Source organism: Pituophis catenifer, unplaced genomic scaffold, assembly GCF_029215685.1.
Source record: "Pituophis catenifer annectens isolate HBS135680 unplaced genomic scaffold, rPitCat1.0.hap2 SCAF_13, whole genome shotgun sequence".
NCBI classification, from domain to species: domain Eukaryota; kingdom Metazoa; phylum Chordata; class Lepidosauria; order Squamata; family Colubridae; genus Pituophis; species Pituophis catenifer.
This window is the reverse complement of record NW_027256893.1, coordinates 1,384,992-1,525,726: the sequence shown is the minus strand read 5'-3', so window position 1 is coordinate 1,525,726 and position 140,735 is coordinate 1,384,992. Positions and strand designations below refer to the sequence as shown.

Here is a 140,735-nt window from a genome sequence, read left to right as displayed (position 1 = left end):
CCATTTGTCCAGCCAAGCCAGGCCCAGTATGACAGATTCTGATATCTTTGGGGTTACTATAAATTGTATAAATTCATGATGTCTTCCGATTTCTAATCTAACCAGTTCTGTAATATGGGTGGCAGGGACCCCTCCAATTAACACCCCATAAATTTCACCTGGTGAAATTTAATTGGGCACTTTAAGGCTGTTATTCTGATTCCCAATTGTTCAACAATTGGAAGACCTGGCTTCCGGTTTGCTGCTTGTCGCTGCCAGACGTTCCTTTGGGATCGTCAGCTTCCATCGCCTGTCAGAGCCGCCTTCACAACGGAATGGTGGCTCGAAAAAACTCCGTTTCCATGAGGAAACGGAGATAGAGCCGGCAGGGGTGGGTAGAACTCTCTGCGGAGTCCCAAAAGTTTTTCCTTTACTTTTGGGACGGAGCGGATGAGATGCCCCGTATCCCCAGCTGCTGCTCCGGGCTTTGGGAGACCTCTGCTGATGCAGAGCCAGGCGTCAAAAGCAAGCCTGCAAATTTAACAGACTACTCAAAGAAAATGTGAGCTGGACCTGTAATACTGAACTGCAAGTATCTTACTGATTTTTTAAAAAGAAATTATTTAAGAGAGAGGAGGAAAAGAAAGAGGAAAAAAAGCCTTTTAAAATGGCGTCGGCTGGAGGAGAGGCTGAAAGGGAAAGTCCTTCCGTTTTTTATTACTACAATGTAGCGGAATAAATACCACTGGCTACATTTGTAGACAAAACTTCGCTCCTGTGTTTTTTTCTCTTTTTCTCTCCCTTGGAGACCTGATATTGTTGTTGATTGGAAAGAAGTCTTTCTTGCTTTTTTTTTAACAAAGTCTGCCTGGGCGGAAACATGGCACTGAGACTCATAAAGTCAGATAAACAAGAAGGGGGGGGGATTCCCCCACTAACAACTTAAAGGAACAAGTCTTAACTCTTCAGTCTGAGAAACCTGATTTTAATATAATAGAATTTTTTATAGAAGAGATTGAAAGAAGGGAGGAGATTGTGAATCAGCAATTTGAAAAATTTAAGCAGGAAATTAAAGAACTGGTGAAATCTATGGCTAATGGTTTTACAGAATTTATGATGCAGTTGGACATAAATACTAATGCACTAGAGTCTAAAATGGAAGGAATTCAAGATAAATTGGATAATAGAATCCAAAAAATTGAAAATGACTTGATAAATATTCAGGATAATAGCTTAGAAGAAAAATCTAAAATGAATGCTGATCAAAAGTATGGTAATGCAGAAAATCTGCAACAGAAGATTGAAAAAGAGATTTTAATGGCACAATATAATTTCACAGAATATGCGATAAGATTAAGAGGTTTGCAGGAAAATAATAGAGATGATTTAAGGAAAATATCTTCTGAATTTCTAGCTGGGATTCTAAAGGTTCAACCTGATGAAGTGTTTTGTAGGATTGACAGAGTTTATCGAATTAACTCCTGGATTGCCAAGCATAGGCAATTGCCTAGAGATGTGGTGATTTATTTTACAGACAAAGAAATTAGGAATAACATCGTGCAAAATTCCTTCAATTCTAAGTTGCAATTGCATGGAAGAAAGATTTGGATTTACAAGGAACTCCCACCTAAGATATTGATGGAAAGGAAGAAATTTGGTTTTCTGGTGAATGAGTTAAAAAAGAGAAATATCTTATACAGGTGGGACGCCCCAGTGGGTATTATATTTAGATATCAAGGAGAAAGATATCAGCTAAACACTGTTGAAAGAGCGGAAGAATTTTATCAAAATAGGTTGAAAATGAACTTAACATCTTCAGGTATAATATAGGATAAGCAGAAGGAGCTGGAAATAAAGGTAAAATATCGAAATATAGAGACTGTACCAGAAGAATTGCCTTTGGATTTATTGGATACCCCAGCTGGATTATCTACAAATCTGAGAGAAGTGGCATCTAACCTTAAAGTGATGACTTACCAAGGCAAGGACAAGCATGGAAACCAATTAGGTGAAATACAAGGGATAAAAAAGAAATATGAGATACAAAAACAAAACCAACAAGACCAATCTACACAGCAGAACAAAATCCGACCGGATGATACACAATCTGTAGAAAAGAAACCAGGATGGAAAACAAACCCACAAAAAGAAAAGAAAAAAAGAAATAGGTGGCATAAAAATAGAAATTTCTAAATCAGGCAACAGTGAAGCCAGTGACTTTAAAATATGAATTATTATGTGTAAACACAGAAGAGGCGACGTATTGGTTAATATCATCCTGAAGATTGTGGCAGATCTCTGCATGGCCGTAATTTGGGGACGTGAAATGAGCCTTAAACTGATGGATTTGAATTATCCATTTTGGAATTTTTTTTTTTTTTGTGTTGATAAATATATTATATTATTTCGAATTACAAGGCAAGAGAATTATGCTGGGGCATGCAGAAGATCGGGTTGTTACCCACTACGATGACGGGAATTAATAATCCTGATGAAACCCACAATTATTACTATATGGAATATAATTATAATGTCACTCGGGTGGTTGTTTTTACTTTTATATATATAAGAAGATATTTACTACTGATGGGGGCAGATATGATTGAAGATCTTGAATAAACTGTTGCACCAGCAAGTTACGTTACCCGATTATGGATGTTGGTTCTACCAATCCAGTGGAAAGATCTTAAAGAAGATACTATATGGATTATAAATTTAAAGTTATTGTCTTTTCTTTTTTTTTTATTTAGATATAATGGAAAATATAGACATAGATTTTTAAGTAGTGTGGGCAGTGAATCAAAGATATTAAGAAATGTTGTATGGTAATTTTGCTTGATAGTGGGTGAATAAGCTAGTTAGTAGATTGATTAGTCTAAGAAAAGGGATTTTTAAGTGATACATTTAGGGGAGTGGAGGAAATGGATAGAGTGGAATAAGTGTTAAACTAGATTTGATGGGGAAGGCTGCTTTGAAATGTCATAGTAATATACATAGAAGATTAAATGTTAAAGTAGGACTTATTGTATAGTTTTAAAGTGGAGAAGTTATTTTATAATGTCATAGTATAATGTCTTTTTTTTTTCCTTTTTTTCCCTTTCTTTTCTCTTTTCTCTTTTCTGAAATGTATGGATAAAGGGGGATGTTATAATATTAATAATATTTTTAGTTAGTAAAGGTCAATATCTAGAGGGGGGAGTAAGTAATCTGTTATGAATTAGGTTTTTTTTTGTTATGAAGAAGTCACAGGGGGGGATGGGTGGGGTGGGGAGGGGGGTTAGGGAGGGGGAGGGAGGGGGGGGGAAAAAAGGGGGAAAATCTGTATTTGAAAACTTTTTCAATAAAAAAAAAAAACAATTGGAAGACCAATTAAACATCTGGTGCAGCCGGTATCTATTATTGCTGGCAGTTCTCCTTGCTTCCCTGTCTGACACCACCAGTTTCACTTTAATTGAAATGGGGGGGGGATGGGTGAACTCACCATCTGGTCTTCATCTCTACTAGCCTCACTGGGAGGGGCTTCTTTGGCCGGAAGTTCCTCGCTCTCTTCAGTGGGGAGGGGAACCTCTATGGCTTGTCTGACTGGTGTCTGGGGCCTTTCTTGAAGCCCTTCTGCCTCGTGCAGCTGTGGAACATTGCTATGGAACTGGGGCCAAGCACTCAGAAGCTCGATGTCCCAGTTGTCCACACCGATAGCATTTAATCGGGGTGACTTCAGCTGGCTTTGAAAGGAGCCATCTAGCTAAAGCTCTCTGAGGAGGCTTCTCTGCTGGGGTTTTGTGTTGGGGGTGGATTTCTCTAGTGCTATGGATACCAGTTGTGCAGTCGCTCAGGCACTGTTCTGCCCCAGCTATGGACCCCAAAGAACGCAGCACACACAAAGTCCGTACAAACTTTAGTTTACTAATTTAAATCAGTTTTTTCCAAACAAAGGCTGTTAAATTAACTTCATTAACAGCCAACAAGAATCCAAAGAATAATAACCGTAGTCTTACTGTGGTTGGCAGAATGCCCAGAAGCAATTTGCAGGAAACTGATAAGAGAAACAAGGTCAAGACGCGAAGGAATGTGAACAAAGTTGATTCCTGCAAATTGCCTCAGTCGTCGTCCCTCCTTAAATAGGCTAGGGGAGTGGCCAATTAGCCCCAAGCCTTACTCTTGAGGAGACCTCCTCCTAAGGAGCCTTTTGGTAGCTCTGTGCATTCATGCATCAAGAAGAGGTTCCTTCTCTTCTTCCTCTTCACTTATGGGAGCTTCTGGAAGTTCTGAAGGCCCTGGCTGAATCCCCGCCTCTGGCACCATATCTTCTCCAGCCTCCTCATTGTCTGACTCGAGTGCCAGCTGCACAGGCTGCTGGTGCAGCACCACACCAGCCTCCTCGCTGTCAGAATCAGCTACTAGCTGCACAGGCCACTGACGGGCCACAATAAGCACCCCCAGACTCCCCAGACTGCTCTGACTTCTTGGTCAATGGCCTCTTTAAAATAGTGTAGGAGTATGCGGTCTGGCCAATGCCCCAGGTTCCCTGCGACCCGTCTAAAGTCCCATACAAAGTCTTTTATGGGTCGATTACCTTGCTTCATCACCTTTAGTGCAGCTTCATTTTCATTTATTTGATCTGGGTCTTCAAATCTGGCCAGGAGCAGCACAACAAATCCATTGGCATCATTTAGTTCCGCAGCACTCTCATTGTGCAGCTGGGCTATCCATTCAGAAGCCCCCCCCTCATTAATCCCATCAGAAATTGCCGATACCAAGTCCCAGTCTGACCCGTATTGGTTTCCATACTGATCTACATGAGCCCAGACCCGGCTGAGGAAGTAAGCCAGTTTGGCAGGCATACCATCAAAGGTTGCTCTGAGGCAGGGTGGCGTTGGCCTCGCAGGTTGATGGGGCCTGGCAATGGTGGCTGAGCTGGAGCCTGTGGCGGAGCTGCTGGTGGTTGCTGGACTCGAGACAGCTTCTGGGGGAGGGGAGCTGGCTGCTGAGCTGCTTGCTGGGCTGCAGAGAGGGGGAGGACTCCAGCTGGCTGCTGGATTAGCCCCCCCATGGTGCTGGGATCGTTGGGCCATATTGGGACCATGGGGATCCCTGGAAACTTGGAGCAGACGGCGCTGGATACCACTGGCACTGGACCAACCCCAGCCGGGATAAAATCCCCAGCCTGGGGGTATATATTCAGCAGGAGGTAGCACAGAGGCAGGCTGGTGACAGGCCCCAAAGGGGGTCTTTTGCATCTGATGTCTCCCAGCTGCAGTATGGCCATGCTACGCTGATCTACTCATTTCAATCCTGGCTAGGTAGAGAAGTGTCTGCGCCCCGCTAATTCCTCCACCAGGTCCTGGATCGGGGAAGGTGAATGTAGGTGGCACTAATCTCCATCTCACTTGAGGAGGTTGGGACGGGGTGCGTAACTTTCCCCTTCCATCCGTTTGAAATGCTCCAGGAGCCCAGTTAAGGATTGGCTTCACATTGGGGGCAACAGGTCCCAGTCCCAGGAGTCTCCGGATCCCATAACTGTCCCTCTTCTCCACTCTGGATCATGGGGCAACTTCATTGGGCTGGGAGCAGCACTATATTCAGGCGGTCTCTCCTCTGGTCCCCTTTCTGGAGTTGGGTCAGACTGACAACTTTTCCAGGAATCCAGCTTCTTGGGCCGAGTGCCCAGACTTCGGGCTTCCTCTGCAGCCTCAATGGTTCGCACCATTTCTTCAGAAGGAGAAAGCAGAGTGTCAGTAAATCTGTTCTGTCCCCCCACCTCACAAGCCAACCTGAATCCCTTTGGCAGATAAAAATTCTGGCAGCTACTTTCTGAATGCCTGCCAAGTTTCTTATCACCTCTAGAAACAGAAGTCAGCGTATCTGTAGTCTGTTGCTGGGGCAACTAAGAGTTCAAAGAGTAGTCAGAAGTCATTCACAAAGTCCAAGCCTTAATTCCGAACAATATCCCATCCGAAGCTCACGATATGCAGTTTTTGTCCGTCACAGAGCCTGCAGAGCAACCCCACCCACTTTTATCCCCTGTGGGCCATGGCTCAGTGACTCAGCAATCTCTGGCCCTTCCCCACCTCTTCCTTTGCTGCGCACGCCTCTCCCTCCGATGCTGCCTGGGATCAATCCAAGATTGATCTTCATCACTCCCTATTGGTGGGTGCCCTGACATGCTTTCCTCCTGGCCTTCAGTTGGAACCTGAGGCGTTGCCAGAAAGGAGGGTCCTAGAGAGGGAGGCCTTGTCAGTTCCTCCCCATCACTTTCAGAGTCATCTTCCTCCGTGAGGACAGGCTCGGGAGCTGGAGTCACAACAAAATCCTTGAGTATCCATTCCCACGGCCCCCTCTACGATCTCTCCTTTTTCCTCCATTTTCACTGAGTCTTTGCACCACCCAAGGTTTAGGTAGATGCTGGGGCTCAGCACCACCGACAACCCCCTTTCGGGGTGCCATTATACTTTAAGAGAGATTTGGGTTAATGTCAGCATTCCAGAAAAAAACCCAAGTAAAGACTCTGAAGCAAGCATTTTTCAAAGTTCTATTTATAGAATAGATAAACTGGCACATCTGGGAAAACCCAAATCTGAAAGGTCCGGTTTTTTCCTCAGTAAATCAAAAAAACCCTAAAACCATCCCCTCACTCCTCAGTCGATCACATGCTCCAATCACCATCCTTCCCATCTTGAGACCTCACTCCGACCACTCCTTCTCCAGATGCAGGATCGCCCTGACCTTGACCGACAGGAAGAATGCTATTATGTCTACAGACAACCCCTCTTCTAAATCCCCCCTCCTACTTTCCCACACATGAGAACATGGCAGCATGGAAGTTTCCAGCCTAATATGGCTTCCAAAGTTGACAATAGGTTGGTCCCCTCTTCTTTGTGGCAATCCCTTAGATATTGGAACACTTCTATCATGTCTCCCCCAAGTCCTTCTTTTCATTAAACTAGACATACCCAGTTCCTGCAACTGTTCTTCATATGTTTTAGCCTCCAATCACCTAATAACCATTGTTGCTCTTTTCTGCACTCTTTCTAGAATCTCAATCTTTCGTGTATCATAGCAACCAAAACTGGACACAGTATTCCCAGCGTTGTCTTACCAAAGTGATATTAACACTTCATGTGATCTTGAGCCTATCCCTCTGTTAATGCAGCCTAGGATTGTGTTTACTTTCTCGGCAACTGTAGCACACTGCTGGCTCATATTTAAGTGGTTGTCCACTAGGATTAAAATATCCCTCTATTTTAATATAGAACTAGAGAAATGGGAGAAGATGTGGAGAACAAATATGAGATTGACAATTGCAACGGCATACAAGGAAAACCAGATGAAAATGTTTCATAGATGGCACCTCCATCCAGCCAGGATTGCGAAAATGTTCCCTAGAAACTCCCCAAAGTGTTGGAAGTGTAAGACTAGTTATGGAACATACTATCATCAATGGTTGACATGCCCGATTGCAAAGGAATTCTGGACGAAAATTAAAACTTGGATAGAAGAAATAACTCAGAATTCAATAGAGGGAGAACCAGAACAGTTTTTGTTAGGAATCTCGATAGAAAATTACACTAAAGAAATACAGTACCTCATATTGCATATATTGACTGCAGGACATATTGTATACGCGCAATATTGGAAAAGAGAAAATTCACCATCCGAAGAGGACTCAATTAAGAAAATTCTGGAATGCGCAGAATTAGATAAACTAACTAAAGAAATTAAGGGGAATCAAAGTATTATAAGATATGGAGTAGATGGTATGAATGGTTGAAAAATAAGGAAATAAGTTAAATGAATGAAGCAAGGAGGGGGAAAATGTGGACGATCAATTTATAGGATAGAGGGAATGAAAGAAAGTAGAAAATGAATGTTTAATAAGTTAATACTAAAATATTTGTAAATATTGATATATAGAAAGGATCACTGCTTACAGCTGAAAAGAAAAATGATATTTTCTTTTTTTGATGTTTTTATTTTTTTCTTCTATAAATGTAGTATGTCTATGTTTTGTTTTTAATGTGTTTAAAATAAAAAACTTTTTATAAAAAATAAAAAAAAATTATCCCTCTCACAGTTACTACTATTCAGTCAGGTACCACCTATCTTATACCTGTGTGTTGTAAATCAGAGGTCCAGGCTTTTGCGCTATTTCAAGACATCTCCAAGATGTCTCTCTCGACCTGGTAGAGAGCTTTATTTTTATACAGTATTACACAAGAAGATAAAAGGTAGCACAGTAGCAGTATTCTGATTGGATAGAAGTTATTCACCCCCCTCTCAAGTTGCCATCTTCTCTAGGTGAGCTTAGATCATCCACATCCGAGCCAATAATGAGGTAAGCTGGAAAGACCCCCAGAGCACAAGCCGGCAGTGTGCTGCTACAGCCTGGCATCGTGACCCTTAACCTATTACCTACACCTGTGCATTTGATTTTTCTTGCCTAAATGTAGAACCTTTTCCCAGCATTGAATTTCATTTTCTTAGATAGGGCCCAGTGTTCCAGTCTATCAAGTCAAAGCCTTTATTGTCATTGTACATCATGTATACAACAAAATTGGTTAATTTGGTCCATCAGGATCTCGAACCCATCTTTTGGAGTGTCAGCTTGGTGTTGTCTGCAAATTTGATGAGTTCCCCTTCTATCCCCTTCTCTAAATTATTGATGAAGATACTGAAGAGTACTGGGTCTAAGACAGAGCCTTGGGGTACTTCCCTGCATACTTCCCTTCATATAGATGTAGTTCTATTGAGGATTACGCATTGAGTGCAGTTGGTCAGCAAGTTACAAATCCATCTGATGGTGATGCTGTCTAACGCACATTTCTAACTTATCAAGTAGTAGGTTGTGCTTTATTTATCAAATGCCTTACTAAAGTCCAAATAAATTATATCATATTATATTTCTCTCGTCCACTAATTTTGTCACATTGTCAAAAAATGCAGTGATCTTGCATGATCTGTTTTTGACAAACCCATGTTGGCTTCTGGTTATGACTTTTGTTTGCCTTTAGGTGTTCACAGATTTGTTGAAAATCTGGAATTCTGACATTTTAAGTTTTTAAAATTTTGATTTTTGAATTCTGGAATTTGTTGAACAACTGGAATTTTGTGGCCCAGGAAAGGCTAAGTGAAACCAACTGTATTTAATGAAGAGTTTTAAAAGGTTTGAGCTGCAGTTGCCAGTTTGGCAGAATTCCAGCCAAAGCCAAAGGGTTGATCTTATACCATAAGAGAAAAATCCATAAAATGGAAATTGTGAATGTTCATTCAATTTGTGCTTTCTCAAGTTGAACTTTGTTTTGTTTGCTCAAGCAGAACATGATAGTACTTTGTTCTCCAAAATTTATTATGAGTTTGATCAAACACATGTGGACATGTTTAGTTATACTCCATGGGTAGGACTTTGAAACAAAAGACAAAATGCTAAATTTATAATTAAGCAACAAGAAACCATAGATGTATGTGAATATTGCTGATTACAGAGAAACCCCAAAGACAAAGATAAGTGGATCAGACATGCAGCAACAGAACTTTCCACTGCCAGTCTTACTAATCTGTTCTGTTTACAACTAATTATAAGGACCTGCCTCAGCTAGCCCCCTTGGGAAAGCATGACTCTTGAAACAGGTAGCTATCAAAAAGAACTTTTACTGAGAGACAGTGATTGCAGAGAAGTCAGGCAGAATCTGAAGTTCCCATGCAAAGCATTAAACTATTTTTCCCAGATCAAAACCCAACCCCCCTTCACCAGTCCACTGGTAGCCAATATAGTGCCACAAAGTTGTTTTGAGAACTCTGAGGTGTTAGCTTAATAGCAGTTCATCCTCAGGACCCAGGGACCTTGGTGTCAGGCTAGAATCAGGTGAGAGGAAATCCATCTTGTCTCTGAGATAGCCCCCTCCCTAAATCCCACGCAGTTACAGCAAAAGTGAAAGCATTGAAAGAACGTGGTTCTGACAGCCCCTTCATCTATTGCAATGGTAGTGCCCCATAGGGGATCACTAATGGGCAGTGGACAGTAACCACTGATTCTGGCAATCTAATATAATGTGGAAACTACTTCCCTTTAAAGCCTGTCGACTGGAAGCATTGCGGTGACACAGTTGGGGAATTAGCGGGCTCCGATGAGCTCCGTGAAAACCTGGACTGACGAACTGCTGCCGAGGGGTCTTCGGACCTAAACCGTCCTTTAGGAATGGGGAAGAAGGAGAGGCACTTCGGAAGATCAAGAGGAACAGGCAGGTGACTAAATATTGAGCAGGAGTGGTGACTGGAATGGAGTTTTTGAAGCCGGGTGAGTGACAGCCAACCCACAGACAAAATAACATAAAAAAAAACCCTTTTAAATCTGAAAAAAACCTAGCGTAAAACCAGTGGCTAATGGGCATGGGGGGAAGAAAAGAGGATGTATGAAGCTGAATTTAAAGGGACAAAAACCCAAAAAGAAAATTGACTTTTGAATAAAATTATTTGGAAAACTTTAAAAACTAGAAATAGTAACCCCAAAATTGGCTAAACAATTGGAAAGAAAATAAATAGATCCTTTTTTTGGATGTTAAAAAAAACAAAAGAGAATTGGATAATAAGCCCTGCAACAGAAGTGCTGTATAACTAAAAGATAAATAAAAAAAAAAAAAGAGGGAGAAAGTATTGTTCAATTTGGACTGGATTATAAAATTGATTTGGCATTTTCAAAGTTAAAAAGAAGAAAAAAGAAGTGAGTAAAGATTGTTAACATGGATTGAAACAAAATAGATACTTTGTCAGAAAATTAAGAGGAATTGTGGATTGTAGCTGTGAGAACTTTTGGGGAGGATTGTTTTATCTGCAAGCGGCTTGACTTTGAAAAAAAAAAGAACACAATAAAACTATTAAAATTGGAATAATATCAACCCAGAAAGAACATGGTGCAGGAAATTAGAGAAATGATGGAAATGATGTACTCGTCATGGAAAACGGAAATAAGAGAAATAATTACAATGTTACAGAGAATCTAAACTTGAGGACCCAAAAATTGAAGAGCATGCTCAAGCTGACAAGGAATTAATATACAAAGAAAAAAATATAGTTATATAACTGATCTATACTAAAATGTTAGATTGTATTATCAAAGGAAATGTTGTAATATTTAATATGTAATATTGGTTTTTTTAAAAAATAGATGAGAATAAATATCATGGCAAAAAGGAAATATTTTTTCCACTTGATCAAGATCACATACATCCTCAACCTCTGAATTAGGAGCAGCTTTATAAATCTGACATACTCATATGACTTTGGAACATATCCAAACACACAAATCAAAAACAGGTTTAAAACTAATCAGTTCAACCCAGAAGCATGATTTTTCTTTTTTTGGGTGCTTTCCATTACAAGATGTTGTTATGGGATCTGCATGTCTTCAACTGAATCAAACTGACTCTGGAAAATCCGCTTGAGTCCATTTCTTTCCTTAAGATTCCTTTTTCGATGTTCTAGGAGGGGATTCTTCAATTGTTCTTCCTGTTTTGGGAGAAAAAGTAAGCGATCCAAAGCTGATGTTGAAAGTTCTCCAATGTAACCAACTGGAGGAAACATATTATCGATAATAAAAAAAAATTATTATCGATATGGAGGTCCAAAAAACAGACAAGGATGGTAAGTAGACTTTGGGTTGGGATGGGCATTGAGAGAGAAAGGGAAGGAGGGGACACCTCCATGTAGAGGAGCCACTTCTGCATCTTCCCAGAGGTTGCACATAAGACACAGGGCAGCAGTCAAATTCTTCCTGACCCACTAAGCACCCTCCCTCCTCATGAAGCTCCACACTGACTTCCCAAAGTTCTTCTCCTTCCATGGGACTTGGGGGGGGGGAGGAGCAGAGGAGCCATGACACACACACCCCGCCCCTACTTAACCAGGTAACCTGGGGGAAACAACCAGGCCTCCAGATCCAGTGGAGAAGAGGGAGCCGAGTGGCGAGTTTGTCCATTGACCAACAGGATAAACATGGAATAGAATGGCCCGCTTCTCCCCCAGGCTCCATCCTTTTAGGGACTTGGGGGGGCACTTAGACCTAAGAAGGGATGAAACAGACGCTGCAGCTCTGGGCCTCTTGGAATCACAGGTGAGCCGCACCTGGTGCACGGCCCGCCCCCCCCCGCCATGCAGCATCCGAGCCCCCCAGAGAGGGGCCCTTTGGGCGCGCAAGCCCAGTTATGGGGGCGGAACGGGCGCCTCTCTTTCCACTTCACTTTCCCCAGGAAAAGGGCGGAGAACCCTTCGGCGCTTCGGCCCCGATGTGAGGACGGAAGCCGAGGAAGGGCCCGGCGCTGATCGCCTCCCGCCCTGGGAAACGGGTTCCTGGTTCCCCGGGAGAGCCAGCGGCCCTTCCTCGGCAGAGGCCTGCGCAGATTCTCGTTGTCCCGAAGCGGCTGGACTTTCCGGGCTTCCTTAGAAGAGCCGAAGAAGCGAAACGTCTTCGAAGAAAAACCAGCCGCCTCTTGAAAGAGCCGCTTGGGGACAGCGGGGAAGGCGCTGCTCCTGAAGGCCGAGCGGTGGGGGAGGAGCGGACGCGTCAGGGCGGGGAGGCTCGGCCGAGCGACGCTTCTTCTAGCGCAGCGGCCTCTGACCCAGGCGGCCTTAATGCCCCCGCCGCCTCTTTGCGCAACGACCCTCCACACCTGCAGGGGCGCCGTTCGGGACATCAGGCGTCCCCGAGTCCCACCAGCCAATCCCAAGCCGTATTTCCTCTTACGTGAATCCACCGGGCGGGCTTATTTCGGGCGTGCTGAAGATTCCGATGATGGGCAACGTGTCTGGCCAATGAGAAGATTTCTTTAGGGACTATCGCGCCTTCTAGTCCTTCCAGCCAATCCGAAGACTCGCTTCCGGCTGCATCCCTGTGACGTTCCAATCAGAAGGCGGCCCCGCAAGCCCCTTCCCGGAAGCCTCGGGCGCAGGGAGAGCGAGCGAGGGTAAGCCGCGAGAGCCGCCTTTGGGCTCCGGGGCCGGCTGGGGCGGGCGGCGGGCCGGGCCGGGCGGGACTCCGACCCCCACGCGCCGCCACAGGCCGCTTGCTGGCTGGGAAGGACGGTCGCCTGGCATCCATGGCAGGATCCCGCCTGCGCTGCAGATGCGCCCCAGGCCCCCCGTGGAACCTCCGGCCTCAAAACAGGGGCAGTCAAGGCAAAGGAGGCCCTCGGAGCAGGGAAGCGGCGCCTTCTGGGCGGAGCCGTCTCGGCGTCCCATCGCGGGGGCTGATGGAGTGCAGCAGCTGGGCCGGAAAGCGGCAGAGGAAAATCGGAGCCGTAGAATAAGCGGCGCCTCCAACCTTGGCAACTTTAAGACTTGGGGACTAAACGCCCTGAATTCCTCCCAGAACTCTCTGAGGAGTTGAAGCCCACAAGACTTAAAGCTGCCAAGGTTGGAGACCCCTGGAATAAGCCTGCCGGCTGCCTGAAGCTCAGCAAAAAAATTAATTGGGCGGGGGCGGTTTGTATCTGAAAGAGGGTAACGGGAGACCGCCGGCTCATTCCTGCCGTTTGCTTTGTTGGGAACGGAGCAATAGGCAAAATGCAGATCTCCCCCCCCAAGATTTGTACAGGACAACTTTTCTTGAAACCAGGAAGCATCAGCCTCTGGCTTCTACAGGAGGGAAGGGAGGATGTGCTGTTTTCTGTAATTGTGCACATTGACTTAAAGCAAAGCCCAATCCCTGGTGTTGCCGTTACAGTCTTGGAATAAAGAGACTGTATGTTGTTTAGGCTTTCTGATTTAAGATCCCATCATCTGTGGCTGCATATTACAGCTCTAGAACTTGAGTGTTTTTTCCTCACCGGATGTGTTTCTTTCTAACAGCTGGTGATCATGGAGGCAGAATGAGGATTGATCTGCTTTAGAACTAGGGAATTTCATTGGGTGCTTATCCAGCTCAATCATGTGTGATTTGCTGAAAGAGGAGAAGAAGAAAAAGAAGAAGATGGCACTGACGACAACAAGCAAAGGGCTGGAATTTGCAAAGGAGCAGTTGAAGAAGCATGGATGGAAAAAAGGTGCAGGGCTTCACCTGTTCTAAGTTTGCCTCTACGCACTTAAGTAGAGCAGAAACTTTGTTTATTTTCTTTATTAATCAAATGTATATAGCTGCCCGTCTCACCAAAAGCAACTCTGGGAAACACCCAACAAATGAGTCACTTGGCGCTGAATGTGCTTGGCACATTTAGCACCAAGATGCTTCCAGATTGAAAGGATTAGCTAGGAACATCACCGTTGCCCAGGGGACACCCAGTTGGGGGCTCCTTTCATGTCCCCATTTATGAGCCCACCTATTCAAAGGTAAAAGTTCCCCCTGTCCAGTTGTGTACAACTCTAGGCAGTAGTGCTCATCTCCATTTTTAGCCTAGAGAGTCAACACTGACATTTTCTATAGTTGTGAATATACACTTGAGGCGCACAGAATGCTGTTACCTTCCCACTGAAGTGGTACCTATTTATCTACTTGCATTTGCATGCTTTCAAACGTTTAGGTGAGCTGGAGCAAATGACGGAAGCTCACCACCTCACACAGTAACACTTGGGGCTTGAATATGGGCTTGCTGATTGTCAACTCAGCGTTTTAACCACATGAGCCATTATTTAGCATATGGCATATCATACATGGGCTAGAAATATATATTAACATTTCACCTAGGTTAGTAAACACAATAAAATATAAATGTTAAAAAGGTCTATTTTCAAATACCAATGTCTAGGCCCATGATGGCGAACCTATGGCACGGGTGCCACAGGTGGTATGTGGAGCCATATTGGTGGGCACGTGAGCTCAGCTCCGGCACGCATGCGTGTGCCAGCCAGTTGATTTTCAGACCTGGGCCCACCAGAAGTCAGGAAACACACTGTTTCCGGCCTCCAGAGGGCCTCTGAAGGGGCTGGGGAGGGCAAAAATGAGCCTAGAAAGGCTCTGGAACCTGGAGAGAACGAAAAATGGGCCTACTGGGCCCACCATGCCATCGCGTGCCAGAAGCAGAGGGAGCATGGGGGGGGCGCACAAAATTATGGATGTGGGCACACGTGTGTGACACCCCTCCGCGCTCCCCCCGTTTTTGGCACACGATAGCAAAAAGGTTAGCCATCACTGGTCTAAGCCATCTAACCATTGAAGCGCAGCATCATTTATATTAAAAAATCAGATACTGGACAGGTAGATGCCCTCAGCTTTCAGCCAGTCACGATGTGATCTACAGTTTGACGCAATCAGACTGAGGGGAGGCTACCAGGCCCCATTTATACAAAGAGCCCCAGCAGACACCATGGGAGGTGTGAATCCCATTCAGGATTGTCCATTGCTGACAAGGTAGTTCAAAGCCTGGCATCTTTTTTGTGGGGTCATTTATATGTCTTCCTATGTCTGGGTGTTTGGCTTTCCATTGGGAATCAATGTTGAAGTTGCTGGGCAGATATTGTACAAGGACTTTCTGGGTTAGAGTCTTCCGGATGATAAATGAGGAAGGTCAGCACCGGTAGAGGAGTGGGTTGTTCATAATTTTTCTGTATTCTCTTCCTAGCCTTTGTAAAGCTGGCAGTGCTAGTGCTATATGGTTCAGAACACAAAGCCAGCAAATCGCAGTGGTTTTAATATATTTGCTTATAATCCTCATGGTGTCGTTGAGTCTGGCATCTAATTTACTAATATAGCAGCTGTTAAGCTGTACCAGGGCATAGTATTCTGCCGTGGAGTAGACCAACCCAAGTGCCTATGACCTGAGGGTGGCAGTTGAAACTCCCCATTTAGTTCCACATAGTTTCCGAAGTACAGTATGTCTTGATTTTTGCCGCCGTATTCTCTAGGTGTATCTTATAGGAGAGAATCTGGTCCAATGTTACTCCAAGGTACTTCGGATGGGGATTATAGAGGAGTAAGTTGTGTAAGTAGACCTTCGGGGCTTTATATGCTAGTTTGTTGTTAAAGTGGCAGCATGTAGTTACTGTTTTGCTGGTGCTAGGAGTGAGCCTCCAGTCAGTGAAGAGTTTTGCCACCTCCATGTTTTTCTTGTACTGCTATGGCCAAATCATCAGCGTATCCAAATTTGCATCTCCTTGTCACTGGCCTCTCAGATAAATTTAAATTGAATAGTGTAGGTGCCTTTTAGAGCCTGGTGGGAGGCCGTTGTTTAATCTTCTTACCTTACTTACGTTGTCCCCTATTGTTAACGGAAACGACCCATCACTCAGCAAATTATTAATTAAACAATAGAGATTTTTGCAGGGGATAATATGGCACAGTTTGTATAAAAACATATCCTTCCAAACTCTTATAAGCTGCAATTAGGTCTACAAATACGGTCATGGTTTTGAGACCTCGTGCGCCGTTTGTACTTCCCCAACAAATGAGTAAAACCACATTTAAAACTACAGTTATAAAAACCACATATTAAGCTATAGTTATAAGAATATAAAAATTACATTAACAGAAAATATTTAAAAAAAGATACAAACCCTAATGAAGAGGGAATAAAAATAGCCAGCTCAGCAATGGAGCCATCTAAGCACGTCTCTTAGACAGTAATAAACCAAATGGAATTAATAGTGGTTGTTTACATGTTCGTGAACTTTAAAGACAGAAAATTAGAATTTAAAAAAAGTTTCTAAATTCTGTGTTCCTTGTGGAGTATCTCTAAATTTAACGAGTGTCATACTTTTCCATGGTTTATAGAAATTCTGGGCCAGATTTGCCATATAATATGGAAAAGCCTGATACAAATGTAATAGTCAAGTAAATAAGGATCTAAGGATAAATTAAATGATTTCCTGGATTACTGCTTTCCATATAATTTACTCCTGCAAATCTTGCTGAATTGGAAGAGCCCAAAGCCATAGGAAAGTACCAAGAACCCATTGTCTGTTATGGCATATCAGGTGCAAATGTCTGGATTTTCATTCATTAAATATGGTTCAAACAAACCCCCCTTTTTGGACCTAAGGATTAACTGTTCCCGTCATCCAATCTGCCTGATGTTGTTCATCCTAGCTAGGATAATTCTGATGCAAATAATGAAGAGAATATTGACTTCATATCAGTCCTCACACTTCCTACCACTGCAGGGGTCATTTGATCAGAATTCAGGCACTTGGCAACTGCTGTGTATTTATGAAGGGATCACCCAGCCAGCTTCCAACAAGCAGTAGGGAAGCTGATTTCACTTAGCAACCTATGATTCACTTAGTAACTGCAGCAAAAAAAATCATAGAATCAGGCACAACTCGCCTCAGATAGCAATGGAAATGCCCGTCCCAATTATGGTTGAAAGTTGAGGACCACCGTCAATTGTAGGTCTAGCTCAGAAATCATACTCCAAGTTGGTTCCTTGAAGGAGGAGCTGCCGTTTTGTCCTTAACTTCAATGCAGCACTGAAATCCACCCCCCCTGGTTATATCTGGCTCGCCGAACCGGTAGCGCTGGTGGCAGGAGGCTTCGCCCACCCGCTGGGTCATCATTGCGTCCCAGTTTTTTGTCATCTGTGCATTCACAGAAGGTTCTGCGCATGCGCAGAAGTGGCGCGCGTTCCCGTTCCCGAACCGGTAGCGAAGGTAAGTGGATTTCACCGCCGCTTCAATGTGTTTCTTAATGAAAAGGAGAAAGGAATGTTTTTTCTTTTATTTTAGGTAAAGGACTTGGGAAACAAGAAAATGGGATCACTGAAGCCCTAAAAGTCAAAATAAAATGCAACACAGCTGGGGTAAGGAAGGGTCAGACTTTGAGTGGAGGGAGGGGGGATCGCCACCTAGAGAGGCAACGAAACCGCCATCGCCTCTTTTGAGCAAAGCTGATCTTTTGTCCTACGGTAGCACTCAGGGCTCACTTAGTCTACTCCTAAGCACATTCTTGCCTGCCAGGAATACCCAAATAAGCACAGTCCAGCCTTGAGGATCACTAGTTTCATATTCTTCAGTTGTAAAATGCTTCTGCACTTGCCTACCGGGCCATAGTCCAGATTTTACATGAAGTCTGCAGAGAATTAGGCTTAGCATGGAACTCTTGGTTAGATGGGTGGGGACAATCTGGAGGCACATTTGAGAATCTGGTGGGTGGTGGACAGTTACTTTCTTGTTTTAAGGTTCTTAATGACTTGGGAGCATGTGAAGCTTGTAGGCCAGATCTGTGACCCTGCCTCCTCCTGACCCAGGTGGGGCATGACTCGGCTGAGGAGTTCACCTACCACTGGTGGGACCATCTGTTCAACTCGTCTGCTGCCAACATTACAGTAGAAGCTGAGCAGGTAAGGGGGCACGAGCTGGGCTTGGCATAGTGGTAGCTTTGGTTTGGCAGTTTGCCACTGAAGCTGTAGATCTGAAGCCATGGAGTGATCCTGTGTCAACAAGTCTAATGTGAGAGAGGGATCAGCACCCAAAGGTTTATGAATTTATCTATTCATGTTTTCTTTGCTGCCCATCTCCCTACAAGGTGACTCTGGGCTGCTTACAGGTTATGAAACAAGTAAAAATAGTTAACAGGTTAAGAGAGCACAATGTTAACATATTATTAAGAACTATAATAAAACCAAACTAAGAGAGCAAAGGGCTGGACGGGACGGGGATGAGGTCTTCTTATCCTGTTAGCCACCTCCAGCGATGAGTGTCCCCCTGGGGGCCCAGGTAAAGGTCAGTAAGATCAACATGAAGTCAGATACTTTATGACTGCAGCACACACAGAAGCCCCTGCATAGACTGCAAGCTTTGGTTGTTGAGTGAAAATGGACTTATTGAGCTGAAGGTAACACATAGCAGTTGAACACAGCTGTCTCGTTTGTTGACCTGTGTGTACAGTTGTTTTCTGTGCAGCAAGCCAATGTGTGTACAAAAGTCCTTGGGGTTTCCACCAGTATCATCTTTGCAGGTAAATAACCTCCAGCCCTTTTCACAAGTGACAGGACGTGGAAGGCTTGTTTGGGCGTAGCCCCCCCCCCAACCTCTGAACCTCCATTCCTCCCCCAGGATGGGGTCCAAGTGAGAAAAACCTCTGAGCGAGAGGGGCCAGTCACAAGGACAAAGCCATGCCGAGCCCAGGAGGGGAACATGCTCTACGGCCGCTTTGTGAAGGTAACGGGGGCTGTGGTGGAGCAACGGGAGATCCTCGGGTTGGAGCTTTCCTGGGCAGTGCCAGAGACTGGCCGGATTTGCCCTCCTTGCAGGCAGCCACCCTGATATCTGGCACAGAGGAGCCCATGAACCCCGTGTCCTCTGCAGACCAGGAGGAGAAACCGGACCTCTCCATGGCAAGGAGGTGAGGCGGAGGAGGGGCCTGGAGAAACCCGGCTCCTGTCCCACCCCATCCCAGCCAGGCAGATGCTGACCAAGTTGGTTCCCCCCCTTCTGTCTTTTGCAGGCTGACTGACCAGGAGTTGTTCCAGGCCTGTGGGGGAAGAACAGTCCACAAGTGAGGAGCAAGTGGGGGGTGGGGGGCTAGGCACAGCTTTCGGGGGAAGACCAAGTGCCAAATCCCTGTAACTGATGCTGTATGGGTTGCGGTGCAACAAGGCAAACCCTCTGAACAGATGGAGCAGGCCTCTGTCCTAGTGACACAGGCTTTCTCGTGGGTGGGTTTTGCCCAGTGGGGTTGGCTGTCATGCTGGCCTGGCTACTTCAGTTCCTCCACTGAAGTTCCCTCACAAAATGGGCGAGAGAGGACAGCTCAGTCCCCCTGCCCCTGTGGCTCTTCGGTGGAGACGAGCCTTCCTTAATTCTGGCCCCTCCTGTGTTATTGCCAGGCAGGGCTGGTGGGCTCCGCACTCTGGCAGCTTGAGTGGCCTCACGTCTCCCTTTTGCTGCTTCTCCAGGGGCGCTCGGCACGGCATCACGATGAGGGCAAAGCTCGCCCGGCTAGAAGAGCAGGAAAAGGCTTTCTTCGCTAGTTCTGTCCAGAAGGATGGACCAGGGATGGCCCCCAGTGGCTGCCCTGACCCACAGCCCTCATCGCAAGTCAAGAAACACAAAAGAAGCAAAACAGGCTGCTACAGAGAAGAGCCAGGTGGGAGAAGCTGCCTCAAGGCCAAGGCCAAGAAGAAGAAGGGCAAGGAGCTGAACGGGCACTAGGGAGACGGCAGCCAGAGGAGCAGAACGATGGGGGGTTTCAGCCCTGCTTGAGCCTCACTTGTGTTCCAGCCCTTGTCTTGTCCAGTGAAGGACTGGATGATCTCCTCCACTAAGGAGTGCTGGAGGTTGAAAAGTGTACAGATAAATATTGTTTCATAAATAGATAATACACCTATACAGTATTTCTGAGCTTCCCGTGAAGGCTTGGAAGTCAGAGGCCTCCTTTGCCTACAGATTTCATGTACATACTGGGGGAAGGGGGGTGTTTCTCTGACAGCATCTCTTTTTCCCTCAAAGATCGATGGATGTACCAAATTTTGAAAAACAATGTAAAAATTTTAATTGGAAGCAAGGATAGTTAAAATTTGACAGTAAAATTTATGAAAAAGCAGGAGGGCTTTGTGGGCACTAGCCAGCCCTACGCTGCAGCTCCTCCGTGACAACCCTCCACCCCAGTGAAAAGGCAGAGCCATTTATTTTCAAAAGGCTAGGTGGGGGGGGGTGCCTCATTGTGGGGAGGGGGAATATTGTCATCGTCCCCCCCATTTGCTTTTGGATGGGACATGCTGGGCCCCCTTACAAATTCTCCCAAACTGCTCTATGGTGGAATTCAGCCTAGAAACTTGCTACTTTGGGGAGCCCCAAGGGTCTCAGTCTTGCTTGGGGGGACGGGGGAGGGCTTATTTAAACTGCCAGTAACACTCAACACAGCCCCAACTTTTAAACACAAAAGCGGAATCTGGGTGGCTTATTATGGCTGAAACTGCTTGTGCATCGCCAGTAGCAGGAGGACTGACCTACGATCCCCCCACAGGCTGCTCTAAAAAGGTGGCAGGAATTCTGCAAACTACTCCTCTTCCTCACATGCAGAGGGCTCTTCATAGCAGCCCCCCAGTCCAAGCCCCCCCCAAGTGTTTCTGCACACCTTGCCACATCTGCCCGCTTGGATCCAGCTGAGGAAGGCCTGGGCCGGGCACCATGAAGTCGATACTTGACCTGCAAACTCGAATCAATGGGGGATCTCTGTAGTTGTAAAACAGCTCAGCCCTTTTTAAAACCTGGATTATAGTTCAAAACATGACGTCTGGGCATGCAGAATTAATTAAATCACACCAATATGATTAAACAGGATTAAGAGAGTTCAGTATTGATGTTATGCATGCCTACTTAGCCATGAATCCCACTGACCTGGACTGGCTTGGGCCGGTTTGTACCACGTTTAGAAGACCCAAAATAGTCCCTCCTCCCACTGACAGGACAGTCCTGCTAGTTGTCCTACATTCCATTCATGAAGTGAGCTTAGATCTCATTTAGTTTTGTTCTGCTCCATGTATGTTTTGGAGTATGGATCTCTGGCAGATTTGGCCCTCAATGCCCAGCCTGCCATCTGCCAATAACCCGGAGCTTCCTTTCCCCCTCGCTTCAGATGGCTTACCCTGCACTGGCCATTTGTGGGGGATAACTGAGTGTTGGCTCTCAGCCCTGCAGAGGACAGGATGGTTAAGGTCTTTGTGGCTGCCCTGGGGGCTGTTTTGTTTGTGTGTTTTTGAGAAGACATTGCATCAGCACATGCACACCCTCCATGGACAGAAGTAGCCAACTGCTGGGCTTCATCTGCTGGGCTTCCCAAAATCTTTTGGGCTGGGCCTGGACCAGCTGCTCTATTTTGTGCTGCTGTAGCTTCTCAGATTTGACCAGGTCTGGCAGATCTTCACAATGCCAAGTGCTGACTTTGATTTGGGGTCTCATGGGACACACTGGGGTTGATGGCCCTCAGAGCCAGACCCATAGCCCAGAGGCGAAGTCCTTGCACCATTTGGCTTCTCCAGAATGTATCCTAACCACAAATAAATAGGAAACTGGCCCCCAGCCAAGTCTGTCTCCAGCATCAGCCCAATTTCCAAATCTCTGTAGCCAATTAGGAAAAAGGTGAGGGGCTGCAGCTTAGAGTTCCGTTTGGAAAGGGACACATCTGTCCACATTAAAAAAAACAACTGGGCAGACTTGCTCTGGTGGCCACCAAGAGGAAGACTGCATTTTTTTCACCTGGTTCTTTTGTGACTAAATTGTTTCTACCAAGTATTTTCTTCAGGGCTGCTCCAGCAGGGCTGTTAAGAAGCTGAGAGGTATTCAAAATAGCAATAATGCTTCCTGTTTCCCTCCCAGCCATTCTGAAATCTTAACACCAGAACAGCTGGGGTGTGTGATTTTATTAAAAGATTTAAAAACAAAGATACAAACTATTATAGCGTAGGGAGGATAAAAAAAAGGGGGGGGAATCAGAGCTAAAAGCAAACAAGAAAGACGATACAATGAAGTAGCATCAGATATTCTCTAGAGCATTTATAAATTTACCCTTTTTTCTAAAAGTCTCTAGATATTCTCTGTCATCTAGGTCATGTTTGTTCCAAAGGTGCTTTTTCAGGAGGCAGCTGGACTTTGTTTTTTCTTTGAAGATGTTTCGCTTGTCATCCAAGAAGCTTCTTCAGCTCTGACAGGATAGTGGGGAATGGAACTTTTTTTTTTTGCATAATTTATTTTTATTTCTATTTGTCTTACTATTAACACCGATATCCGTCATTGTAAAAGCTTACTTTTTTGAGAAATAAACAAGAGTAGACTTGAAAGAAGAGCCAAAAGGCTGTTCCTGCAGAGCCCGCATACTCCGGATTCACATCCCCAGATGGCCCTTTTCTCTCTCAGTTCACAAACTTCACCTAGGGACTTGGGATGTTCAGGGTCACCATCTCCAAGCAGAATTCATTGATCCAACTCATTGGTGTTGGAGAAACTGCCAACAGTCGCCATCTGCCATCCTTTTCTATGAGATCAATATGAGGCCAGAGAATGGTGCTTTTCTGTGTATTTTGGAACAGCCCCATTTGAAGTGAGGTTACCCCAAAGTTTTCTGGAAATTACTGAAACTAGAGACCTTGTGGAAACCTTGTGGTGATGCAAGTTACTTAGAACTGCATTTTGATTCTAGAATTATGTAATTCTACCCTAATTCTCTCCTGTTTACATGAAGTCCTTGGGAAGAGATCATTTCTTGGCACCATCATGTCTAGGACCAAAGCTAAGATTGTAATTGAATCAACAGACTTCCAAATACACTGCTCTTCTGTCGTGCTGTGATTCAGTCTCAAGTCTATTTCTCCCCACCCAGGTCCTAACAGCCTCCAGATGCCCATCCAGAAAATTGCCCGAAGTAGAGATGCATTCCTTGGTATCAAAGGATTGAGGAATCCTCATCTCAAAAACAAAATGGCAGCTCAGAGCTGAAACCCCGAGGCTAGGAGGGAGATGTTTCGACATTTTCAAGAGTGTGGGGGTCAATTAACCATCCACAGACCCCCCTCCCAGCAAGCTGAGGTATTTTCGGCTCAATAGAGCTGTGGATGGAGCCCAAGGATAAAACCTGAGGCGAGCCCGAAGATCAGCTGTTTGTCGGTAAAAAGACTGAGGGCGGTGGGGAGGATGTCAACATCAAAGCCTGGCTGTCACGACCGGGTCAACCACTGAGTCTAATACAGCTGATGAAATGGTTGGCGAGACGGTGGCAACAGCGACTCCGGATAGGGTGTTGATGATGATGCCTGGGCTAATAGGCGCTGCATGTAGCAACAGCGGCGATGATGTCTACGGCAAGGGGGGTTACCACAATGGCGAGGGGAATGGCGCTAATGGCAGCGACGGCAACACCAGGAGGCTGCAAGGAAGCCCTCGTTGTTAATAGAGGAGAGGGCAATGCTGCAAAGGCTATAAATGTTAGGATCCCTTCAACCTCTAGGGATCTGTTGCACTCCTCTTTCTTGAAACTCTGAGGACTTACTAAACTAATTGAACTAAGTAGCCTGAGCAAGGTGATGGATAGGGACTGAGGATTACAAACTGGAGATGATGACTTACTCTCCCCCTCAACTGTCCCTCTCTCCTTTATCAGATCTAGGTCTATTACGACCACTCAGCGTTAACTTGCAATCTTAGATCGATCTGCAGCTTTATTTACCACCTATTCCCCCAAGATTACCCTGATTATTTAACCCTAAATTCTTTGTCCAGTGGCTCTTACTTTTTTGATCTAATCCTCGGCCATCGCTGGTATCAGGACTGGAGGAGATACAGACATCGAGAGTCTTGGATTATGGGGAGATAGACCACCTTCTCTTTGTTTGTTTCAAATGCTTTGGTCGCTGTGAGAGGACGACCCTTTGAGACCTCTACCCCCACCTCCTTTGGATGGACTTACTACAACCACAAGACTTCCCATCGTCGTGAGAGGGCGATGATGTTCCGATGTATTGACATTTGTAACATACCGGTCTCCCTTTAACATCTATTTCCTCCCTTATTTTAAATTACCTGTCTTAACCATCTCTAACACTCTTAGAAGAAAATGATCCTTCATCTCCTTCAACTCGCTCCTATCTTTGATGTATTCAACTGCGGAGCTCCTTGCACTGCGAGATTCCCCCCTCTCGCATGTCTGGCCCTCTCAGTTATCAAGGGCCGCCCTTGAGGACGGGTTTTGGAACCCTGAGAGGTGGCTTGCAAAAAACCGACGGCTTTGGGGGTTTTTAGATAAATCTTTAAGTTCTATTTTAAGGGGTTCTGGGAGGGATTGTGGGAATGGATCTGGGGGGATCCATAAATCCACTGAAAGGGGTAATGGGTCTGATGATCACGGTGGGGAGGATGGGGACAGAAATCTGACAAGGATGCAGGGGGATGAAGCGATGGGCATTAGTATAGTAAGTGGGAGGGGCAGATATGACGGCTGCAGGGGGCCATATTATGTTTCGGGAGTGCACACTCGTTGTTTACGAGCGATTGCTCACTCCGACCCCCAAAGCACTGCTCGTTTCCCGGGTTGTTCAGAGTCTCAGACCCTGGGTCTACGGCTGATGTTATGTAATGCCAGGTCAGTGGTAAATAAAGCCCCCCTCATTCATGATCTTATTTCAGAGGGGGGTGCTGACCTGGCAGGGATTACGGAGACCTGGTTAGGCCAGGAGGGAGGAGTTCCCCTTGTGGAAATGTGCCCGCCAGGTTTCCGTGCATTCCATCAGCCAAGGACTCAGGGAAGGGGTGGGGGAGTGGCAGCAATCATTAGAGAAAGTCTTTGCCCGAGGGAGGCCACTGTTCCTCAGATAGCCGGATGCGAGTCCCTCCTTGTGAAGTGGGGTCGCGGGATTCAGATGGGCCTACTGATTGCGTACCTGGCTCCCTGCCACGTAACAGCGGTCCTGCCTGAGCTGCTCGACATTATAGCCGGGGTAGCGGTGGAAACCCCCAGACTTATTGTTATGGGGGATTTTAACCTGCCATCCGCTGGTGAGATGTCGGAGATGGCTCGGGAGTTCATGGCTTCCATGACGGCCATGGACCTGACCCAGGTAGTTCAAGGCCCCACCCTCTTGGGGAATCACACTCTGGACTTGATTTTTGTCTCTGAATGATCTAAGAATAGGGGATATAGACATCAAGCCCTTGTCATGGTCTGATCATTCTCTCCTTCACATGGACTTTCAAGTCACTTCCACCCACCGCAGGGAGATGGAACCAACCAAATGGTTCCGTCCCAGGCGCCTGATGGACCCTGAAAGGTTCCTGATGGAGCTGGGGCCATTTCCTGAGACTCTGGCTCACGACTCGACTGAGGACCTGGTGGTCGCCTGGGACAGGGCGGCTACTGCGGCCTTGGATCGCGTCGTGCCTTTGCGGCCTCTGACCCGATGCCGATCTCGTCTAGCGCCTTGGTTTTCCGAGGAGCTGAGAGAGATGAAGCGTCGGAAAAGACGCCTGGAGAGCGATTGGAGGACAAGCCGATCTGAATCTGACCGAACACAGGTGAGATCTTATATTAAGACCTACCTAGTGGCGATAAGAGCGGCGAAGTCTAGCTACTTCTCCGCTCTTATTGCATCTGCAGAGAACCGCCCAGCCGCGCTGTTTAGGGTGACCCGCTCCCTATTTCAGGTGGGGGTACGGGAAGATCCCTTAAAGGGTCGAGCTGAGGATTTTGTACAATTCCTGCATGATAAAGTCGCTCAGATTCGGGAAGGCCTGGATTGGGTAGATCCAGGGGAGGAGACAGGGGCAGGTCTTGAGAGCGTTATCTGGGAAGAGTTTGACTCTGTGGCTCCTGAGGACGTGGACAGGATTCTGGGCAAGCTTAACGCTGCCACGTTTATTGGACCCGTGTCCCTCCTGGTTGGTACTGGCCTCCCGGGAGGTTACACGAGGCTGGCTCCAGGGGATTATAAATGCTTCTCTGAGTGAGGGTGTTTTTCCCGCCGCCTTGAAAGAGGCGGTTGTGAAGCCCCTCCTCAAGAAGCCTTCCCTGGACCCGGCTATATTATCAAATTATCGTCTAGTCTCCAATCTTCGCTTTGTTGCAAAGGTTGTTGAGAGTGTGGTGGCGCAACAACTACCCTGATACCTGGATGAAGTTGTCTATCTGGATCCAGTCGGGCTTCAGGTCACGATACAGCACGGAAACGGCATTGGTCGTGTTGGTGGATGATCTCTGGAGGGCTCGGGACAGAGGTTGCTCCTCTATCCTGGTCCTATTAGATCTCTCAGCGGCTTTTGATACCATCGACCATGGTATCTTATTGCACCAGCTGGAGGGGTTAGGAATAGGGGGCACTGTGCTTCAGTGGTTCTCCTCTTTCCTCTCTGACCGTTCACAGTTTGTGTTGGCAGGGGGGCAGAGGTCGACCTCGAGGCACCTTATTTGTGGAGTGCCGCAAGGGTCAGTCCTCTCACCCCTTCTGTTCAACATTTATGTAAAACCGCTAGGCGAGATCATCCGTGGTTTTGGGGTGAGTGTTCATCAGTATGCTGATGACACCCAGCTATACATCTCCACCCCAGACCACCCCAATGATGCCCTTGCTGTGATGTCCCGTTGCCTGGAGGCCGTGCGGATCTGGATGGGGAGAAACAAGCTCAGACTCAACCCCTCCAAGACCGAGTGGCTGTGGCTTCCGGCATCCCGGTATAGTCAGCTGGTACCATCACTGACAATAGGGGATGAGATCTTACTCCCCACAGAGAGGGCCCGCAACTTGGGTGTCCTCCTGGATTCACGGTTATCTTTAGAAGATCATTTGACGGCCGTGACCAGGGGTGCCTTTTATCAGGTTCACCTGATCCGCCAGTTGCGTCCCTTTCTGGATTGGGACGCCTTGCACACGGTCACTCATGCCCTAGTTACCTCCCGTATGGACTACGGTAATGCTCTCCACATGGGGCTCCCCTTGAAAAGCACCCGGAGGCTCCAACTGGTCCAGAACGTAGCCGCACGGGTGATTAAGGGTGCAGCTCGTTATGCCCATGTAACACCTCTCCTACGCGAGCTGCACTGGCTCCCGGTGGTCTTCCGGGTGCGATTCAAGGTGTTATTTATCACCTTTAAAGCGCTCCATGGCTTAGGACCTGGGTACCTACGAGACCGTCTTTTGACACCAATAGCCTCCCACCGACCAGTTTGTTCTCACAGGGAGGGACTACTCAGGGTACCGTCAGTCAAATTATGTTGACTGGCGACTCCCAGGGGGAGGGCCTTCTCTGTGGGGGCTCCAACCCTTTGGAATGAACTGCCCCCAGAGATACGTAATATCCCTGATCTCTGTGCTTTCCGCCGTGCCCTCAAGACCCTGATGTTCCAAGAGGCGGGGCTAAACATACAAACATGTGAATGATTTTTTAAATGTGATCTAATTCTGGGTTTTCTTTAATTGACCAAACTAAGTAATAATTTTAATTAGCAATTTTATGATGTTTGTGTGTCTATATTTTTCTTGACTGTACACCGCCTTGAGTCCTACGGGAGAAAGGCGGTATAGAAATATAATCAATCAATCAATCAATCAATCAATCAATCTCACCTTGGCAGATGTCAAGCATGGTGGCACCCCACACCGGAGAGCCTGAGGAGCCCCCCTCCCTCCCCAGCCACCTGCCAGAATCGCCTATTCAGCCAGGAGGGCCACCACAGTGCACTGCTCCCCAATCCCAACCTTCACGGACGGTCCAGACTCCAGAGGGACACCGTGATCAGAACGATCCGAGGCTGGTGGACGGTCCTTTCGTGGGGCCGCTCCAGCTGATCAACAAAGGCAGCCAACCTAGTTTGGGTTCCATCTGGAAAAGGTCCCGTATTCTCAGCTATTGCCGCCATGTCGTTTTCTCAACCAGCTTGAGGCCATTAAGGCCGATGGGTCGTCTTCCGAGTAGGAAGGGAGCGCAGCGTACGAAGGACCTCAACGGGGCGCTTAGCGAAAGAAATCCCTTCCCTAGAGCGGGACCTGCGTGCAGCCTCTCCAGTGGCGAAGACGGGCTCCCTAGTTGGTTTCCACAAACCTGACGGCGGGAGCCCCGACGGAAGCCTCGTAAGGCCCAAGAGACCATCCTCCTGCCTGCGCTCTCCCGAGGGGTCGGGCTTCCCTTGAGGTGGGCTTTGCTCCGCCAGTCGTTGCCGACCGCGGGCTTCCTGGAGAAGCGGGGCCGCTTCCGGGCTTCGGCCCTCCGGCGGCCACGCGGGCTCTCTTTGACCCGGCCGCACCGGGCCCGCCGTCGGCCTCAGCATCCCCCGCTGAGACAGAGCCCGTCCCCGCCGGCAAAGCGCGACGGCAGCGCAATGAACGGCGCATGCGCGGGACGTCGAGAAGCGCCTCGAAAGGACCCGGTGACCGCGAGACTTCCGCCCGAGGAGTTTAAGCCCCGCCCCTTCCGACTCCGGGAAGCAGCAGGTCCGCAGGATCCCTTCGCCCGCTCCGCTGCCATGGCGCTCCTGTGGTCCGGTGGCCGCTCGCTCCTGCCTCCCCGCGTGGCCGCCCTCGCGGTCCGAGCCAGGTAACGGCGTCGGCACCTGGGAACGCGGCCGAGAGGCGAAGCCGGGCGACCCCTTTTTGTCCTTCGGCGGACCCCGTCGCGGGATCGCGGCGAGGAGGGCGCCCGTGATTGGGCGGCTCGGGGGGCGGGAGCGCCTGGCCGGTCTCCGATTGGCGGCCTCGCGGGCGGCCTCGGTGCCCTTGGAGCGGAGGCGCGCGGGCGGGGGGGGGAAGCGAGCGGGGTTTCTCGCCCGACGGGGGTCCCGCCGCTCCGGTCTAGCGCGTCGCGGCCCAGCCTCGCCCCGCTTCTGCGGCGCCCCATGGCGGCGAGAGTCGGCCTGGTTCCCGCCTTAAGCGGCGCTTCCGGAGGCCGTTCTCGGCCTTCGCCCCCCTGGTGTTCGGGCGGGGGCGGCCCTGGGGGAAGGCGGCGGGCCCCTCCCTGCAACCTCTTTGCCCCGCGCGAGCCTGGACGGGGCCGGGGGGGCGAGAGCTGGGCTTCCTCCGGCGGCGGCCCCTGCGCGGCTGACCTCCCGTTCCTGGACGCTGCAGCTCCTGGTGGGCTCACGTGGAGATGGGCCCCCCCGACCCGATCCTGGGGGTGACGGAGGCCTTCAAGAGGGACGGCAGCGCCAAGAAGATGAACCTGGGAGTCGGGGCTTACCGGGACGACCACGGGAAGCCCCACGTCTTGACCTGCGTCCGCAAAGTAAGCGGCCTCCTCTCGGATCCCCCCACCCCGGGGGCTTCGGTGGGGCGGTTGGGTCAGGCTGCCTTTGGACGGCCTCTGCCTTGGCCCCGTTGCCCATAGACCGGCCAGCAGCTCTGATGGGGCCCAGAGGGAAGTTTGAGGACCTGGGAGCAGCTGCAGCTTCTCTCAAACTCTCCCTCCCTCCCTCTCCTGCCTGTGGAATGGCTGAAGGGGGCATGATGGGTGAGGATTGTAGCCTTTACTGATGGGATCCAATCCAGAGACGCCGAGTGGCTGGCTGGCTCCATCTTGCCCGCGTCTTTTAGCAGCAGGAACTCTCTGACTGAAGAGCTGCAGAAGCCCGAATGAGAGTGGAGGAATGGCTTGATTAAATGGACAATCTGCCTATTAAGAAACTGCTGAAGCAGCACCAGGGTTTGGTGTTTGTATGTTGCAGTAGCCAAAATGTAAATGTAAATGAGTGAACTATCCATGGGATGCGGGCTTGGCATTAAATAAGTGACAGTTCATCTTTTCTGAGGGATCTTGCTCTCTCAGAAAAGATTAACAAGATTAACAAAGACAGTTCAGAGAACAAATTTACAGATGTAAGAAGGGGGCAGGACAATCTGAATTTAGGTGTTTGCCTTTTCTGCACCGAAAATGTCAGGAAAGTAACCACAGGTAGGTAAGTATTGGCCACTTGAAGGCAAGCCTAGCCAAGGGAATGAGTAATGGCTGTAGCAAAACGCACCTGAGCTAGAAAAGTGATTACTGTTCAAGCTCTCAACTATTTGACTAATTCTTTCTTTACACCATATTCATAATCCTACAAACTTCCTTCTCCTTCCTGTTGAAACCCTGCATTATTTAGAATAGTAATCTAGGAACAGTATTGGGTGAATATTTCCAATTTACAGGCGGGAGAAATCAATAAGTAAATTGAATATCTTTATGGTCTAGGCAGAAGCCCAGATAGCTGCTAAGAAGATGGACAAGGAATATTTGCCAATATCTGGGCTAGCAGACTTCAACAAGGCATCAGCTGAACTGGCTTTGGGAGAAACAAATGAGGTTATACAAAGTGGCCGGGTAAGGAGCCAAATGAAATATTTATCAAGTGCATTCAGACAGAGGTTCTTATATCAGAAGCTGTCTTTGCTGTGCAAGATTTGGATCGTTTGTGGATGAAGAGTTGACTTCTGGAGAGGCTTTAGCTGAGCCTTTGAAATCAGTCACCTCCAATTGCTCTGTTGGAAAAGGTGAAAGTAACTGTATAACCCACAATGCTGACAATGCATCTTTTGAAAACACTTGGAGATTCTGGGTCCCAGAGAGGCAGTGTTTCAGCAGGTGAACCATCTCCTTTTATTCCATTTGTTGGAAGGTAATATGTGGGACATGTAAATGCAGTTTTGTGTGAAAACACGGAAACTCCACATTTTCTTGATGTTTGGCTTGGATGTGCCACTACGGATCAATCCTACAGTTTAATGTGATCTCTTGATCTCTCCTCAAAACATGCTCACAGTGACTGTCCAGAAGAAGATATACTGTGGCTATCCCAAAGAAGCATAGTTAATTTAATCACATAATGTGCAAGTAGTAGAATTAGCCCTAAATAAACGTCTTCCTTAGGTAAGTTGGGAACCCAACTAGGAGATTAACACTTAGCTGCTTGTATCTCAAGAGTGGTTTCAATTTTCACATTCCCCACTGAAATCTTGCAATCCCACCCATTGCACAAATTAAATAATGCCAGGCAAGGGGCTGTCTGGCCTCAAATTTCGTTGTGACTAGCTTCGCTCTGCTCAGTTGCTGCTCTCTAGTATCACAAAAGTATCACTGCAGTTGAAAATTGCAATGGTTTTTTTCAGTTGGTTGAGTGTGACTACCCTCACAGCAGAGGTATAAAACTTGTGGCCCTGTGGATTTTTCTGGGACTTCCTTTCTCCAAATTTGTAACTGTTAGCTCTGGGGGAAAGTGGATTTTGGGCTCCAATTTCCTGCTTCTTTAAAGTTTTTGGCTGCAAAATTAAAGAGCAGCTCAGTATTTTCTAAGCTACAACAATCTCTCTTTTTCCTTGTTGGTATCTGGATTTCTCATGTGCCTTCTCTGCATCCTTTCAGTATGTTACGGTACAGACAATTTCTGGAACTGGGTCTTTAAGGGTTGGCGCTAACTTCTTGGTGAGTGCTCATTTAAAATCTTTAAATGTAGAGAATAGGGCTCGTTGAGCCATCTACAAGCTCCAACTCAGCTGCCTCCCCTTTCTTCCTGTTTAGCAACGATTCTTCACCTCCAGCCGTGACGTGTTCCTCCCCAAGCCTTCCTGGGGGAATCACACCCCCATTTTCAGAGATGCCGGAATGCAGCTACAAAGCTATCGTTACTATGACCCCAAAACGTGCGGCTTCGACTTCACTGGAGCTTTGGAAGACATTTCTGTAAGTTTACACTAATGGTGTAATGATATGGTGGGAGGATCACACGTGCGGAAAAATGTAGCCCAGAAAGCCCCAGTGTGAGGCAAGGCTGATTGAAGCTGAAGTCTGTAGCCACTTTTAAAAAAGCCAAGATGATGCGTGGAAGGCTCGTTCCGTAGGCAGGGGCTCTTTTATCCGATGCAGGAAAGTACAACAATGAGAAGAGGGGTTTGCCATGTTTTGTGATGGGGGAAATGACTTTTTATTTAAGGGGATTGTGATCCATGCCTTATCCCTGCATCCTCTTTTTTTTTTTTTTTTAAAGAAAATTCCAGAAAGGAGCATTATTCTGTTCCATGCCTGCGCTCACAACCCCACTGGAGTGGACCCTCGTCCAGAGCAATGGAAGGAGCTGGCGGTAGCGGTGAAGGTGAGTGCTGGGCCCAGGCAGGAGTCTCCCTTCAGCCCTTATGGGGTTTGGCTGTGCTCCTTTGGGCCCTGTAGGATGTAGGGGAAACGGATGTTTCATTTGGTTCTAATTATGTTGGGATTTGGGTTTTTTTAAAGATGTAGTTGGCTGGCCATATCTGTGAGAATGTAGTAGCCGCTCTCAGAGACTGGAGGGTCACACTCAAGCAAAGGGCAGGGCGTCTTGATTTTTACTTTACAATTTAATTTTCTTTTTGTACCTAAAAATGGCTTTTCTTTTACATTTATATCTATTTTTCACATTGTTCTTAATATTTTATTTTACAAGGGGAAGCTTTTTCAAAGTACAACTTTAAAAGGATGCTTTGAACTTGAGACCAAAGTTTGCAGCTCATGCTGCTAACAAAATTAGTTTGGGGTGGGGGGATAAGATGGTTATTTGGGATTTTTTTTCTATCTTATCCAAGAAACGGCAAACATTTGCCTTTTCTGAATTATTAGAGCTAACTATGAAACATAATCCTTTTCCCCCTTCAGGAAGAGGCAGAGAAGAAGAGGTCTGTTAGTGGCTGAAGGAGGGAAGTGGGTGGGTGGGGAAGGGCGGTGGTAGTTGAAAAGCCTGTGGGATGGGAGCATCCTGGACCACGTGGGACTTGCCATTGACCCACTTGTGGTCCAGTGGCCACATTTTCGGCCTCTGAAGGTGTAGAAGGAAAGTTGTTGGGGAAAAACAAGCTGTTTTGTTCAATATATGGTGCTTTCAGAACAAGTTTCAAGGACCTCTGATTGGAGAACTCCCGACTGGTTGATTGCATTGCTGAATAGCTAAGCCAGGGCCAGGTGGTCACTGATCCAACTCCCTGATCTTCAGTGGAGCTACAGAAACGGTGGGAGTAAAGAGGCAGCTAGAGTAGTAACGCAGAGACCCAGATATGAATGTGGTGGAGTCCAAATACTTACCCGTCTTCAGGCCTATATGGTGTGTGTTCCTCTGCATGTTCCTCTGCATGTTGCTCAGTTTCTGGGCAGTCTCCAACTTCCGTGTTTGGAGGAAAATGACTGAAAAACAGTAGGGAATCGGCTGCAGAGGAGCCTTGAGGATGCAGATTGTCTGGATCCCTTTCAATCAGGATTCAGACCAGGCTTCTCTGTCTTGTTGGGACTTCTCAGCAATGTTTGAGAATGGGGATGGTCTTAGGGTCCTGGGAAGGTGGAGATGGAGTAGTTCTGCTCCTGCCTGGTTCCAGGCGGTTGTTTGGGAAAGTCGAGCACCTGGGGCTCTAGTGGGGGGAATTGCAAGTCTCAGTTCTCTCCCTTCACGGTTTAGCCTTTCCTGGGAGAGATCATCAATAAGCTAATAATGCCCTGTGTCGCTACTCTGGTCCGGGTTGCTATGGAGGTGCTGAGCTTGTAGCTGGAAGGTGTGAAGGAATTAATGGGAAGAAACAAGCTCAGAGTAAGCCTGTGAGAGGCAGAGCTGTTGCAGTGGGATTTGGAAAGAGGGAGATCTTGCTGAAGCTGCAGGTGGAAGCTGTGTCCAGCGGTGGCTGGTGTGCCAGTAGCAGCCGTAGGGACTGCCTTCTCCAAAAAGAGTCGGCAAAAGGGCTGCTAGGGGGTGCTGCCCATATGACACGGGGATGGAGGATAGCCTCAGCTTTCAAGAGTATCTTGCCCTGGAGATGGGTTTCCTTCTTCTGGAAATAGCAATAGCACTTAGACGTACATGTGCTTCACAGTGCTTTACAGCACTCTCTAAGTTTCAGCCTCTTGCCCCCAACCATCTGGCTCCTTGTTTTACCCACCTCAGAAGGATGGAAGGCCAAGTCAACCTTGAGCCAGTCAGGATCGAACTCCTGGCAGTGAGCTGAATTAGCCTGCAATACTGCATTCTAACCACTGCCTCACCACGAAACCTTGCTTTGATACTGTGGGTGTGGTGAAGGTGGCCACCTTTTGTTCACGTTGATGATTGTTATTATGTATCATTTATTATTTTACACACCACTCTGAGTTACTTATTCTGCTAATTAATAAATGTAATGAAACCATGAGGACATGGCTGGCAATGCTATAATGACCTTCAGCCTTCTTGCGTTTTTGGTTTTTTTTTTCAGTATTGAGTTGCGTGCATCAGATGCTTGTGTGTTACACATTTCAGGGCATTGGGGGGTGGGGTTTTTTGTTTTGGGGGGGTGTTTGTATGAAAACCTCAGGTGGCTTATTGAGCTACCCATTGTACAAATGGAGGGCCGGCAGCTGGGTGTTCTGCTTCAGCGGCCACCCTTGGAAACTCTTTTCCAGAAAAGGAACCTCTTCACCTTCTTTGACATGGCCTATCAGGGTTTTGCTAGCGGGGACATAAACCGAGATTCATGGGCCGTCCGTCACTTCATTGAGCAAGGCATTAACATTGTACTCTCCCAGTCATACGCCAAGAACATGGGCCTCTACGGTAAGCCTTTTCTCTCTTCCCCCCAAGACCTCAAGGAAAGGCTAGAAAGGGGAGTTTCTGGGGTGTCCCCAGGAAAAATGGGGATGCCGTGACTTTACACCACCTCTGAGGGAAGGGGGGTTCCCTCTTGGGTTGCTCCCAGAAACGGTGGCTAGCAAGAGCCTGCTTGATGCACAGAGGGTGCAGGGGCTTTGCCTGCTGGGCAGTTCATGCCATCTGGTCCAGTTCTGGGTATGGCAGCACCCAGTCAAGAGCTACATTGGGGTCTTCTCCACCTGCTAAATTGGGTCGTTCCTAGGAGGGCTCAATAAATCCCTCCAACAATAACCAAACTGGCTGGGTATCTACAGCATGGTAAATGCTGCCCCCACCCCAGAATGGAGGATGCAACTAAACCAAGTTCCCCCCTCTCCCTTGGGGCTGGCCTGGCACCAGCAGCTGTCACTGTGGGAAAAGATGGCCAAGACTTTCACCTGGCAGGGCCTGCTTCTGCCTTGGCTGCAGTGCCCAAGCCTCTGGGCAGGTCACGCAGGGGAGGTGCGCCTTTGAGCCCAGGCCTTGAACCGGAGCCGTCCTAGCTGCCCTGTCCTCCCATCTCCTTGCAAGAAGGTTTAGCTCCTCGTGTGTAATAGACCAGGAAAGGGAGTTGGACTTCTGTGCGTTCACACACCAGCAGGCCTCCTGCTGTTTGGGGGGGTGGGGGGGAGGAAGGGTTTGGAGCTCTTCTATGGCTGTGGCAGGGCTGAACCCTCCATCTTGAAGAAATGACTCGGAGAATGATGGTCTTCAGGATAGGACTATGTCGGGGGTTTGTCCAGTCAACAGGGCCAGGGAAGGAAGCAAGAGAGGCTGCAAGGGGGGGGGGGTGCCTGGGTGGTGTTGCTGTTGTAGCGAGGAGGGGTCCACACTCAACTTGGCCTCTGTCTAGGGGAGCGTGTGGGCGCCTTCACTGTCATTTGCAAGGATTCCGAAGAAGCCAAGAGAGTGGAGTCCCAGCTCAAGATCCTGATCCGTCCCATGTATTCCAACCCCCCCATCAATGGGGCTCGGATAGCTTCCATTATCCTAAACAGCCCTGATCTGCGAAAGGAATGGTAAGGGTCCTGGGAGGCAGAGCAGAGGCCGGATTGTCTTCTGTGCTTTAGCTGTGGCTTTGCTCTGCTTTGGAGCCAGAAGCCTTTGTGTAGGTGGACCTCGGGCGAGATCCTCTCGGGACTGAATGCTGCTGGGGCCAAAGCGTCTTAGTGCAGCATCATGTGCTGGGCTGCTCCTGGCATAACTGCAGAGGTTTTGAAGGGAGTGCCAGGATGGGCCAGAGGTGGGGGTGACCTTGTCAAGTGACATAGATGCCTTTTGAATCTCCTTCACCCTGGGAAAGCAGAGCAGTCCGACTCTGAATTGAGGGCCAAGTATTCTGTCCTTAATGGAAATGCCTCCACTTGAAATCAGGCCTCTTTCCAAGTCAGCTTGCTTCTCCCTCTGGGTTCTGAGATGGGGTCACGGAGAGCAGGACGGGGAGGGCCTGGGTGGTAGTGGTGGGCCTGCTCTCCCTGCTGCTGAGCACCCTTTCTGGCTTCTCTGGGCAGGCTAGCAGAGGTGAAGGGAATGGCCGACCGCATTATCGGCATGCGCACCCAACTGGTGGCCAATCTGAAGAAGGAAGGTTCTTCTCATAACTGGCAGCACATCACGGATCAGATCGGCATGTTTTGCTTCACGGGACTGAAGCCGGAACAGGTAAGAAGGGGGTGGGCTGGGCGTCCAGAGCCTTTTGTCTGCCTTGACCCTAGTTGGGCTCTGTTCACCTTTTGCCCCCTTTATTTAGCAGCCCGACCCTGGGGGGCTTCCGAGAAGCTTGCCTCCCCTGCTTTAGGGGGGAGCCTTATTTTCATCTCTACTCAGCCCCAGATGCTTTCATGAAGGGGCTACAACGGGGATCTTAGGCTTGTAAATTAAGAGGCTGCCCAACTTTCTTTCTCTCCCTTTCTTTCTTTCTCTCTCATTCATTCATTCATATCCTGCCTTTATTACTTTCACATATGTATAATTCAAAGCGGCAAACATTTCCAGCACTCCTTATTTTCTTCAAAACCGCCCTATGAGGTGGGTTGGGCTGAGAAAGAGTGACTAACCCAAAGTCAGTCAGTAAACTTACATGCCTCTAAGGCTGGACTAAAACTCACCGTCTCTTGGTGACAGGCCCAGCATCACCCAGCTGGCTTTCATAGCTAAGGTGGGACTAGAATTCACAGCCTCCAGATTTTTGGGTCGGCACCTTAAGCACTGCAGCAAACTGGCTCTCTATTGCTGTAGAGTCTAGACTCTCTTCTTTTAAAACATTAAAAGAAAAGGTGTATACTGTCCTCTCTGGTTTTCAAGACTCGATCAAGTCTATTACGGTACAGGCTGAGGTTTGTGTGTGTATGTAGTTCAAGCTTAGAAGATAATGACACCCGTTTGCGTTTCTCACAGTTGAAACAACTGTGCAGGTTGCCTATCAGCTTCTGAGCCAGGTTCAGTCCTGTCAAATCACTGAGAACTTTGTGTCTGGCCTGCTGGCCAGAGGCTCCAGAGGACAGAGCCCCCCCCTCCTCCTGGTCATGGTCTTGCTATGCTCCTTGAACTTGCTGAAGTCCCCTCAATCTTGGGTGTTGGGAATCACCTGGGCTTTTAGTTTCGATTATGTTGTATTGAAATAACTTCTGCTGTAGTATAGCATAAAAATTAGTGAAAAATTAAAATAGTGAATGTAGCTGGTGATGCCCAGAAAACCGCAGGATAACTGAGGGATTTCCCCTCCCATGTTGGTGCTGCCTTTGTTGCAGCAAAGAAGGAAGCGGGTGGGGGGTGGGGGGGGTGTCTCTGCTGCTTGGCCAGCCAGCCAGGCTCCTTGGGAGACACAATTGCTGGGCTTTCAGGGTGGGCCTTGGGAAGGCCTCCCCCTGAACTGAACCTTCTGTTTTCCAGGTGGAACGGTTAACCAAAGAATTCTCCGTCTACATGACCAAGGATGGCCGCATCTCCGTTGCAGGTCTCACCTCGAGCAACGTGGCTTACCTGGCTCATGCCATCCACCAGGTGTCCAAGTGAACAGGGAGGATTGTCTGGATGGCTTCGTACTCTGGCTAGGCTGGGGGGAAGAGTAGGAGGAGCAGCAGTGCGTAGCAAAAGCATTTCCCTTGCTTTTCACCATCTGTCACTTGGCTGTGTGTCATGCCCCACCCTTCATCGCCTGAGGTGACTTCCGGTCTTGTGTGCAAACACTCCGGCATCCTCTGAGCTGGGCTAGGAGACTCTTGGTCTCTGCGAGGGTAGCCTTCCCCAGGACTACAGCTCCCATAAATAGCCAGCCTAATTTCAAGTGCGCCCTGTTCAGTCTGCTTGCTTGGAGTGGACATCCTTCTCCCAAACTCTGCGCCCAGGGATTCAACGCAAGCTCTCAAGGAAGAGTGGCTTTTTTTCTTGCTAGAAAAAGTTCTCGTCAATCCTATGACAGGAATCTAAGCACACACACACACACACACACACACCAATTTCCCAATAGAAAGCAGTTAGCACAGTATTTTAAACTATTCACTGACAGGTTTAATTCTGAATAACCATAACACATTAAATTGCCTTTCTTTCCTTTGGGGTCTTTGAGAAACCCTCGTATGTGTCCAGGATGGGATGCTTGCGTGGAAAGCCTTCCTCCTGGGGTAAAAAGCTTTGCAAAGTTGGCCTATGCTGTGGCGCTTAAAAAAGACAACTTGCCCATGTTAGTTTTTCTCAGCTGCTCATCTCACCAAGGAAATATTCTTTCTCCTATTCAAAAATTATTTTTAGTGCTGCTTCAGTTCCGGTAGAGATAGTTGCTCTAAAGTATGTGGCAGAACGTCCACAGAAATGGAACATCACATACATTAAGTAGGACAGAAGTTGCAAAACTGACCCCCAATATTCGCACTGCAAGCCCTCCTTTATGTTGTGAACACTTGTATGATGGACCCCTGAATCTTCTCATGTGTGTCTCCCCCCCATCTGAAAGCAGAGGGCAGGGGAAAGTGGCAATCGGCTGCTCAACCAATGAGCTTTACTAGCTGCACACCTGTCCTGTGCCAGGTTGATGCCAGGGTGCCTCCCCAGCTGCACCGTCTGATTGTCCCTTCAGAACCCCAAGTGGGGAGAAGCATTCTGGGGAACAGGGCGACCTGCACAGCTGCAGCCATCAAATGCCTTCTGCAGTCCATCCATCCTGTGACACGTTTTCTCAAATGAATCAGTGGAACAGCAAAGCCGCCGAAAGAGACACGTGGTAGTTGTGTGGCTGCTGAGAAAACTGCCTCTCCCATTTGGGAAGCCAAGCTCAGAAGCCTCTTCCAGCCTGGCAGGTTCTCCTCCCTCTCCTCCCCCCCCCCCCCAGAGGTTGTGGACAACCTGCCTCTTGTGCAGCTGCTGGGCTTCAGCCAGCCCTCCGTGAAGCCGCCGGTCTCTGCCTTCCTTCCCTCCCCCTCCCCCCTTTTAATAAAGCTGCTGTACATCAGACACCTTGGTCTGGGATTCTTCAGGGTTGCCCTTGGTCGCTTGCTTGGGACCCCACAGGGACGGAGGTTGTGGGGGTTGGTAGTGAAGTGACATCCATCTTGGACATCAAGAAAGAAGATGCGGGTTCGGCTGGGCCTTGGCTCCACCAGGGAGGGCTGTGAAATGCCCTGGGCGGCACGTGAGTTGGCCTTTGGCCTCAGTTCCCTGGCCTTTGGGTGTCCTTCAGCTGAATCGCCACTTCCCTGTGCCTGGGGGGGGGGGCGACTGGTGTGCTTTGTGTGCCCCCTTTGCTCTGAAGCCCTCTTGGAGTTACAGGGCTCCCTGCTTTAATAAATAGCCCCAATTCCCCAGGTTTGCACAACATGCTGGCCCATAACTGCCTCCCCCCAGGATGGGCCTCCATCTACAGGTGGTCTGAAGCAGGCCACGGGGTCTCCTTCCCAAGTGGGACTTCATCACAGCCAGTCAGAGTTGAAGGGCAGGAAGGGGTTGCAGAGATCATCCAGGCCACCACAAGGAGGGCTCTGAAGCCCTCTTGGAGTTACAGGGCTTTCTGCTTTAATAAACTGGCAGGAATAACCAACATTCCAGAAGATAGGCTCAAGATCCAGGTGGATCTTGACAGACTTGAACACTGGGCCCTAGCTAACAAAATGAAATCCAATGTAGAGGCAAGTAGTCTTACCCTTAGGCAAGAAAAACCAAAAGGACACGCATAGACTGGGTGGAACCAAGCTTAAGAGCAGGAACTGGGAGGGATCCAGGAGTCTTAGTGGACAACCAGCTAAGTATGAGCCAGCAGCAGCCAAAAAAGCCAATGCGATCCTAAGCTGCACTCAGAGGGATACTCAAGTGAAATACTAGTACCATTCTAAAGCCCTAGTAAGACCACCCCTAGAGTCCTGCATCCAGTTTGGTGGCCACATTATAAAAAAAATGTTGGGGCTCTGGAAGAAGTGCAGAGAAGGGGACTGGAGGCTAAAACATATGAAGAAGGGTTGCAGGAACCGGGCCTGGCTGGTCTAGTGAAGAGGAGGACCAGGGGAGCAGTCTTCCAATATTGGAGGGGCTGCCCCAGAGAGGAGGAAGGGGCTCCAACTGTTTTTGAAGGCCAGACAAGGAATCATGGATGGAAGCTGATCCAGGAGAGATTCAACCTGGAAACGGGGAGGAATTTTCCATCAACCCCTGGAACAGAAGTTGCCCTCATCACTGGAGGCTTTCGAGAAGAGGCTGGACGGCGCAGGGTCTCCCGCTTCCAGCTCTTCTTCAGCTGTTAGTCAAGTGCCCGTGGCTGCCTCCAACCCGGGACGGGCAATCCGGAGGCCGCGGGGCCTCCCTTTCCAAGCGGGGCTTCATCTCAGCCGCTCGGAGCTGGAGGGCAGGAAGGGGCCGCGGAGATCATCCAGGCCACCCCGCGGGGGCGGAGGCGGCTTCCTTTTCCCGGCGTCCCGCGCGCGCCGGAGCCCCCAGGCGGGGGTCGCGGCTGAGAGCCGGCCGGGAGGGCTGCGGGTGCGCGTGCTCGGGCGGGCGGGGAGGCGGGGAGGCGCCTGGGCGGCCCCGGGGCGGGTCCCGGACTTCGGCCCGATCTGGGAGGTCCGGCCGCGCCGCCCGGGGGTCTTGAGCCGGGTCCGCAGTCGGGGCCCCCCGAGGCTTCCCGCCGCCGCCGCTTCCTCTCCCCCGGGGCTGCGCGCGGTGAGGGCGGGGCGGGCGGGGCCGGGGGCTGGGAAGGCTGCCGTGGCCCGAAAGACCCCGCGCCGCCTGCCCGGCGATGCCCCTGCCGAGCGGCCGGTTGCGGGGCTGTCCCGAGAGCGGCGCAGACGGGCCTCTTTCCGGCCTCCGCGCAGGGCAGGGGCCTCCCCGGGCGATGCTCGGCTCAGGACTGGGGCGGGGGGCTTGGCTGGGCCTGCAGCGCCCGGGAAGGGCACCCCAGGGCGGGGGGCTCCGTCCGCCCTCCTGAAGGCCGCCTCTTGCCCTGCTGCTTGCAGGCTTCCCTGCCTGCCTGAAGGCCGGCAGCTGATGTGGGGGGCAGTGGGGGGGAGGGCAGGAGGTCTGGGGCCTAAGAAGCTGGGGGGGGGCGGAGGGGAGGCTGATGGCGCCCGGCTTTTCTCCCCAGAAGTGCTGCTGCTGCTGCCCTGCGGGACCCGGCCTCCTTCGTCCCAAGGGATGTGTGACTTCGCTCCCGGGATAAGCCGGACTCTGCCGCCAGGAGAAGATGACTCAGAGCCACGTGGGCATCAACAGGGACTATGGCGACTGGGAATGGAGCGCCGACGCAGGCGAGCGGGCCAGGCTGCTGCAGAGCCCCAGCGCGGAGGAGCCCCGGCCTGCCACCACCTCCATGCTGGGCGCCGTCTTCATTGTCGTGAACGCCGCGCTTGGCGCAGGCCTGCTCAACTTCCCGGCAGCCTTCCAGATGGCCGGCGGAGTGGCAGCTGGAATCGCCATGCAGACGGTGAAGGGTCCTGCTTGGTGCTGCTGGCCCAGAGCAAGCGTTACGGGGTGGGCTGGGCTGGGCTGGGCTCTTTGGGAGAGGCTTCTCTTCCTTGGGGTCGACGGGTGCACCTCAAAAGAGACTTGCCCTTGGGGTGGCCCAGCAATCATTGGCCCCTCGGGTTGCCCTTCAGTGGCCAAACCTGGGGACCAGAGCAAACCTCATCTGGGACCTGCAAAGAGCCAGTGCTGGCCCAGGGCCTTCCGCTGCCTTCCCTTGCTGGGCAGGGCTTATTGCCAGCCTGAGTGTTCCTGAAGAGCAAGAGAAGGATGGCTCTGTAAGCCAGGCACAAGCACCAGAAGGGCAAGTGCTGACTCCCTCCATGAATGCTCTTTGGGGTCCCAAAGGGCCTGGCCTGAGAGCCTGCAGGCAGCACCCACTCGTAGGCCAGAGAGCTTGTCCTATGGTGTGTGGGTTGCCTACCCCCTTGTGCAATAGCAATAACACTTAAGAGTTATATACCGCTTCCCGGTGCTTTACAGCCCTCTCTAAGCGGATTACAGAGTCAGCAACTTTTCCCCAACAATCTGGGTTCTCATTTTACCCACCTCCGGAAGGATGGAAGCCTGAGTCAGCCTTGAGCCTGGTGAGATTCAAACTGCCAGCAGTCAGCAAGAAGTAGCCTGACGTACTGCATTCTAACCACTGTGCCACTACGGCTCTGTGTGTGTGTGTGTGTGTATGTGTGTGTGTCTTGCAAGCGCTGTTCTGCCTGGGTGCCCCTCCCTCCCAGCTAACGCTGCCCTTCTCTGCCTCCCTTGCAGGGGCTGCTGCTCTTCATTATTGGTGGACTGGTCATCCTGGCCTACTGCTCCCAGGCCAGTAACGAACGCACCTACCAGGAAGTGGTGTGGGCTGTTTGTGGCCGAGTCCTGGGCGTGCTGTGTGAGGTGGCCATCGTGGTCTATACCTTTGGCACCTGCATTGCCTTCCTCATTATCATCGGGGATCAGCAGGACAAGAGTGAGTGTGGCAGTGGGCGCCATGGGGTGCTTTCCCTAGACTTCTCCCAGGTCCTGTCTTGGGCAACGTCTTTTTTGGGGGCTGCCCACTTTGAACTCCAGGCATAATCAAGCAGGCTGACCCCCATTTTTCACCCGCCAACTCTGAGGCCGGTGACCTCCTCCTCAGCACCTCTCTCGTCTTCCAAAATTAGAATTCATCCACGGTTTCTCTAAGGGAGCGTTGCCATCCTGCAGTCCCTTGGTGTATGCTAATAAGGACACATTTCATGGATTGGGCCCTTGGATGCCAACTGTCCCTTTCTGTGTCTCCGGAAGTAATTCCAGTGCTGATAAAGAGCTGTGCTGGAGAAGGGAGGAGCTGCTGGTTCACGGATCGCAAATGCACGATCAGCCTCACGGCCATTCTCTTCATCCTTCCACTGTCCATCCCCAAAGAAATTGGCTTCCAGAAATATGCCAGGTACCTGCCAGTTGGGGGAGCGAGTGGGGCTGCTGCTGGTGTCCATATCCCCCAAGGGGCCAGCCCACACAGATGTTGTGTGGGTTGACTGGTGGGCTTTTTTGCCTGCCCCTTTGCAGCCCCTTGGACCTTGTCAGGTCCAAGAATTCTGGTTTTCTATCTGCCTGCTGCTGCTGCTGCTGCTGAGGTGCTTGCCTTTGGCTTGGAGGTTGCCTGTCTTCACCCCTTTCTCTCCACCCCCACCCACAAACTTGCTTTCAGTTCTGTTTTATAGGACAAACACCAGTTTGGGGGGAGGGGGGTGGCTCTTTTAACCCTTAACTTTCGCAGCAGCAAAAGTCTGGATTCCAGGAAGGAAAATCCTGTGTGTTCCCCCTGAATGCTTTCCACGGGTTTGTTCTCCATTCCTTCCACCAACTGGGTTTTTAGAGCACCCTTCCCTCTATTAAAATCATGTTCAACTTATAGGTTAAGCCAGTTTGGTCTAGTGGTTAAGGCACTGGGCTAGAAAGGGGGAGACTGTGGGTTCTAGTCCCGCCTTAGTCGTGAAAACTAGCTGGTTTTTCTCTTAGTCCAACCCTCCTCACAGGAGTTGTTGTTGGGGTTGTTGGACAAGGAGGAGGAGGAAGATGTGTTGGGTATGTCCATCAACTTGAGTTAATTGTAAAAGTAATAAAGGTGGGATACAAGGAAGTAAATAAACTTAAAGATGAGACAAGTTGCATAAAGAAGTAGTAATATTTTTAAATATATTTTATTAAATGTTAATAAATAATATCAGGTATTAACATAAATCCAAGACATTAAAAGAAAGAAACAAAAAAGAAAAATAGGAAATACAAAAGCGACTTACTGCAATAGGCCTAGACAGGTCCTGTCATAAACATTTCCCATCTGTCTAAAGTATAGCAGAGTATAATCTGTTGCCACTGAAATAAAACTACAAGATCTGTCCAAATTTGATAATCATGATTCCTGTCTCTGATGTCTCATTAATTTTAACTTTGTAATTTTTTTTTTGTAACGTAGCAGTTAAAGATACCTAGTTCAGTGTTGGCACTGAGTGCCAAAACGGGAGCACGCACAAGTGCTCGCGGGGGAGCACCGGAAACCAGAAGAGCAGTTCCCTGGCACGCATGCGCTTGCCAGGAAGCTTACTTTCCAGTTTCCGGCATGTGCCCCGGTCACCTGGTTTCTGGTGCGCATGTGTGCATAGACCGGCTGGCCAGCATGCATGTGCACACTGGAACCCGGAAGAGCAACATGACGGCTGGCATGCCAGGAGAGATGGCTCTGTGTGCCACTTCTGGCACACGTGCCATAGGTTCGCCATCACGGACCTAGTTAATTCACAACTCTGTTATGTTAGTTTGAATTTTCCAGTGTTGGGCAATTATTTTGGCTGATGAATAAAGAATGCTTTCTTTATTTTTAAGCTTATGGTTTCATCCTGTAAATACATTCAGTATAGCTGGCTCTCGGGAGCATGCAATTTTTGGATTAGTAGTAGCACTTCTCTCTCCAAAGATTTTACACCCAAAGAATATAATTTTATCGCATGACCATCACAAATGAAAGACTGACCCTTTTGCTTTGACAACCTCTTGAACGTTTGGAAGAATAATTTATGCCAATCTAACAGGAATCGGGTGCCAACGATGTATAATCTTTCACTGAAGCTGAAGTCAATCAACCCAATTTTCAAAACCTTTACCAATTGATCTCCTGCATGGGATTACCAAGATCCATATCCTAAGATTTCTTTAAATCATTCTTTCAATCAATAGGATCTCCCGTTTCTGATTGTAATATGCATTTTTGAAAATGGTGGTATTGAAATAAGAAATGTTTCTTGTTGATTAGCACATCCCTAAATTTTGCTCTCTTTCAGCTGCTTGAGTGTGATCGGGACCTGGTATGTCACAATTGTCGTCATTATAAAGTATTTTTGGCCTGATCAAGGGATCTCCCCAGAGGAAATCACAGCCAGGTACGTGAACGCTGGCTGTGCCCAGAGAGGCAGAGACTGCTGAGGGCTGGCATAAAAATAAAGGCATGACTTCCCCACTCCCCCATTTTCTGCCATCTCAGTCTTCGTATTGCACAACAAAAGCAGAAGAAAAATCTGTCCGTCTTTTACATGACGGTGTCAATTATTGTGCATTGTTAGGGTTGGCCAGATAACCCCCTCCCCCGCTCGGTTAGCAGCAGTAACTGGCTCTCCTCTTCCTCAAGCAGCAGCTGCTATTCTGCCTGGAAAGGGGGCCTCCCATGGCCCGGGCCTGGGCAGATCCTTTCATCCCTGTAAGAGCAGAGGAGAACCACAGTTTTTTGGGGGGCAGGCGTGGGTGGGGCTTGGCTGGGACATCTTCTGCACTCCCTTCTGATGAGGTGCTTGTGAGGGGAAGGATCCAGCCGTAGCTAATGCAGCTCCTCTTCCTCCCCGCAGCCCTTCTTCCTGGGTGTCTGTTTTCAACGCCATGCCCACCATTTGCTTTGGTTTCCAGGTAATGTTCAAGCAGCTCTGCTGTCTGCCCGGTGCTTTGCCAAGAGAGACTTTGCTGAGGGAGCAGGGCAGAAACATTTTCCATCCTTGAGAGCTGTAGATGGGGTAGCTTAGGCCCTTTCAATTACTGAGCTGCCCTCTCCTCTCTCTCCCCACCCAAGCTCTTGCGGGTGGTTTGAAGGAATCCCTGTCTTCATAAGATCCTTGGGGGGGGGGGAGGGGGGGTCTGCTACTCAGGATCTTGAGGCACCTTGTAGCTCTGATGTGTCTTTCCTGTGTATCAAACAGGGGCTGTCTGAAATGGGTTCCGGGTTGGTCGGGCGCATAGATAACTGGAGTGGCTTTTCAGTTATCCTCCAAATTGGATTGGATTTTTTTTGTTCCCAAGTTTGCAAATTAGTGGTGTGACGTGCCGAGTATAACAGCTGAACGAGTGTCTTTTGCAGCTACAGCACCACTTTTAAAGTTTTTTGGATCAGTGGTTTTCCAAAGGGCCAGAAGTGAGTGATGGGAGAGTCAAAAGGGCCATTTTGTGTCAGAAGGTTCCCAGCTGAGCACGGCGAGGAAATGGCAAGGAGGAAATGGCCATTCTTATGGAGAGACTTCTGCCTGGGAGGGATGTTTTATGGCTTACGGAGGAAGAGGGGTTCTTCTTGGGTTGTGGCTCCCATGTGAGCTGAGCAGTGATGAAAACCAATCTGGTTGCGTCTGAAATGAAAAGGCAGCTGGAGATCCTGAGGGGGTGCAGGGTGGCCTGCAGGCATCTGCCCTTCTGTGGGTTTTCTCTGGGAAGGAAGGATTCAGAGTGGCAGCCTGGGGAAAAAGGCAAAGGCCACCTGTGGCAGAGAAGAGCTGCTCTCCTGACAAAAAGGGCTTGTAAAGTGGCCATGTGCAGGATCTCCAGTACAGTCTGCCCATCCTCAGGGTGAGTATGAGGATGCTCATGCTCACCCTGCTCATGAGAGGGTGGACTTTGGATGTGGGTGTTTAAGTCTCCCCCCCCTCCCCCCCCAAGACCTTTGGTTGGCTTACATCTCGAACAACAGTCTCCCATTGTACAGCTGTCCTGGGGAGGCAGTCCAGGTACCTCTCCGTACAGTGTCCAGCCCTGTAAAGGAAGCCAGGTGGGTCAGGTGGTCATAGACATAGAAAGCATGCGGCCAAATTAGCTGTGCCAGTCTCGGAGCAATTCAGATGATCGCCACCTTGCTGGGCATTGTGGAGCAAGTAAAATGGTGCTGGGACAGGTTCCTGCCTGGGAGGCAACGCAAGACGGATCAGGCACTTGAAGGGAAGGGGGGCCTTCAAGGGTCGCCCCCACCTTGAGATTCCTTCTCCCAGGTTGCTTCTGCACCTGGAAGGGGATGGAAAGCAGCTGCTCCATACCAGGATCTAAACTCTAGAGATCTGCAGCTGGGGGGCAACCCTCTGCCATGTCAGACATGATCATGGCACTTCTCTGGGCACACATCCCACCAGCCCAATCCATGTCAGGGAGCAGCAGAGCCTTCCCTTGAGAAGCCCCCTCTGGCTTTGGTGCCTGCGTTCCCCTGTGAAGCTCAAAGGGGGGGGGGGAGGTTCTGGGGACAACAGGATTCTCGGGGGAGACTCCCTGTTACGCTTCCCGAGTGTGTCTGCCTGAACTTGCCTAAAAGTCAGGGAGGAGCTCCTAGGTCAGATTTGGGCTTCTAGAGTTTCACTTGGCAGATTTGGAGGAAGAACAGCCCAAGCAACAGCATTGGGTTTCCCACTGAGAAAGTTCTCCAGCGACTGGAAAAGGCTGCAATGAAATTTGGAGGAGATTCATATTTGATATTGGCAAGGAATAGCTGCCAGGCTAAGTTAAAAAGGGTGATGGCAGTTAAAATTATTCTCGGCTACTGGAACGAAATGTAGCTAGTAACTACCCCATCATTTGGTTAAGGAGGATGTTTTTCCCAGGAATCTTGGATTCCTAGTTGTGAATTTAGGTTTTTCCAAAGCAGAACCGAAATGGATGTCCGTCTGCATTGGACATCTTCAGTTACCATAATGCCTGCCTAAATGGATGAAGGACTTGGGGACCTGGTGCAGCAGACTTCAGAGTTCTGGTTGGGGATGGGGGCCTGGCCCCTGTTGCCCCAAAGCAGCTTTGCTGCCCCCCCCCCAATTCAGGACAGCCACTGAGCCTTTCCCTCCCCTTTTGTAGTGCCACGTCAGCAGCGTGCCCATCTTCAACAGCATGAAGTGCCCGCAGGTAAGGTCCTGGGGAGTCGTCGTGACAGCAGCCATGGTCATCGCCCTCTTTGTCTACATGGGCACAGGTAGGGAGCGGATCCTCAAGCCCAGCTGCTCGCTCTGTCCAGTTGCTTCTGCTTTGGCCGAAGCCCTGGCAGAAGCTGTGCCTGGTGTTGCCACAGCCTTCCTCTGTCTCTGCTAGGGGTCTGTGGCTTCCTGACCTTCGGTGAGAGTGTGCAGCAGGACGTGCTGCTCTCCTACCCCTCGGATGACATCCCAGTTGCCTTCGCACGGGCCTTCATCATTCTCTCTGTCCTGACTTCTTACCCAATCTTACACTTCTGTGGCAGGTGAGCAGGCCAGCCAGCTGGCTGGGGGATGTGGGAATGGGCGTCTGCTGACCCTTCCGAGGTCTTCCTCCTAGAGCTGTCCTGGAAGGTCTCTGGTTGCGCTACAAAGGGGAAAGCATGGACGAAGACGTGACTCGGGAGAGACGCCGACGCCTATTGCAAACCTTCTGCTGGTTCCTTCTCACCCTCCTCCTGGCCTTGTTCATTCCGGACATTGGCAGAGTCATCTCGGTCATCGGGGGGCTGGCCGCCTGCTTCATCTTTGTCTTTCCAGGTAGGGAAAAGGTTTCCTGGCTGGTGGGTGGGAGGAAGGCAGGTCATCTTTGGGTTCTCCACTGCAGGACGGCAGTCTTCTCCGTGCCAGGGCTTGGATGGCCTGCTGGTCCAGGCTGCAGCCCGTTCAACTCAACCCTGGCTTTGGGGACAGAATTGGCGAGAAAGAAGAGGCACCTCAGGTTCCCTGGAGCAGAAGAGGCCGGGAGGGGGAGGAAGAGCCTGGCAGAGGACAGGCAGGGGGTTTTCTGCCGCTCTGGGGACGGGATTGGATTCCCCATCTGGCCCTCTGATGGCTGCATGGCAGCCGGCCAGTCCTGCCCTGCCCTGCCCTGCCCAGGGCTGACTCCTGAAGGAAGTGGACGCCTGCCTGGCTAAGAGGCTCACGCTGTGTAGCAGGAGGTCATGGAGCACAAATAGAAAAGGGCTTCCTCTCAACTCATTCTCACGGGGATCCAGTGGACTCCATCTCTGTGGCCACTGGGAGACCGTTGATAGGCTGCCAAATTCTGCTGCTCTGTTTTTTCCCTTGCCAGGCCTCTGTCTCATCCACACCAAGCTTTCTGAAGTTCAGGGGGCTGGAGGAGTAAGGTAAGAGGCTTGGCCTTGACCCATCATCCCCTCCCTGCTCTTCTCCTCGCTGGCCTGACTGTGTTTTTGTCTCCTCACCTCAGCTGGTGGATGGTGGTCGGCTATGGGATATTCATGGTTGTCCTTGGCACTTTCATCTTTGGACAGACAACAGCTAATGCCATCTCCATGGATCTCAGGAAGTGATCCACCTGCTCTACTTCATTGGATCTAGGCAGTCCCCCGTGGACTTTTAAGTAGCCAAATTGGAACCCCCGTTTGGGGGATACCTCGGCATTGACAAGACACGAGCCTCCTTTTGTTTTTCTGGTCAGCTCACTTCTCTGGTTTCCAGTTGTCGTTGGGAGGGAGGCTGTTGGCTTTCACCTGTTGCCCTCCCCACCCCCAAAAACACCCAGAGTTCCCCTGGACTTCAGCAGCTGAGGAGGACGCCTCTTCATTTAGCCCAGGAGCTCAGCTTTTCTGTTTGGACCAAGGATGGAATAAAGTGAATGTATTTGATTGTAATTGTTGTGACATCAAAGGGTTGCAAGTCAGCATGTGAAAAGCGCACCAAGCAATTTTAGTGGGGAAAAGAAAAGCTGCTTTTTGCTTTTTGTATCTGAAACTGAATCTTGCAAAACAAAGGGGGAAAAGAGAGAGAGAGAGAGAGAAAAAAACCTTGACTAGAAATGCACACTTTTTCTATCCAGAGACTTGGAATTTATTTGGATTTACATATTTGTAACTTTTTTTTTCTCCTCTGACCCAGTTTCTATCAAGACGGTTGCTGCTTTGGGCAAAGTATTGTATGTGGCTGGTGGGGTGGGGGGAGGGGCAGGGTATTCTGCTCTCCCCATTTGCTTCTGCAGCTGAAGCCTCTGAGCAGGAACCGAACCCATTTGCTCAGGGGCATCAGTTGGTGACAGATCCAACAGGCCTGGCTTTTTACGAGAAATAGTTTGTTCTGGCAGGAGAAAAAGGGAATTTGTGGTATTGTGGCTGGTAAAACCCGGCCCAGATTTTATTGAACTCCCTTTTCTGGCCTGCCTGTTGCTAACCCGGGGCTTTGCCCAAATTACGTTTCTGGGATTTTGCAGCTTGAGTGGGCGTGGTACAACTTTATGGGGAGTGGAAACAAGGGGCCTTTCCCAAGTCCAGCACCTTGTGCTGCCCCGCTCACTCACATCATAACTGTGGTTTAGTGAGTTTATTAATATTCTCCAGCAATTCCCTTCACCAAAACCCAGAACTGTCCCAATTAAGCCGAGCCAGGAGCAGACCGAGGTTAGTCCACAGAGCAATGGCCAGAGTCCATTAAGCACTTGAAAGCTTCTCAAACATAACTCCACCAGGCCATTCTAAATCCACACACGAGAGAGAGCTCACGAGGGAAGAAAAGTCCAGAGTTTCCAAGGCACAATTCAACTCCAAACACGGTGTCAGTCCAGAGTGAGGCAGGAATCGAGCAGAAAACACATAGAAAACAAAGACATTCCCAGCAACGCCTCCGTCTGTCTGATGAGATAAATAGCCTCTTCTGATGTAGCCCATCAAGGGGAGAGGAGTACAGGTAGTCCTTGACTTGTCACCACAATTGAGGCCAAAATTTCTGTTAAGTGAAATTTTCACATTTAAGTGAATTTTGCCCCATTTTAAGACATTACTTTTATAACTTGGAATGGTCACTAAATGAACAAATCGAGGACTACTTGTAGTCTGGCTGACTTTCTCTGCTCCTGCCTTTTCTCTGTCCATCGCGTTCTTGGACCTCGGCAGATGATGCTGTCAATATGGCTCTGCACTACATCCTACAACAGCTTGAATCTCCAATGACTTATGCAAGGGTCCTTTTTGTAGACTTCAGCTTGGCATCTAGACATTCTTCTAGCCAAACTAAATCAGTTAACTGCCTGACCACACTTGTAAGTGGCTCATAAACTTTGTAACAGACAGGAAACAGCAGGTGAAGCTAGGCAGACTCACATCAGATACCTGTACAATTGGCACAGCCCTTCCCCAGGGCTGTGTGCTCTCTATACCAATGACTGCATCTCAAAGGATCCCTCTGTTAAAATACTGAAGTTTGCAGATGATACAGCAGTGATTGGTCTCATTCAAGACAACGATGAATTTGCAAATGGGAGGTTGAACAACCAGCCTTGTGCAGCTGGAACAGTTTTGAACTGAACACACTTAAAACTACAAATGAGAGTAGATTTTAGGAGAAGCCCTCCTATACTACCACCACTCACAATACTACACAACACAGTAGCAACAGTAGAGACCTTCCAAGTTTCTAGGTTCTATAATATCTCAAGACTTAAAATGGATACCTAACATCAAATATATCATCTAAAAAGCACAAGAATGAATGTTCTTTCTACACCAACTCAGAAAGCTCAAACTGCCCAAGGAGCTGCTGATCCAGTTCTACAAAGGAATTTTTGAGTCTGTCATCTGCACCTCTATAACTGTCTAGTTTGGTTCTGCAACCCAACAAGACAGACACAATTTCAGAGGATAATTAGAACTGCAGAAAAAGCCATGGCTACCAACCTGCCTTCCATTGAGGACCTGTATACGGCACGAGTCAAAAAGAGGGCTGTGAAAATATCTACAGACCCCTCACATCCTGGACATAAACTGTTTCAACTCCTACCCTCAAAACGACGCTATAGAGCACTGCACACCAGAACAACTAGACACAAGAAAAGTTTTTCCCCGAACGCCATCACTCTGCTAAACAAATAATTCCCTCAACATTGTCAAACTATCTAGAAAGGCAGTATTACCATTCTCACCTTCCCTATTCCCTATCTCCTTATCTTCTTATGATTATAACTTAGCTAATTGTATCTTACAATTTACATTGTTTACTTAGTATCCTAGTATGATTTATGTTGATTGCTTATTTAGTATCCATGACTATCACTAAGTGTTGTATTTAATGTTTCATAGGAGTAGGAGGGGCTTTCCTTGCTCATGGCACTGATGTCACAATGGTCCTTTCCATAGCTTCCATTTTGTGATTTGTTGCAGGGGATTCCTGCACTGGGCAGGAGGGTGGATCACGAAGCTCCTTTCACAGCTTACATTGTATGATTTCAATGCCTCTTGGGGGAATCGGGATTGGGCTTGGCCATCCTCAGCCAAGGCCAGCACTAGTGGGACCCCCCTCAGTCCCCTTTGTAGGACCCCTGTAGAACCCCTGCAAGAGATACGGAAGATCCCGGACCTGCGCACGTTTCGCCGTGCTCTCAAAACTTTTCTATTTCAGCAAGCTGGCCTGGCCTAACTCCCATCTTTTAAATTTTTAAATTTTTTTTAATTCGTGATTTTACAAATTGGGTGTTTTAATCTGTGTTTCGGCCGAAATATTTAATAATTTTAAGGGATTTTTTTAATATTTGTATTATCTGTATTTTATCTTGGCTGTTCACCGCCCTGAGTCCTTCGGGAGTAGGGCGGTATAGAAATTTGATTAATAAATAAATAAATAAATAAGGGGGAATACCCCAAGGTGGTTGATGCTTCTGGATGCCCTGCAGAACTGAGTTGAGTGAGCCAAACTCCATTAACCATCATGGAAGTGAGTGGTCTCCTTAAACTGGATTGGACTAGGAATCCTCTTTCCTGGGCTGTGTGGACTCATCAACTGACAGCTGATGTTAAGGGCATCCAGGCTTTTTTCAGCATTTCTCTAGTGGGTTCAGAAGCTGGCTGCATCTGGCACTGCTCACTGGTGGTCTTGAATCTCTTATGGGGGTGCAAAGGAGTTGGGCTTCAGAGGGATCCAGTTTGAAAGTGGCTCCTTTCTCCTTCCAAAAGACCCTCTAAGGAGCAGCGGTCTCATCCTTGGGTCGGCCATGAATCCCCTGAAAATATTGACTGAGATTTTAAAACAAGTTTACCCCATTTCACACATTCTGGGAGGTGGGAACATTCCCCTTTGTCAATGTGGGAAGCAGGTCATCATGCTAAACCAACATTTGGATTACCGGTATATATTTTGACATGGCACATTAGGCCATCATAGCAGTTCTCTTTCATTAACCTGGTTGAGCATGTTTATGAACTCAGCTAGTTTTACCACCAATCAGCTAGCTATGTGCTCGCCAATGCAGTCTGTTTGCAAACAGGATTTTAAACATTTATAGGATCTTCTTTTGAATTTTGGGTTAATCCAGCATGGCAACATTCAAGACAACAGCTAAATCTCATTTGTGATCCTGGCTTGTGAAGGAAGGAGCAGCTCAGGTTTTGCTAGGTTGTCAAATTTGAAAGACTTGAATTTGAAAGCAATTATTTTTTTCAATGAGATGAAAGAGAAGGGATAGAGGAAAAAATGCATGAGAAAATTGTGGCCTGGTCTCATCCTACTGTCGGTAGGATGATGAATATGCCAAAAGAAATTTTCCTGTACCTCTGCCAGAACTTAAAATGAATCCACATACTCTTTGTTCTTTATATTTTTTTTTTCACATGAGCGAGTTTATTTTTGCTTCCCTTGTCATATCATGGATCATTTTCAAGCTGTCTTAGTTTGTGCGCAAACAAATTTCTTGACACCCCCTGCTGTAGAGATTCTATCTACACAGAAGCTTCTAGGATGAGAAGTGAAACGTCTTCAGAGAAAAAAACAAGGAAGTCCAGTTGCCTCCTGAAAAAGCACCTTTGGGACAAAATAACAGCAGTGTCTTTTTTCCTTTTCCTTTTAACATCTTACATCATGTTTATCCTTGATAAATTCTGGATCTATTTCTTGTAGGACTGATGGTTCTGCCTCTATGCCCTAACAAGGGCCCTTTGTTGCCAAAGCCAAACCCATTTCGTAGAACGCTGATTCATTTTTATCCTTGAGCTCCAAGGTAAGTCTGTCCATTTCTGCACAATTGAGGATTTTGATTAGCACTTCTTCTTCCGAGGGAATTCCTTTGCTCTTCCATTTCTGGGCAAAAGCTATTCTTGCTGCTACTAATATGTGTAATATTAGGTAGGTTGTGTTCTTGTTATATTTGCCATCTATAATACCTAATAGCATCCCTGGGCTACAGAGCTCCAGCTCTGTGGAAGAAGCCACAATGCATCTGGGATCATACGGATTAAAGGAAACTTTTTATTCATCTGCACTGTGGAAAATCTGTTTGAGACTGACTGAATGTGACTGATGATTCTTATTTGATTGCTTTGAATACCATTAGCCTCAAATATTACTTATGAAAAGTATATAATTGTTACAAATTACACTCATTTCTGGACTGTCTGTTTAATAAGCTTTAATAAGCTTTACTATCCAGTCCAGTCAAGACTGGTGCTGTACACCAGCCGGTCCTGCTGCAAGAGAAATAAAAAACAGAATTTTACAGCTCCGGGTGTGTGTTCTCTTCTTCAATTATCGCTTTCATTTTTTCAGGCAGGGCCTTTAACCAAAAGTCCACATGGCTGTTTCTCAGTTTCTTCGATTTTCTTTGTTCCAAGTCTAATTCGAGATACTCTTCATGCAGACCATAAGATGGCCATTCCACCAGGCCTTCCCCATTCGGATTCCTGGAAATAGCAGAGCCAAGAATTCAGTTTGCCTTTAGCATACTGCCTTCACATAACTCAGCCATCAAAATTCAATGTTTCAAAATAGCCAAACTCTCACCCGTTATGGGCAAAGTTGCTCCAGTATTTCATGATTGTTCTGCTAAGCTGTTTCTCATCCTCTGTAGCTTCACCTGTGCAGAGCACACAAGAGAAAATACTTAGTCATACTATGCATAATCTAATTAGAATTTAAAGGCTTTAAAATGATTTCTACCTACTTATGAAGAAAGTTTACCAGCAATTCCCATCTATCTGCAATTATAGCTAAACTGATTTCCCATAAAGTGAACCCGAGATTTTAGATCGTCAGATTCTGGGGACACTGACAAGTCATATGAGTTAGGAACCGCTTGGCTGGATGGGATACAGCACTTGGCCTGATCATCCAATGGGATATTGTTTTTGGGCTGACAGCCTTGTCATGCAAAAGTAGAATCTTCAGGCTCCACCAATATGTTTTCAGTTTGTGAATGATTGATTTGAGCCATCTGAACAGTTAAGACAAAAACTTGCTAAATCAATGCAAGGTTCTCCTACTTCTTTTTCAAGCATGCCAGCAAACATCTGGAGCTAAATTAACAAGCTGCAGTTAAACTGTAAATCACTGATCTGAACAGAATCAAACTAAAGCTAATCTGCAAACCCCTCGTAGATGGCCTGGTCTGGGCACGATTTCTGGATAAATTTTCCATTCAGTCATTTTAGGGCTTACTAAGTTTGACTGAGTTGCTTCTCAGGAATGGTCCTCCAAATACAAAGCCAACTTCATCGCCATGGTCTGCCTTTACAAAATCTGGCTTTGTATCTTTGAATGCTGTGGGACGATGCTGAAACTCATAAAAGTAGACCGGAGCAGCAGAATCTATCAAAAATATGAGAAACAGAGAAAGTATTATGGCCATGTAGAGAGAGGAACTATGTTCAGTGAGAGACAAGGAACATGACAGCTGTGCTCCTGCATTAACTGGCATGATGGTAGCTTTATATCAGGTTATATAAATTAAATTAAAACATTATATATAAATATAGGCAATTAGTGTTTCCTTGGAAGAATTTTCCAGCAGTCAAAAAGACAGATGCCTGACCAGAAAGGATTTTAGAAAGCCCGTGTCTGAACATGCTATGCCAGCTTCACTGGGCAGGGTACAAGGTGACACTGCACTGGTCTTATGATCATTATGGATTTCTACTGTGTGAGGATGCTCAGCGAAAGGTCTTCTTCCCTAGTTTGAGCAGTTCTTCTAAATCTTCATGTCCGCAGTCCACAGGTGTCAAACTCGCCATGTCACCTGATGTTTTTCCCATTTACGGAGCTGGGGTGGGCGTGACCTGCATGTGACACATCAGGTCCACGGGCTTCCAGTTTAACACCCTTGCTCTAAACTAAGCAAGAGAAGTCCTCCCTTGATCTATTCTGGACTATTTAGGCTTCCAAATTAGTCAGAAGCAATTCAGGTGGATCTGCCTAAGGTGGAATCGATTCTCTTTCTCACTTTCTCACATTGTTCTTCTGGACTTCTGGCGGTGATGTCAAAGCGGTATGGGTGAGGGTGCATTTTATAGCTCCTGAAAGCCCAATTAATTCCTGAAAAGAAGCCCTTGAAGGGCATTTCCAGACCCGGAGGGCTCGGAATACTAAAGGGGAAGGTTTTAAGGCTTCGGACAATACGCTAGCATCCTGGAGAATTAAACCAAACTCCTTAAATCCAGGGAAAAATCTGTCTTTAGGGCAGATCGAGAGCAATGGCAGTCGCATAGCAAGGAAGCAAAAAGTGGATTCAGCATCGGTAGTCGCGGAAGATGAGGGGAAAAAAAGGGAAGTGAGATTTTTTAATAAGCAGTCATGAAACGAGAGAGGAAAAGAAAGCTCTTAACAGAGAGACGATCAAATGAAGACAGTGAAACAGGGTAATAGAAGTGGCAGAAGAAGTTATCAACAAAGGAGATACAAAGTAACCAACTGAAATATTTGGACTCGAGTTATGGACTTATCGCAGAAAAAAAAAGAGTAAATACAGCACGAGAAGGAAGAAACATTGAAGATATATATAAACTTTGGATTTAAAAATTAAAGAAGTTCTTTCCTTAAATTGGTGGAGTGAGGAGGAGATAATTTGGAAAGAAATTTACAGATAGATGTGTGGACAATTGTGGACTTATAAATATTAAGAAGAAATTAAGAAAGAGAGAGTCTGGGAGGACTTAGAGATTGTATGGTGGAATAGAAAGTGACTAAGTTTGAACTGCGTGATAGAAAAAATCTGATGCAATAAGGACTGGAAAGAAGAAAATCAGAAAAGAACCCCGAAAAAAGGAAAAATCTGGTTGGAATTTAATATATTTATACTTACTTACAGAAATTGTAATCTGAGGGTGGGGGGGAATTGTGTTTGTTAATAACTTTTGAAAAAGGGGAAGTTATAGAATATATTGCTAAGAATAATCAATGTTAAAGAACTGTTTGGATAGGTGTTGAAGAAACCAAAGGGAAGATATATCTTGACTATTTGGTACTTTATAATAATTATAGTGAAAATATTTGAAAAAGAATAATTAATTAATTAATTAATCTGATTTGGGGGGAAGGGGGAACAATTGATAAAGAGCAATTGAATGGTAAAATCTGATTTGAGTGGTGGTGAATAATAAGGGATTGATATATAAGAACTGTGGTAAAAGGTAAATATATAATATTGACTAAGAAAAATTGTGGTTACAAATTGAGAACAAAAGGAGGGTAATAAAAAAAAGGGGGGAAGGAAACAGACAAATATACATTTATATTTATAAATACATAGATAAACATATATAAATACAATTGAGATATACACATTGAATATTACTAGTAATTAAAAGTAATTAAGAGTGATATTAGTTAAATTAAGTTTGCAAGAAACTAAACAAATAAATTAGAAAGTAGTAAGCATAGAAGAACATTTTAAATCAAATAGAATACTTCACTTTTATGATACTATGGAAGAACTTTACTAGAAACTTAACAATGTCAACCATAGCAACAGTAACCAAAACCGGAAAAAAGCTTATCTCTAACCCAACATCCATGGCTTCTCCTACAACTCAATGGTCAATTGAAAATATGTTAGGGAAGGAAAAAGATAAAACAGAGCCAACAATGAATAGTATGGAAAATATGCTCCAAATGATTCAAGAGACATTAATGAAGTCACAAGAAAGAATGGTGGATAATCAAGGCCAGAAAACACCACCAAGAAATAAAAAATGAGATAGGGGAAGTAAAAGAAGATTTTAAAAATATGAAGGGAAAGATGGAAAATATACAACAAACAATTGTGGAAAATGAGCAAAAAGTTAAAAAAATAGAAACCAAGGTAGACCAATTAGACCTTAAGTTAGAAATGGTGGAGCAGAAACAATCAAATCACATTACAATCAAATAAGGAATTGTCGGACTCAATCATATTCTTGGAAATGGAGAAAGCCTCATATTTTCTACGTTTTCAAAATGTAGGAGAAGGAGGAAGATCTGGGGGAAAAATGGTCAAAATAATAGCAGAGTTAACACAGAGAGATAAGTCAGAGATAAAAGACACCATAGATGAAATTTACCGAGTGCACAACAACTACATAAGAAGACACCGTTTAGCAAGAGAAGTGCACATAAGATTTATAAAAAAAACAATAAGAGATGAAATCTACAAAAAATCAAGACAAGAGACCGTAACATATAAAGGGAAAGAGATTATAATTCTAAAACAAGTCCCACGTAGAATTCGAGAGCAAAGGCAACAGTACCAATTTCTAACATCTCACCTTATAAAATACAAAGTAATGTTTAGATGGATTATCCCCGAAGGTATTCTTATCACATGGCAGGATAGGAAATTTAAGATGGATTCAATAGAAAAAGCTCAATAATTCTATAAAAACTACCTTGAAGAAGAACAAGAAAGTAAAGATGAATCAGGGAGTAAAAGTCAAGAGGGTGATCAACAAGAGGAGCTGGAAAGAGAGAGAGATAAGAAAAACTCAAGAAAAAGAATGAGAAGAAAGAGAAGGAGCAAGAGAAAGAGTAAAAAGGGAGACAAGAAACACCAGGAAACAAACACAGTAGGGGATGGAAGAGACATTATAAACGTGAATATAAACGGTCTAAATGCACAGAAAAAGAACACAAATATTTACAAAATTAAAAAATTAGAGATAGATGTGATTTGCCTGCAAAAGGTACATATAAAAAAATTCCAAAAATTATTAGAAAACAAGAAATTAGGAAGATTACACGTATCATTATCACAACAGAAAAAAAGAGGAATTGCAGTGTACATACTGCATATGTACACTGCATAAAAGAGAGAATAAATTCAAGATTAGTTTATGCAGATGATGAGGGTAGAACTTCGATGATAGAATTAGAAGCAGAACATAAACAAATTTTATTAGTAGTGGTATATGCCCCAAACAAAAATCAACAGGAATATTTCAAAAAATTACATGACAGAATAATAGAACAAGGATTAGAAAATGTATGTATGTATGTATGTACAATGCCCTAGTGATAGCAAAAAAGATTATTATAGTAACAAGAAAAATAAAAAAAAGAAGGAAATATTACCTAAAGAATTCTTCAACATGACATCAGAATTAAGTTTAAAAGACGCATGGAGAGAAATTTATAAAGAAGAAAAGCAATATACATATTACTCTCATCCGCATCAATCATGGTCTAGGAATGATATGGCCTGGATGGCAGCACAATTACAATCAGAATTAGAAAAAATAGAAATAGGAATAAATGAATGGGCTGATCATAACCCGATAATTATATACTGGAAAGGGCAAAAAAGATACAAAAGATGGACGCTAAATCAAAACATATGTAAAGAGAAAGAATATAAGCAATTGTTGGGAAAAGAGCTAGAGATTTTCCTAAGTGTAAATAAAAAAGAAGACACGTCAATTCAAAACCATTGGGATACATTAAAACCGTATATTAGAGGGTTGAAGATTGCAAAGAAAAGGAGAGAGAAAAGGTCCCAGCAAGAAAAACTTCAGGAAGAACTTAAAAAATTAGAAGAAGACCTACAGAAAGATCCCCAAAATAAAAAAGTAAAAGAGGAACAGAGAATAATTAAACATAAACTAAATTTAATAACCCAAGAAGAAGTGCATTGAAAATAAAGATGGCAAAACAAAATTATTTTAAGCATGCAAATGCTTAGCTTATAGTGAGCAGATGGTTAGCTTATAAGATAAAAAAGGAAAAAGACAAAAGAATGATACAACATTTGAAGGATGAAGAAAGGAAAGTCCAATATAAAAGAGAAGACAAGAAATGAATTATACATATTTTCTTTTCTAAATTATATACACAGGAAGAGACAACAGAAGCAAAAATTAAAAATTACCTAGAGGAAACAAATGTATGTAAATTTATGGAGGAACAGAAAGAAGTACTAAATTGACCAATCTCTGAAACAGAATTTGGAATAGCAATAAAAAGGCAAAAAAACAATAAAACACCAGGACCAGATGGAATACCAGTCAAGTTATATAGGAGTATACAAGAACAGATAGGAGGATTAATGCTGGAAATATACAACGAAGCATTAGAGCAAACAAACATACCCAAAACATGGACAGAAGCATTAATCATGCTCATACATAAGGAAGGTTCAGACCAGCAATCAGTACAAAATTACAGGCCTATCTCTTTGTTAAATTCAGATTATAAAATATACATGTCAATTATAACTGAGAGGTTAAAAACTATTTTAGATAAACACATATATTCGGATCAAAATTGTTTTCTCCCAGGTCGACAAATTAAAAACAACACACGGACCATAATAGATAAGAGTTTTATAAAGTACACCCAGAGAAACAAGTTTCACTGGTTTTCCTTGATGCCCAAAAAGCCTTTGATAATTTAAACTGGAGATTCATGATACATCAATTGAAAAAAATGGAATTTGGGTCAAAATTTGAAAAAATGATTGAGAAAATGTATTAAAAAAACCTGCAAAGGTAATTATAAATCAAGATATGACTGATAGATTCGAGATCACAAAAGGTGTGAGACAAGGATGCCCACTTTCCCCACTTCTGTCTATATTGTCATTGGAACCACTCTTAAGAAAAATTAGAGAAGACCGAGAGATAAAAGGATTGAAGCTAAAAAATGAAGAATATAAATTACAAGCCTTTGCAGACGACATGGTTTTCATAATAGAGGAACCTTTAAAATCAGGCCCTAAATTGATCAAAAAAATAGAAGAATTTGGTGCACTGGCTGGATTAAAAATTAATAAAAATAAATCTAAATTGCTAACTAAAAACCTTACAAAAAAACAAGAGATAGAATTAGAAAATAGTATGAATATTCAAATAATGAAAAAAATAAAATACCTAGGGATTTGGCTAACTGCAAGAGGTTCCTCAATCAAAAAGGATAATTATGATAAATTAATACTGCAAATTAGAAAAGATTTGGAAAATTGGAAAAAATCTACAAATTTAATTGATGGAAAGAGTCGCTGCAATAAAAATGAACATCCTGCCCAAAATTCTATACCGCTTGCAGGTTATACCGATAAGATTAGAAAAAAGCTTTTTTGATTTAATAAACAGATTGATCTCAAAATTTATATGGCAAGGGAGAAAACCTAAAATTAGATTAAAAATTTTACAAGATACCAGGGACAGAGGAGGAGTAGCCCTTCCAGAATGGGAGATCTATTATCAAGCAGTATGCCTAACATGGTTAAGAGAATGGATGGAGTTGGGAAATAAAAGAATATTAACAATTGAAGGACACAATCTACAGGTAGGATGGCATGCATTCCTATGGGGTGAAAAACATAAAACTCATGGATATTTTAGAAGGCATATAATTAGAAATGCATTATTATCAATTTGGATTAAAATAAAAAAACAACATATGAAAATACCGATCTGGATTTCGCCTAATGAAACACATCCAAATTTAAAAGACTGGACCAAGATAATTAGATACAGGGATATTTTAAATGATTTGGGAAAATTAAAAACGAAGCAAGAATTTGAATAGGGAAGTTGAATGGTGGACGTATTTACAAATAAGATCAAAATATATAGAAGATATAAAGACAAACGAGGTACAATTGGGGCAAAACGAATTAGATAAAATTGTATATCGGAGGGAACAGAAACTAATTAGTAAAATATATAAATTCTTATTATGGTATAAAATGGAAGAGGAAATAGTGAAAGATACTATCATTAAATGGGCAAGGAACGTCAATCACACAGTAGCATTAGAGAAGTGGGAAAAGATGTGGCAAATAAACATGAAATTGACATTATCAACGGCATACAAGGAAAACCAGTTGAAAATGTTCCATAGATGGCATTTGCCTCCAGCCAGAATAGCGAAGATGTTCCCCAGCAACTCACCGAAATGCTGGAAGTGTAAAAGTAACTATGGAAGATAGGAAAAATGAGAAACAGGAATAAAGGAGAGAGAAAGAAATGTTTAAATTAAGGGGGAAAATTGGTAAATCATAATATGAATGACGGAAATGTAAAGATCAAGCAAAGTGTAGATGAAATAAAGAATATAGATAGTAATATGGAATAAGATAAAGTTCAAATATGTATAGTCAATATTAAGAAAGGATCACTATGAAAAAGCTGTAAAAAGAGTTTATGTATATAAATGTTGTATAGCTGTGTTTTGTTTTAATGTGTTTACAATAACTTTTTTTTTAAAAAGAGAATTTTGGCTTTCCTTTGATTTATTCAACTATTTTTGTTTGTTTGTTTGTTTTTTCTTTATTTATTTTATCAAGCATGTATAAGATAACAGATATAAGTATAAACATGACCGAGGTGGCGTAGTGGTTAGAGTGCAGTACTGCAGCTACTTCAGCTGACTGCTAGTTCAGCAGATCAGTGGATCAAATCTCACCCGCTCAAGATTGACTCAGCCTTCCATCCTTCCGAGTGAGTAAAATGAGGACCCAGATTGTTGGGGGCAAGATGCTATTTAGTATACTGTCTTCGGTGTAAGCCGCCCAGAGTCCTTGGAGAATGGGCGGCATAGAAATATGAATAATTAAAAAAAAATAATAAAAAATAATGACTATGAATACATGAAATGGATTCAAATAAATGGGGACCTTAGGACAGGGACGGTAGGCACATAGATGCGTTTATGCACGCCCCTTACAGACCTCTTAGGAATGGGGTAAGGTTGACAGTAGACTAAGGTTAAAGTTTTGGGGGTCTGGGGAAGAAACCACAGAGTCAGGTAGTGCATTCCAGGCATTGATCCACTCTGTTCCTGAAGTTGTATTTTCTGCAATCAAGTTTGGAGCGGTTTACCTTAAGTTTGTATCTATTGTGTGCTCATGTATTGTTGTGGTTGAAGCTGAAGAAGTCATTAACAGGTAGGATGTTGTGGCAGATAATTTTATGTACTACGCTTAGGTCAGACCGATGGCGGCGTAGTTCTAAGTTGTCTAAGCCCAAAATTTCAAGTCTGGTGGCATAAGTTATTTTGTTGCGAGCAGAGGAGTGGAGAACTCTTCTCGTGAAATATTTCTGGACTCTCTCAATTGTATTAATGTCCGATATGCAGTGCGGTATCCAGACAGATGAGCTGTATTCGAGAATTGGTCTAGCAAAAGTTTTGTATGCCCCAGTTTGTGGTACAATATTACCGGAGAAGAAGCTATGCAAGATTAGGTTAACAACTCTTAATGCCTTTTTGGTAATGTTGTTAGTGGGCTCTGGCACTTAGATCATTAAAGATGAGTACTCCAAGGTCCTTGACAGAGTGAGGGTTGTCTATGAGGTTGTGTATGCCCAGCTTGTATTTTGTGTTCTGATTTTTTTTGCCAATGTGTAAGACAGAGCATTTGTTGGTTGAGATTTGCAGTTGCCATTTGTTTGACCATTCTGACACATAGTCAAGGTCTTTTTGAAGGGCAGCAGCATTGTCGGTGGTGTTGAATAGTTTTACATCATCAGCGAAGAGAACGCAGTTGCTTATAATACGATCGCAAAGGTCATTTATGTAAAGTATAAAAAGTGTGGGTCCTAAAACACTGCCTTGGGGGACACCGCTGTTAACAGGTGCAGGGTTTGATAAGGTGCTCCCTATTTTGACCACTTGTTGCCTGTTTGACAGGAACACAGCTATCCACTTATGCAGGGATCCGGAAATGCCATAAGATTTTAGTTTTAGAAGTAGTTTGTCGTGCACCACTGAATCAAAGAATCATAGAAGTCTATGTAATTTCCATCTATTGCTTTGCCCTGGTCGAGTTGTGTAGTCCATATGTGTTTGCAATGTAGGAGTTGCAGATTACAGGACAATTTTTTTCTGAAACCAAATTGTTTGTTAGAGAGTAGATTGTTTGTCTCTAAGTGGAGGGTAATGGATTGGTTTATGATTGATTCCATGACTTTGACAACATGAAGAGATTGGTCTGTAATTTTCAACTAGGCGGGGGTCACCCTTTTTGAAGATAGGGATGACTGTGGCTAGTGACCATAGTTTGGGCAAGGAGCTGATCCTGAAAGATTTTTCAAAGATTATGCTTAGAGGTTCTGCTATGGCAGTGGAAAGTTTTTTTAAGAAGTAGGCACATAATCCATCAGGCCCAATAGATAGAGATGGTTTTAGGCCGCGTAGTGCAGTGGTGAAATCCAAATTTTTTTACTACAGGTTCTGTGGGCGTGACTTGGTGGGCGTAATTTGTTGGCTTTGGCGATTGAGTTTATTATTTTTTTAAAAAAATTTGATTTATATGCCGCCCTTCTCTGGAGACTCAGGGTGGCTTACAATGCGCTAAGCAATAGCCTTCATTCTTTTGTATATTTATACAAAGTCAGCTTATTGCCCCCACAACTGGGTCCTCAATTTACCTACCTTAGAAAGGATGGAAGGCTGAGTCAACCTTAAGCCTTGGCGAGATTCGAACCTGCAGTAATTGCAGGCAGCTGTTCTTAATAACAGGGTGCTTTAGACCACTGTACTACCAAGGCTACTTTTATAATTCATTTTATAAATGAATTTACGTTTGCTGGACTCATTCATGCAAACGACTCTGCAAAACTGTTGGGCCACCGAGCCATCGTTGTTCTTGAACTCAGGGCCATCTCTGGAAATTTCGATGATTTCATCAGCAGAGATGGTTGATGTATGAAAGTTGCTGATAATGTTGCGAACCTTACTGATATCATCAGATTCGTTGGTGTCATCTAGATCAAATAAAATAGCATTTGGACGTTTCTGTTCATGTTCGATGGCGTCTTTGATGAGTACGGAGATATTATTTGGTGGGTTGGTGGTTATTTGTGATTGTAGTAGTGGTTAACTATGACCAGGATTGATTCATCTTATTAAAAAGAATATTTGTTTTAAGTGGTATTTTATGGCCAAAGTGTTTTTCTGCAACTGAGAGAGGCATTCACTGCTGGAAATGCATCCACAGTTCTAGTTGATTTTTTCCAGATCTGCAAAAGCAGATTAGTTTATGAAGGACTAAGTGCCCATTGTACCTCCTTGATTTGGAATTTCTTCTGGTCTGAGGAAGAATGCCAAGCACCAAAGTTTCCTTCCTACCTCAGCTCATCTCCCTTCAGGTGCAGAATGGTTTTTTTTCTCCTCCTGGTTTATTGCAACAGAAAAAATACTACCAAAAATTGACATCTGAAAAGGATCATGGTCCAATCTGCTTCTAATTTCTGGTTCTACTGGTTCTAGCTGAAATGGTAAAATGCTTCTCATAAGATGGCTAAAATGACAAAAATGACAAGAATAATCTATTTTTTGTAACCCTCAAGTTAGTTGGGAATTGTATTTTTAAGTTATTTTTGCCACAAAAAGCAGATAGAAATTCTGAATTAAGTCTCCTGGTTACCAGTTGCAATCACAGGGAAAAAAAACCAATTAGGAGTACAGGTAAAAACCAAGAGAAACCTCCATCCTTCCAAAATATCTTGATTGGTTGACACCAATTCTTGCAGCCCTCGCTGCGACCATAGCTGATTCCTCTTCAGTAATTCCAACAAACTAGGCTTTGTCAATAATTATGCCTATTTATAAAAAAGGCTCCATTATCAACTTTGGAAACTATTATTCCATTAGTTTGTTGCATATAATCAGCAAATTATACCTGAGCACTTTGGGACTGACGAGACCAAAATGTTCTGACCTAGGCTTCCTGATACAGTAAAAGCACACAATGAGTCCCCAAAACCCTCTCTTTATTTCAACGGCTGTGAACTCTGCTCACTCAGAGCCTGTTCATTCTCAATCTGTTCATTCACAAATGAGTCCCAAATAGTTGTAAAAAGTCCGACAAAAGTCTGCCACAGTTCTTCTGATAAGGCTGATAAGCACCCACCTTTATCTCTCTTGACATGCTGCCAAGACCTAATTGGCAGTTAACTTTGCAAGGCCACACGGAACACAGTTTCAACACGGAGCTACAGTCTTGAAACCAGCCAGCACGAACAACAGTTGCTTCCTGCAAAGGCCCACGTGCCTTTTCTCCTCTTTTATGTCTTATGAGAGGGGCCAATCTTCTCCAAGCCCTACTCCCGAATCGTCCCTTTAGTTTTAACTGTTCTTGCCTTCTGGCAGCTCTGCACATGCGTGACTGGGAACAGGCTCCCCCTGTTCCTCTGCCTCGCTGATGTCCGACTCTGGAGGCTCCGGAGTCCACACATAACTCCCAGATGGCCCTGGCCCCATCTCTGCCTCCGACGCAGAGCCCTCGTCCGAGCCTTCCCCAGACCCCAGGATTGGCCCATGTTCCTCCCCAGACTCCTCACTGTCTGACTCTCCTGCCAGCTCCGCAGGCCACTGGCGGACCACAACACAAAAATATCTTCACAGATGAAGAGGCTGATTTTATAACTGCAGACCAAGAACTGACCATTGCTTGGTTTTCCAATATCAGGGGGAAAAATGTAGTACCAGGCCCAATGGGGCTTTATACAAATCCTTTTTTGACATTAAATTCACCTTTGCTCTATTTCTGCTCTATTTCTAGTCTAGGAAAAACCTATGGCTTTGTACATGAACTCGCCTCTGTGGTATCTTGCTGTTTGAAGAGAAGGTATGACAAAGATGGCATCTTCCATCATTTTCTGAAACTGGCTGCGGAACTCTATAGGGTCTTCAATGGCTTCCAAATACTTATCCAATATCATCTGCATAATCTCAGGAGGGTAATTCTGCCAAGAAATAAATACATATGTTGAGACACTGAGCATTGTTTTGCCTTTTGGCACTTCATTAACACTAATTAACCTTCACCAACAAATCTCATTCATCATGCCAATGTAGTTTGCTTGACCCTCTTTCATCCTATGTGAATCTGGCCATCCTAACCTAATCAATAAGGGTTAAGGAAAGTGTGTCTTTAAAAATCTCCTGCTATGTAAGATCATGGGCCTAGGTTCTGTGGCAGAGAGCGATGCAGCAGCCATTTCCAATGAAAACTACCTTTTAGCTCCCAACTAACAAGTAGAAGATGCTGGGAGAGGATTTTAAGTCAAATCTATTTAACTATGTTAGGAAGAATATATTGTGCAGAGAAGAGCAACAAATACCATTAGGGGGCTGGAGGCTAAAATACTGTATATGAAGAACGGTTGCAGGAAGTGGGTATGTCTAGTGAAAAGGAGGACCAGGGGTGACAGGATGGTAGTCTTCTAATATTTGAGGGGCTGCCGCAAAGAGGAGGGGGTCAACTATTCTCCGAAGCCTCTGAAGGCAGGGCAAGAAGCAAAAGATGGAAACTAATCAAGGAGAGAAGCAACCTAGGAGAAATTTCATGACAGTGTGAACTATCAACAATCAACTTGCCTCTGGAAATTGTGGGTACTCCACAACTGGGCAGCCATTTATATAAAATGGTCTAGGGTGAAATTCAAAATTTTTCCCTACCAGTTCAGTGGGCGTGGCTTGGTGGGCATGGCAGGGGAAGGATATTGCAAAATCTCCATTCCAACCCCACTCTGGGGCCAGCCAGAGGTGGTATTTGCCAGTTCTCAGAACTATTTAAAATTTCCACTACCGGTTCTTCAGAACCTGTTAGAACCTGCTGGATTTCACCCCTGGTCTAGGGTGTCCTACTTGAGCAGGGAATTGGACTAGAAGACCTCCAAGGTCCTTTCCAACTCTTTTATTCTGTTGTTTTGTTTCCTTTATTTACAAACCTTTATTATAATTTAAACCATTTTCTTTGATATTTATTTCTCATTACTGAAAACTTTATGATAATTCATACATATAGTCCTTGCTTACTGACTGCCTTGTTTAGCAACTGTTCAAAGTCACAGTGATGTAAAAAGCCAGCCCTACAACCACCACAGGATCCCTTGATCCCCTGGTCACCAGGCAGCTGCTTCCACAGGCAGAGCTAATGAGGAAAGTGAAGATCCAACCACGTCACGGTCGCTGCTGTCTCACATGGCAGTCAAATGGTGAGGCGCCTCAGAAGCCTTTTGCCGTCACATGATTTCCCCTCCAGCATAGAGAATAGTCACAGCCTTTGTGGCCATGTGGCAATTTCACAGTGTCATTTTATTTTGATTTCTGATTTTTATTCTTAAAGCTAAACATTTCGCAAGCTCCAGTTAAAAGGAATGGAAATTGCTGAAATTTCTTTGAATTTTTGTAGCTTCTTATGAGCAGCCTGTGCCATTCTCCCAATTGTCTGCCTTTTTAGATCAAATTATTTTAATATATTGTAGCCTGCTTCTAATTTAAAATGTGCTAACAGCTCTGTCATCTTATAAGGCAGCGTAAAACATCAATCATTCAGTCACCCTGGGCTGCTGGATCCCACTCTGCTCTGGGCGAGAATCCCAAAGACAGACTCGCTGCTGTCCAGAGGCTGCCCAAGGCTCGGCTTGGATTTGTCCAGCCATTTTCTCCCTGGATTTCCTTCTGGGGTGGGGGTGTCTTTCAGGAGCCCTCATCAAGGCCATTTGGGGAGGAAGTCCTGATGGCAGCGATTTTAAAAACATATTTTTAAAAATTGCTGATAGGATGCTGAAGTACTGAGCTACTTGATAATGCAGACTTTAAGTACACTAATTACCCAATTAGAATAAAAATATTCAAAAACATCAACTAATTTAACAAGAAAAATATATAAAATAGACACATCATAGCTGAAACACACAGCTGGTCTGCAGTTCCCCCTTTCGATCCTTCACAATAGTCATTCATCTTCGTCCCACAAAATCTACCTCACTGAGGACGGATTTTAATTAATTGGACTTTCATGGCTTCCCAGCTTGCCAAGCCATTCTGTTTAACCCAGCTGCGAAAGAAGTAATAAATAACAAAACTAACAACAGGAAAGCAGAAGAATGGTGACCAGGATAAATCTGTCAGCAATGGTTGAGAAGGGCTGGCTGGGCCCTCCCAGCTGTCTGAAGGGTCAGCAGGTCCAGCTTTCTAATCAAGCCATTTGCAACCCACCAACTAACATTCCACACAAAGTGAACTTTATGAAAGAGGTAGAAAGTGGTTTGTCTGATACCCAGATTGGCTGCAATGCTGCTGCAATCCTTTCCCGATCCATGCCTTCTACGGTATCTGAAGAATTATTTAACAACGAAGACTGAAATCCAAAAAAGACATTTCAGAATCTGAATTGAACTTTAAGGAGGCACAAATTATAAAAATTATAAAAACTGAGCTACTACCCTATTTGGTAAAACTGTAAGTAGACATTAATGAATTAAAACATATTTTGTCACAGTGCAATAAGCACTTAAAACCATTCATATAAAAACAGTTTATAAACAAGCCTGAGGATGATTCTCCAAATATGAATGTTTTTTTAAGTAAAACAAGCTAATAAAGAATCTTGGCATGACATTACTAAAGTGTAATGCATCCACCCAACAGTGAGTGCCTTGCCCTCTAAGGCTGCTCTCCCCCCTCTGCCTGGCCCATGGCAACCAACAGCAAGCAGGCTTTGGAGCCCCTCCATTAAGCACGGTCCCTGGAAGAACACCCCCCCCCATGCAGTCTGCCCAACTCTGCTGGCTTCTAAACGTGTGCCCCAGGACACACGTACTGTGTATCCCCTGCCCTCGTCTCCCCACTATATTCACTATTTGGCTTCCTTTTGGTTTTCTTTTTAGGCAAGGTGTGGGGTGGGAGCTTGTGCAGATTGTACAGATTCCCAGGAGGGAGGGAGCAAGAGACAAAGCATTTGTAGTCTGTGTGCAAGAAAGAGGGTGAGGATGGCTCCTGCTTGGGGTTCCCAGAATATAAATCGTCTGCTTTAGTTTGGCAAGATTTCCGTCTATGGGTGAGGAACAATAAAGGAAACAGCTTAGAAGAATCGCAGTGGGTCTGTCTTGGTTTTGGAACCTGACACGCTGGCTTTTTTTCATTTGGCCTCTACTTCTATCAGGTCATCTTTGTTGAACTTTGTAAATCCGAATCAATCGATCCGTCAACCTCTGGTCTGGACACCCCGTGCAGGACTTAAAAGAGCTGCCCTCTCCTTCCTTGATGTTGCTCACTGTCACCTCTTGGACCACTGGCCAAATCTTTTCCATGAGGCTTAGCATCCAGTCTATCTTTCCCTCTTTCCCTCTCTATAAAGGAATAAGAACAGCATCAGCCCAATTCTTATACAAACTGGGCAGCCGCTCCAGAAATAAATTATATTCAGCTCAGTGGTGAAATCTAATTTTTTTTACTACCCGTTCTGTGGGCGTGGCTTGGTGGTGTGGCTTGGTGGGCATGGCAGGGGAAGGAAACTGCAAAAGCCCCATTCCCTCCTTACTCCTGATGGAAGGATATTACAAAATCCCCACCCCATTCTGGGGCCAGCCAGAGGTGGTATTTGCCAGTTCTCCAAACTGCTCAAAATTTCCGCTACCGGTTCTCCAGAACCTGTCAGAACCTGCTGGATTTCACCCCTGATTCAGCTACACCAGCATCTTGTTAGTTTTCAATATTTTTCAGCACTTATTACTTCCTTTCATGACTTTTTTCCTGGACACCAACATTTATAGCATTTGTTTCAATTCCCCTATCTGACATACCATTTTCACACTTGGGGTTAGAGTGGATGACCTCTGAGGTCCCATCCAAGTCTATAATTCTATGCTTGAGTCATTAAAAATTTCTGAAGCTCTTTAACCATTCCAGGCACCTTCCTAGTCCATCTGGTCTGGCTCATTAGAGTTAAAACTGAAATGTATTTGAATATTAGTAGAGTTAAAACGCTTTTCTGTTCTTGTCAAGGAAGACCAGAACAAAGAATTTTTGAATAGCATCTGCAAGTACTCTGGGAAAATAGGCATCTGAGGCTTTGCAATTATTGTACTGGTAATATTAGGATTAAAGCACCTAATAAAGAATTCCCCCATTATACATTTTATCTATTTTGGCTTATTTCTAGGTATATATGCTCTGCTCTGAGACAAATGTCTAATAACCTAATAAGTGAATGCTTATTAAATATGCTGCAGATATCAATAGCCTACAGGAGCCTACATGGAGATCTTTTCTGAGTTAAAGGGACATTTCATCAGTCCAACAAAACCCATTGTGACTTAATTTTCCCACAGTGCATTGGAAAGAGTTGGCCAACTGCCCAGAAGAGAGGAACATCTCAGCAAAACTCACAAAATGCAGTCAGGCTGCAGCCAGTAGCCTCTACTTCACCCTGGCAGCTTCACCCTCATTCTTTTCCCATCAGGGAGATCATATTCTCCTTTTTTTCATAGGGGGATGCATTAAAAACACCCACCCACACACCCACCCACATCCACACACTGGCTCTCTCCTTCTCAATCAAGACTATTTAAGAAGAACTGGAAGTGCCGAAAGTAGGAAGGACAAGGTTGCTAGGCTATTTGCAAAATATTCCCAAGATGATCTCTCTTAGAGTTACTTATCGGGGAGTAAAGTATTTTGTGAATCACAAAAAACTTACGCCATAGAGGAGCCATCCGTATTCATTATTATTCACCCCAATTAAATATGGGACGGCATGAAGCTCCTTGGAGGCCAATAATTCCTCTGGTGCTTTTAGAATGAATTCTCCATCAACAACTGCAGGGATAAGGTGAAGTTCCTGCGGAAAAAAAGTTACAATAATGCAAAACTGGAAGGTACAGAAATGTTCACTTTGAGGCTCAACAAAAATAAAGAAAATATAAACTTCTGCAATCTCTGAGGGAGATGGGTGGTTAGGAAATAGGAAAAATCAATCAATCAATCAATCAATCAATCAATCAATCAATCAATCAATGTCTGCCTGCCTGCCTGCCTCTGTACAGGTTAAGAGCTAGAGTTGTGATCTGAGCCCAAAGACCCATCCCAGGTATTATGTTGCCTTTGAGCTCTGCATCTCTCCTGCTCTCTCAAGGGATCACGATTTCATCCCTCTGATTGTTGCTCAACCTCATTACAGGCAGGAGAGTGGGGAGGCAGACACGGTGCACAAGCTGATCTTCTAGGACCCAAAACTCATCTTAAAAGAAAGGGCTATTCTTTCTTCAGCTCTCCAGCAATAGCCGGTTCCAGCCTGTTACTCAAGGCCGACCTGTTATCACTATCCCACCTCGGAGTTCTCATAACACCTTTGCGGCATCGTATTGGCTACTGGTGGACATGGGGCTCTGGGTGGGGGTTGAACAGGGGAAATTAGCTTAATGCTTTGCACGGGAATCTTCAGACTCTGCCTGACTTCTCTGCAACCACTTCTCTCAGTAAAAGCTCCTTTTGAAATACCATCTGTTTCAAGAGTCATGCGTTCCTGAGAAGACAGCTGAGGCAGGGCCTTACATTTGCACTCAATGATGGCTGCTTTCTATTCGTTAGATTCTGACTTTTAGTGGATGAACATCCTGTCAGTAGAATGGAGAATTGTATACCTTCCATTTCTTACCGGAAGCAACCTGGAAATCAATGAATTCAGTTCTCCTTCAGTCTTGTTCCGTAAGCAGAGCAGCATGGCAGGACTGGTAGTCTCACAGTTGGCAGCAGATGCCACTTTCTTCAAGGTGGAAAAAATATGCAATTTAAATGAAGTACAATTTATATTTATCAAACAGGGATACAAAGCTGTGGCCCTGCTTGCAGAATTTAATCCTAATTTTGCCTTTTCTGAACTTCCACATCCAGTAGCTTGGACTTCCTACAAAAGCAGGGCCTGAGGGTATACCTGGGGAAGGGGGTGTTCAAAAAAAGTGACAACTCCCCCCTCCCCATACATACCCCTAGAGCTGCCCCAGGTGCCTGTAATCACTGGTGGGTCTCATGTGAGCAGGATATGTCTCTCTGCTTCTAGAGATGTGGGGGAGAGGCTGAGGCCCCCATAGCGCCTGGCAGCTGGGCAGCAATCAAAATGCAGGAGATTTATAGGCACAGGGTCTGCGGGTGTGGTTGGGATTTGTCCTTTCCTACTGCTTTTGGACTAATTTACTCCTTGAACCCAAACCATTTTGATGGCTATTTGGCATATGCCTGATCTGTTATCTCTTTCCCAGTTTTAACAGTTCCATGGCTCGCTTTTATTTACAGTAAAAAAAAAAAAAGCCAGGTGAATATTGCGGTACCAGCCTGCAGTTCTCAGACAATGGTTACTTACCTGAGCAAGGACTTCTGGATGCTGGATGAAGAAGCCGGGGAGCTGGACAGTTCCACTCTCAGAGATCGCTCTGTGAAACAAACCCTTGGACAAGGGAGATAAAATCTACCCGCACAGACAAGCAGAAAAGGACATAATATTCCATCACCTTTTGAAAGGGCCTTAATAATAATATATCAAACTTCTCTTGAATAAGGAACTTGGAGAACATTAAAAATGCAGATCACCTCTGGAGCTGTGGTGCCAATGGAATTGGGCACGGAAGTCTGTGAGGTGGTGTGCTTTTTAAAAATGCTCTGTTATTATCCAGAGTAAAGCCAGTTAAAGGAGGTAGAAAAGTTTTCCTAAACTTTAATCCTGAAGTTTGGCCAGAGTTGGCTTAAACAGCAGAGTTGCATAGATAAAATGAGGCACATCACAAGAGTCTTGTAATTCAAGAGCATTTCAATATCTGCTTCAATTTTGAGATTTTTGAAAAAGCAGTTTGCCAAGACCACCAATTCAGGGTCTGGGTTGCTGCCAGCTGATCAGAAACCTTATTTATACCCTCCAGTCTCTCTCCAGAGTTTTGCAGCCAGAGTTTTCTCTGATGGTTCTAATTTGCACAATGGGTTTAATCAACGAAGCAGCTGCGTCCTCAACCTTCTGCGCTTGTTTAGTTGTAACGCTGCTTAGGGTTTTTGTGGTTTAGCCACAACATGGAGTTCTGCGTCCTGCAGGAGTCAGGCTAGTTTCCCACTCAAGTCACTTATCTTGTGCAAACCCAGCCAGTTATGAAGCAATCCTGAGTACAGGAACTTATTGGTGTTTATTCATTCATGTACTAGAACCAGTGGTGGGTTGCCCCAGTTCGAACCGGTACGCAAGAACCGGTAATAAAACCGGCGGGAGGCTCCGCCCACTGACCCGGACGTCATCATAGGTGATCTGCGCACAGGCGCGATGCGAACCAGTAGTAAAGGTAAGTAGAACCCACCCCTGACTAGAACCCATCTCATAGGGTGGAGGCATAAATAAGTAAAACTGGTAAAATCCAACTTAATAGAACAGAATAACAGAGTTGGAAGGACCTTCAGAAATCTTCTAGTCCAACCCTGTGCACAAGCAGGGCACCCTGCACCATTCTGGACAAATAGCTGTCCAGTCTCTTCTTAAAATCCTCCAGTGACGGAGCACCCACAACGTCTGAAGGCAACTTCTGTTCCATGGGTTGATTGTTCTCACTGTCAGAAAGTTTCTCCTTAGTTCCAGGTTGGATCTTTCTTTCATGATCTTCCCCCCTTTACTTCTTGTACTGATTTGGAGAACAGGTTGACTCCCTGGTCTTTGTGGCAGCCTCTCAAATTTTTGACTGATAGCCTGTCTCCCCTGGTCCTCCCTTTCACTAGACTAGCCATGCCCAATTCCTGCAACCGTCCTTCATATGTTTTAGCCTCCAGCCCCCTCATCATCTTTGAGGCTCTTTTCTGCACTCTCTCCAGAGTCTCAACATCTTTTTTATAATATGGTGACCAAAACTGGATGCAGTACTACAAGAGTGGCCTTACTAAGGCTTTATTAAATGGTACTAATACTTCATGTGATCTTGATTCTCTCCCTCTATTAATGCAACCTAGGATTGCATTGGCTTTTTTGGCTACTGCCTCACACTGTTGGCTCATATTTAAGTCATTCTCCACTAGGATTCCAAGATCCCTCTCACAGTTACTGCTAATGACCCAGATTCCACCTAATTTGTACCTGTACATATTATTAATCTGATTATTATTAATAATAATCTGTATCTGTACATATTATTGATCTGAATAGAAAGCATCAGAGGCAGACCTTACCCAAGAGATACAAAAAGCTTTAAAGCCAAGAGCAAAGGAAGCTGGAGAAGTAGAGATCAAGCAGTGAACGACACAAGAAAATTAAACAGAAGCAGAGCTTCTGATGAGATAAGGATATCTGGAGGGTAGTCTCTTACTGGATCTGTAACCACCCCCACCCCCTAAATTGTAAAAAGCTTTCAAACTAACTCTGAATGTCCATGGCCCAAAACAAGGGATTGAATGGGATGCACTCTGTCAAAGGTCTTGCAGCTGCTTGTGACATCACATACCCACCTGAGCCCCTACACTGAATCCTCCGGCAGACTCTCCAAAGATGGTCACACAGGAGGGGTCTCCTCCAAAAGCCTCAATGTTTTCCTGAACCCATTGGAGGGCTGCTACTTGGTCCAGGAGCCCCCAGTTTCCCAGGGCTTCTTGGGAGCCAGTGCTGAAAGAAGAACAGCTCAGAGTAGCCAGTCAAGAAAAGGATCGTTTTTTGTTCTGGGCATTTCTCAACCAGTTATAATATTGAGGAAGAGATGGAGGGGGAACACCTCTTAATACCTAATTGAATTATTATTATTATAATAAACGTTTATTCATTAAACATGAAACTCAGTCAACTGAACATTTAAATATATTATTGTTGTTGTTATTGTTATTATTGATTTAATCTTCAATTCGATTCACAGTTTGGGACTGGTAAAAACTTAACAATTCAAGTCCAAACCAAGGGCCTAAGACAGGGGTCGGCAACCTTAAACACTCAAAGAACCATTTGGACCCGTTTCCCAAAGAAAAGAAAACACAAAACCCTTCCTGTGCCTGACTATTTCCTGAGCAGCCACAAAACTAGCATATGTCGTCAAATTAAACATTCTGTTTTCTTCTGAAACTTTTCTTTTCTTGGATTTATCCATGGTTGGCCTAGCAGGAGTCAAAAAGCTCAATAAATCATGTGCCAGCAGGTGTCGCACATTGGCGGTTATGATGCATATTTTGAGCAACAAGGAGCCGCAGCAGAGGGATGAAAGAGCCGCAGGTTGCTGACCCTGGTCTAAGAGCTGTTAAGGTAACGTCTGAGTATATAGGCGGTTCCGAGTAAGGCAGGGATTTTTTTACAAAGTCAGGATATTCAGGTCTGAGAAGTTCAGAATTTCCACATATCCTTTGGGTGTTGCTCCAAGGGCTCCTATTACTATTGGTACACCCATGGGTTTCTTCCTCCACAATCACTCAACTTCAATTTGCAGATCATGGTATTTTGTTAGTTGTTGCTATTATTATTATTAATTATTATTATTATTATTATTATTATTATTATTATTATTATTTTCTGGATGAATGATCTAGATTGCTTGCCAGCTGCCATGGAAATGGGGGAGGCGGGGTGAGCTATGAGCACTCGGGGGGGGAAGCATGCAGGAAGAGACAGTAGAAATTTTTTGTAAAGCTTTGCAACTGCCAGCCTGGACTTTGCTTATCATCTTCAAGGCCAATTCTTCTAGCTTCGGCATGCAGAAGGGAGCAACAATGCAGCTGAATCAGAGACTTTCCCAAAACATCTTCTGGCCAATGATTGAACTCTGGTTGCCTAGCTACGGGGAGGGGTGGGGATTCTAGGTTTATTTCAATTTGATGCTTTGCACGTTTTTGCTTCAGATCTTGCCTGACTTAGCTGTATTCACTTCTTTCCTAGTAAAAGTACATTTTCTCTATTCTGTAGAGCCAAGGGTTTTTCTTTCCCAGGAATTGGGTAGAGGCAGCCCTGACCAGCACCTTTTCTAACGTATTTTATTAAAAGGTATCATGAGCAGTAAAAAAGCTCAGGCTTTTCAATAAAATATGTTAACTGAAAAAAACGCTACCAGAAATTCTGAATGTTGAGGAACCTTTTCTACAGAAATATAGTGAATGACTTCAGAACAAAATTGTCTTCCCCTTTTCTTGGTAACAGCCTGCAGTTTATCCTGTTCCAAAATTTAATCCTCATTCTATCCTACTGCTTTCCCTTCTGAAAATGGATTCCTGCCTGTTAGATTCTCTATTTTCCCCTCACTCTTTTCTGTTCACAATGCTCATCTATGCAAACCACTCTTGGTGTTTGTTTTTTCCATTTTCACATTACTCTTTTATTTACATAGATTTAAGCTCCTCTCTTCAAATCATGACCAGGATGACTTAAATAAGAATGACTAAAATATTAGAGAGAGACCACAAAATCATTCACACAATAAATTTCATTTCATATAGTAAATCCACAATGATATGAAAAATGAATCAAAATAAAACAGGTAAATGGGATATGCACATGTTCTAAATTCCACATAACTGTTTTCTAAGCTCTAAACCACCACTCTGCTTTCGGCAGTTTCAGATAAGTTCCCAGGTGCCAATCATGGGACATTTTTTGAAAGCTGCCTTTGTTATATGTAGATTAATGGTGGAATAGACAGCTGCTTTAGAATTACTTGTATGGGCTTTATTCTGCAGGCATTTGCAAACTATAAAAGTCAGCTAAGCTGCCTGTGCCCGAGTACAGGAAATGGGCTGACTGGATGCAATTTGGGATATTTTCTTAGGTCTTACAACTTATTTTACCTGAGGAATCCAAGAATCCCCAGTCGGTACTGAACCACGACTACCACCACATTTCCATAAGCGGACAAGGCTGATCCGTCGTAGAGCGAAGCCCCGCCAATGACCAGGCCACCTCCAGGAAGCCAAACCATCACCTAGAAAATAGATCAGAAAATTGGCCATCGCTGAAGTTATTGATTTGGCAAAATTTTAATTGTTTCATCTCTGTGCCAACATTCAATTGATTAATGGGTTAATTATTTAACTAGAAACCTATGTTTAATGGGAATAACAGAATAAAATAGTTGAAAGGGAGCCAGACATGGCCTGTGAACTGTAAGAGCTCTGACCAATCCCAACTTGGTTTGCCTAGCCAGCAGAGCAAGGTAGAGAGAAACCTCCTTTCCCCTTCTCTTTTATTTATTTTATTAAATTTCTATACCGTCCTTCTCCCGAAGGACTCAGGGCGGTGTACAGCCAGAAATAAAACAATGACAATATAAACATTAAAATCAATTTAAAACAATTAAATCAATTGGTCAAAAATTCTAATAAAACAACCCATTAAAATAATAAAAATATTATTATTATTTAGGCCAGCCCTGCTTGTTGGAATAGTAATGTTTTTAGGGCACAGCGAAAGGTACGCAGGTCGGGAATCCTATGAATCTCTGGGGGCAGCTCATTCCAGAGAGTGGGGGCCCCCACAGAGAATGCTCTCCCCTGGGGTCATCAGCCGACATTTTCTTTTCCTCCCTTCCCTAAAAAATAGGAAAAGAATTCTGTTTTGAAAAAATGAAAAACATGGGTTCTACACTGATAAATCTTGCATATGTATATAATACAAAAGGGGGAATTGTGGAGAAATTGTAACAAATCAGATTTTTCCCTTAACTTTATTCTTCATACTGCTCCTTTTAAATAGGAACTCAGACTTTTCCAACTCAGCAGCCCTCTGCTTCACTGAAACATGACAGAATGATTCAATTAATAATAGCTGCTTGCTAATCACAGGATTTCAGATTCAAAGAGCAGATAACATTGCAGAAACTTCCAGTAAAAAGAAAGGAGGAGATATCTGCTTTTTTATTAACAACCAATGGCATATAAACGTCGCTACAGTAAAGAAATTTTGTGATGTGGACTTAGAAATACTATTATTTAAATTGCATATCCTACTACAGCCCCCCTCCCTCTGGACAGTTTTCTTCATTCATCCTGGCTGGGGTCTATATACAAGCTTGCATAAACAAGGCACTGCAAACCTTAACTGACCAAATCCTGTGGGCTGAACAGAGATATCCAGACTCCCTACTCATTGTATCAGGTGATTTCAGTAGTGCTAACCTAAGCCAGGAGCTGCCAAGGTGCACTCAGCATGTCAGCTGCCTTACCAGAGGCACAAATGTTTTAGACCACTGCTGCTCAACACAATGCCTATCGCTCCCTACCAAGAGCAGCTGTGGGCCATTCTCAGGGGAGAAATGCTCCCAGTTCGGACTGGATCGCCCGATCCGGTAGCGATGGTGGCGGGTGGTTCGGAGAACTGGTAGCAAAAATCCCTGCGTGCCCCCTCCCCCATGGCCAGCTGAGCTGCGCAATCATCAGAGGCTGTTTTTTTTACTTTTAAAAGCATTTTTTTCTACAACCTCTTCGGCCGAAAAAATGCTTTTAAAAGTAAAAAAAAAAAGCCTCTGATGATCGCGCGGCTCAGCTGGGATCATCAGAGGCTTTTAAAAGCATTTTTTTCTGCAACCCCTTTGGCCAAAGAAGTTGTAGGGAAAAAAAATGTCTTTAAAAGCCTCTGGCAATCCCAGCTGACTTGCCTGATCGTCAGAAGCTTCTAAAAGCATTTTTTTCTGCAACCTCTTAAGGTTGTAGAAAAATTGCTTTTAAAAGAAAAAAAAAGTTAGCCACGCCCACCCAGTCACATTACCCCACCACCAAGCCACGCCCACAGAACCGGTAGTAACAAATTTTACATTTCACCCCTGGGCACTCTGATCATGGCATGATTTACCTCATACCTGTTTACAGGCAAAGACTTATAATCACAAAACAGTTGAAACAGTGAAAACTAGGACTAAAGAGGCAAATTAAAGCTACAGGCTTGCCTCGACTGCACAGACTGGAACATTTTTGAGGCTGCCTCAGCAGACTTGGATTAACTCACTGACACCGTGACATTCTACGTTAGTTTTTAGGAGGACTTGTGTATGCAGGCCAAAACTTTATGGATCTACATAATTCTTGAGTAGGTAGATTGAAGAGACTGGGAACAGGCTTCAGACAACAGCTCTTTATTTGGCAACTCTATACAATCCAGCAGCCTGCCTCTCTGACAGCCCTTTTATAGGGAGCTGTCAGGGATTTCAGCCAATCACGTTTTAGTATTCTTCCCGCTCAAACAACGGACCAGAGGGAAAACCTGAGTTGTCAATATCTAACAATAATAATAAACTTTGGTTCACAGCTAAGCTCAAACATCCACGCTAGGCCAAAGTCTACAGGAAAGGAGACAGAATGCTGTGCAAACAGACCAGGAATGTATTAACAAAGGAGATCAGAGAAACTCCTCTTGAAAAGCTGAGGAATCAGCTCTCCACAAATGAGCCACAAGTGTGGAAAAGCCTGAAAAATATAACTAGCTGCAGCAGACTTCCCTCCCTTGCGGAAGAGAATTGGCAACTGGCAGATGACCTGAATGTGTTCTACTGCAGGTTTGAGAGAAGATCACTGTCAACTATCGCTACCGTCTCCACCTCAGATATGCCAACAACAGTTAAGTCTCCTACACCCAACTCCATCCCTCTGAGCCTGGTGTATCACAAAAAATGATGTGTGAGATCTGTTTCACAGACAAAAAGGTGTAAAGCACCAGGGCCAGGCAGGATAATTCCCTCTTGCTTGAAAGTCTGTGCTGATCAACTGGCCCCCATCTTCACCTGCATCTTTAATCAATCACTGGAGACATGTTATGTCCTTTCTTATTTCAAACACTCTACTATCATTCCAGTGTCCAAGAAACCCTCCATCAAGGAGTTGAATGATTGCAGAGTGATGACTTTGATGTCCTGATGTTATGAAAACCTTTGAAAGGCTAGTGCTGGCCCACCTGAAAGCCATCATGAATCCACTGCTAGACCCTTTGCAATCAGCCTACTGTCCAAATAGATCGGCAGCTGATCGGCTGCAGAAATACTGCACTCCATCTTACAATATCTTGAATCCCCAAAGACCTATGCAAGGTCCTTTTTGTAGAGAATTCTACAATACTTTACTAGAGAACCCGCTGTAATAGCCAGCGAGCCAAACAACTGGAGAGCAGGTACTACATGAACAATTCAAGAAGAATGAATGCCCACAATCATTTGTCACAACATATCTGCACAACACAGTTGGGAGAGAAAGGAAGAAACAAGGTACAAGACCAACCATATGGCATGCCCTGCCATAATCAAAAACATTTCGGAAGCTATAGAACGCAGCTTCTGTGATCTGCAAGTGGTCATCTCACATCGCCCAGAGGCTACCATAGGGGAACAAATTATGCATTGTAAAGATTGCTTTGTGGGAGATACTTCCAAAGTAATCTATCGAATCCCCTGAGTGGATTGCCCCTATGACAGGGGTGAAATCCAGCAGGTTCTGACAGGTTCTGGAGAACCAGTAGCAGAAATTTTGAACAGTTCGGAGAACCGGTAGTGGAAATTTTGAGTAGTTTGGACAACCAGAAAATACCACCTTTGGTTGGCCCCAGAGTGGGGTGGGAATGGAGATTTTGCAATATCCTTCTCCCAGGAGTGGGGAGGAAATGGAGATTTTGCAGTATCCTTCCCCTGCCATGCCCACCAAGCCATGCCCACCAAGCCATACCATGCCCACAGAACCGGAATTTGGATTTCACCACTGCCCTATGACTATGTAGGACAGACAGGAAGCTAACCACCAGATTGCAAGAACACAAGGGAGCGGTCAGACAGGGAGACCCGAACTCATTGGTAGCCTCACACTGCAATGAACAAGGACACACATTCAATTTTGCAGCTACTGAGATTGTTGGACCAGGAGGCACAAAAACAGCCAGGAAATTATTGAAGCCTGAGAAACAAGCCCCTCATCAGTCAACAGGAGTGCCGATTTACCACCAGCCTGTCAAGTACTTAAAAGGCAATGGCTGGGCAGCACAAGCAAACGACTGTTAATGATTTAAACCCAAGCCATCAACACACCCCAATCACCATCTAAAAAGCTGCATACAACAGGCACTAAAAATACTACACAGAGAAAAGCACAGTCTGCTAGAGAAAAATTGGCTCCAGCATGAGTCTGAAAGCTCGGAAGACAAAATCTCTGATTCTGGCGACCGACTTAGATTGAATTTTCCAATTTAGTTGGGGTTAGGTGCCTCAAGGAATGTGTGGCATGCAAGAAAAGCTAAGAGAAAGGAAACTGATTTTACAATTTTACCTACAGGCAATTTAGCCTTCATATCTGGAGTGAAAATGTTCAGGTAGAGGCAATCTTCAGAGACCGTCAGGTTGGGTAGCGTTATATTCATGATCTTCTTTAAAGCATCCAGCCATCCCAAGTCTTGCAGGCACCTTGAACATACACAATACAAAAATGTGCCTGTTGGCATCAGGAGCGCTTTGGGATCTCAGGGGTTAACCTGGGCAAAGGGACTCTGGCAGGCAATTGTAACCCTCCCCTCCCCACCCCCGGCAGCACTTCTAAGGGGGGAACACTTTGCTGGCAAGAAGCAGCCATCTCTGCAGGTGAGCCAGTGTCTCCACTCCTCGAGGCCCTGGTGCTACTCCCAGTGACTGAACTGGAAAAGCTGGTTCTGGATGGCAGCCCCCACCCCAGCCAGGCCATTGCTCAATTCATAGCTCTGCCATTCTTTCCATCCCAAGCCATTCAAGGCTTGGCTCCCCCACCCCCCTTTTTTTTATCCTTCCAGCCCCACCCAGCCCTTTTTTGAGATGCAGGGGAATGCATTTATGCCCAAAAGAGCAAAGGCCCCTGCCTGCCTGGAGGGTATCTCAGCGTGAGCCATCGATAATGCAATACATCCCCCGTAAGACCTCAAGGGCCTGACCGCTGTAGAAGGCTTGGCTGGCTTTCTTGGGAACCAGTAGAACTAGAGCAGCTACTGCATACTTCTTTTCACATGTTGTCATCACAGTCATTTTTCCATTCAGTATGCAGTATTTATTTATTTATTTATTTATTTATTTATTTATTTATTTATTTATTTTATTTTTCATATTTGTATACCGCCCTACTCCCGAAGGACTCAGGGCGGTGAACAGCCATAATAAATACAAATACATATAGAAGTTAAAAACTATTAAGAAACAGATTAAGTAATTTAGGCTCAAAGATTAAAAAACATCCAAATTTATCTAAAGAGGTTTAAAACCCAATTTAAAAGACAGTTTAAAAGCCAATTAAAAAGGGAGAGTTAGGCCAGACCAGCTTGTTGGAATAGAAATGTTTTCAGGGCTCGGCGGAAAATGCGTAAGTCTTGGATGTTTCGTAACTCCGGGGGAAGCCCGTTCCAGATGGTAGGTGCCCCCACAGAAAAGGCTCTCCCCCTGGGGACCGTCAGTCGACATTGTTTGGCCGACGGCACCCTGAGGAGTCCCTCTCTATGGGAGCGAACTGGTCGGTGAGAGGCTATTGGTGGCAGGAGGCGGTCTCGTAAGTACCCAGGTCCTGAGCCATGGAGCGCTCTAAAGATAGTAACCAAAACCTTGAAGCGCACCCGGAAGACCACTGGGAGCCAGTGCAGCTCGCGCAGGAGGGGGGTTACATGAGAGCGCCACATTGCTCCCATTACCACCCGCGCGGCCGCATTCTGGACCAGTTGGAGCCTTCGGGTGCTTCTCAAGGGGAGCCCCATGTAGAGAGCATTACAATAATCCAGGCGTGAGGTGACAAGGGTGTGAGTGACCGTGCGTAACGAATCCCGATCCAGAAAGGGATGCAACTGGCGAATCAGGCGAACCTGATAAAAAGTCCTCCTGGCTACGGCCGTCATATGCTCTTCAAAAGACAGCCGTGAGTCCAGGAGGATGCCCAAGTTGCGAACCCCATCTGTGGGGGCCAACGACTCGCCCCCAATAGTCAGAGATGGCGCCAACTGACTATATCGGGACGACGGAAACCACAGCCACTCGGTCTTGGATGGGTTGAGTCTGAGTTTGTTCCTCCCCATCCAGATCCGTACGGCCTCCAGGCACCGGGACATCACCTCGAGAGCATCATTGGGGTGGTCTGGGGTGGAGATATACAGCTGGGTGTCATCAGCGTACTGATGGTACTTCACCCCAAAACCACGGATGATCTCACCCAGCGGCTTCACATAAATGTTGAATAGAAGGGGCGAGAGGACCGATCCTTGTGGCACCCCACATATAAGGGGCCTCGGGGTCGACCTCTGCCCCCCTGTCAACACAGACTGCGACCGGTCAGAGAGAAAGGAGGAGAACCACTGTAGAACAGTGCCCCCCACCCCCAACCCTTCCAACCGGTGCAGCATGATATCATGATCGATGGTATCAAAAGCCGCTGAGAGGTCTAATAGGACAAGGACTGAGGAGCAACCCCTGTCTCGAGCCCTCCAGAGATCATCAACCAATGCGACCAATGCTGTCTCTGTGCTGTACCCGGGCCTGAATCCCGACTGGAACGGATCTAGATAATTCGATTCATCCAGGTACTGAGGCAGTTGTCGTGCAACCACACTCTCAACAACCTTTGCAACAAAGCGAAGGTTGGAGACAGGACGATAATTTGCTAATACAGCTGGATCCAGGGAGGGCTTCTTGAGGAGGGGCCTCACCACCGCCTCTTTCAAGACGGTGGGAAAGACACCCTCACTCAAAGAAGCATTTATAATCTCCTGGAGCCAGCCTCGTGTCACCTCCTGGGAGGCCAGTACCAACCAGGATGGACACGGGTCCAATAAACATGTGGTCGCCTTTAGTCTGTTCAGTATCCTGTCCACGCTTTCGGGAGTCACAGGATCAAACTCTTCCCAAATAATATTCTCAGGACCTGCCCCTGTCATCTCCTCTGGATCAATCCAGTCAGAGTCTAGCTGTTCACGAATCTGAGCAATTTTGTCATACAGATATTGTACAAAATCCTCAGCTCTACCCTCCAAGGGGTCTTCCCGCGTCTCTTGATGGAGCAGAGAGCGGGTCACCCTAAACAGGGCGGCTGGGCGATTATCTGATGACGCAATAAGAGTAGAAAAGTAGTTACTCTTCTCTACTCTTATCGCCACTAGGTAATTCTTAATATGAGATCTTACCAGTGTTCGGTCGGATTCAGAACGACTAGCCCTCCAACTGCTCTCTAGGCGTCTTTTCTGGCACTTCATCTCCCTCAGCTCCTCAGTATACCAAGGAGCCAGGTGAGACCGGCGCCGGGTCAGAGGCTGCAAAGGCACGACTCGGTCTAAAGCATCAGCCGCCGCCCTATCCCAGGCGGCCACTAAGTCCTCAGCCGAGTCGTGTGCTAGAACCTCAGGAAATGGCCCAAGCTCCATCTGGAATCTCTCAGGATCCATCAGGCGCCTGGGGCGGAACCACCTGGTCGGTTCCGCCTCCCTGCGGCGGGGTGTGGCGGTTCGAAGGTCCAGGCGAAGGAGGGAGTGATCTGACCATGACAAGGGTTCAATCACTATATCCCCTATCTCGAGATCACTCAACCACTGTCCAGAGACAAAAACAAGGTCCAGTGTGTGTCCCCCCATGTGAGTAGAGCCATAAATTAACTGGGTCAGGTCCATAGCCGTCATGGAAGCCATGAACTCCCGAGCCACCTCAGATGTCTCGCCAACTGATGACAGGTTAAAATCCCCCATGACCATAAGCCTGGGGGTGTCAACAGCCACCGCGGCTATAACATCAAGCAGCTCAGGCAGGGCTGCTGCCACATGGCAGGGAGCCAGGTACGTGACTAGCAAGCCCAACTGCACCCTATGACCCCACTTCACAAGAAGGGACTCACATCCAGCCGTCTGAGGAACAGTGGCCTCCCTTGGTCCAAGACCCTCGTTAATAACAACCGCCACCCCTCCACCCCTCCCCTGAGACCTTGGCTGATGGAAAGCACGGAAACCTGGTGGGCACATATCAACAAGGGGGGCTCCCCCTTCCTGGCCCAACCAGGTCTCCGTAATACCCGCCAGGTCCGCACCCCCCTCCTGAATAAGATCACAAATGAGGGGGGCTTTATTTACCACGGACCTGGCATTGCACAGCATCAGCCGAAGGCCTGGGGCCCGAGGTTCCCTACAACCTGGGGAACGAGAAGAGCTTTGAGGGTCGGAGCGCGCCACCGCTTGTAAACAACGAGGACGCACTCCCGTAGGATGATGTGGCCCCCTGCTCCCGCCATATCTGCCCCTCCCACCTACAGAATTTGTATTTGAAATACACTATGATTTTTTTTTACACCCCCCCCCCCACCAGGTCCAATTTCCTTAACACTTGTCAGGGATAGATTAACTTTGATGGAAATGTCAAAAGAGACCGACTTGGGTGTTCCACCCACTTTTCCCACCTGCCCAGCAACTTGTCTTTTGCTACTGTTGTGAATTAAAGGTCGGGTCATGCATAAGATTGCTTTCTCTTAAGACCATCGGCATCCAGTCAGGCACACCTTTCTTCTCCGGTGGTCTCATGATGTCCATCTCATCCTGCCCACCCCTGGAGCAGCTTAAAGTCATCCTTTCTTGTCTCAAGGATGAAGTCGCATTTTCTGCCCAAAGCGACAGTTTGGTGTGGTACAATTTGATGCGGTTTTACTGGATGAAAGGTTGGTGGGTCGCATTTGAACATGCCAATGAGGAGGAACCAGTACACAAAGCTTCCTCCAGCCCCTTCTTTTTGAAAGCTTTGTGAAGCCAATGACTATTTTTAAGCAAGGTGGCTGGGAAAAATGTCAGCTTACCTTATGCTTTATTGCACTCAGTTTTATATTGTGGTGACCAAACCTCCATCCAGTTTTGGTCACCACATTATAAAAAAGATGTTGAGACTCTGGAAAGAGTGCAGGGAAGAGCAGCAAAAATGATTAGTGGAGTGGAAGCTAAAACATACAAAGAACGGTTGCAAGAATTGGGTATGTGTAGTCTAGTGAAAAGAAGGATTAGGGGTGACATGTTCCAGTATTTGAGGGGCTGCCACAAAGAGGGGGGGGAAATCAACCTGTTTTTCAAACCACCAAAAAGCAGGATAAGAAGCAATGGAGGGAAATTACTCAAGGAGAGAAGCAACCTAAAAGCAAGAAGAATTTTCCTGACAGTGAGAACAATTAACCAGCGGATGGCTTCCCTCCAAAAGCTGTGGGAGCTTTTAAAGAAGAGACAGGGCAGTCATTTGTCAGAATAGTATAGAGTCTCCTGCTTGTGCAGGGGTTGGACTAGAAGACCTCCAAGGTCCCTTCCAACTCTATTATTCTATTATTCTGCTATTCTGTTATTCAATTGAAACATTCTTATAAACAGATATTTTTTGAAATATACATGTTCTGTTTTTCCATTGCTTCAGCTCCAGATGCTCCAGACTTGCCACATCCCCTTTCTCACCTTGGAGAAAGGCCTGCCTTGGAGCCTGGGGAAGTTGAAGGAGAAATACAGGGATGGACTTCATCCTTCAGTGGCATCCTCTCTGCATCCTTGGAGGAGAAACTGAATTACACATTTCCCCCTTGTTTTTAATTAAACATAAGGGGAAAAGTTGAAGAAAGAATAAGAGTAAACTATGAGTGAATAATGAAGTGTCATGGAGGTTGTATCTTTCCAATGTCTCGTTGCAAATAACTGAATGTATTCTATTGTTGAAAAGATTAAGAATCACCGCTTAAAACTGAGAGAAACATAACTGATCCAGGAACATTTCCATCATGGATTGCCACCATGATGTACATCATATACTCCTGATTTGCCCACTGGGCTCAGCACAATCCTAAATAATTTAAATTAGTTTAAAACATTTGTGTTAAAATATGAAATGCAGTGCAATCTATCTGAAGTAAAGTTAAAGCAATTCTGATTAATTTTACCATTCAAGCATTGAAGGAAGACCTTACAGTGGGGGATGGGATGTGGAGTCTCTCACATGGCTCCAGGGTTCAGCTGGTTGTGGTGGGGAAAATCTCAGGGATCCAGTTGGGGGTTTGGCAAATGGGACCCCAAAAAAGCTCTTCACAGGCTCATCCGTGCCCTCCACACCAGCCAGTTTGCCTCTCAGACGTCCATATTTGGTAATCACTTCCAGGTGGTCCTGTCTTTCACCTAAAAATTCAAGCCTAGATATAAGGACAACAAGCAATAGACACCACTGTCTATAATGTCCGGAGAGTCACTTGTCTGAAATGGTCGAGGGTCTCCTGCTTGAGCAGGGGGCTGGACTAGAAGACCTCTGAGGTCCCTTCCAGCTCTATTCTGATTGATTTCCCATTCCAGAGTCACATTTATATATACTGTAATAGTAAGATAAAATATCTGTCCTGAGCATTCTAGTTAAATGTTCCAGCCTGCTACCAGCCAAATCTCTATCAAAACTACGTAATTCTGTGGTTTGTTTAAGGGTCTGTAGTCCTGGTTTGCATGTGATGACAACCATACATCTGCGGAAGGGAAAGGGTTTTTTTCATCTTCCTGGTGCATAGAAAGAAGGGTGAATCATTCTAGATGTATAAGGGCCCATTTTGGGACCTGTATATCAACCTCAAACTGTACTTCATTTCTTCATGCACACACAGCTGTAGTCCTCTCAGCTGGAATGATGCTTCTGTTAGCAGCGGAACAAGAGTTGCTGAAAAGATGAGCATATTTTTCTGGGAGAGAAGTTGCAGCAGAAGCTGTAATCTCTGCTCAGGTCCCTTACTGCAAACACTGCAATGAAACGATCTACACAACAGACACTCCTATTTCCCTAAAATCACAGGAGGTGCTCTGGGGTTTGGTGGACTCTGTCCTGTAATTATGTTGTTCATCATGCCTGGCTGAAAATAAATCCTTCTTCAAGCTGGATGAAAGTAATCCATGCACACAGCTTGGATTAGCCAGGTTGACAAGTGCTTTTCACTATCAGGGTTCTGCTGTTAGCAGGTAGTAACTTCAATTTGGTGTTCCAGATCATTCAAATTCCAAAGGACTCTCTGCTTGTGTCTAGTCAAAACCAGAAGCCAGGCTACGGCGAGCCCAGAGCCCTGCAATCTTTGATTTGCTGTGAACACCCACTTTTTGTTCAGTCACCTCCCTGTAAATAATGTGCCCTTGGTCCTTTCCATCACATATTCATATTGTAAACATGAATATACGCTTTTCCACTTGTCTCAGAAATGTTGCTCCTGTTTCAGATAGTCTACCTGTAAGGTGATGTTTCTGAACTTAAAAAAAGAGAATTAACTCAAATTCATAGAAGGAAAGATGATCAATTGTAATAACAAGGGATAAACAGAACCTTCAGAAAGTCTGTCCCCCCCCCTCACAAGAAATAGTAACAACAAAGAGTGACTTACAGGCTTTCCCTACCTTAGTTGATCCTGGAAATACAATTCTACACTTGCAATACAATATACCAAAATACTTTGGTAAGAGTCAGATAGACTATAAATTTGCTTTATAAGCAAATTGCATACACTTCGTCTTTCAAAAGGTTCCCAACAAGAATAAATATCTACTAATGGGAAAAGGTGCCTATTAATCTTGTTTAACTTTTATTTAATGAGTTTGGTTATTATTAGCAAACATGCATAAATTCACAAGATGGACTCAAGCTTTACAGAAAGCAAATGCTGCATTAAAATCACATTATTTAGAGAAGGCATGTCTTAAAATGAAAGTTGGAAAGAGAGGACTCTTTTCAGTGCAAAGCTGCAATCAGGAAAGCAACAAATAATAGTTAGATATGTCTTAACAGAAGTTTCAAAAGAGAAAAAGAGTAAAGTCATGAGAGCAAACACCTTGTGCTCCTTTACATTCCCTGAAGGACTTTTCTAAATTTATTCATAATCAGCAAAAGTCCATTTACCCTCAGTTGTTATTCCAGCAACCAACAAGCTTTCAATCACAATCCCAAACAGCCAGCACTTCATCTCTGCTGAAGTCCACTCGCCTCTCTCTTCCAAAAGCACAAAGGTCTCTGGAGAAAATGCCAGCAAAGGGAGTGCAGGCTAAACAAAGGGTGTGTTTAAAAAGAAAAAAAACTTGAGACCTGGTTTCCCAACATGAAAAAAACATCACAGAGCTGTCCAGTTCTGCAAAGCTAAGCAAGAGTTCAGAGCTCATTTTTTATTCAACTGGATTGATGCTGCTGCTCTGACATAATCTGAAGATATTGAAGCCACAACTGATACACCTGGCTGAACTGATAATTTCAAATTTGCTCCTGAATGTTGTGTCAATCCTTCCTTCCTCCCTTGTATTCTTTAAAAGTGGACTTAAATGGAATACTTTTATTTTCAATAGCTATCCTAGATCCAGTCAGTGAGACAACCTCCACAGTTTTTATTTATTTATTTATATGCCACCCTTCTCCGGAGACTCACGGTGGCTTACAATGCGTTAAGCAATAGCCTTCATATTTTTGTATATTTTATACAAAGTCAGCTTATTGCCCCCACAAACTGGGTCCTCATTTTACCTACCTTAGAAAGGATGGAAGGCTGAGTCAACCTTGAGCCTGGTGAGAATTGAACTCGCAGTAATTGCAGGCAGCTGGAAGGTAAATACTACCTTTAACAGTAGCATTAGTCTGCTGCGCCACTCAGGCTCCTCAGTTAGGTTGAGGTCTCATCCATTTCTATTTAAAATCACTCATTGCACCTGTTTATCATGTAATGTTATTGTCAGAACTGCCCCCTTCGGCTTCTATGCTTTGCTGGCATCCTGTCATACAATGCAAGGGGGGGGAGGAGGGGGCAATGGAATGTAGAGAGTAGAGATGAGAGTGGGAATGGAAAGACAAAAGGTGGGAAAGGGGAGGTGACAGCCTTGATAGAAACCAGAGAGGCCAGAACCGGATTACACCAGTCTTCAGGGACTGAGACCGGAATGGGAAATTGCATCAAGTGGCACCAAACATCCAAGCCTTTCCCAGAACACCTAAACGGCATGCCATTGGACAGTGATGAACTTGTCAAGGGGAGAGAGCCAGGGAAGGGGGAAAGTGTAATCTTTTGCATGGGAATCTTCAGATCTAATTTTTCTTTTGCTGCAACCACTTAACATTAGTAAAAGAACCTATCATTTCAAGCAAATGAAATCAAGGGTTTTTCAATTAGCAATAATCGCGCCTCGGATAAACCTCATTGCCTACGATACTGCCACTTCCGGTTTGCTTCTCGCCGCCGCCAGACGATCCCTCGGGATCTCCAGCCCCATTGCCTGTAAAGAGCCGCCTTTATAACTGAAAGGCGGCTCGAAAAAACTCCGTTTCCATGTGGAAATGAAGATAGAGCCGGCGGGGGTAGGTAGAGCTCTCTGCGTAGCCCCAAAAGTTTTTTTTTACTTTTGGGGACGAAGCAGATGAGGCTCCCTCTTTCCCTCGCCGCCGCTCCGGGCTTTGGGAGACCTCTGCTATATGCAGAGCTAGGCGACAAGAACAAGCCTACAAAATTAACAGAATAAATAAAAAGGATGTGAGCTGGACCTGTGACCCTGAAGCGCAAGTATTTCATTTATTTTACAACAGTTATTGAAGAAGGAAAAGGAAAAGGAAAAAAGAATCTTTAAAAATGGTGACTGCCGAGGCTTGAGAAGGGGCTGAAAGGGAGAGTCCTTCCGTTTCCTATTAAGATACAAAGTAGCGGAATAAATACTTCTGGCTACATTTGAAGATAAAGCTCTACTTTTGTGTTTTCTTTTTCCTGGAGATTTGATATTGATCTTGGTTGGAAAGAAGTTTTTTTTTCTTCTTTGCCTCTCTTCTTTTCTAAAAAAGTTTGTCTGTGCGGAAACATGGCATTAAAACTCACAAAGCTGGACAAACAAGCGGTGGGGGGGATTCCCCCATTAATAAATTACGTGAACAAGTTCTAAATCTCCAATCTCAGAAAACTGATTTTAACATAATTGAATTTCTTTTGGAGGAGATTGTAAGAAGGGATGAGATTGTGAATCAGAACTTTGAAAAATTTAAGCAGGAAATTAAAGAATTAGTGCAATTAAAGTTTGATACTTTGGACCGAAAAATTATAAAAATGGCTAATGGTTTTACAGAATTTATGATTCAGTTGGATGCAAATACTAACACATTAGAGTCTAAAGTGGATGAAATTGAGGACAATTTGGACAATAGAATACAAAAAATTGAAAATGATTTGACAAACACTCAAGACAATAGCTCAGAAGAAAAACCTAAAATGGAGGCTGATCAAAAGACTTGTAATGCAGAAAACATACAACAACGGATTGAAAGAGAAGTTTTAATGATGCAATATAATTTTACTGAATATGCGATTAGACTGAGAGGATTGCAGGAAAATAACAGAGATTTAAGGAAAATATCTTCTGAAATTCTGGCTGGGATCTTAAAGGTTCAACCTGAGGAAGTATTTTGTAGGATTGATAGAGTTTATAGAATAAATTCCTGGATTGCAAAGCAAAGGCAATTACCTAGAGATGTGGTGATTTATTTTACAGATAAAGAAATAAGAAATAATATTGTGCAAAATTCCTTTAACTCTACTTTGCAATTGTTTGGAAGAAAGATTTGGATATACAAAGAGCTCCCGCCCAAGATGTTATCGGAAAGAAAGAAATTTGGTTTTCTGGTGTCTGAGCTTAAGAAAAGAAATATTTTATTCAGGTGGGATGCTCCAGTTGGTATAATATTGAGATATCAAGGAGAAAGATACCAACTAAATACTGTTGAAAAAGCGGAAGAATTTTATCAAAAAATTTTGAAAATGAATTTAACATCTTTATGCATAATACAGGATAAGCAGAAGGAGTTGGAAACAAAGGGAAAATATCGAATTATAGAGGCTGCTGTGGACAAATTGCCTTTGGATTCTTTAGACACCTCAGCTGGATTATCTACAAATATGAGAGAAGTGGTATCAGACTCTAACGTGATGACTCATCAAGTCACAGATAAGCATGGAAACCAATTAGCTGATACACAATTGACAAAAAAGAAGTATGAGACACAAAAGCAAAACCAACAAGATCAAGTCATAAAGCAGAATGAAAACCGATTAGCTGATATACAACTTGTAGAAAGGAAACCAGGATGGAGATCAAACCCACAAAAAGAAAAGAAAAAAAGAAATAGGTCTCACAAAAACAAAAACTTCTAAATTAAGCAACAGTGAAGCCAGTTATTTTTTTAAAAAAATGACTGAATATATGAAAAGATAGTTGAGGCGAAGTATTACTTAACATTATCCTGAGGAGAGTGACAGACCTCTGCAATGCCGTAATTTGGGGATGTGAAAAGAGCCTTGAATTGTTGGATTGGAATTATCTATTTTGGATTTCTTTTTTTTTATTGATAAATGTATTATATTTATCTTGAGCTATAAGGCAAGAGAGCTTCGCTGGGGCACGCAGAAGATCTGGTTGTTACCCATTATGATGATGGGAATTAAAAATCCTGATGAAAGCCACAATTACAATTATATGGAATATAATTATAATGTCACTCGGGTGGTTGTTTTCTTTTTTTATATATATATATGAGGATATTCATTACTGATGGGGGCAGATGATGACTGAGGATTTTGAACAAACTGTTGCAACCGGGATGCTATGTTACCCTAATATGGATGATGGACTCAACAATCCAGTGGAAAGATATCAAAGAAGACATTATATGGATTATAAATTTAAAGTCATTGATTTTTTCTATATAACGGAATATATTTTTTTTAGCAGGGCGGGCAGTAGATTAAAGTTATTAAGAATTGTTGTGCATGGTAATTTTGTAGGAAAGTGGGTGGAAATAGGTTAGTTTACTGTTTGTTTAGTTTAAGAAAAGGGATGTTTAAGTGATATATTTAGGGGAGTGGAGGAAATGGATAGAGTTGAATAAATGTTAAATTAAGATTTATGGGGAAGGCTGCTTTGAAATGTCATATTAATATATACAAAAGATTAAATGTTAAAGTAGGATTTATTATATAGTCCTAAAGTGGAAGGTTATTTGAATTGTTATATATATAAGTATGGGGGAGGAGGAAAAAAGGCAGATTGTTGCTAGATTGGGAGTTATAATAATATTATTATGCTAAATTAGAAGTTATTATATAATGTTATTTTGAAACGTATGGTAAAAGGGGGAAGTAATAATATTAATAATATTACTAGCATGTAAGGGTCAGTATTTAGAGGAGGGAGTAAGGGGATGGTAAAATATTATATTATATAATCTGTTATGAATTAGGTTTTTTGTTGTGAAGAAGTCACAGGGGGGATGGGTGGTGAGGGGGGGTTAGGGAGGAGGGGGGAGAAAAATGGGGGAAAAATTTGTATTTGAAAACTTTTTCAATAAAAAAAAAGAAATCAAGGGTTTTTCTTTCCTAAGGACTGAGCTGGGACTCATAAGCCTGACAATTATGTGCCATCAAACTGGTATCAACTGTTAGCAATCGCACCTATTTGCTCCAGGAGGCTGTGTCACCACATCTTCCAACAGTGCACTCATCATTCCTATACTGTAATCAAATCCATTTACACTGTTGTTGACCATCCGCTCCATCTCTTTCCTTCCACCTTTCCCACCATTAGAGCTGAATTTTCTGTCTGAAATATGTTAAGAGCCTGGTCATTTGTGTGTCAAGCTTCAGGGCCGACATTGTGCCTCAATTGAGAACTCCAAAATGATTTGTTCTATGATCCATCAATTGCTGTTGTTTTTTTGGCTATCCAGGGCATTTCCTCCAACATCAAAAGCATCCATACTCTTCTTATCCTGCTTCTTCAAAGTCCAACTTTCATAAAGTATCACAGGAAATACCACAGCTTGCCCTATTCTGACATCTAATATCTATTCCTTCATAGCTGATCCGCCTATTGCTAGTTTGTTGACTGCTTATTTCTTTATTGTTTTTGATGATTGATCCTAAAGGCAGAAACTATTCACCACATTGATATCCTCATTGTCAATTCTAAGGTTGGTTGTTGTACTGGTTATTTAATGCTATATTCTTCCTAAAATGTTTGCTCACATATAGTATCTTTGTAGACAAATCACAACTGGTGGTTATTCTAGATGGGAAGCTTTGGGAACTCTCTCATCCAGAATGGGTGAAAAGGTATCCCAGGGTTAAATTTCCTTCAAAATTAAAGTGGTCAATTGAAGAAAATATTTCAAGAGTACCATACTGTGTATACATAGGGTTCTGAAGCATAAAACATAAGCCTGATATCGCACAGGTATTAAACACCAGATCCAGAGAAGCAGAAGTCCTCCACACTAGACAGGACCCAAGGGCAGACTATGCAGAGGCCTCAGAAGCAGCCCAGCACGTAGAGGCAGGGTGTATGATGCAGGAAAGAACGGCAGACACTGAAAGGCACAACCAAGTAACTGGCCTTATGTACAGAAACCTCTGCACAGAATACGGGCTGGACCAGTGGCTCCCAACATGGGGCCCACACCCCACAGGGGGGCAATTTGATATTTAATGGGGACAATTCGAAAATAAGCCATTAACTGAATTTTTGAAAGCCTGCTAATTGTTCTTATATATTTGTGATGAAACAGCTGTGTTTCATTTACCTATTGTTGTCTTTGTTAAAGTGCATTTCCTAGGGCCTGGTCTGAAAAGGATATCCCAGCTGGGGGTGGGGAGGGAGCAACTGCCAGCCAATCAGATGTGTTCCAGGGGTGGGTTCTACTTATTTTATTATTTTATTTTATTTATTTTATTTATTTGATTTATATACCGCCCTACTCCCGAAGGACTCAGGGCGGTGAACAGCCAAGCAATAAGATACATAAATACAAAAATTTAAAAAACCAGTTAAAATCGAATTAAATCATTTTTTGGCCCAGACAAATTAAAACACCCCAATAATTTAAGAACAGATTTAAAATTTATATATTAAAAGAGGGAGGAGATTAGGCCAAGCCTGCTTGATGGAATAAAAGAGTCTTCACAGCGCGGCGGAAGGTGCGCAGATCCGGGATCCTCCGTATCTCTGGGGGGAGCTCATTCCAGACGGTAGGTGCCCCCACAGAGAAGGCTCTCCCCCTAGGGGTCGCCAGCCGACATTGTTTGGCTGACGGCACCCGGAGGAGTCCCTCTCTATGAGAGCGTACTGGCCGGTGGGAGGCTATTGGTGGTAGTAGGCGGTCCCGTAAATAACCAGGTCCTAAGCCATGGAGCGCTTTAAAGGTGGTAACCAAAACCTTGAAGCGCACCCGGAAGACCACCGGGAGCCAGTGCAGCTCGCGCAGGAGAGGTGTCACATGGGAGCGCCATGACGCTCCCATTACCACCCGCGCGGCCGCACTCTGCGCCAGTTGGAGCCTCCGGGTGCTCCTCAAGGGGAGCCCCATGTAGAGAGCATTACAATAGTCCAGGCGGGAGGTGACGAGGGCATGAGTGACTGTGCGTAACGAGTCTCGATCCAGAAAGGGACGCAACTGGCGAATCAGGCGAACCTGATAGAAAATCCTCCCGGTCACGGCCGTCAAGTGCTCTTCTAAAGACAGCCGTGAATCCAGGAGGACGCCCAAGTTGCGAGCCCTCTCCGTGGGGGCCAGTGATTCACTCCCAATAGTCAGAGATGGCGTCAACTGACTATATCGGGACGTCGGAAACCACAGCCACTTGGTCTTGGATGGGTTGAGCCTGAGCCTGTTCCTCCCCATCCAGATCCGTACGGCCTCCAGGCACCGGGACATCACTTCAAGGGCATCGTTGGGGTGATCCGGGGTGGAGATGTACAGCTGGGTATCGTCAGCGTACTGATGGTACTCCACCCCGAAACCACGGATGATCTCGCCCAGCGGCTTCACATAAATGTTGAACAGGAGAGGCGAGAGGACCGACCCTTGCGGCACCCCACATATGAGGGGCCTCGGGGTCGACCTCTGTCCCCCTGTCAACACAGACTGCAACCGGTCAGAGAGAAAGGAGGAGAACCACCGCAACACAGTGCCTCCCACTCCTAACTCTTCCAACCGGTGCAGTATGATACCATGGTCGATGGTATCAAAAGCCGCTGAGAGATCTAACAGGACCAGGACAGAGGAGCACCCCCTGTCCCGAGCCCTCCAGAGATCATCAACCAATGCGACCAATGCCGTTTCCGTGCTGTACCCGGGCCTGAAGCCCGACTGGAACGGATCCAGATACGTTGTTTCATCCAGGTGCTGGGGGAACTGTTTCGCGACCACACTCTCAACAACCTTCGCCACAAAACGAAGGTTGGAGACCGGACGATAATTTACCAACATTGCCGGGTCCAGGGATGGCTTCTTGAGGAGAGGCCTCACCACCGCCTCTTTCAAGGCGGCAGGAAAGACACCCTCACCCAACGAAGCATTTATAATCCCCTGGAACCAGCCTCGTGTCACCTCCCGAGAAGCCAGCACTAACCAGGAGGGACACGGGTCCAATAAACAAGTGGTCGCGTTCAGTCTACCCAGAATCCTGTCCACATCCTCAGGGGTCACAGGATCAAACTCATCCCAGATAACATTCTCAAGACCTGCCCCTGTCCCTCCTCCTGAGACTACCCAGTCGGAGTCCAGATCTTCCCGAATCTGAGTGATTTTGTCATACAGATATTGAACAAAATCCTCGGCTCTACCCTCCAAGGGTACCCTCTACTTATCTTTACTACCGGTTTGCAACAGGGCTGCTTGTGCACGCGCTCTTCTACGCATGCACAGAAGTGTTCTAATGACGTCGGGGAGTCCCCCGCCGGTTTTACTACCGGTTCTATAGAACCGGTGTGAACCGGGGGCAACCCACCACTGATGTGTTCCCACTAAGGATCATGGGACTTGCAGAGTCTCTCTCTCTCTTTCCTATGGGCTTTGCTGCTGGGTGCTTGCAGGGAGAGCTGCTCTGTGGGGAGTGGATGGCTGCTGGGGGAAGCCCAGCAGTGAGGATACAGGACCAGGACCCAAGTTTAAGTAAGAAATTGTTAGATTTACAGTTATTTTTAGTCTGTGTTTTCCCAGGCCATGTTTTACAAGACTTTTCCTCAGAGCAATCTGGGGCTGGCCCATGCATGCGTAGGTCTTGCCAGGCCTGTGTGATTCACCTCCACCTACTGAACTACCAAAGCATTTCCCCACTAAGCTGCAGGTTCAAACCGAGTGGGTGAGTAGGGGGGTCATAAGTTACAAGCCCCATTTCGTTCATGAAAATCTTATAATTCATCAATTAAGCTAAGAATGTTTTTTAAATTTCCCTCTTTCTGCGCCATCTTCTTTTAATAGTTATTTCTTTTAATAATTTGCATCATTTCTTAAGTTTTTCTCACGTTTACTTCTTTTAGTCACAAACCCTATGCATAAAATGAGTAGTGCAAGCAAGAAAAAAATATTACAGGGTCAAAGTATTACAGAAAAAGCTTTCATTAAAATTATTTTATATTTATGCATTTCAGTTCTCTATTAGTTTTGAAAGTTTATTTGCTGTTTTTTCATAACCCTTCATATTAGTATTTTTTAAGTTCCTCAGTACTTCTACTGTCTTCCGTTCTTTCTCTTTCATGGATGCCATGTTCTTTGGAACCTTGTTTAAACCAAGTTAATGGCCCTTTAGGCTTCTTCCGCGTGAGTAGGAGTTCACTTTTTGAATAGTAAGAATTATATGTGTGTGGGGGGGGGATCAGGATTTTAGAGATGCTTAGTTGGGGCATGGCCAAAAAAATGTTGGGAACCACTGGGCTAGACCCTTCCGGGTTTAAATGGAAGGTCCCATTTATGGTTGTGGAAAACAAAGAGGGATAAGGACCTGCGGGACTTGGTACCAGATCCAGATAAGTGGGCAGCTACCGGCCAGTCAACCCTACATGGTGGCAGCAGACAAGGACCAGAAGACAGCAGCGGTTGCGAACATCAAGGAGCAGCAGTGCAGGATGAGAAACTGGAGGAACTGGGGAGGATGTGGGAAGTCAAGACCAAAAGGGCCCCTGGGGTGCAACTCCCAAGCTGAGCCAGTGGATTCCACCGGAGGGGCTTCCGAGTTCCGCCCCGAACGGGCAGCCTTAGGACCCGCTGCGCAGAGCCCCCAAACTCCGAGAATGCCCGTGACTGACTTGCGGTGGTTTGTATGAGAGAAAGGAGGGTGCGCTGGGCTGGGCTGGGCTGGGCGCGGAGGGAATCAGCCTTTGCTTGTTTCGTGAGTTGGGCTGATACAGACACAAGAGTTGGAAGGCTGAGAAAGGGGGGGGCCCTCCCCGCCCTGCCCTCCCCCCAGCCGGCTTTAGAAGGCGACGGCCTCCAGCTCCTTCGGAAGCCCGCCGGGCTCGGCTCCAACCGCCTGATGGGGCCGATGGGGGAAGAGGAGGCCGGGGCATCGGGCATGTCCGCCACCGGGAAGGGGAAAAACCGGGTCCCGCGGCTCTTGTTGATTTGTGTTTCGACCCGAGGAAAGGAGGGCCCGGAAAAGAGGAACCGAAGCCGCGGTGAACGATGTCCCGCAAGACCCGCCGCTCTGCAGCCAAGAGAGCGGCCGCTTCCTCGGGTCGGGACGGAATCCCTCCGGAACGACCCTCGGACCCAGCCTCAGCGCTACCGAACAGGGGAAATAAAACCATTAAACGTGGGCGCAGGAAAAGCCGAGACCGGCCTTTGACCGGCGCGAGCCGCAGTGGGGGCGCCGCGAGGGAAGCGGCCGAGGAGGACGCGCCTTGAAGGGGGTATCCGACGGAGAGCTTCACCGGGAAGCATCCCGGAACCAAACCACGGGGCCTCAGTTTCCTCCCGGCCCAGCGAGGCGCGCGGAGTTTTCTGTTTCCGTTCCCTCATCGGTCTTTCACTTCCGGGCGAACGGCAAATGGCCCACGGGAGAACTACTACGCAGGCGCACGGGAGAACGGCGCTTACGTCCTCTGGCCTCACCCGGAAGCGGTGTGTCGGCACGAGCTCTCCTTCGCCGGAAGTAGGCCGCACCGCAGCCGGGCCTTCCATTGTCGGCCCCCGGCCTGCAGTCGTCATGGTGGGCCCGCTCGGCGGCGGCGGCGGCGGCTTGGAGAACGCCAACCCCCTGGTTTACCGGCGCCAGAGCGAGCGGCCCACCACGGCCCGCGAGCAGGATGAGGGGCTGGCCGACGCCATCGACGACCGCGAGATCTTCGATATCCTTTGGCGAAGGCCCGGGAGGAGGGGGAGGGGAGGGGCGGGGTCCTCCCTGCGCGCCCAGCCTTCCTTGACGGAGCACATCTCATCCGCGGCATCCACGACCCCGAGCACCCGCTGACCCTGGAGGAGCTGAACGTGGTGGAGCAGCTCCGCGTGCAGGTGGGAGGCCGAGCGCGTGAGGGACCCGCGGCTCCCCGCCCGGCGCCGCCTCTGAGCCCCCTTGTGCCCCCTCGCAGGTGAGCGACCCCGAGAGCGCCGTGTCGGTGGAGTTCACGCCCACCATCCCGCACTGCAGCATGGCGACCCTCATCGGCCTCTCCATCAAAGTGAAGCTGATCCGGTCCCTCCCGGAGAGGTTCAAGGTGAGCGGCGGGAGGGCGGTCAGAGCGAGTAGACCAAGACCTGAAAGCTCCTGCTCAGTGCAGGGTCCTCATGGGATCTACGATCATCCAGCAAAAGAAGGAAACGCCCTGCAGTAGCCTATTCTGCCAATGCGTGGTGTGTATAAGTCAGAAAGTTTCTAAGGTGCAAGTCACCTTCGCTTCTGCAGCCATTTGCTCCCTTGGGGTGAGGATGTGTGCCACTTTGAAGTTGCAGCAAAAAAGGATAAAAATTTGTTGAAGTTCTGTTAGCAGATTAGATTTTATACAGTTGTCAAGGTGATTACAGCCCTCCATTATTACTGTTGCATACTCCATTGAAAAACTGGTCGTTTTATGTATACAGTTGCTAAATGTGCATGTGTGTACATATGTATACACAATACACAAACACATATGCCTTGGGGTGGCTTACAGATAATAAAATATCACAACCATTAAAAAAATACATATAGCATATCTTAAAAAAATCATTAAAATCATAAAATTCATAACTCAGGTAATTTCAGTAATTAGTACAATTTCTGTGCCAGCTTTGCCACATTTCCCGATTCCCATTGGCAAAACCATGTTTTCAAGATCTTTTCAAAGGCCAGCAGAGTTGGACCAATTCTAATCTCTAGGAGAATTATGTTCCAAAGAGTGGGCAAATTGAACCCAGATGTGGGTTCTGGAACCAGTTCAGGAAGAAGGAAGAGAACCAGCACAACCAGTACTCCTAACTCCTGGAACTAGTCCAGGGTACCAAGGCTAATGCTATTGAAAGCTACTGAAGATTAAGAAAAGCAAGGAAGGACACACTACCCCCATCCCCAACGCTGTGTCCCACCTTTCTTTCCTTTTGAATAAACTCTAACTTCCATTGAGTGTCCCAACAAAGTACCTTCCCACCAAATTTCAGTGATGCCCATCACATCTTGGTCATCTTCGTGGATTGGGATCCTTAACTCTCCCTGCTCATTTTCCATATTCATTTCATTGGAATAACCAAGATTTTAAGTGACACCATCTCCAGGCTTCTCTGTTCCCTGGTTTCAGTTTCTTCCTGGGGAGGGGGGGGGGCATAGTTTCTCTCTTTGTCCTAAGTCTTTGGTGGCCACTCTCAGTTTTGTCATCCCTCCCCCTTTAGTTCTCGTTTAAGGCCTTCCTGCCAAGATACAATTAATGAACAAATTCCTTCCCAGCCCCTTATAATCTTAGTAGATTCTTTTAAGATAGCTTTTGGCTATGTTATTTGTCTTGCAGTGGATCATGAGAAAAGGAAGGTTATTGATGGCTTTGAATAGTTTTGGTAATCACATTGTCATGTGCCATTTAAGGACACCTGCAAGGCAGTAAACCTCCTATGATGTCACCTTTGGTTTCCACACAGCCCCTCAGTTCATTTCAGCAATTCATCCATTGCTACGATTTGCCCTTTTTCTCAGGGTGGCTGTTAGGCTTCTTAGATCCCTGGGGGTTCAAGCATCTTCTGTAATGTTACATGCAACGTTGTTCAGGTGGCTGCATCCAGAGAGCCTGATAGCAGTTCTTGGTTTCTGTTGACACTGATCTTGTTATTTGGCAAAAAGAAGGCGTTCCCAGAATGAGCTGGGAAATAAACATGCATGCTTACAATCTAAAAGACAAGAGAAGCAGACAGATTTGAGGGGGGAAGAAAAGTAATCCAGTTGCTCCAATAATTAAAATATATACATTCTAATTTGATTACATTTAGGTTTGCAATATCTATCTTCAGATTTGACCAACTTATTCTGTTTTGCTTTCTGTTCAAAAAGTCAACTTTAATTGGCATCTTGTGTGCAAAGGAAAAACTTTGTGGTAGTGCTTTTTCCATCTTCCCTATACTATTTCCTCTCGCCCTTGCCTCTGCCCCCCATCCAAGGAGAACTAAATGAAGTTGAGCCCTGGGCAGTACATAACCTGAAAAAATCAGAACTGTTTTTTTTCTGAAAATTAAAAACAAAGAGTTATTGCAATGAAAGAGTTGTTGCATCCCTTTCAGGGGGCTATGCAAACTGAGGGAGGGGTTCTTTGGCGCTCTCTGGGCTTGGTTGTTTTCTTGCAGACATTTCAGGCCCAAACCAGGTACCATCAGTGCTCTGGTAACTTGAACTGCTGTCTCCTTTTCAGGTGGATGTCCACATAACACCTGGGACACATGCTTCTGAGCATGCAGGTAATGTTTTTATGTTTCATGTTCAGCACACATTTTGACAAGGTTGTGTTGAGGATGTTCAGCTACTCAGATGCAAAGCAGAAAAGGTGCTTCAGAGAGGGTTCAGATGCTTTTACTGCCCATTTAAAAAAAGTGCTTTTTTCTCCTACAGCCCCCCCCCCCCATCTTTGTCACCCTCTGCTGACAGGGCAGATTCATTTCCAAGAGATGTTTTGGATTATTGGTTCTTTAGAAATGGCCATTTAATTATCTTAAACACCTTAATATGAATGTGTTTTATGTTCTACCTTCATATTGTATCTTTTTTTTTTTTTCAAAAATAAGTTATATATTTGAGTCTGAGGCAAAATGCACACATCTGTATTGTTCATATGTTAAATATAAGTTGGTAAACATAATTTTGCTGGTTTTGGGGAGAAATGGGGAACTCATAAACTGCTTGTTTGTTGGTTGTCTCTTAGCTGGGCAACAATCTAACTAAAACTATATCTGGACTGCTTTTCCACAGTAAACAAGCAACTTGCTGACAAAGAGAGAGTAGCGGCCGCCTTAGAGAACATGCACTTGCTCCAGGTGGTGAACCAGTGCTTGTCGGGAAGATCTTAGTGTCTCTGTGTGTGTGTTTATCTCTGAGAGAATCTTCAAGGTCTGGTGGAGGCCGGCTTCATGGTGGAAAAAGGTCTTTTACTTATCTCCTCTGTCTACGTTGGAGCAAAAAAAAATGTAGTTCCTTAGCAAAAATGCCATTTAAATTCTTTCAAGAATTGGTGATAAATGTGGTTCTGAAATATTCTATTTGAATAGGGGAAGGTGTTTGTAGTAAGTAACAGAAGCCTTACACCTTCCTAGTCAAATAGGTCTATTTTTGAAAACCTCCAGTGATGGAGCTCCCACAACCCCGGGAGACAAGCTATTCCATTAATTGTTCTCACTGTCAGTAAATTTCTCCTAGGTTGGATCTCCCTTTAACAAGGTTCCACCTATTACTACTAGTCCTGCCCTCAGATGCTTTGGAGATCCCCTCTTCTCTGAGACAGTCACTCAAGTACCAGAGGACAGTTATCATCTCCCTGCAATCATTATGATGTTTGGTAGGCTAGACCTACCTATCTCCCTCAACCATTCATCATGCAATCTACCCTGCTACCAAGTTAAAGGTTTAAAGTGGCTTGGATATGTTTCTTATTCACAAGGCCTCTCATGTCCTTGGAGGCCTTCAGCCTTTTGGGGCTGACAGGCCAATTGAGATTCTGCTAAATGCCCTGGTGCTGCCAGGCCTGAAGGCCGGCTTGCCCAAATGTGCAGCCCAATAAATCTGAGCATGGAGCAGAACTGGGGAAAAAGTTCTGAAAACTGCTCCTTAGCATTAAGAATTCAGCCACCCTGTGGCCAAATTCACACACTTTGTAAAACACAGCCACTATATCATATGCTCTGGCAAAAGAAATCTGGTGCAGCTTCACACAATAGTCTGGCTCTTCCAATGTGCTAAAGCATCCACCATTCTGCCTTCTAGCCATGTTCATCTGCACACCCAGCGCTTGCTTTGGCCTCCTTTTTTCTCGGGATCAGCTCCTTCTGCCTTCTTTCCTGCTTACTTGCTTCCCCATAGGGTTCCCATGGCTTCCTGTTGCTCTTTGCAGCATCCCTCCCCCAACCTCTCCTTTCTCCTCCTCCCACTCAGGAGGCCCCATTGTTCCTTCCTGGGATCTGGAACAGCTCAGCCCATCTGGATTCTGTTCCAGAGCACCAATTTAAGAGGGTGGGGCACCCTAGAAAAGAGTGGGGCTAGTGCAATAAAGGCAAGCAGCACATGCCCAGAGGCCATCTACATATTTGCAAAATGTGTCACATATATATTTATACCCATAGAGAACACAAATTATATCTACAAAATGTAAACTAACTGAAAAACTTGAAACAATTAAAGATCTAGAGAAAAAAGCAAAGGGCCTAGAGATAGATATAGCTACTTTGAATTCAAACAACAATATGAGAAACCCCAATTAAAGGAAGAAACTTGCAGCCAAACTGAACACAGTAAAGGAACAATTAACCTAACACAGAAAATGAACCCATAGAGACAGACAGATGGCAAACTTGTCACTGATACAAAGGGGGGCGGGAGCGGGACCCAGTTCAGTCTAGTCCAGGCCTGCTTGGAGTGAACCATCAATTTCATTACCTCCCCTTGGAAGAAAGGGAGCAAACACCTAGAGAAGGGACATCATTGAATGTACCAATTATAGAAAAAAGAGGTCAGACTTCGTTAAGAAAAAATAAGGCGTGTGTTGGTGATAGGAGACTCAGTGCTCAGAGAAATTGAACCAGACCAATCAATCGAACTAGGGAAGTTTGCTGTCACCTGGGAGCCAAGATCCATGATGCAACTGAGAGGCTTACTAAAATAACTAAATCCACAGATTATTATCCTTTTCTCCTCTTTCATGTGTGGATGAATGATAGAACAAAGTCCCTGGAAACAAGATCAAGAGACTAGGAGCACCTTGGCCTGAAAGCCAAAGAGATGAGGACAGTAGTGTTTTCTTCTGTGCTCCCAATGAAACGTAAGCATCCGGTGAGGAAAGGCAGAACTTTTGAAGTAAACAGCTGGTTTAAGAGATGGTATTGATGTGAGAACTTTCAATTCTTAGTTCATGGTCTACAACACCTACATGAAGGGCTTTTGGCAGGGGTTGAGCTACACCTCACAATTAGCGGGAAGAACATCTTTGGAAACCAACTGACTCGCCTTATCCCAAGAGTTTGAAACTAAAACTGGAAGAGGAGGGAGACAAACTTATAGAAGCTAATTCCAAGCATAAAATGCAGGACAATCAGCCAAGTGGTATGACAAAAGGGGAACTCATACAAAGCAGGAGATGTTGGAAGCAAACACACTGGGTCAAAATGCAGCAGAAAGAAAGTGGAACTGCTTAATTCATTCTTTTCATCAGGTTCTAACAAAAGAAAAAAGTCCAATCTATCAAAAGCAGAACTGTAAAAAGTATACTAGGAATCCAAGTCAAAATAGGCAAGAAAATATTAAGACAGCACCCATCCATACTAGACAAATTCAAATCACCAGGACCAAATCCCAGAATTCTGAAGAAGTTGACAAGACATGATCTCAGAACCACTGAAACATATCTTTCACAGATCCTGGAGCACCGGAGAACTACCAGAAAACTGAAAAAATGCTACATGGTTCCCATCTTCAAAAAGGAAAAAGAAAAGAAAAACCGATCCAGGAAACTACAGACCAATCAGCCTGACTTCAATAGCTGTGAAGATTCTGGAAAAGAATCAAGCAATGGATCTGTGAACACCTAGAAGTAAGCAAAGCTATTACTAGAAGCCAACATGGGTTTGTCAAAACATCATGCCAAACAAATCTCATTTCGTTCTTTGACAATGACTAAATTAGCGGACCAACAAAATGCTGTGGACATAATATACTTGGACTTCAGTAAGGCATTTGATAAAGTAGGCTACAACCCATTTCTTGGTAAGAGAAAAATGTGGAATGGGCAGTATCACAAGATGGATTAACTGGCTGACAAACCATACTTAACATAACCTCAGTGTAACTACTTCTGTATGGAAGGATGTATGCAGTGGGGTACCTAAAGATTTTGTCTTCAGTGTTCTTTGACATCTTCATAAATGTTTAGATGAGGGACTAGAAAGGGAACTCATCAAATTTGCACATGACACCAAGCTAGAGGGGATAGCCAACACTTTAGAAGATAGGCTTAAGGTCCCGAAAGATGCTGACAGACATAAACACTGGGCTCTAGCCAACAAAATGCAATTCAGTGATGTGAAAAGTAAGATTTTACAAAAAAAAAAAAAACCACGAAGTGCACAGGTATATAATAGGTAGTACCTGGCTCAACAACAGTAACTCTGAGGGATGTTGAAGTCCTAGTGGATGACTACTTAAAAATAAGTCAGCAGGGTGCCGCAATTGCCAAGAAAGCCAACGCAGTCCTAGGCTGCATCAACAGGGCTCAAAGTCATGTGAAGTGTTAATACCTCTTATACTAGCTTGGTAAGACCACACTTGGAATACTGCATCCACTTCTGGCCACCACAACATAAAAAAGATGTTGAGACTCTAGAAACAGTGCAGAAAAGAGCAACAAAGATGATTGGGGTCTGGAGACAAACATGAACAGTTGTAATAAATGGTTATGTCTAGTTTAACAAAGGATTAGGGCTGACATAGCTTCAATATTTCAATATTGTTTCAATATTTGAGGGGCTATCACAAAGATGAGGGAGGCAAAGTATTCACCAAGACAAGTAATGGGTGGAAGATTCTCTAGAACTAGAGAAATTTCCTGACCATGAGAACAAATCAGTGAAGGGCTACCCTCCCGAAGTGGATGTTCCATCCCTGGAAGTTTTTAAGGAGCCATTGGTCTGAAATGGTCCAGGGTCTCCTGTATTCTGTACATTTCAGCAGCATAAGCTACCAGCAAGGAAGCATTCAGAAACCAATAAACCCTTTTGAAAGGGGTTCAGTTAAATCTCATTTAATACATGGGTACAAGTTCATTTCCTGTGTTTGAAAATAGAACACATCTGCCAATAAACTTCTTTGGATAATTGTATGATAGCTTATGGCGTTAATATTGCTTAATTATGCTACAGTGTTATAGTGGAGGGATGCTACAGTTGGTTCCGTTGGCCATTGCCTGCCAAGGAAGTTTTATATCGACTTATGGTTGTAGACCTTTTCAGCTCCCTGGCCAATTCAGCCTGTTCAGATGGAATAAACAAAATGCAATGAAGTCATGCAAGTGGCTGCCTTCAAAAGCTGCTTTCCGAAAGCTGCTGTCAAAAATGTTTTTTTGGTCCCATCTGACTCTTTTATCTATTTACATTTGATGTGACCCCAGGACAAAAAGGCCAAGTCTAGTCCTTCATCCAGTTCATTCTGCAAGATGCATTAGCTGTGACAGCCTGGAAGTTTGCAATTTTAGTCCCAACTCATCTATGGGGTATCAGACCGAAAAAGCTGAGGAAAAGGGTCACAAATAAGCAAAGTTTGAAACAGCAAAAAGCCACCTGGGCAGTTCTTCCCTTTGACCTGAGGATGGAGAGACTGTATTACACTCAAGAACAGGCCTAACCAGTCCCAGCTGCCCCATTATAGTCCTTGCTGGGCATAGGGTCATCAGGCTATTGAAGGCTGCTAGGGAAGGGAAGGGCAGACCATTTTCTCCATCCTTAATAGAAGAGGCAGAAAAAACACCCACCCACCCTCAAGTAGCAAAATGAAAAGATCTTGCTCCTAAGAAGCCCAGTAAGACAGACTCGGACATCAAAATCCTTTTCTGTACCAGAGAACCTCAGAACTGTTCCCGTTAAAGCCAAGAGTTTGGCTTAAGATAGGGAAGTTGTTAAGGAGCTGCATTGGTTTTATTATAATGGCCCAATTCTAGGGATAGCCCCTGCCATTTTCCCACCAGTCCCCACCATGAGTGATCACTTGCCGAATGGTGTATCAGTCTGACTGCAGCCCAATCTCCTCTATTCTTAGACCCAAATATGTTTGGCTTTTCTTAAAAGATTTAGCTTAAACTAGCAGAAGAATAAGGACAGCTATTCAGTGTCTTACATTTGGGAGAAAGGCCAGGAGGAGTTGGTTAGTTGTGGTTTGGAAGGCAAGATAGTTTTTGCTATTGAGATACTGTCCAGGCCCAGACACCAAGGCCTTTGGCCTAAAAATCTGGCTGGAAACCAGTCCCGGGCAGACTTCAGTTCTACATGTTCCTCCGTACATTTTCTAGAGTCCACAGCCCACCGAGGACAAATGTCTACTATCAGGTGGCGGTAGGACAGGTGTGCTGTGGATTAAGGTGCAAGTGTGGAGGTGAACAGGTGAGGGAGGAAGGCTTTTTGTTGCCCTTGTAAAACCATTTGGAATCTGAAATTCTTGGGATCTGCTGTGATTTTCTTAGAAATTAACCAGTGTCTTTCCAGGCTCCCTTTATCCACCTGTGGCCTTTGTCAAGCACAACCAGGCCAGATTGAAAGTTCACTCAATTACAGATATAATTTCAAACACTATTAGAGAGTAAGGACTACCAAACTCATGCTGAAGAATTTCCGCACCTGCCCTTAAGCAGCATTTTAAAAAATCTTTTCTGGCCATCTGGAGATCACTCAGTTGGCTCAATTGGAGAACCCCGAAAATATTGCCTAAGGATATTTTAGCAGGTTCTAAACCATCTAGACTAACCTGTCCACAGAAGAAAGGCATAATCCAGACATCGATCTTTGTCAATCTGCTTAAGAACATCTCTGGCCGAGAACAAAGTTCCAGGAGAGGTAGCTGAATTCTCTCTTAGGACACTCAAAAGGTAGGACCTTGCTCTGATTGCTTCACTTCACAGTCAAAACCAGACACCCCCAATAAATAGAATAAATAGAACACATGAGCCATTGGTTTGTTTTCAGCAGGCCAAAGTCCAACAAAATTCTCCTTTTGGGCTTCAGGCATCTTAATGAGAGCACAGCCTGTCCAGCAGTAGTGCAGAGGGGCAGGCAGCAAGTTCACTCCGGCATCAGCAGCTCCAGCTCTTCATCACTGAGACAATTGGTGGCAACTATGTGGTTGAGCTGCTGCATATACCGTTCAAGGTCCTGCATGAAGTGGGGGATTCGGGCCTTCTCCAGCACCCCGTATTTCTTCAGGTGGTCCACATCTTCATAAGAGACCTGAACGGAGGACATTTGCATGTTAACTCATTGACATGATTTAAATCTCTTCGTGATGACAGCACATGCAACAGCCCGTGTTTCGTAATTGGCTACCTAGAGCAGTGGAAAGAGCAGGGCCAAATTGGCTGTGCCCAACCAAGCCATGGGACTCCCCCAAAGCCATTCACCGGAGAAAAATGCACGAATGTATAAACCTAGGTATGAGTTTTCCTGGATTTTAAGCATGATGCCTTTCATTCACACTGACTTTTGCTTCAAACCTGATAACTCATGTGATCCTTTGGGCCAGCCTTTAGAAAAAATATGGCTGCTAAAGTTAGGGGGACTTTATGAGCAGTTTGTTAAAGTTAGGTCCCCTGCAAGTATTTCCAAGGTGTGAATGATAAATGAACGAGTGATGAAAACAGACCCCTGGGTCTATTAGAGAAATATTTCTCAGAGAATGTTAATCCTTGCTCAATCGGTGTGAACATCACTTAAGGCCAAGCTTGCACTAGGCAACATAGTTTTCAGGGGGGAAAGTGGCCCCTTTCCACTCAAAAGCAAAGGTCTCAGCAATTGTGAAATGGGAGATCCAAGATTTCCCCTGGCCAGCCCTTCCTCCTTGCCCTCCATCTGTCTCCGCTGCCAGAGAGAAAAGCAAGTGGGCTCCACAAACCTTCCCCAGTGCAGCCAGCAACCGGAAATCAATCTTTTGTCGATGCCGAAGGATCTGGAGGATTCCTTCCAGGTACACCTGATCTTTGCTGAAGCAGCCTGCAAACGAAGAAGAACCAGCCAAATCTGTGCGTGTGATCCAAACCCTGCTTTCAGTTCAGAGCCCCCTCCCACCTTGCCTGGCAACACACAGATCCCACCAAGGGGAGCTTTTTGTAACGGGCTCTGTGCCTCTGGAAAAGGTTACCGAGGAATCCTTTTGGACGTGGAAGGAGGCTGGGAGGGAAGACATTTGCTTGTTCTGTGACTGGCTGCTTCTTTCTTTCTGCCTCCATGCTTTTGAAAACTTGTGAGGGGAGAAGAGAGGTGACCTTGAGGGGGTGGCTGCTGCTGAAGCTCCCCAAACCTCCTGCATGTCAATTAGGTTTCTAAAAAGCCTCCTCAGGAGGGGGGAGCGGACCTGGCAGGTATCACGGAGACCTGGTTGGGCCATGAGGGGGGAGTTCCCCTCATGGAGATGTGCCCATCAGGCTTCCATGCATTTCATCAGCCGAGAGCTCAGGGCAGGGGCGGGGGGATGGCGGTCATTCTAAAAGAAGGTCTTGATCCGAGGGAGACCACTATACCTCAGATAGCCGGATGTGAGTCCCTTTTTGTGAAGTGGGGTCGTGGGATGCAGATGGGTCTGTTGATCACGTACCTGGCTCCCTGCCACGTGGCAACGACCCTGCCCGAGCTCCTCAATGTTATAGCCAAGGTGGCGGCTGATACCCCCAGACTTGTGGTCATGGGGGATTTCAACCTGCCATCCATCGGTGAAACATCTGAGGTAGCTCGGGAGTTCATGGCTTCCATGACGGCCATGGACCTGACCCAAGTAATTCACGGCCCTACTCATATGGGGGGACACACTCTGGACTTAGTTTTTATCTCTGGTCAGTGGTTGAGTGGCCTTGATAGAGGGGATATAGATACTGAACCCTTGTCATGGTCTGACCACTCGGTCCTTCGACTTGACTTTCTGACCGCCGTACCCCGTCGCAGGGAGGCGGAACCGACCAGGTGGTTCCGCCCCAGGCGCCTGATGGACCCTGATAGGTTCCAGATGGAGCTTGGGCCATTTCCTGAGACTCTAGCTCATGACTCGGCTGATGACCTGGTGGCCGCCTGGGATAGGGCGGCTGCCGGGGCTTTGGACCGGGTCGTGCCTTTGCGGCCTCTGACCCGGCACCGAACTCACTTAGCTCCTTGGTTTTCCGAGGAGCTGAGGGAGATGAAGCGCTGGAAAAGACGCCTAGAGAGCGGTTGGAGGGCCAGTCGTTCCGAGTCTGACTTGACACTGGTAAAGTCTCATATTAAGACCTACCTAGTGGCGATAAAAGCGGCGAAATCTAGCTATTTTGCCGCTCTTATCGCGTCATCAGATAACCGCCCAGCCGCCCTGTTTAGGGTGACCCGCTCCCTCCTCCATCTGGGAGCGCGGGAGGACCCCTTGCAGGGCCGAGCTGAGGATTTTGTACAGTATCTGGATGATAAAATAACTCAGATTCGGGAAGACTTGGCCACCGACTGGGTTAGTTCAGACGAGATGACTGAGGCAGGCCTTGAGAGTGTTATCTGGGAGGAGTTCGATCCTGTGGCTCCCGAGGACGTGGACAGGATCTTGGGATGACTGAACGCAACCACATGTTTATTGGACCCGTGTCCCACCTGGTTGGTGCTGGCTTCCCGGGAGGTTACACGAGGCTGGCTCCAGGGGATTATTAACGCTTCTTTGAGCGAGGGTGTCCTGCCGGCCGCCTTGAAAGAGGCGGTGGTGAGGCCTCTCCTCAAGAAGCCATCCCTGGATCTGGCTGTTTTGGCTAACTATCGTCCAGTCTCCAACCTTCGCTTTATTGCGAAGGTGGTTGAGTGTGGTGGCGCGACAGCTTCCCCAGTACCTGGATGAAGCTGTCTATCTGGATCCGCTCCAGTCCGGCTTCAGACCTGGGTACAGCACGGAAACGGCATTGGTCGCGTTGGTGGATGATCTCTGGAGGGCCCAGGATAGGGGTTATTCCTCTATCCTGGTCCTATTAGACCTCTCAGCGGCTTTTGATACCATCGACCATGGTATCATGTTGCGCCGGCTGGAGGGACTGGGAGTGGGGGGCACTGTTCTGCGGTGGTTCTCCTCCTATCTCTCCGACTGGTCGCAATCTGTGTTGACAGGGGGGCAGCGGTCGACCCCAAGGCGCCTTCTTTGTGGGGTGCCGCAAGGGTCGGTCCTCTCGCCCCTCCTGTTCAACATTTATGTGAAGCCGCTGGGTGAGATCATCCGTGGTTTTGGGGTGGAGTTCCATCAGTATGCTGATGATACTCAGCTGTACATTTCCACCCCAGACCATCCCAATGATGCCTTGGAAGTGATGTCCCAGTGCCTGGAGGCCGTGCGGGTCTGGATGGGGAGAAACAGGCTTCGACTCAACCCTTCCAAGACCGAGTGGCTGTGGCTGCCGGCATCCCAGTATAGCCAGCTGATGCCATCGCTGGTTATTGGGGGCGAATCATTGGCCCCCACGGAGAGGGCCCGCAACTTGGGTGTCCTCCTGGATGCGCGGCTGTCTTTAGAGGGGCATATGACAGCCGTGGCCAGGGGGGCTTTTTGTCAGGTTTGCCTGATACGCCAGTTGCGCCCCTTTCTGGACCGGGACTCCCTACGCACGGTCACTCAAGCACTCGTCACTTCTCGTCTGGACTATTGTAACGCTCTCTACATGGGGCTCCCCTTGGGGTACACCCGGAGGCTCCAACTGGTGCAGAATGCGGCTGCGCGGGGGATTATGGGAGCGACGGGGCGCTCCCATGTGACTCCTCTCCTGCGCGAGCTGCATTGGCTTCCGGTGGACTTCCGGGTGCGCTTCAAGGTGTTGGTGATCACCTTTAAAGCGCTCCATGGCTTAGGGCCAGGGTACTTACGGGACCGCCTTCTGCCACCAATAGCCTCCCACCGGCCGGTTCGCTTCCACAGAGAGGGCCTTCTCAGGGTGCCGTCGGCCAGACAATGCCGGCTGACGACCCCCAGGAGGAGAGCCTTCTCTGTGTTGGCACCTACCCTATGGAACAATCTACCCCCAGAGATATGAGTGATCTCCGACCTCCGGATTTTTCGTCGGGCCCTAAAAACTTATTTTTTTCAGTTAGCCGGTCTGTCCTGATTTTAGGGTTAGTTTTAAAATTTTAATATTTATTTTAATTGACAAGTTTACAATTATGGGCCAAATTTATAAATTATTTTAACTTTATTTTTTAACTGTGATGTTTGTATAGATGTTTTTTATCTGGCTGTTCACCGCCCTGAGTCCGAAAGGAGAAGGGCGGTATAGAAATTCAAAAAAATAAAATAAAATAAAATAAAATAAAATAAAATAAAATAAAATAAAATAAATAAAATAAAATAAAATAAAATAAAATAAAATAAAATAAAATAAAATAAAATAAAATAAAATAAAATAAAATAAAATAAAATAAAATAAAATAAAATAAAATAAAATAAAATAAAATAAATAAAATAAAATAAAATAAAATAAAATAAAATAAAATAAATAAAATAAAATAAAATAAAATAAAATAAAATAAAATAAAATAAAATAAAATAAAATAAAATAATAAAATAAAATAAAATAAAATAAAATAAAATAAAATAAAATAAAATAAAATAAAATAATAAAATAAAATAAATAAAATAAAATAATAAAATAATAAAATAAAATAATAAAATAAAATAAAATAAAATAAAATAAAATAAAATAAAATAAAATAAAATAAATAAAATAAAATAAAATAAATAATAAAAAATAAATAAATAATAAATAATAAATAAATAAATAAATAAATAAATAAATAAATAAATAAATAAATAAATAAATAAATAAATAAATACTTTAAAAGCCAAATGGCTCCAGGGACTGTTGCAAGGAGGATCAGAAATTGGGATGGTGACGGTCACATAGGCCTTTCACCCCAGAATGGAGGGCAGACAGGCAGGCACTTCCCTGCATTCTCTCTCAGGAACCAACTGGCTGGAAAGGCAGAAGAGAAGGCACAGGGTAGGCCAGCTGGCCTCTGGCGGTCAGGAGGCCCAGAAAGGTTCAAGGGTGGCCGATCAATAGGTGCACCCCCCTACCTGGCAATGAGGTGTTGGACTGGCCTCGCTTGGCTCGCACGCAGTACTCCCACCGCACCCCGGCATCCTGCACGTAACGCCCCAGGTCCTGGAAGAGTTCGCAGAAGGACATGCGCCCAGCCTGGCAGACGGTGTAGTAGAGGAGGGCAGCCCTCCAGAGAAAAGGCTGCTTGCGGAAGAGGACACTGTGCAGGCTGGCCAACCCTTCCTCTGTGGGGTTAGCAGGCTTTAGGCTGTATTGCTTGCGGCCTTCTGAGCTGTGCCATGGCTGGGAGGCATTGTTGACTCCGCGGATGTAGTGGGTGCCTAGGAAAGAGGATGTAGCTTATTATAGCCTCATTTTGAAAATTGGCTTTGCTTCTATTGAACATCCCTTCATTTTGTTCAAGAAATCAGCACCCGCTTTGATTGGCTGGGGAGAGGTGGTCCTTCAAATAACCTAACCGGAAGCCATGTAGGGCTTTGAAGGTAATAACCAGCATCTTGAATTGCACCTAGAATCAAATCAGTAACCAACACAGCTCTAGTAAAAAAGGTGACCGACACGCAAATTGACATTTCAAACTGTATGGGCCACTGCCTTTTCAACCAGCTCAAGCTTCCGCATGCTCTTCAGAGGCAGCCCCACATAGAGCATGTTACAGGTTGGTCGGTCCAGATAAGGGCATAAATGGCGCACAATCAGCAATTCTCTATTTGACTCATGTAATTACCAATGGAATTCTTTTATCAATAATTAGAAAGCAATTTGGGAACTTGCCATGGCCAATCTGATAACAGGCCTAATAAGGACAGATTCATGAGATTAAATGAATTTGCTTAATTGATTTTGAGGGCAAAATGCTGTAATATGCAAACACTAGCGTTTTTTTCCAATGATTATCAACTCTCTACCTCAATGTGTAGAAGTGATACAGTTATACAGTAAATATTATGGGAATACAATAAATATAATCCCAATTGGTTAGAAGGTCCTAAAGATGTATAAAAAAGTTAAGATTTGTATATTATCTAGAAGCTGTCCAGTAGCTAGAAATTACTGTCTGCAAGAAAAAATACTGTATTAAGAACATTTCAAAATGTATCACCCAGAAGAAAGAGAATACATAGATGAAACTGTTGGTTTGTGGGAAAGAAATAATATTGTGAAAAGGAATTTTGCATCAAGGCTGAAAAATATTTAGAGACCAATGCCAGTGTTAATTCCACTTCAATACTTTAAATAAATTCATCTTTTAATTGTTAAATATCCAGGATCTCTTAGTTAATGTCTCATACTTTGATGGTAATTTTATTTTTTAAAACATTACTTAAAGTCTTATTGTTAACCTAAATAATATGGAATGGAAACAATATGGACACTTTGGGCTCACCATTTATACACTCCTATTAAGAACTACCCCTTCAAAAGTATAAGTATAAATTAAATGAGAAGTTACCAATGTGGGCAATACCCAGACACGCGATAGAGAATGTAAGTGTAGAAGAAAAAGAAGATGTGATTAAATACAAAGAGCTTCTTAACAAGGAAAGAGGTATACTACAATTAAAATCTTTGAATCAACTAAGAGAAGAAAGGATAATTCAAACATGGTTTCAGTATGTACAGTTGCAAGCTAGATGGAGAGAAGATCAGAAAATTGGTATCTTGCAAAATGAGGAGAAACAAATTAGAAATCAAAGTCAAATGGATATAAAAAGGTATAATGCATTGGTAGAAATAGATTCAGAAACGGAGTTAGTTAAGGACTGTATGATAAAGTGGGCACAAAATATTGAAGAACCAATAATGATGGAAACGTGGGAAAAAATATGGGTTAGAAATGTGAAGTTTACGCAAGCCCAAAACTTAAGAGAGAATTTTTATAAAATGTTTTATAGATGGCATCTAGATCCTAAAAAGTTAGCCTGTATGTATCCAAGTGTGCAACCTAAGTGTTAGAGATATGAATGTGATGATGCCACGTATTATCGTATATGGTGGACATGTAAAAAAATTAAGGCATTTTGGATAAAAATATGGTGGATTATTCAAAATATTCTCAAAAAGAAGATAAAATTTATTCCACAGTTCTTTTTGTTAGGTATAATTACAGATTGTACTGTTATAGAGACTAAGTTGATTTTAAATTTAATAACAGCAGCCAGACTTTTGGTGGCACAGTACTAGAAGGAAGACTTACCTACTATTGAAGAATGGACATTAAAAGTAGTGAATTTAGCAGAGATGGCAAAAATTTCGCCATTTTTGAAGGACCATTCAAATGAAAGACATATATGATGTGGGTGAAGCAGAAGAGTGCAAAAGTTGGCTTGAAACTCAACATTAAGAAAACTAAGATCATGGCATCCAGCGCTCTCAATTCCTGACAAATAGATAGGGAAGAAATGGAGGTAGTAACAGATTTTATTTTCCTGGGCTCCAAGATCACCGCAGATGGGGACTGCAGCCAAGAAATTAAAAGATGCTTGCTCCTGGGGAGGAAAGCTATGGCAAATCTAGACAGCATACTAAAAAGCAGAGACATTACCCTGCCAACAAAAGTGTATATAGTCAAGGTTATTCCCAGTTACAATGTATGCCTGTGAAAGTTGGATCATAAGAAAGGCTGAGCGCCAAAGAATTGAGGCCTTTGAACTCTGGTGCTGGAGAAGACTCCTGCGAGTCCCTTGGACTGCAAGACGAACAAACCGGTCAGTCCTAGAGGAGATCAACCCTGACTGCTCCTTATAAGGTCAGATCCTGAAGATGAAACTGAAATACTTTGGCCACTTAATGAGAAGGAAGGATTCCCCGGAGAAGAACCTAATGCTGGGAAAGACTGAGGGCAAAAGAAGACGGGGACGACAGAGAACGAGGTGGCTAGATGGAGTCACTGAAGCAGTAGGCGTGAGCTTAAATGGACTCCAGAGGATGGTAGAGGACAGGATCGCGATGGGTCGGACACGACTTCGCAAGTAACAATAACAATCAAGAGCTAAGAATTCTGGGAAACCCCCAGACTGCACACCACTCTTGAATGGGAAATGCTACCCTGTCCATGATGAAGGGTGGAACATGGCCAATCCTGGAAACATCCAGGATTGAGTTAGAGACAGTTGTTCCCATCTACACCTGTGCAGCCTCCAAACACTGGGACGGAGCCTTGATTGGCCAAGCCCAGGATTGAAAGATATAATGAGGTGTCATCAGCATATTGTTTCATGTAGTTGTGGAAGATGAGGGGAAAGAGGATAGAAGCTGCAGCACTCTACAATGAAGAGGCTGAGGGAGCCACCGCTCTGCCCCAACAACTGAAACTGGTCCTGGAGAAAGGAACAAAACTCCCATAAAACAGTGCTCTCCCCACTCCCCCTCAGCTCAGGTAGGAGGGACATCAGTGCTGAAGGTATTAAAAATCATCAAGAGATCAAGGAGAACACAGATAGATGCACCGAAGGTCATCTACAAGCTCCACCAAAGCTATCTCACTACTTCATCATGGTCTGAAACATGACTGAAACGTCTCATCCAGTTTCCAGGGCCAGCCGCAAGATGGACCGTGAAAGTAGGACGACCACTCCAGGGGTGGGTTCTACCTATCTTTACTACCGGTTTGCAATGGGGCCGCACATGCACTCTTTTGCACATGCGCAAAAGCGTTCTGATGACATCGGGGTCGGTGGGCGGAGCCTCCCGCCAGTTTTACTACCAGTTTTATAGAACCGGTCCGAACTAGGGGCAACCCACTACTGCACCACTCCTGACTTCCTCATGAAGCCACTGTCCTCCCAGATCTGGCCAGAGGCCATTTATCAGCTGCCTTTTATTTTTAAAATAATTTTTAATTCATTCAAATATTTTATTTGATTTCTCTTCATTTCTTCTTTGTCCCATCACAGAGTTTTTCAAGGCTTTAATAAGGCTCTTTTGTAAAATTATCCAGGTCATTCTCTTGGTTGGTCATTTGTATTTTACTTTTACTCTTTGAAACTTCCACGTTTCTTTTGTGGATTCAGTGAAACATCTTTTTCTATATTGTACTCTTGGCTTGTCAGTTGTAAACCCAACTATGATACCATCGCTGTCTTGTCAGATAAAATTTGTTCTACACCTGTCCTTTCCTTAATGATATCTTTTGGATACAATCTATCCATAGAAACAGATATAAGATATACCTACATTATTGATATTGCGGCTATTATTTTCTGATTCCATTCTTCAATAGTCTCCTTCAGTATTTTAATTGTGATAACGTTTTTTGCATATGCTTCCTCTGTCTAAAATTTTTAGTCCCATCTAGTGTCCAGTTTTTGAAATTATAAAATTGCTTATCTTTGTTTTGTCTTGTAAAAACCAAAACAGGATCTATTTCCCACAAGAAGCTGTTTGTTCTATATAACTAATTCCAAAATTCCAAAACAAAAGTTTCAAAATTCCAATTTTATCTGGACCCTTAGAGGGTGAAGGGGGATGAACATCACCCCAGAGTCACGATGCTAGGGAAGAGAGGAGAAGAAAGCCACAATTGGCAGTGACTGAGAAAGTGGTATCTGAGGGATGAGTTTCATGGATTCATCTGAACAACAATTTTCATACAGGTAGTCCTCAACTTTTGTGTGTGTATATTTTGTTTGTTCTCTAATATATGATGCCATCAAGAGAGTAAAAAAATTGAAATGGAAATGGGCCGGTCCCCTAGCAAGAACCCTCCCGGAGGGTAGGTGGGCCAAGGCAGTCACAGAATGGATCTGTGTCCACAAAAGAGGACCACGAAAGAGGTCCTAAAACATAAAAAGCGTCCACGAAAGAGACCTAAAACAAGACGGAGTGACGACATCAGCAAGTACAGGTAGTCCTCAACTGACAACCACAATAGAGCCCAAGTGAGTTTTGCCCCATTTTATGATTTTTCATAAAATAATGCTTGTCAGAAGATCGTAAAAGGGGTCACGTGACCCCGGGACGCTGCCACTGTCATAAATGTGAATCAGCTGCCAGGCATCTTAATTTTGACCACCTGATTATGGGGCTGCTGCAAAGGTCATAACTATGAAAAATGGTCATAAGTCACATTTTTCAGTGCCGATGTAACGTTGAACAATCACTAAATGAACTGTTGTTAAATCAAAGGACTACCTGTATTGTGGGCCCAACTGGCAAAGGAAAGCTGAGAATCGTATTGGTTGGGAACATGTGGAAGAGGCCTTCATCCTGCAGTGGATAGACGATGGCTAGATGGATGATAATGAGCCCTCAACTTACAACCATTTAGTGACTGTTCGAAGTTACAAAGGCATTGAAAAAAGTGACAACTGTTTCTCACACTTATGGCTGTTGCAGCATCCCCATGGTCATGTGATCAAAATTCAGACGGCTGGCAATTGACCCACATTTATGACGGTTGCAGTGTCCCAAGGTGATGTGATCAACTTTTGTAACTTTCCGACAAGCAAAATCGATCGGAAAGCCGGATTCACTTAACAATCCTGTTACTGAAATGCCTGAAATGATTCAATTGTTAGCAACTGGTTCAGAGTTAACAACTTTGGCAAGAAAAAGGGCAAAATAGGCAAAATTCACTTAACAATTAAGTTACTCAGTAATAGAAATGAGCTTAATTGTGGCCATAAGTTGAGGACTATCACTGTATTGCCAAAATCTCCCTACAAAACATAAACCACACTTGGAGTATTTACACTGGAGCTGGATAAACCAGTTCCAATTTGGATGAAACCTCAAGTTGTGGTTTTGCTTTCCTTGGAGTTTCTTTAAATCTGAAGCTCCAACCAATTCAGAAAAAGAAAAAAAACCTCTATGTCACTTCTCATCTCACTAAGGCCAACATATTTTATGAATTTCCAAATGATCTAAGTTCACTTTTAAGACATCTGGCATCTAGTGGCGATAAAAGCGGCAAAGCGTAACCACTTTTCCGCTCTTATTGCATCGGCAGATAACCGCCCAGCCGCCTTGTTTAGGGTGACTCGCTCCCTCCTACATCAGTGAGCGCGGGAAGACCCCTTGCAAGGGCAGGCTGAGGATTTTGCATAGTATCTGCACGATAAAATCGCTCAGATTCGGGAAGGCTTGGACTCTGACTGGGTAGATCCTGGCGGGGTGACTGAGGTTGGTCTTGAGAATGTTACCTGGGATGAGTTCGACCCTGTGACTCCTGAGGACGTGGACAGGATCCTGGGGAGGTTAAACGCAACCACATGTTTATTTGACCCGTGCCCCTCCTGGCTGGTACTGGCCACCCGGGAGGTAACACGAGGCTGGCTCCAGAGGATTATAAATGCTTCTCTGGGAGAGGGTTTCTTGCCTCCCGCCTTGAAAGAGGCGGTGGTGAGGCCCCTCCTCAAGAAGCCTTCTCTGGGCCCGGCCGTTTTGGCAAACTACCGTCCGGTCTCCAACCTTCGCTTTGTTGCGAAGGTTGTGGAGAGTGTGGTTGCGCGACAGCTCCCACAGTATCTGGATGAAACCGTCTATCTAGATCCGTGCCAGTCCGGCTTCAGGCCTGGGTACAGCACGGAGACGGCATTGGTCGCATTGGTGGATGATCTCTGGAGGGCTCGGGACAGGGGTTGCTCCTCTGTTCTGGTCCTATTAGACCTCTCAGCGGCTTTTGATACCATTGACCATGTGGGGGCACCTACGATCTGGAACGAGCTCCCCCCAGAGATACGGAGGATCCCGGATCTTCGCACCTTCCGTCGCGCGCTTAAAACGTTTTTATTTCATCAAGTTGGCCTGGCCTAAATCATCTCCTCTTTTAAATTTAAATTTTAAACATAAATTTTTAATCTGTTTAATTATGGGGTATTTTAAAATTCAGCCTAAATTATTTAATTTGTTTTAATTTATTTTAGATTTTGTATTTCCTGTGTTTTATCTTCTGGCTGTTCATCGCCCTGAGTCCTTCAGGAGAAGGGCGGTATAGAAATTTAATAAAATAAAATAAAATAAAATAAATAAATAATCATGCTGCACCGGCTGGAGAGGTTGGGGGTGGGAGGCACTGTGTTGCGGTGGTTCTCCTCCTATCTCTCCGACCGGTCGCAGTCTGTGTTGGCAGGGGGGCAGAGGTCGACCTCGAGGCGCCTTGCTTGTGGAGTGCCGCAAGGGTTGGTCCTCTCGCCGCTCCTGTTCAACATTTATGTGAAGCCGCTGGGTGAGATCATCCGTGGTTTTGGGGTGCGATGCCATCTGTACGCTGATGACACTCAGCTGTACATCTCCACCCCAGACCACCCCAATGATGCCCTCGAAGTGATGTCCCAGTGTCTGGAGGCCGTGCGGGTCTGGATGGGAAGGAACAGGCTTCGGCTCAACCCTTCCAAGACCGAGTGGCTGTGGATGCCGGCGTCCCGGTATAGCCAGCTGGTGCCATCGCTGGCTATTGGGGTCGAGTCACTGACCCCCACAGAGGGAGCTCGCAACTTGGGCGTCCTCCTGGACACACGGCTGTCTTTAGAAGAGCATATGACGGCCGTGGCCAGGGGGGCTTTTTATCAGGTTCGCCTGATACGCCAGTTACGCCCCTTTCTGGATCAGGACTCCTTGTGCACAGTCATTCATGCCTTGGTCACGTCACGCCTGGACTACTGCAACGCTCTCTACATGGGGCTCCCCGAGGAGCAACCAGAGGCTCCAGCTGGTGCAGAATGTGGCCGCGCGGGTGATTATGGGAGCGACGTGGCGCTTCCATGTAACGCCTCTCCTGCGCGAGCTGCATTGGCTCCCGGTGGTCTTCCAGGTGCGCTTTAAGGTTTGGTTCTCATCTTTAAAGCGCTCCATGGCTTAGGGCCAGGGTATTTGCGAGACCACCTGCTGCTACTGATAACCTCCCACTGGCCAATACGCTCTCACAGAGAGGGCCTCCTCAGGGTGCTGTCGGTCAGGCAATGTCGGCTGGTGGCCCCCAGGGGGAGAGCCTTCTCTGTGGGGGCACCTGCCCTGTGGAACGAGCTGCCTCCTGGAATACGATTGATCCCAGACCTCCGGACCTTCCGTAAAGCCCTGAAGACATTTTTATTCCATCAAACCGGCCTAGCCTAAATGGTTTTTAATTGGGATTTTAAATTTTATGGATTTGGGGGTTTTAAATTGGGAAGCTAGTGATTTAATTCTTTTTAATTATCTTAACTTTTGTATTTGTATGTTTTTTAATTTTGGCTGTTCACCACCCTGAGTCCCTTCTGAGAGAAGAGTGGTATACAAATTAAATTAATAAAATAAATAAATAATAAATAAAAGGGGGAGACATCTTTCAGGGCTGACCTATCTCATGACGCAGCATGCCCTCCAGCCAGTTCTGACGCGCTCCAGAGAGGTTGATTGCTAAAGTTGGGCGGCTATTTTCCACCATCATGACCGCCTGGGAAAGGAGGTCTTCTGTGAGCTGAACCACCACCTGGAGAAAAGAAGCAGAAGGAAAACAATGGAGACAGGATATCTTAGGATGATTCCCTTTGGAGCAGAACCCCAGAATTCACCTCTCCAGAGCAGCCTTCCTTCTGCATATACTTCCTGGTGATGGACCAGATTTGGCATTTGGTAAGTAGCTTTCCACCATTGGAGGCCTCAAAGCTCTCATAAGTACCGTATTTTTGAAGGACAGCATTGATTATTCCAGTAGCCTGCAACAGATACACAAAGTGGATATCAAAAAGCTCTAAGTTTTGCTCTGGCCTGGAGTGGGGCCAATTAAGATTGCACTGAACATCCAGGTAGCTGACCTGAAGACTGGATTCACAAATCTCACTAGACTAGATAAATATTGAGATGATTCAGGTGGTTATGGAATCATTCCTTATATTAGCATGTTAGCTGAATCAGATCATTACATTAAGTAACTCTAGTTGATTGGGGGGAGGGGGCTTCTCATGTTCTGTGAACACAAAAATGTTTGGCTAGTCCAGGTTTAGGGTTTGGGGCGTCATGAAACCAGTCGTCATTTTGCAGCATGACAATACCATCACTAGGGGACAGAACTGGAGAAGGTCATAAAGTATCAACATCTGAAAATCAAATTGGCAAGTACCAGCCATGGTAGCCCCAAGGGGTTATTAGCATGCCAGGCCCCATACTAGAAACTCCTTGGGAGCCATTTGGTTTGCAGTTGCTTAGCCTTACTGCGGTGGCAAATGTGATGGCACAGAAATGCTGGTATGGTGGCACAAGATCCTCCCATTTATCATATTCTTTGAGCCTGCCATTTTTTAAATCCCTCTTTTGTAAGGAAGGAAACCTATTTACTCAAACCAGTGTTCCTAAACTGGGGGTAATTGGGAGATATCCTGGGGCTAATGGTCAATTTGTAATTGATTGTGAATTAAGGATCCAGTTTGGGGAGGCTGCCACTACCAAGATGCTTGTGTAAAATAACAAGATGCTTGTGTTGTGCGCATCATGACAAGACCAGGAAAAGAACGGGGTCAAACAGTCAAGCCTCTGGCTGAAAGATTTTCAAGTATGAAAGCAACAGATGGCATGCTGCCAGAACAGAAAGTCTGAGAATTTGGGAAATCGGCTCAACATCTTGGCATGAGCCAAGGAGCTGCAAAACAAGATCCAGGGATGAACAGACTCTGCTCTCCCCACATCCCTGCCCTCCTTCCCCTGGCAGGTCCTTCTTGTTGACCACACTGGCAGGTATGCAGGCACCCAGGAGGGCCCTGGGAGGGAGGCTGGGCTTGCCACCGCTGCTCTGTGTTGTGGCCCACCAGCGGCCAGCATAGCTGACAGCAGATTCAAACAGTGAGGATGTTGGGGAGGAACCTGGGCCAGTACTGGAGTCTGGGGAAGGCTCTGATGAGGGCTCTGCGTCCGAGGCAGAGAGGGGGCCAGGGCTGTATGACAGGTATCAGCTGCCTTCGGAGTCAGACATCAGTGAGGCAGAAGAACAGCTGGGGCCTGTTCCCAGGGTACGCGTGCACAGAGTTGCCAGACGAAGGGAACAGCTAAGGAATAAGGGTCGACTTGGGAGTAAGGCCACAAGTGGATGATGAAGGGCCCCTCCCATAGGGAATAAAAGAGGCTCAAAAGGGGAGGGGTGTTTGCAGGAGACAATTAGTTCATTCCTGCATTCTTGCCAAGTATTGCAGCGTCTGAAAGATATTGGCCTGGCACTCTCCAAGCCTGATAAAGGTCGGTAATTGTGAACTATCTTGAAAGGCTGGGGGAGGAAAGACTTTGCTGGAGAGGAATTCACTGTAAATTAAATAAAAGGGGTTTATCGGGACAAGGACTTGGCTTCGTGCCGCTGGGGAAGCCTAGGTCAGAACACTCTGCTCCCAGCAGCAACTGGAGGGAAGTTCTATGTGGCCTGGCCAGGGGACAGTGCCACTGCTTCTCCTGGGGTGCTGATCCTGGGCTCCCTTCCAAGGCTTTGGGAAGGGCATGTGGCATGGGGCCTGCAAGGGTGCAAATGCTAAGGCGGGCTCTTCCCTGGGCATTCTCTCAGCAGGGATGGCACAGGGAATCCTGCTGCCTGCAGGCAGATGGACTCGAGAACCTCTTTGGCCCCCTCCAGTGGTCCTCATCCAACCACAGCAGCTTCCCTTTGAAGGGCTCCCTTTGGGAAAGAGCCACAAGAGCCGGCCAGAGGGAAGGCTACCTGCACCAGGAACTGCCCAGAGGCTTCTTGGTATTTTTCCAGCACGGCTTCAGGGACGGACTCCCCATATTCAAACTGAGGGTTGTAGGCAAACGAAGACCGGAAGAATCGCTCTCGCTCTGCCTCCAAGTTGGCTGGCCGTAGGGCCACCAGTAAACAGGGGCTTCTCTTCCTGGCCCAGCATGCCCCCTCCTCGGCTCTGGCCCTGGGCAGGTGAGGGAGGGAGGCAGCACTGCGGATCCGGCCCCGCGCCCAGTTCTTCTGGTTCACCAGGCAGCTGCTGTCGCTCCGGTGCATCCAGCTGCAAGGGCCCTGCAAGGCGAGGCAGGGGCGCAAGGCGGGGGGACCTTCCAAGCCCCGGAGGAGTTTTGGCTGCTTGGTCCTCCTTCCAGGCCCCGAAGAATCCGACTCTGGAGATGGAGGAGAGGACAGGAAGGGGTCGGACTGCCCCCTGACATATGGAGGGCTCTCTTTCTTTCTCCCACCTCTCCCAGATTGTGGGTCTGCGTGGAAAACCCCCGGATGCAATGGCGGATGATAGGCTGGAGAGTCAAGCACCATCTTGTGATTGTGTAGCCGCTGGAGGCCTCATGAAGCCAAACCTGGGATTGGGAGAATGCTGCAAACAGAGGAAAAAGACAGCTGGTTGGATTTAATTCACACCTCACCAGAAACTTAAGCTGCATTAAATGCTTCCTCCTATTTTCTCAACAACACTCCTGTGAGGACTGGCCCAAAACGTCTGGGGCTTCATCACTACACTAAACCATCTCCTGGGCTGGTCCCCCAGGGAGGGAGGGTCTCTGGGGGCCTGCCTGGTCCCCAGGGAGCCTCTGAGGAAGATGTGAGGTGACAATCTGCTCCCCGGTCCAATGCCCCAACCTCATCTCAGCGCTTGCAGAAGAGTTGCGCTGCGGAAAAGCCCGTCAGCCAGGGAAGGCCCAGTCCCAGACTACAGCCTCTCTCGCCCTGAAGACTGGGGCACCCAGTGAAAAAAAGGAGCCGCTTGAAGGGTTTTACTTGTGCCAGTCTGAAATCCTCCTTCTCAGCCCCGGGTTGAACTTCCCTTCCCAGGGACTGAGAGGGCAGCCACAGCATCACTTGAGCCACCAAGGGTGGAAATACAGAATTGAGAATCATCCGCATACTGGTGATACCTCCACCCACGGTGATCCCACCCAGCGGCTTCATGTAGGTGTTAAAGAGGAGTGGAGAACAAGGAGCAGCCGTCATTTGGTCTCTCGCTCCCTATCAAACACCAATGGGGACCGTCCTTGTAGAAAGGAGCCAAACCATTTTTGGCCAGCAGAGCCGGGGAGAGCTGGGGAGGCTGAAAACAGGCATCTGATGAGGCCTCCGCGTGGCCTGTTCTGACCAGCAGAGGCACTGCGGACCAGTCCTGTGATATTTCCAGGCTGGCCCCGTGGGCTAGATTTAAGCCCTTCACGGGCCCATGGGCCTTGAGTTTGATACCCCTGTGCTAAACAAACTTTATCGCCATCTTTGACAAAGTGACTAAATTAGGGGATTAGCAAAATGCTGTGAACAGAGTTTATTTGGACTTCAGTAAGGCCTTTGATAAAGTAGATCCCAGCCTACTTCTTGGTAGGATAGAACAATGTGTGATAGACACTGCCAGGTGGACTCACAACTGATTGACCAACTACACCCACTGGTATTCCTCAATGAAACTACGCTACTGGTAGAAGATTAAAGAGAGAACCAGCCTAGAACTAAAGAGAAATTTCCTGACACAGAGAACAATTAATTGCCTCATGAAGCTGTGGGTGCTCCATCACTGGAGGTTTTTAAGAAGAGACTGAACAGCCATTTGTCTGGAACGGCATAGGGCCATGATGGGGAACCTATGGCACGCCTGCCACCTGTGGCACGCAAGCTGTCGCCCTAGGTCAGCTCCACTGTGCATGCGCGCCTCCCACCAGCCAGCTGATTTTTTGGTCTCTGCCACGCATGCAGAAGACGTGCGGGCATGCCCATGCCACCCCTCCCCTCCCAGGAGTCTCCACGCGGCCCATTTTGAATGCCAGGAAAGTACAAGGCTCGTGTAGAGGCTCTGGGAGGGTGAAAAACGGGCCTACCGGAAGTCCAGAAACGGGCCATTTCCAGCCTCTGGAGGCTTCAGAGAGGCCTGCTAGGCCCAAAACGGGGTGCGGGGGGTGCGTGGGGCTTTTATTTTATTGCTGTGGGCATGCACGCACTTTTGGCACCCGAGGAAAAAAAAGGTTAGCCATCACTGGCATAGGGTCTTCTATGCCCCTTCCAACCCTACCGTTCTATGTTCTAATCTAAACCTTAAAAGTAAATTGAGGCTTGCAAGTAACGGGAGACCAGGATCAGTGGGTGAGCTGTTCCCCAGTCTTCCAGGCCCTTCTCCAGGACTGCCCCAAGTTGACTGGGACAGGTTCTGCCACCGCCTTCCTGAGCAACTGCATGGGAGTTTGCAGTTGCCTTGGAGACCCAAACCCGGTTCCTATAGTGAAATTTTCTCTCACCCACCCCCCCGGTCCGTCCTCAGCAGCCGGCTCTCTCCTCCCCCCAGTGGCACAACCACAATCAGCCACAGTTTCATTTTCCTCACTGGAAAAAACAGGTGCCGAATCTCTGGGTTCTGCCTTCTCAACATCACCTCTCTCCACTTCCAGCAGACCTGCACTGTCTTTGACTTTCTAACCTACGGAAGGTCATTTTAATATATATATGTGTATATGTAGAATATAAATATGGAGAAGGGCCTGGAAGACTGGGGAACATCCTCAAAAAGCAGACGAAGGGAGGACCTGGGAAACTACAGAGCCACAACTTGGTTTCTGTCCTCCGCAAAGTCTTCAAACAGTCCATCAACACCATGTTTGTGAGCATTCGGATAAGCATGTTAGAATCAATAGGAGCCAGCATGGACACCTCACAAACAAATTATGCTGGAATATCCTTATCTATTTTGACAGCGGGTCAAGCTTAGAAGACGGAAGAAATGTCTGCACCCAAAGAGGGCCTGCTTCACCTTGGAAGGGATTACCAGGGGACATGGCCCTGGAAAGATTCCTACAGAATGTCAGCCAAAATTCTGCAATAGAGTCAGTTGATAGGACACAAATACTTGCTATAACACCTAAAAGAAACTTCATTGCTTATGTCGGCCTGCTTAATTTAAGCTGATGTACCCTGCCTTTATAAAACACATCCTTTTCAGCACATCTCACCACACCCCAGAAGAAAAATGAGGGAAACCAAGATCTCAGGGGCCTGAACAGATTCCCAGGATCAACCCCTCTGCCCTCTCCATGCCCAGGAGGGGGAAGGGAGGGGGGCAGGCAGATCCTGGCTAGGCTTGGCTGCCCACCTGCTTGGTGCTGTGCTTGGCCCCACTGGGCTAGCCTTGGAACCAGAATGCTGGCCTTGGGAGCTTTGGGGCTGCTGGGGAAGGCTTATGCCATCACAATGGCTGGGGGTTGGAGGGAGGAGATGCAGCACCAGGACTACAGCTGCCCCCAAAGCCCCTGCTGCACTACCAGCCTTGCCCAACAGACTCACTCCAACCCCAGCCACACCAAGGCTTGCCTGCCCCAAGTCACTGCTTCTTGGAGGCTGAGGAGACCCACATATGCAGCCCACAGTGCTGTGGGAAGTGGTTGGTAACAGGGAGTCCAAGTTCAAGTTCCCCATTATGTGCCAGGGAACTGGGACCAGGCACCCTTTTGGCCTCACTTCCCTCACTTAGGGGATTGTTGGTGGGAAATTAGAGGAGGGAGATGCTGAAGGAAAGGAGGGGGGAGGTGTAAATCTAGTAAGCAGCAACAAACACAGCAACAACAGCCAACAAAACCCATTGAATCCATTAGAGAAGATTCAAAACTTGGTCAATCCGTATTTTGTTTCATACAATTCACTGCCAGGTTAACTTTAATCTACTGATATATCAAGTACTGCAATTTATATGCTTCTCCATTTCCAGAGATTCTGAACACCATGTAATGCTACCACCAAAACCAGTTAGTGCCATTATGACTAGATGGGTGTGATGCATTCTTAAGGTGGTGCATACAGGTGAGTGGCCGAGGACGGCCCATGTCTGAATCCGGGAAAGGAGCATGGGGATAGAGCCTTGGTAGTACAGGGGTTTAAGGCACCCTGTTATTAAGCTGGTTATTAAGACCAGCTGCCTGCAATTACTGCAGGGTTCGAATCTCGCCAAGGCTCAAGGTTGACTCAGCCTTCCATCCTTTCAAAGGTAGGTGAAATGAGGACCCAGTTTGTGGGGGCAATAAACTGACTTTGTATAAATATACAAAAGGATGAAGGCTATTGCTGAGCACATTGTAAGCCGCCCTGAGTCTCCGGAGAAGGGCGGCATATAAATCAAATAAAAAAAAAAAAGTATATCTCGATTAAGTTAAGGGAGGAGAAGCGGGTTGCATGAAAGCTTCCAACATTCTGGACTCCAGCGAGATCCACCGACTCTGGAGGCCAACTTGGCTGTGCGTTTTCATGCGACTCGGAAAAGGCTCAATTTAACCTCTTCGCTGCCGACTCCCCCGCTAGGCTGGAGGAAAAGGTTTCATGTCATTGTTATCACTGGAGGCGGAGCTTTTTTCTGGGAAAGTCCGTTCCCTCGAGCCAGGAGCTAAATCCACCGCGACGGTCTTGCGAAGGAGCCCCCACCAAAGGGGGTCAGCGCCGGCCGAGCGCCTTTCCGGCCTCCCCGGGGACCCCCGCGGCCCCAGCCAGGCCTCTCCCGCCCACGGCCCTCGGGCGCTCCGCCGCCGCCGTTTCCAGCCAGCCTTTCCCCGAAGCCCGCAGGGCGGAGGCCGAGCGCTTGACCTCCGCCCCGCAGCCGCTCACAGGGGCCGGAAGCCGCCGACCTCCGCCTGCCTCGCCGTCGGGTTCGAAGGGGGCAGCTGCAGGGTCCCGCCGGCACGGAGCGCCAAGGCCTGGGCTTCGCATGGCAGACCGCAGCACGACTCCCCCCCCCCCACTGCCCGACCCCCGAGCTCCCCAGGGCGGCCCGGCTGCAGCGTCGCTCCCGCTGCGGAGCCCGAGGCGGGGGGGGCATCGCTCTCTCCCACCTCCGGCGCCCGCCCCGCCCTCGCTCTACCCCCCTCCCCCCCCCCCCGAAAGCGCGCCGCCCGCGGCCGAACTGGCTTCCTTCGGCCGGCTTCTCTGCCCCCGTCCCGGGTCCGGCTGGAAGTGGCGCCGCCCAGCACAGGCGACGGGCTGAGCCCGAGCATCACCCACCTGCCCCGCCACCGCCTGGCTCCAGTCCCCCCGGGCGGCCCCGGCGCAGAGAGGGGCGCCGTCCTGCGGGCTCCGCGGGGGCTCCTGCCGGCCACGCCCGCGCTCCGCAGTGGGTCTCGCCCGCTTGGCCAGCGCCGGGCCGGCCGCCCCCGGAGCATGCTCAGTCGCGCCACCGCGCCTCGCCAGCCCGTCCCGGTGCCCAGCCGCCCGGCGGCCCCAGCAGGAGTCCGGCCGAGGGGGGAGGCGGGGCAGCCGGGCTGGACCGCGACTTCGGGGAGCGACGCTGGGGCCGGCCGGGAAAAGCTGCGGGCCGGCGATGGGCCGGCCTTGCCCGCTTCCCCTTGGAGGGAGCGCTCGCGCAGGCTGTCCGGGCGCAGAGGGAAGGGAAGCCGCCACCGCGCGGTTGACCCCTCCGAAGCATCCCCGGCGCAGCCCGGCCTGGGCCGCGGTGTCGTTCCCCCCTTCCGGCCCCGCGAATGGCACCTGGCTGCCGGCGCTCGAGGGTGACGGCGTCCCTGGCGGCCCCTCCGGCTGGAAAACGGCCGCGGGCTCCCCTGTGTGCAAGCCGTCCCATCGCCCCCCCCCCCCCGCGTAGGGCCCGTGGACGGGCAGGAGGAAGCAGCAGGTGCCCCCTCCCCACCTGGGAAGTGACAAATCTCCTCAGGTTTCCAATAACTTCTTTTGGTGGCAGGTTCTACTTTTGATGTTGCCTCTTTGCAAATAGCGCGATCCAAAGAATTGTCAGTCTTTTACATTCAAGCCAGGCCAGGCAATAGTTTAAAGCCTCCAGGACCCTGCCTTCTGTGTAATAAAGGTGCACCTGCATTATGCTTTGGTTGTTTGCAAACTACTCCCAGTTTCCTTGTGGTTCAAAGCATAAATTGTTTAGTTTCAGTGTGCCTGTTCTTTATGACTTCACATAAACCCTTTGCAAAAATTACTTCCATATCCTTTATTGTCTAAGCGAGACACACTCAACACATTTTGATCTAAATCTGGTACATATAAACCTTAAACAATTTACCAATACATGATACATATGCATATACAGTTCCTTGCCTCTGTACAAAAGAATGATTATCATTCTGTTGATCAGGAATTTGATGATTGGCAAAAGGAAATGTATGTTGAGATAGCAAAACTAAAGTTCAGGCCTCTGCAAACCCTCCAGGCTATGGAAAGTTCCAGAGGAAACCACTAACCTGTGGGTTAGACATGTGACCAAAGGAGACCACAGAAGGCGTGCAGAAGAAGAATATTTTTATCATTTCTATATCTCTATACCACGGGTGTCAAGCACGATTTCATTGAGGGCTGCATCAAGATTATGTTTGACCTTAGCGGGGGGTGGGAGGGCAGGGTGAGCTTGGCCAGCTTGACGTCACTCATGTCATGGACACATGATGGCCTGAGCACTTTGCCAGCGAAAATAGGCTCCCAAGCTCCATTTCAGCTGTGATGACCTTCTGCAACCCTCTGCCAGCCAAAATGGAGCTTAGGAGGGCCGCACGTAGCCCTCCTGTAGGATATAAGAAAATTCAAAAATAAAATAGTATGTAGGTATATAGGTTAGAAATGCATATAAGTGAAGATTCAATTTTGCTCAGGCAGAGGGTTAGACTGGATGACCTCCAGGCAGTGGTGGGTTCCTCGCGGTTCGACCCGGTTACCCTGAGCCAGTAGCGGTGACAGTATGACGTCACCAAACCAGTTCTGCCCCCCCCTGTTATTCTTACATTTTATTTGGCCCCACCCCCAATCTATTGCTGCCTCCTGAGTCCCAGCTGATGGGCTATAAGGAAAAAAACTGTTTAAACTCTTGCCTGGGCTTCAAAAGGCCGCCCTACAGCTGATCAGTGGTAAAAGGCAGTTTGGTGGTAGACCGGTGCCTGCAAAAATAAATGAGTAGACCAGTACAGCTCTGCAAGCAGTTAAAAGCCTGGTAGACCAGTATCTCTGCTAAATCCTAAATAATTGTCACATGACCATCAAGCCCCACCCACAAAATAAGCCACGCCCATAGAACCGGTAGTAAAAAAAAATTAGAAGCCACCCCTGCCTCTAGGGTCCCTTCCAGCTCTGCTACTCTTTTAAATTTGTTAGACATTATTCTGCTTTAAGATAGTTGGAGAACATGCTGAAAACATACCAATAGGTAACAATGTTGTGTTAGAATAGATCTTCTTTTACTTGAGGCCGGTTAGAAAGAGGCCCACTCTTGAATGCCAAGGCAATGGAGATAAGAAAGAGTCATGCTTGCAAAATATTTTATGGGTAGTTATAGGGAGGTATTGATGAACATGCAATTAGAGAAAGAGATGATGTTCTCTCTAAAAGGCGCTTCGGATTAGCCGTGATCGGTCACTGGATGCGATGGAGGAGTGTAGGAGTCTGCATATGTGCAGGAATTTTCCTATCCTTATCCTAGAAGATAAGACCCTAACTCTGTAAATAAGAGGAACAGGAGGAGAGGAAGTGGGATGTGTGTTAGATTTTAATTATAGCTAAATATTATAAGTGCTTAAGCAAAGCAGTAATGATTAACCTATGATTTAAGTTACCTGGAAGATTCTGTGAGCCAATGATATTCTGCCAAGGACGCTGTAACTTGAAAGTAACAAACTATATAATGTCACTATGTAAGGCAATAAACTACCACATTTATCCTCAACCTTTGTGTGTGTGGTCACTCAACAGAGGAGGGGCATGGGGGGGGGCGTCGGGATAGGGAACTATAAAATGCCATGCTTTTGAAACTTTAGGTTGGCTTCCTGGCTCAAACTCCTTGTTGAGATCTGCTGGGATACCACCCTATTTTGCAAAATTGTTTTTATTATTTTCTCTTAATAAAGTCTCTTTGTTTTCATCGACCCATGCTTGTGGGTTGAATTCATTTCCAACACTCCCAAGCTCCTTTTTGCTTGGAGAGGCACTGTGGGCCAGTCCTTCTCTGTTTCCAGGGAGCCCCCGTGGGCCAGATCGAAGCAGACCTGGCCCCCGGGCCTTGAGTTTGACACCCCTGCTCTATACCTTATCTGTTGTGTGTCAGCTTCCTCTTATGTAACTAAGTGAAAGCAAAGAAATGTATAAATATCTGCCTTACACTGTGTTTGGGGTTCCTCCACCTTTAGGGAGGATCAGTCTTTATTCAGCTGAATAAACGCGTTTGGCATATCAAAACAAATCCAGATTACATCTTTTATTTTTTACCGAATCATACCTGAACACCTGCATAAGATTTGTCAGGTTTTAAAAGATACTTGGAGTAGTGGACTTACACTATATATCTTTCTTCTGTCTCTTTCTGCTCTGGAGAGCCAAAGACAAGGTAAGGCAATCGTTTTTTCAATTTGTAGTGTGTACTTGGGATATGCAAGTGGCTTGGGCGTATGTGAATGGGTGTATGTCTCCCCTGAGCTCATAACCCACCGTTGACCAAACCTGGGCAAAATGGTTGACTTTAGCCACACTTAACCCTCCACTAGCTTCATGGCTGGAACTGGAGGTGTTTAAAAAGCAAGGGAGGCCAACGCTGTACTTTGTGCTCCAAGGGATTGCGAGTGGTTGCTGTTGTTCATATGTTCCCCTATAAATCCCCCGCTGTTGAGCAGGCCTAGGTGTGAAACTGATCTCAGCTGCCTGTAACCCCACTAGGTGTTCACACTGTTGATCGGGGGTGTTTATATTGCTGGGGGATGGGGGATCTCTTGTGGCCCAACAGGCTGTGAAAGAGGTGTGGCTGACATATGGGCTCGGCCCAAGGAAAATCTAGAGTCGAGTCAGACTAAGGCATGTGCTCTCAGCCCTCCCGAGTGTGTCATAAGGAACGTTGATAAGCTCAAAACCCGGCGAAATATGAAAATTGAAACTTTGGTTAAATACAGGCGTCTGGTAGTGACTGCTGCCAAACAACTTCCTGACCCCAATCCCAGGTGGTCTATTAACAGTTATGGTAGCCCAGATTATGAATGCTTGAAAGAATTTCAGGACCTAGTTGGTACTGTTTTCTAAACTGCCGTTCCTAAACAGAAAAATGGTTTATGATTTCTGTTGGAAATGATTCCGCACAAAAAAATTGGATCGGTAAGAAAAGAAGTTTATTTATCCAAAATAAAATAAAAAAGGCAGTTTGCAAAGTGCGGTGGGTCTTGGTGGGAAACTTCAACAGGACGTTCTAAGCCAAAAACCACATCCCTGAATTCAAAAGCAAGACATTTTATACACCCTAATGCGACGCCCCATTCCCTCCCCTTTGGTCCCACTGGATAGGTCCTCTGGGGTTACAATTAATCCGAGGAGCCTATTAAGAATACATTAACCCCCTTCCCGCCCTTCAGTTACAGCCCGCTCGGCTTTCCCTCTTATATACAGAAGGTCCCACACTCTGATGCACCCCACCCCCCCTTGCTTTGTTCTGTCGGTCATGGCTGGGAGGAGCTACCAACAGGCAGGGGTGCGTCTAGAGGCCAAACAGAGACATGAGATCCAGCTGCTGTCCAAGGGTGAAGCCACTCACACATGCATACACACTCTTCCTCCTTCCCTAACAAAAGGTCTTGTGTTCTGGCAAAACCCACCATGCTCTCCAGACTTGTTAGTCTTTCTGTGGTTAGGAAATGTGCTTCTGTGTTTACAGAGGAAGCAAGATCCAGCTGTGATTGGGAGAAGGGTCCTCTCACTCACACACATGCAGGCATACACACATTTCCCATGCTTTCCCATGCTTTAAAATTAAAATGTAGAGGTACTCACCTTCTTTCCAAGCAGCTTTTGAGCTCAACACTCAAAACCCCTTTAAAACCTAGTTCCAAATGGCCAAGGCCCAAGAAAACTTCCCCACAGACTCAGTGGGTCTGCTGCTAGCAAGGGAGGCTTACCTGGGCCAGGTCCATTGTTTAGGTTAGCTTGGAGTCCCATCTCTGGGGTGCCAAATTGTTGGAAGAAATATCCTTCTGGGTTCAGTTCCAAGTAGGGAAAAAGACAATGGAAACATGGAGACTGCTTGGAAAGATGGTTTAATGGTGACCAGGATCACATGGCTTGAGTTCCCGAGTAGAAAAAAGGGAGGAGATGCTGAGGGTGCCGTGGTTTTATACCCTCTGTTGGGCCCCACCTCAGTGTTTCTGGTTCCTGTGTAAGAAATGCATCCTGATTGGTTGTCAAACTCCCAGAGGCTGGGGGTCTTAGCTAACTTTGTAGGTTGTCTCCCAGGCTTGCTTGAGCCTTGCCATGTGGTGAGTTTCTGTTGTTAAATGGGTCCTATTATGTCTTTTGTGTTGCACCATTGACAAAGGTGGGGGGACAGGGAGCTTCAGGGAGCTGCTTTGTCTTTAAAACATGTTTCTCCATTTCTCATCCAGGAAAATATAATATTCTGCCTTTTTAATATTTCCTAAAATATTTCATTTTCTAGGAGAGGGGTGGTTTATTTCCTACATGTCCATCAGCCAGCGTCTTAAAGACCCAAGTGACTTCCTTGAGAGCAGGGGTGAAATGCTCCTGGTTTGGACTGGATTGCCTGATCTGGTAGCGATGGCAGCGGGTGGTTCGGAGAACCGGTAGCAAAAATCCCTCCCCCCCCATGCCCAGCTGAGCCGCGAGATCATCAGAGGCTTTTTTTTTACTTTTAAAAGCATTTTTTCTACAACCTCTTCGGCCAGAGGTTGTAGAAAAAATGCTTTTAAAAGTTAAAAAAAAAAAAAAAGTTGGCTCCGCCCACCCAGTCACATTACCCCCCCACCAAGCCACACCTACTGAACCGGTAGTAACCAATTTTACATTTCACCACTGCTTGAGAGTCTTTATCCAGAGGCCCCAGAGAACCACTGCCTGGTGAACATGCTTTTACTGGTCAAAGCGCCCTTTTTTTTTTTATTAAGTTTTTAATTAAAGACAAAACACAAAACCACACCCAGTGTATAATACAAAATAGGGAGAAGCGGAGGAATTTTTTCTTCATCTTCAGGTCTTCCAAAATTCTCTTTGCATTGGCACAGGCATTATTTCTTCCAAGTTCCCGATTGTGTAGTCCACAAATGGCTGCCATATCCTCCAAAATATGTTTTCTTTCAATAGTCCTTTTTTGAATTTTATATCACACGTTAACTTATCATTAAGAGCAATTTTCCAAACTTCTCTGAACGGTTCATTTATTTTGTATTCAATATTCAATTTCCAGTATCTTGCAATCGCAATTCGTCCCATAATGACCAATATCCTTACAAGCTCTCTTTCATCAATTGTTAACACCTTGTCATTCAACTTTAATATGAGGATGGTATCTACTCCCAACTTTACCTTCTTTTTAATTATTTTACTAGATTCTTCTTCTAACCAAAAATTCTTCACTTTACGACATCCATACCACATGTGTTCGTATGTCCCATTCTCCACTTTACATCTCCAACAAAACTTGCTAGCACTTTTATTCATTTTATATAGTCTTATTGGGAACAGGTACCATTTCCAGATAACTTTATAACTATGCTCCTTTATTCTTATTGATAAGGTCCTCATTATTCTACTATTCCAATTCAAAATCCATTCCTGTTCTGTAATATCTGTTTCTAAATCTTTTACCCAATTATCTTTCATCACCATTTGTAAATTACTAACCAAATTAATAATTTTATATACCTTACTAACCAATCCCTTAATTCCAATTTCTTCCATTCCTAATTGGGATACTATTTCTTCAAATTCCGTTTTTAACCTTTCTGCCCTCGTTTTATCCTTATATTTCTTATTCCAATTATTAACCCACCAATTCAATTTCCACTTTTCATATATTTCCTCTTTTTTAAAATCATCTCTTACCACGTTTATCCATTCTTTTATTCCTTCCAGATTTTCCTCTTTTAACACCTGTTTCCTCTCCCTATTTAAATTTATGGGAAAATCCCCATCTTCCAAATTCCCCAATTGTAATCTGTCTGGAATCAATTTTCTGTCAAATTTACTCCAAGTTTTCAACAAACTATTTAACAAATCATTTCTAACTTTAATTTTTTCTGCTATATTCTCCATAAAATATAATCTTCCCCATTTTTCAATTTCTCCCAACTCCAATTTTCCCCATAATTCGTTTCGACCAACAATTATTTTAACTACAGTCCTCACCTGAAAGGATCTATAATAATTAATAAATGTAGGTATCCCAAGACCTCCTTCCTTTTGATTTTGATACCATAATTTTTTAACTATCCTCGACCTTTTATCACCATTACAAAATTTGTCGATTTTCTTTTGATATAATTCCATATCCTTTTCAAACATATATATTGGAAGCATTTCAAATAGGAAATTGAATTTCGGTAATAACATCATTTTACTTAATGCCACTCTCCCAAACCAAGAGAAATTTAATTTCTTATACTTCCCGATTTTCTCATCAATTTCTCTTATCAGTTTGTCATAATTCAACTTTTTCATTTCATTTATCTTTGTTGATAATATTATTCCTAAATATCTTATATTTTCTTTAACTTTTATTCCGAATTGATTTTTAAATTTCTCTTTTCCTTTTTTTATATCCCAATTTAATAACATTTCTGATTTAGCCCAATTTATAGATAATACAGTAAGCTCTTCAAATTCCTCTAAATGCATCTTAATTTTTTCAATATCTTTTTCTGGATTTTTCATTACAATCAGGGTGTCATCGGCATACAAATTAATTTTAACACCTTTATATCCAATAATATCTTCATCTTCTTCTATTTTTACTGCTAAGATCTCCATAGTTAGTAAAAACAATGCTGGGGATAAAGGACACCCTTGTCTTGTACCCGCTTCCAGAATTATCTCTTTTGTTAAAATCCCATTCACTTTTACTCTGGCAACCCCCTTTTGATATAATTTTGAAATAACTTGAGTAAATTTATCTCCAAATCCACAAGCCTTAATCAATTCTATAATCGTTTCCCATTGAATTGAATCAAATGCTTTAAATATATCCAACGCTAATATTCCTATTCTATCCTTATTATATTCTGCAATATTTATAATATTCAAAACTCTCCTAACTATGTCTGACATATATCTACCTTTCACAAAACCTACTTGATTACCATTTATATATTTGTCTATAAAGCTATTTAATCTATTCGCTAAAATAGCTGTAAATAATTTTGCGTCCTGATTTATTAGGGAAATAGGTCTATAAGATTCTACCAATTCTAAATCTTTTCCTGATTTGGGAATCAAAGAAATCAGTGATCTATTCCAAGACGCTGGAATATCCGCACCATGCAAAATTTTGTTATACAATTTTTCTAATTTTGGCACTATTATGCCTTTAAATTCCTTATAAAATTCTGCCGGCCACCCATCCTCACCTGGTGCCTTCCCCAATTTTAATTTTTGGATTGTTTCTATAATTTCTTGCTGGGTTATACTTCCCTCCATTTTTCCCTTACATTCCATTTCTATTTTTCTATGTTCATATTTTTTCAAAAAGTCCTTCAATTTCTTACTATCTATTTCCTTTTTAGAGTAAAGTTTTTGAAAAAAATTTCTAACAATCTCACATTTATCTTTTTTCTTATTACATCTTTTACCTTTTTCATCTATTAATATTCCAATTTCTCTTCTACATTTCTTATCTTTAGCCATCCTTGCCAATAATTTAGAGTTCTTATTACCAAATTCAAAAAATTCTTTTTTCAAATACATTAAATTCTTTTTAACAACTTCAATATCTTCAATTACTTGCTTATCTTTTAATTGTCTCAATTCTTCCCCAATTTTTTTATTTTTAGTTCTTGAAAATTCGTTTTCTAATTCTTGTATTCTTTTCCCTTCCATTTCCACTTTTTTTATAATCTTTATATTTTTTACATGACAATTTTATACTTTCACCCCGAAAAATCGCCTTCATTGTATCCCATACCACATTATAATTCACTTCATCATTATCATTCCATTTCCAATTTTCCTCCCAAATTTCAATCATTCTTTTTTTGTCTTCTTCATTTTTATACAATTTAGCATCATACCTCCAATTATTTTCTTTTTTCTCAGTATATACATTCAACTCCATAATTACATTTGCATGATCTGATTCTTTAAATATCCCTACATCAACTTTTCCAACTCTATTAAGTAAATCTCGACACCATAATATAATCAATCCTTGAATATGTATTATATACCTTAGAATAGAAAGTATAAACCCTTTCTTGACCTTTAATTTCCCGCCATGTATCAAATATTCCATTTTCTATTATCCAATTATCTAATATACTCATTTGAACATTATCACCATACCGGGCTACATTAGTAGTATCATATTTACTTCAAATAAGATTGAAGTCACCCGCCACAATCAGTCTACCCTTACTTTCTTTCTGCAGTATTTTTGATATTCTCATCAGGAATTCATTTTGTTTTTCATTAGGTGCGTAAATATTAACCAATGTTACAGTTTCTTCGTTAATATTACCAACAATTATCAAATATCTACCTTCGGAGTCTACTACACTTTTTAATCTTTCAACCTGAACTCTACTTGAAATTAAAGTTACGAACCCTCTCGATTTCGAGGTTCCAAATGCTTTCTCATAGAACTGTATTCCTTTTATATACAACTTATTTGAGTCCTCGGACTTTTGATGAGTCTCTTGCAAAAAGATTATATCAGGTGACTGCCTTCCCATTTTTAATTCTAAGCATTTTCTTTTAATTTGATTCCCAGTGCCTTTTACATTCCATGACATAATTTTAATCACACCCATCATTACATTCAATATTTTCCATTTCTTCCTCCTCCTCCCTACTGTGAATCTTTCCCCAACCCACCACCAATAACAAATTTAAAAAAAAAAAACCAAAAACAAACAATTTTTCTGTCAGGGATAAATGCCTTGCCTCAGATCCAGGGCTAGAGGCAGGGGGGCTGGACAGGCCAACCCCTAAAATCCACCCTAACCCAATGACCCCTCCTTACCTTAGCCACGCCCAGGGGGTACTTAAGGTCCAGCCATGCAGTCCTGGCTCAGTTCCAGATCTGTACCTGCAATAATAAGATGACTTGTAAATAAAGACTATTGATTCAAAGAATACCTGCATGTTGGATTTATTGGGTACGATCCTTGCACACCTTTAACAATATGGTAGCAGAGGATGGTTAAATAGCCCAATCCTAAAACTCCAGGACATGCCAGGGGACTCCATGCAAAGGACCACGATGGACAGGGTGAATACCAGGGCATTCACCAAGAAGATGGCAGAACGGCCTGCCCAACCCAAAGCCACGCAAGGAGAGGTGTTAAGGTTATTGTTGTTGTGTTACCAACCAGCAGAGTAGATTGCACAGAGAAACGTTGCTGAGAGCAATGAATAAGAGATATGCAAACTGGTTTATCAAAAGCTTACTTTATAGTAGAATAACAGTCTCATAGTCTTTAAACAAATTCCAAGTCTTTGCCAGTAAATCAGTCCAGTAGTTACAGAATCTTCTTACCCAACAAACAGTAGTTGGTTAGAATAACAAACTCACTCTGGTTCACGATGTTGCAGATCCATCAAACAATGATTACAGATAACAACTCCTCTCAATGGTAGCTTATCATCACAGCTTCATCATCTCATCATCTTCATACACAATGGCAGCATAGCATTGCAGCT

At 45.6% G+C, this 140,735-nt stretch overlaps 6 protein-coding genes, 1 long non-coding RNA gene and 1 pseudogene across 9 annotated transcripts; 4 read left to right on the top strand and 4 right to left on the bottom strand.

Moving 5' to 3' along the window:
* Positions 1-12,877: 12,877 nt before the first annotated feature.
* LOC139323666 (G patch domain-containing protein 4) lies at positions 12,878-20,228 on the top strand. The gene is made up of 8 exons (XM_070953103.1): positions 12,878-12,932; positions 13,816-14,009; positions 17,620-17,693; positions 18,141-18,233; positions 18,949-19,053; positions 19,146-19,237; positions 19,340-19,390; positions 19,791-20,228. The coding sequence occupies exons 2-8, from the start codon at positions 13,895-13,897 to the stop codon at positions 20,044-20,046; spliced, it is 786 nt and encodes a 261-aa protein (XP_070809204.1). The 5' UTR covers positions 12,878-12,932; positions 13,816-13,894; the 3' UTR covers positions 20,047-20,228.
* Positions 20,229-27,808: 7,580 nt separating this feature from the next.
* LOC139323755 (uncharacterized) lies at positions 27,809-28,902 on the bottom strand. Its single transcript, XR_011601011.1, has 2 exons — positions 28,074-28,902; positions 27,809-27,877 (listed from the first exon to the last, which is right to left on the bottom strand). It is a non-coding gene; the product is annotated as an uncharacterized lncRNA (long non-coding RNA).
* Positions 28,694-39,406, top strand: GOT2 (glutamic-oxaloacetic transaminase 2). The gene is made up of 10 exons (XM_070953221.1): positions 28,694-28,908; positions 29,436-29,592; positions 30,538-30,666; positions 31,705-31,764; positions 31,861-32,022; positions 32,327-32,431; positions 34,732-34,882; positions 35,811-35,976; positions 36,469-36,619; positions 37,850-39,406. The coding sequence occupies exons 1-10, from the start codon at positions 28,694-28,696 to the stop codon at positions 37,970-37,972; spliced, it is 1,419 nt and encodes a 472-aa protein (XP_070809322.1). The 3' UTR covers positions 37,973-39,406.
* A 1,568-nt stretch (positions 39,407-40,974) lies between these two features.
* SLC38A7 (solute carrier family 38 member 7) lies at positions 40,975-49,769 on the top strand. Its single transcript, XM_070952709.1, has 11 exons — positions 40,975-41,101; positions 41,523-41,861; positions 42,665-42,863; positions 43,181-43,325; positions 45,217-45,315; positions 45,775-45,832; positions 48,020-48,134; positions 48,251-48,398; positions 48,473-48,672; positions 49,208-49,262; positions 49,346-49,769. The coding sequence occupies exons 2-11, from the start codon at positions 41,622-41,624 to the stop codon at positions 49,446-49,448; spliced, it is 1,362 nt and encodes a 453-aa protein (XP_070808810.1). The 5' UTR covers positions 40,975-41,101; positions 41,523-41,621; the 3' UTR covers positions 49,449-49,769.
* Positions 49,770-54,503: 4,734 nt separating this feature from the next.
* LOC139323381 (fatty acyl-CoA hydrolase precursor, medium chain-like) lies at positions 54,504-89,976 on the bottom strand. Of its 2 annotated transcripts, XM_070952706.1 has the most exons (13): positions 89,898-89,976; positions 87,949-88,153; positions 82,313-82,442; positions 77,860-77,993; positions 75,553-75,706; positions 73,445-73,549; positions 72,743-72,850; positions 71,786-71,926; positions 69,365-69,445; positions 66,896-67,043; positions 55,546-55,695; positions 54,892-54,964; positions 54,504-54,791 (listed from the first exon to the last, which is right to left on the bottom strand). In XM_070952706.1, the coding sequence occupies exons 1-13, from the start codon at positions 89,959-89,961 to the stop codon at positions 54,605-54,607; spliced, it is 1,680 nt and encodes a 559-aa protein (XP_070808807.1). In that variant the 5' UTR covers positions 89,962-89,976; the 3' UTR covers positions 54,504-54,604. The 2 variants fall into 2 exon arrangements, with proteins under 2 accessions (XP_070808807.1, XP_070808808.1); XM_070952707.1 differs by lacking the exon at positions 89,898-89,976 and having other exon boundaries at positions 87,922-87,965.
* A 1,100-nt stretch (positions 89,977-91,076) lies between these two features.
* LOC139323788 (U4 spliceosomal RNA) lies at positions 91,077-91,207 on the bottom strand (annotated as a pseudogene).
* Positions 91,208-99,834: 8,627 nt separating this feature from the next.
* CIAO2B (cytosolic iron-sulfur assembly component 2B) lies at positions 99,835-106,599 on the top strand. The gene is made up of 5 exons (XM_070952710.1): positions 99,835-100,137; positions 100,221-100,298; positions 100,376-100,501; positions 102,653-102,698; positions 103,207-106,599. Exons 1-5 carry the CDS (start codon positions 99,835-99,837, stop codon positions 103,302-103,304), a joined length of 651 nt encoding a protein of 216 aa, XP_070808811.1. The 3' UTR covers positions 103,305-106,599.
* On the bottom strand, positions 100,799-130,167 carry MATCAP1 (microtubule associated tyrosine carboxypeptidase 1). 2 transcript variants are annotated; one of them, XR_011600986.1, is made up of 8 exons: positions 130,110-130,167; positions 124,857-125,475; positions 122,734-122,877; positions 122,519-122,651; positions 114,256-114,561; positions 110,092-110,189; positions 108,952-109,430; positions 100,799-102,137 (listed from the first exon to the last, which is right to left on the bottom strand). XR_011600986.1 is itself a non-coding variant. In XM_070952708.1 (7 exons), the coding sequence occupies exons 2-7, from the start codon at positions 125,415-125,417 to the stop codon at positions 109,266-109,268; spliced, it is 1,407 nt and encodes a 468-aa protein (XP_070808809.1). In that variant the 5' UTR covers positions 125,418-125,475; positions 130,110-130,167; the 3' UTR covers positions 106,523-109,265. The 2 variants fall into 2 exon arrangements, 1 of the variants encoding a protein (XP_070808809.1); XM_070952708.1 differs by lacking the exon at positions 100,799-102,137 and having other exon boundaries at positions 106,523-109,430.
* Between the last annotated feature and the right edge of the window lie 10,568 nt (positions 130,168-140,735).

What these genes read in the sequence shown, in the direction of transcription:
- LOC139323666 (XM_070953103.1), top strand. Translation starts at nt 13,895, where the DNA reads ATGTGTGATTTGCTGAAAGAGGAGAAGAAGAAAAAGAAGAAGATGGCA. An exon ending in TAAAATGCAACACAGCTGGG is followed by an intron (nt 17,694 to 18,140) that starts GTAAGGAAGGGT and finishes CTCCTGACCCAG; the next exon opens with GTGGGGCATGACTCGGCTGA. An exon ending in GGGGGAAGAACAGTCCACAA is followed by an intron (nt 19,391 to 19,790) that starts GTGAGGAGCAAG and finishes CTGCTTCTCCAG; the next exon opens with GGGCGCTCGGCACGGCATCA.
- GOT2 (XM_070953221.1), top strand. Translation starts at nt 28,694, where the DNA reads ATGAACGGCGCATGCGCGGGACGTCGAGAAGCGCCTCGAAAGGACCCG. An exon ending in AGCTGGCGGTAGCGGTGAAG is followed by an intron (nt 32,432 to 34,731) that starts GTGAGTGCTGGG and finishes ACTCTTTTCCAG; the next exon opens with AAAAGGAACCTCTTCACCTT. An exon ending in CGGGACTGAAGCCGGAACAG is followed by an intron (nt 36,620 to 37,849) that starts GTAAGAAGGGGG and finishes TCTGTTTTCCAG; the next exon opens with GTGGAACGGTTAACCAAAGA.
- SLC38A7 (XM_070952709.1), top strand. Translation starts at nt 41,622, where the DNA reads ATGACTCAGAGCCACGTGGGCATCAACAGGGACTATGGCGACTGGGAA. An exon ending in CTGGAATCGCCATGCAGACG is followed by an intron (nt 41,862 to 42,664) that starts GTGAAGGGTCCT and finishes CCTCCCTTGCAG; the next exon opens with GGGCTGCTGCTCTTCATTAT. An exon ending in ATCTTACACTTCTGTGGCAG is followed by an intron (nt 48,399 to 48,472) that starts GTGAGCAGGCCA and finishes TCTTCCTCCTAG; the next exon opens with AGCTGTCCTGGAAGGTCTCT.
- LOC139323381 (XM_070952706.1), bottom strand. Translation starts at nt 89,961, where the DNA reads ATGAAGTGCTGGCTGTTTGGGATTGTGATTGAAAGCTTGTTGGTTGCT. An exon ending in GATTCAGTGTAGGGGCTCAG is followed by an intron (nt 73,550 to 75,552) that starts GTGGGTATGTGA and finishes CTGTGCGGGTAG; the next exon opens with ATTTTATCTCCCTTGTCCAA. An exon ending in TGATTTCCAGGTTGCTTCCG is followed by an intron (nt 71,927 to 72,742) that starts GTAAGAAATGGA and finishes TTTTTTCCGCAG; the next exon opens with GAACTTCACCTTATCCCTGC.
- CIAO2B (XM_070952710.1), top strand. Translation starts at nt 99,835, where the DNA reads ATGGCCCACGGGAGAACTACTACGCAGGCGCACGGGAGAACGGCGCTT. An exon ending in ACGACCGCGAGATCTTCGAT is followed by an intron (nt 100,138 to 100,220) that starts ATCCTTTGGCGA and finishes GACGGAGCACAT; the next exon opens with CTCATCCGCGGCATCCACGA. An exon ending in CCCTCCCGGAGAGGTTCAAG is followed by an intron (nt 100,502 to 102,652) that starts GTGAGCGGCGGG and finishes TCTCCTTTTCAG; the next exon opens with GTGGATGTCCACATAACACC.
- MATCAP1 (XM_070952708.1), bottom strand. Translation starts at nt 125,417, where the DNA reads ATGGTGCTTGACTCTCCAGCCTATCATCCGCCATTGCATCCGGGGGTT. An exon ending in CATGCTGCGTCATGAGATAG is followed by an intron (nt 114,562 to 122,518) that starts GTCAGCCCTGAA and finishes CCTCTTTCCTAG; the next exon opens with GCACCCACTACATCCGCGGA. An exon ending in GTCCAACACCTCATTGCCAG is followed by an intron (nt 110,190 to 114,255) that starts GTAGGGGGGTGC and finishes CTTCGTTTGCAG; the next exon opens with GCTGCTTCAGCAAAGATCAG.